This window comes from Spea bombifrons, chromosome 9, assembly GCF_027358695.1.
Source record: "Spea bombifrons isolate aSpeBom1 chromosome 9, aSpeBom1.2.pri, whole genome shotgun sequence".
Taxonomy (NCBI): domain Eukaryota; kingdom Metazoa; phylum Chordata; class Amphibia; order Anura; family Pelobatidae; genus Spea; species Spea bombifrons.
The window spans coordinates 2,641,763-2,759,366 of NC_071095.1; the positions used below are offsets into that span (position 1 = coordinate 2,641,763).

General features: G+C 41.4%; 3 protein-coding genes, 1 long non-coding RNA gene and 1 other non-coding gene across 9 annotated transcripts in view; 3 read left to right on the forward strand and 2 right to left on the reverse strand.

Annotated features, from left to right (window-relative positions):
* Positions 1–8,531, reverse strand: part of LOC128504982 (protein TUNAR) — a 9,310-nt gene extending 779 nt beyond the window's left edge. Inside the window, exon 1 of the mRNA XM_053475260.1 lies at positions 8,326–8,531. The gene's annotated coding sequence lies outside the window, so the exon portion shown is untranslated. The remainder of the gene's footprint in view (positions 1–8,325) is intronic.
* Positions 8,532–41,670: 33,139 nt separating this feature from the next.
* Positions 41,671–44,026, reverse strand: GLRX5 (glutaredoxin 5). Its single transcript, XM_053475258.1, has 2 exons — positions 43,661–44,026; positions 41,671–42,254 (listed from the first exon to the last, which is right to left on the reverse strand). The coding sequence occupies exons 1-2, from the start codon at positions 43,941–43,943 to the stop codon at positions 42,076–42,078; spliced, it is 462 nt and encodes a 153-aa protein (XP_053331233.1). The 5' UTR covers positions 43,944–44,026; the 3' UTR covers positions 41,671–42,075.
* Positions 44,027–45,128: 1,102 nt separating this feature from the next.
* On the forward strand, positions 45,129–45,396 carry LOC128466756 (small Cajal body-specific RNA 13). Its single transcript, XR_008345537.1, has one exon. It is a non-coding gene; the product is annotated as a small Cajal body-specific RNA 13 (non-coding RNA).
* A 325-nt stretch (positions 45,397–45,721) lies between these two features.
* On the forward strand, positions 45,722–46,182 carry LOC128504986 (uncharacterized). Its single transcript, XR_008355516.1, has 2 exons — positions 45,722–45,885; positions 46,080–46,182. It is a non-coding gene; the product is annotated as an uncharacterized LOC128504986 (long non-coding RNA).
* Positions 46,183–55,259: 9,077 nt separating this feature from the next.
* Positions 55,260–97,569, forward strand: SYNE3 (spectrin repeat containing nuclear envelope family member 3). 5 transcript variants are annotated; one of them, XM_053475251.1, is made up of 23 exons: positions 55,260–55,348; positions 67,928–68,085; positions 77,186–77,361; positions 78,211–78,520; positions 79,099–79,257; positions 81,290–81,634; positions 81,979–82,115; positions 82,414–82,579; positions 83,005–83,187; positions 84,102–84,245; positions 84,536–84,670; positions 84,944–85,105; positions 85,192–85,364; positions 92,958–93,062; positions 93,353–93,457; positions 93,731–93,835; positions 94,059–94,166; positions 94,588–94,659; positions 94,952–95,093; positions 95,742–95,864; positions 96,089–96,283; positions 96,779–96,817; positions 97,341–97,569. In XM_053475251.1, the coding sequence occupies exons 2-23, from the start codon at positions 67,942–67,944 to the stop codon at positions 97,536–97,538; spliced, it is 3,426 nt and encodes a 1,141-aa protein (XP_053331226.1). In that variant the 5' UTR covers positions 55,260–55,348; positions 67,928–67,941; the 3' UTR covers positions 97,539–97,569. The 5 variants fall into 5 exon arrangements, with proteins under 5 accessions (XP_053331226.1, XP_053331228.1, XP_053331230.1 ...); XM_053475253.1 differs by having other exon boundaries at positions 96,089–96,253; XM_053475255.1 differs by lacking the exon at positions 94,059–94,166.
* Positions 97,570–117,604: the final 20,035 nt, after the last annotated feature.

Genomic DNA, 117,604 nt, shown 5'->3' on the forward strand with positions numbered 1-117,604 from the left:
CATGGGTAGAGGGACAGGGATTTTTTTAGACTTTCCATGGAAAGACATTTAAAAGCTAAAAATGCATTTTATTTACACAAATTAACTTTTCTATATTCGTAATTGTGACTTCTAGGGCTGTAGAACCCTGAGATACCCTCATGCCCAGCAAACATTCTAAGCTCCTAGAAAAGAGGGTCCTCAGGGGACAAAAAAGGGGCAGAGAAATTTGAACCCTTAACACTTTTGAGCACTACCCTATATTGTATTTATGTTTTAGGTTCATTTTTGTCTTGTAGTTTGTATATAATTTAAGCTTTTCCATCTGTATAGCTCATCCCCTTTAAGTGTTCGCAAGGAAATCACAGCCAGCAACAAATCCTGGTACCTGGGATGTCCAACCCTGGGGTCATGATGGTGGACGGAGCAATCTTCTAGGAACTGTATCATGGTTAATATATTCTAGAGAACTGGAGAGTTTCACAAATGAATTAGCTTAATTAAACCATATATTGAAAAATATAAGAAACAAGGTACTCGGCCGCAAGAGAGAGCTCCTGAATATATCTAGGAACCGTCGTGTCACCGAAAATCCAGACAATTAAGGGTTACTAAAAAGATATGAGCAATGTTTCTCAAACCTTATTTTTCCTCGAGGATATATTTCAGATTGTTTTGTAAAATCAATTTAAAAAAAAAAAAATCTAGCTTTTGTGATAATAATATATAGAGTATGTGGTCTGATTACTGTGGATTAGTTACAGCAGAAGGGGTCAGGGAGGCAGGAAGATATATTCAGAAAACCCAAGAAAAAAAATAGAAAAAAAGAATAGAAGGATCATTATTTTATACATCTCGCAATGTTCTTTGATGTGGAGCGGAGAGAATTTTGTTGTTCACTCATAGAAGATGCTTAATCTCTGTTACTGAAGTAGGCAAATTAGGAAGGCAAATCAGCCAGAGAGCGCGTGTAAAATAAATAAAAATATAAAAAGAAAAAAACATAATAGAAGCAATTGAAATAATATCATGAGACATCTCCGGCTGCACACAGTTAATGCTCGGTAAGAAAGGCTAGGCTTCTTCAAGGGCAATGATAAAAGTGCATTATGGATACGCATTTAATCTTAAAAAAAAAAAAAAAAAAAAAAAAAAAAAGGGCATCTTCCATTGTTCGAGCAGGACAACATACTGGAAAGAATGGAGTGGCTAATTCTATCTCGGTTGTTGAGTCACAACGGGATTGTTTGGTTTTACCGATCATTTTTTCATTAAGTTTCTCATATTCTGATAAAACACGATTGTGTATTTTTTAATGCCCCCCCCTTTTTAATTTTTACAAACAATGGAAAGTTTGGTAAGCATGTTTTCAGCTGCTGCCTCCTTCAGGGGTCAGAGTAAAACATGACGTTAAGGTATGGTCGGTGAACATTGATCGTGTGGACCTACACACATTTTAATGATGTATTCTGGCCTAGACTGACTAGGGCGGTAGTCTCTTTGCCACAAAAAGCAGGAGGCAGATTGCCCCCCCCTTGGATAATGAGGCACCCCAGTACGCCTCTGCTCAATGCGCTGCTCATAAGGAAGATCTCTGATCTCCCCAACCAGCCAATTTAGACTACGGAGGGCAGGGAGCACCGGAATATGATATCAAAGATGGCGGCTACAGGTGGCGCAGTTGGAGGTGCTGCCCTAGGTCACTGGATACATAGGAATGTGTCTGACCATAAACGCCGTTCTTTTTAAATATTTACATTCTCTGGGACCCGTCATATATTATGGAATCTGCTGCCCCGGGTCAACGTTAACTTTCTGTATTTTCAAATTGACACGAGATGAATTCGGTCATAAAGTGAAGAACTGGATTTACTAATTGTTGTAAAGAAACAAACAAGAAACAAAATCTCATCTTGGTACGTTAACCAGACGCTTGCAAATTTGCGATGAGGATTCCTCTTGAGCTGAGCTCTTTTATAGCAGAACTTTTTAATGAAACATTTTAAAAAATAATTAAAATAATAATAATTAAACACGCTATTATTTTGAAATAAAAAAAAAATATATAATTAAAAAAGCAACAAAAAAACAGGGATCATTTAAGAACATTAATTCTGAGAAAATACCAATTGTTACCTGAAACACCCGGCTGGCTATTGTTTGCACTGCAGAATTTTTTTAATAATAATAATTTTCTGTGAAACTATTAGTAAAATACATTTGTGTTTTACTTTTAAATAACTTGTTTTTTTTCATAATTTTTATTCTCTTTTATGGTTTTACAGCTGAAATGTTAACTGCTTTCTTATTTTGTTGAGCTGTCAAATAAATATATGGTGAAGGTGATTTTCCCACACGGTGCGCAACGTGTAGCAGAAATGGCGCAGATACCAAAGGTCAAAGGTCTGCTACGTTTTGATGAAATTTACATTTTTTACAGTACATCTTTAAAATACAAATTCTATAAACTAAATTCTATATAAACAGAACTAGGAATAATAATCATTTTAATCATTCTTGCGCTTTTTGGGTTAACTGTAACCATACATTGATTGGATTTATTTATTTTTTTGAGTTAGAGGCTTCATTTATCGGTCTCGGCTGCTCCTAACGTTTCGCTTTAATCTTTCCTGAGCTGCTCTGAAGCACCAAACAGCAAACAGAAGCTCCTTCTACAAATCTTCGCTGTCAGATGTGTTTGAAATCATTTGGGAGAATTAGAGTGTGAATGGTTTTATTTGCATTGTCCGGGGATTGGGAAATCGTCATATAGTTTATATATTTTTTCTGTTTTTGTTATTCAACAGTGTATTTAGTTTCAGCTATGATTTAACAATAAATAATTCATTTTAAATAAAATAAATAAATAAAAATAATATATTTATATATATTGGAATTTAAATATATATATATTGGAATTTAAATATATATATATATATTGGAATTTAAATATATACAACAATGCAAAGATTTAATGGACTTCACTATGCAGGCCATTTATTGTTCAGTACGATGTCAATTTACTCCCCAAGTTTTGACGAGTGCTATCGAATCTTAACACTGTTGTATTCGTTTTACTTTTGGGATTTGGAGAAGCTGCTGATCGGTCTATGACCAACCTGCAGCCTTCTCCTCGTTGTAAGAGGAGAACTATCACATTGAACATTAAAACTTCCTCTGAGAAGTAAGGAGACAGTATCTGAGCGTTTGAGATAACATGGTTGGCTCCTGAGGTCCACTTTGCCAACCACGTTTGAAAGAAATCAAATAAACTTTATTGGGCAAAGAACCTGCAGACAGCGGTGGACGCTAACCTCATAGAGGTCAAGGGAAGTCCACAAAGTATGTAAGAATAAGAAGCTGCTCGGGCATTATATATATACGGTCTCATGAGAATATTCAATTACGGCCAACTGAAGGGTTTAGGTTTGTGCAGCGGCACATTGTGGCCTAGGCGGACTAAGTCTAGGGTAGCAGGTCAGTAGGGCTCCCTGTGGGGGGCAATAAGGCTCAGGGGTGATTCACTACATGTGTGAAAAACATAGAATTTTGGTAGCAGATAAGACCCATTCGGCCCGTCTAGTCTGCCCGTTTCTCCTGCTGTAAAGAGCCAGTCCTTAATCAGTCCTTGGTCTCGTCTTAGAGCTCCCTTGTACCCAGGCCAGTTACATTATGGAGGTCTGTGCCGGAGACGGGTGCCGGGGTATGGCGTCGCCCGGGAATATAACTGTTAGACTGCCCTAAGTCAGGCCTAGGACAGCGCCCAACCAAAATACACAACTGGGTCCTCGTACAGTCCATGGACTGGTTACGTGGCAATAAATTATTGAGGGCTGCAGGATTTGTTGGCACTTAATAAAGGCTGATACTAATAATAATAATATTTAATTAAGAGTAATTACAATCATTACAATATAAAGGATTGTGAATCTGGTTGGTAAAAATATCATTTAAAATATCATGGTAAAAAAATATTTATGTATAGACATTTTTTTAAATGATTAGGTTCATTGCAAAATTAAAAAGTAAAAATGTTAAAATTTGTTTTTTTTTTATTTTTTTATGTACATTGTTCATTGGAGGCTCCGCCAAAATATTTTCATGTGTAGAACGAGAAATAAAAATATGAAGCCACACCGCGGGTAGATGTTGGGTGATTCCTTATCCCTTTAATGTTCTTCCCCAAAGTTTCTCGGCAAACCTTGTGAAAGCGGTGCTGTCTCCTCTCATTGCCGCTTCTTACAAATCATATTCCATTAAGTTATCACCGTTCTCTGATGTTATGACTCAGACTACAAACCTGTCTGGTATCTCCACGAAGCGTGGACTGACCTTGTCTCTTATGAGTCACTGCATGCGGATTATAGGAAAGATAAAATGTATCTGGAACGGGCTTTGTCGGCCGCGTACATCTGTGTAGAAAAAATATTTGTTTGCAAAAGAAAATGGCTTCCTCTTTTGCTTGCATGCTAATGAATTTCCCCCCAAAAAAACTCCACGAGCGACCCTCGACCGTAGCCCTACCCAGTGATTGTTTGTCACAGGTCGGTGACAGGGATCTAGAAAATGAAAGCGTCATGAAATTTTTGCTTGAAGAAGTTCTTCCCGTTGTACACTACAGCGCTATGGAATATGGTGGCGCTATATAAATCAATACATAAGTCATTTTAGCAGCCCTGAAAAACTTTTTTAAAAATATTGTACGGCACAGTATTGTTGCCTGTGTTACAATTATCAGCATAAACGCATGGACTATAAATGTAATGTTATGCATCTGGGGGCACAAATGTTTTTCTGCTTTTGTGTGCATTCCAAATGCAAGTACAGGCACAGTTTGCAAACTTTTTAAAGCAGGATGATTAGTTGTGTACGTAAGTGCTGCAGTCATTTGTTTACTTATTTATTCCAATTAGGGGCAGAAAAGTGACCCCCATTGGACCACCACGATGCTTGCCAGCCCGGTGTTGGAGCTGACCGGCTGTAAATGTATCACGTGTCAGGAGATGTATTTGGTGGAAGGCATCTTCTGCACAGAAAACAATTGGGCAGTGGGGAAAAAAACACCAAATGCTAGCAGAATCCCCCCCCATGCCTTTGCAAGGGGGTCACCATGAAAATGTAACAGGACCTCTCGGAATGAAATGACAGCTGGAGTGTCCCTTTAAGATGGTTTTTGCTAATCTGGGCAGAAGAGCTTACAGTTTTATGAGGGTACCTAATAGCAGAGGATTACCCTGGACCCCATTAGGGGTAGAAATTGCCCTAACACTCAAGATATTAGTGGAATAATCAATATATTGGCAAATTGTAACGCAGTAATTTGACTCTACACTATCTTTGGGAATGATTGATGGACTCGTCACGTCTTAAAACCAAAATTGCGTTATTTTCGTTCACAAATGCTTTCCGTTGCAACATTAAGGTGAATAAGTAAAACTCTAATGAAAAATAAATGCACCGTAGACAGAGACCTCTTCCACCGCAGTCACATAAAGCAAAGCTGCTGTCTCGGTCAACTCTGAATGCTGAATAAGCCTTTAAAGCTGCACTCCAGCCATCATATAGCTGAGCGTCACCTAATCTTTTACCCTTTTTGCAATAAAAAGTAATAAAAAATGTATTGAAGGATTGATCATGATGAATACTTACCTTCCGCTCAGCTCTACGCATGCATTGATGCTTACTTTAAACTAGCCTTGGCTCACTTGGGATGTCCAGGGTGTCTAGTAGCCAAAACGGGCATGAAGTGCAGTAGGTGGAGGGGGTAATATGTCGAGGAGTTAAAAAAAATATTAAAAGGACAGTCCCTCACCCAAAAAAATGCACTTTTTGAGTACTTTAATATACATTCTCTAAAGGGACAGTCTGATGTCCCTGGCACCCCTACTATATAAGAATGCATATTAAAGTGCCTAACCATAACCCTCTGTAGCTAATGTCCTATATATATATTCTTTTGAGGCCAAAAAAACACTTATTGACACTAAATTTGCAGCCATGCTGAACAATCTTCTTTCTTCCTCCATGAGCCAACATTTCTTGCCATTGATTGGCTACTCAAGATGTCAATCAGTGGCGATGATACCAATGGGAATACTTTATACATGCGCATGCAGCGTTCAGCAGGTGAGTGCATCACGTGCCGGGAGATACGGCATTTAGCTGCATGCATTTCCAAAACAGACCACGCAAAAATTTATATGTAGCAAAGTGCATATGATGGCTGGAGTGTCCCTTTAAAAAGTTTAAATGTGGTCAGATGATTGTCGCCGTTGATTGGTCTCCTGAAGCAGCCAATCCGTGGCCGGAAAGTGTTCCCGATTCCCATTGGAATCGGCATCATTTGCGGCTATATCAGGTTAATGTATACTGAGAAGTTGAATGGGTGCAAACTATTCCAGCAAAGGAATTGTGTTTTCAGAGCTTCTCTCTTCTCCTTCATCACTCAGAGAATATGTACGGCAATCTTTTTTTAAAAAAATATTTCCTTTGATTAAAATGCGTCATATGACAGATCACATGAACTGACCGAATATATTTATCATCATTGTACTAAATATTTAAAATAAATTAAATAAAATTAATATAGATGCTTTGTTCATTTTCAAGGTAATTCCTAATTATTAAGTGACACCAAAAGCAGAAAATGTAAAGTTAAACCAAATTTAACTTAACATTTTCGGGGGGGGGTTATGGTTAAAGTAACGGATATTGTTAATGACATAATAGCTAAAGAGTCCTGTTAAGTCTTTGTCCAAGTGGAATAAAATATTTCAGCTGCTCACCTGGCACCCAGCAGTTTTCAGGAATTGCTGTTACTATATGACCGGAGGTAACTTATTTGCTTCCAGTATTTATTACCCAAGAGCGAGCGGTGATGTCATGATCCTCATCCTTCTAGATATTTAAAGGGACGCTCCAGCTATCATATGCGCCTTAATGCTTCAAGCGGCCAATCAGTGGCAGGAAATCTCAGACCACAGGGGATGGCTGCCACTCAGGGGTCATTTTAAAGAATACTCAATGAGTATTCCATTTTTAGGACTACTCAAAGAGTACTAGAATATAGTGTTAAACCTTTTGGAAGCTCTGGCGAGTGACGAATGGTTCCACCATGTTGCGCTGCGTGACCTCGTTGTAGTAGCGCCGCAGGTACGTTAGTGCATGTGTATGTGTGTGTGTGTGTGTGTGTGTGTGTGTCTAAGTATGCCATGCTACGCAATGATCAGCCAACACAATATATTAAACTGACGTAAATCTTCCCAAACACTTTTCGTTTCATTTGAACAATTTTTGTTACCCAATCAATACATTTGTAAATTGGTAGATTATATGTTCACAGCAGAAAACATCCTTTCATTGAACAAACTGATAATGCTCAAGCTGCATTTGAAAATGCTGAACAATCAAAGAAAATGAGTGATGGAGGGCAGACAAAAATTGAGGTAGAAAGTGGGAAAAGTGATGCAATCACCATAGCAACCAATAGAATGTTGGTGGTCCACTTTTATCACTTTCCACCAGCACATTGAATACAATCATCCAGGTTGCTTCAGGTGAAGTGCGACTCTTATTCACACTCTCATCTTTTAGATGTTGCTAGGAAACCAGAATTCCGGGTACCAGTTTGCTGCACATTCTGTCTTGGGAAATCACTAACAGCTCTTGGCTCATCAATGCCAGCACATATTAGAACTAATATTGGGTACGGAATGCTTGAGTTTAAATTAAGATTACGTTGTGTTATATGTCATAATAATTACCACTCCATGAGGCTCTTGAAAGAACCTGATTCCAACCCAAAAAAAAAAGAAATTGATAACAATCAGGATTCTCTTATCCCCAAAACATCTGCTGCTTGCGTAGCATTTTGTGAGCACGCTTAATTGGTTTCATGTGTATTTATTTGTGTTATTAGGATTGTGGGTTTTTAAAGAATTCATAAAGTGCATTTAAGAAGCATATCATTCCTGAAGAATGCAGACCTCAGAAGACTTGACATGTTAAAAAAAAATCCCATCTATTAGACCATAATAGATTATATGTATATATAAAAAAAAGAAAAGTTCAGATTGTTGAGATCATCTATTTATTTCCAGTATGTATTCTTAACCATTTCGGGAGAGGAGGTGGGCATTTGGTGGCTTTGGAACATTTCACAAGAATTATAAGACAGAATTTTGTTATCATAGATACAAGTTTTGTTAACACACTAATGGGGTGTTACGGGTGATGTATGGTGAAAGAGAGATTAAGGCAAGCAGAGAAAGGAGAGATATAATACTGCAGTTTAACAGGTCTGAAGGTGAATTGGAGATACTTCAAAAGAAAGTGGTAGAATCTTACCCCAACAGCATCAAGAGGTGGGACGCACAGCAGAACATTCTGTAGGAACTTTGGTCCTCATCTTTCTCTTGGTTGCATTAATGACCACTGATGATGCCCAGTTCATTTTGGCCAGGGAGCAGAAGGTAGTCTCAGGTTTAAGCTATCAACAAAGGACAGATCCTACAAATTGCATTGTGCGCCATACTCTTTGAAGAACATCTCACACCTCCACTTTTCCAGACTCTTGGGTGATCCAAAGAATCAAGACGTCCAGAACCTAGAACTATCAGAAACAAAGTATTTCTATGGAACTCGGCTAACACCTCCTGAGCCGAAATTGAGCGGCTTCTATAATCTCCTAACCAGCAATCATCCAGATCACCAAGAAACCAAGACCTTTCCCCTTTCCTCTCTTGTGATCAAAGCTTTAAGCTATAGGTGTCTCAAGTTTTGTGTCCTTAAACACAAATCAGCAAAGACCTCTGTCCAGGTATTACGTGTTCCAGCCTGTAGGTCAGAGGCAGGTCGGGTCTGGTTGCAGATGTCCTCCTGGGTTATGGAGTCTATAGAGGTCTATGGGAAGGCTGCTGAAGAAGTGTTAAAGCTGGTGTTGTGTGTGTGTGTGTGTGTGTATTGTGATTAGGTTTGGAGAAAGCTCCAGTCTGCTTGTCTTTCGCACACAGAGCTCCCTCCCCTTTCCCTGGGATTTGCTTAAACTGGGCATTCCCTGTTCTTGCCTTTTTTTGCAGTAACCCTTTAACATCCCTTGTATTCTTTCCCGAATTCTTTGTTTCTTGTAAGTATACATTAAGAATGCAGATTCCCATGCATGGTGCTTTTTTTTTTTTCTCTTTCATCTAGACTGCTGATAGGGGAATAGTTTGGAAACAAAAGGGTTAAAAATACCTTACTAAAACCTGGCCCAAGGAACTTTGTGTTACCATCGGTTGACACGACCCACGATTACTGTATCTATCTCTAGAACGAAACAAGGTAAAATAATGGATTATTTTGTCATGCTTCAAACCGCAAGGTAAATAACAAAAAAAAAATTACCAAGATATCCGCTCTCTACTCTTTCTCTGCTGATCTAAGCTGCTTTGTCTCAGCGGGGCTAGCGGAAAATGACACCGAAGCCCCAAAAAGAGAGATGCTCCGAGCAACATAAAATATATTTCATTTTTACAGATTAACGCTTCATTTGAACCCAATTAGAAAAAAAACACCAGCGCTGCGAGCTCTCCCTCCTGTAGAATCCGCACCTTGTTGTCACGGTCCGATACCTGTTCTAATTGTCTGGTAACAGCGCTTTGGGAAACATGTTAGACGCTGTTACATTTGCCAGAAAACAGATCTCTTTAAATATTTATTGAAATTTTGGGATCCGAGGAGTTGTTGCTTTACATAATTAAATACCGAATCAGTGACTGGATGTAGCCTGACTATATATATATATGTCCACAATGTGGAAACTGAGACTGAGTGGTCTTCGTTGAGTCGGCGGACACATACTGTGGGCTAACGTGGAGTGGGAAGGCATGAAACATTTTGCTAACCTATATATTCCACTTACTATAATGCCTGGTCCAAGTCACCAATACTGAATAGTTTCTATAGGCTTTCTACCCAGCCATTCTCAACAAATGCTGGAGGGCGTTAGACCTAACATGCTCACTAGATCTCTGAATGAATTACAGGCTGGTTCACGCATGACATATATCTTTAAGCCCTGAAGAACCCCTGAAGGACACAAAATCTTCAAAACACTGACTCAACCCGATCAACAGTAGAATCGGCCATACTGGTTGGATCCAAACTCGGATCAAGCTTTTTCCTCTATACTCAATCAACACTCGTTGTTCAAGGATAGTAAAGAACTAGAAGAAAACGGCCACCCTTACACTCTATAATTTCCATATAGATATGCCCATGCCATTTGTGTGCTGTTATAGAACTTGAAGTTGATACACTGTTTCTAGACATTATTTATCACATCTAACCACATCTTAAATCAAAACCTACATAGACGGCAGATAAGAACCATTTGGCCCATCCTGTCTGCTCTTTTTTAAACCCCTTTTTCCCCTCCTCTGAACGCTCTCCGTGTTAATATCCCTCAGGAGATAGGGTCTCCAGAACTATACCCAATACTCTGAGTTCTGGCTAGTGATCTGTAAAGTGACAGAGCCTCCTCCTCCTGTTACTAATACCTCTCGCTACAACACCCAACGCCCTGCTAGCTTTATTGCATTGTCTGCTTACCTTGAATCCATCAGAAATAATTACTCCTAAGTCCTTCTCTTCCATTATCACTGACAGTCTCCCTAATACTATATTCTGCCCTGGGATTTATACGTCACAAGTCATTTGCCATTTGACTTGTTGCACCCAGAAGGTCTACCCTGTTGCAGACCTTTGTATCATCTTCAAAAAAAACGTACTTTACCATTAAGACCTTCTGTAATATCACTACTAAAACAGGGGTAGCAATACTGGTCCCAGAGGTACCCTACTAGCAGCAAGTCCTGAACTACAACTTTCTGCCACCTGTCACTCAACCATTGCATTATCCATTTAACTATTCCGGCATCTAAACCCTGCCATTCATTTATAGGATGTGTATTTCTATTTCCCAAATGCGTTACTTTACATTTACCTAGGTTGAACCTCGCTTGCCATTTTTCCGCATTACTCTCTCCATGCTGTCATCTGCACACATCGACTAAATGTTTTATACACAATTTACGGCCCTACACATCTGTGGAAATACTGTATAAGTTTTTTTTAAGTTAAAACAACTTAAATCATATATTTGATTACCATTCTTTCTATTTTTTTTCTTTCTTTTTCCCTCTTGCCACACCTTAAAGTTTGAAATAATTTCATGTTTTACATATTAGAAAGGAATCAACATTCAATATAAAAGTTAAATTTATATGAAATAGTACAAATTTTGTATCCTTCAGGATAGCTCATAAATGCTTTACAAGAAACAACTCAATATTTATATTATTTACTCTTATTACAATGACAAAAGTCTAAATTTTAAAAATTTTTAAATATGTAGGGGTTTTTTTTGTTTTTTTTTTTACTAACGTCGCTAACCCAAATATCGAAACATGCATATTTATGGATTTTGATCTCATCAGACTTTTCCTCCCTCACAAGATACGTTATTTCCGTTTGTATTACTCCAGAACATTGTGTCTTCATTCCTATGGAATTAGAGTTTCATTCTTACAGTTTTTCAATCAAAAATAGATCACTGGGTGTCCAGTATTCATTCACACCGAGGAAAGGAGAATATGGCGCTAAAGTCCTCCAGACGTAGACTAACTGGGCGATAACTTGCTTTAGCCTTTTGATTCATGTTTGAAGCTACTTGAACGTTCCAAATGAATTGAAATTCTAAAGACGGATTCATCTTCAATGGCTGCCATGATCTTTTTTGGCACATGTATCTGCAGCCCGGCTCCGTGACTCATACGTGGCTCCCGGAACTCACATGTATTATTTATACTCTGACTTCTTTCATTAACGACACCCTCAAGGTGACCATACTTCACCGGGCGGCTTTTTACTTTGAGGAGAGGTAAAGGTGATCGCCAATCCAAGCAATATTTGAGCCTTGGAGTTATAAAAACACTACAACTCACAGATTGCTTTATCCGTTTCCAAAAAACTAAAGTTTTTTTTCTCTCATTTCACTTGACCGGCTTTAAAAAATGTTCATCAAAGAGCTCTGTGGTTTATTGTTATAATGGAAGATAACAAGTAGCGCAGGTCCGGAACGGCCATCTGGCACCCTGGGCAAATGCTATCGGCCGAGCCAATCAACAGCAATCAGCAACTTAACAATAGGGAAGAGATAACTCAACGGGGTGGAATAATCATGCAGTTCCTGAGAACGGAAGGTTACAGTGGCAACTCCAATAGAATACACGTGATGTGGCTTGTTTTGGCATATATTAACCGTTAAATATATTTATTTAGTGTATAGAACAGCAAATTGTAGGATATATAGTGACATGTGTGCCTCCGGACGATCAGATACTTGCCCAGTTTAACCCTCTTCACCCGTACAATGCTGAGTTTACTCTCTATCCACCGCCTTTCATTATGGACAGGTTCTGCTCACTATAAATCCGAGGCGGCAGAGAACGCAATCAGGAACAGATTAGCTCTTAATACCAGACCTGGCAGCAGCACGCTTTTATTTATAGGAAATATTAATGTAAAAGGTTTTTCTTTGTTTACTTCACAAGACAATTAAATAATGTATGTCAAGCCCAAGCAGGTACCCGCGTTTCAATATTTTACAATATGGGAAAAAGAAAGCTAGCAGGAGCCGTCATCAGATGAGGTTGTGGTTTCTATACACCAACTTCCAGTGTGGTTGTTCAGAGCTACAATAACTCGGGCCTCGGGTGACCCCATACAAATCACTTCTGAACCTGAAAAACTCAGGAAAGTCAGCAACCTACACGTACAAAAAAATACAGGAGAAGCACACCCTAGAAAACATAGAAATTCAGATTTCAGGGCGCTGCTGAAATGAGCAAGCAAGAAATCAGCGCATACCCAACAAATACTATTTAAAAGCCCCTATTTGAAGCATAAATATTGGGAATTCTGTCACACTATATATTGCTTAGTCCATCACTACGTCAAAGAATCCCAATTTCGGTGAGTCGTACCTAATTTTACACAGCCACATTCCTCACCAAGGAGCTGAATCGGTGGGACTGCACCTTAACCCACCGAGACTCTCATCTAATTTAAACCCATCTCTGAACACACACACTTACACGCGTGCCCCATAACACATACACTCACTCTAACACGCACCAATTCACCTATACATACACACTCACATAGTAACACCTACACCCACACTAACACACGCTTACTCTAACACACTCACAGACTGTAAGTAGTCAAGAGTTTCAGACTGTGTGATTAAGACAGAGCCATTCTATTGTTCCCCACAGGCAGTACGATAAGGAGTCGGGGTGTTTGTCTAGTAGATTGGGCTCAGATAACAAAGTGAGAACATTACATTATGGGACAAAAACTAGAACTGTATATTATATATTTTTGATACTAGTAATAAAAAAAAAAATGAAGGCATTCTTTAAAGTAGGCTGCAATGACCAGGCTAAGAAAATCGCGTTCTTTTCCTCCCTAATTTATTCCGATAAAACTAAAGATAGCCAAAGGGCCCTCTTCCTCACAGTTTGTCATTTAAACAAGAAACCAGCAAGCTCCCATGTGAGTCCAGCACGTCAACAGAGCTTCCAGCAGCTGAAGGGTTATACCCGCCGAGCAATTAAAATGTGGGATTCACAGAGATTTTATGGCGGCGTCCCTCGATCACACATTCAATTCGCCAATAATAATAATAAAAAAAGACATTGCTAATTGCATATAATAAATAGTCAAAATGTCAGAAACTCTTCCTCGGCAGTCCTGGAGAATGTGTCGAGCCCAGTTCTTCAAAACCAAAAGCTGCCGGCATTAATTATAAAAACTCATCACGGAAATTATGTGATGAGATTTGAACAATGCCTAGCAGGCTTCAGATTTGGAGGAACTGACTTTAACCCCTCGGAAGCTGTTTTCACTTTGACGCCCGTCTGTCCTCTTATGGGGTTAATGGGAACGCTCCAGAATCCCCCAAATGCATTTGCCCCTTTTACCTCCCCCAGCTCCAGATATAGGGGGTGTAACAAGACCCCCGAATTCAGAGCTCTCACTTTACTGAGCGATGTGAATTTCGCATTAAAAACCATTAACTCTTTGAGAGCCGTATCTTTATTTTTTTTTTTAGAATCTGATCACCTTAAACTATATTAGTAACTCAGCTTTGCCTCTTCCTTCAAACCTAATTTCGCAGGAAAATCTTATTTCCGTAGGCAACGCTGAGATCTGGTACTGAAATAGAAGCGAGTTCCCAGACGGAATCGCCTGTAGCAACGAGCAGAGTGGGGTTTATTAGTATGCACACTTCCAGACACATCGCTGCCAAACCCAGCTGCGAGCGCAGGCAGAATGCAGACAGCAGAGGCAGCGAGACCTCGCAGCCCAAGGATAAGTGCAGGTGCAAGACGACCACATCGTGTTTACTTACAATATCTGGGACCGCTAACATGCAGCGTTTACGCACAAGCTGGGTTTTCCTCTTAAAAAAAAATATATAATTTTTTTTTTTTTTTTTTTTTTTTTTTTATCGTTTAAGTTCAGATCTTACCTACTAGAGCCATAGCTGGATGCACCGATAATTTTAGGGGAGCTGATACATTTAGGATAAACCATAATTATATCCAGCACTGAAATATATATCACCATTGTTGTAATTATTATTATTATTATTATTATTACTATCTTAAATGCACACTCCAACCATCCTATACACTAAATAGCTGTGTGGTCCCTTTAAATTGTTGTGGTGTTGCTTTTCTAAATGCATAGGGAGATTCTGAAGACTTGCCCCATATGCATTTGCACCTTCCATCACCTCCCAGCAATTTTGTGAGCAGGAGATGCGTTCATTTGAACAAATCTCGCAATATTCTTTCCGCCAGTCAACCTCAACACTGGCACGGCAAATGCTGTGGGCAGGGATCTGTTCAGAACCCCATGCACGGCATGCAATCTCATTGAGTTTAAGCAGCCAATCAGTGGCAAGAAATGTCAGGCCACCGAGGAGGAGGGAGGCTGCAGCAACAGAGCAGCAGCTTTTAGGTCAGGTATGTGCTCTAATATGGCACAGACAAGCTGTTTGGGGGCTAAGATGGCACAGACAAGCTGTTTGGGGCTGAGATGGAAAAGGCAAGCTGTTTGGGGGCTAAGATTGCAACGGCAAGCTGTTTGGGGGCTAAGATGGAAAAGGCAAGCTGTTGGGGGTCTAAGATGGCACAGGCAAGCTGTTTGGGGGTTAAAATGGCACATAGAAGCTGTTTGGGGACAAAGTTGGCACTAACAAACTGTTTTGGTGGCAAAGCTGGCACTGTGGGAAATGCGGCTTGGTGAAATATGGGGCCTTTAAAAAAACAAAATACATTCAATGTCTTCAACTGCACGCGCATGTTCAGGTCTTTTACACTGGATCTTTACATTTTTCTCAGAGCAACCCTTTTTTGCCTTAAAATGATTAACATGAATTTTATTTGGGCCAGGAAAGGAAGAGGACTCTTGTCTCAAACTCTTTATAAAGACATTTTAATTCTCATTATACCGAAGGCTTCGGGAACATTGTAGATTTTGATTATATTTACACCCAGCCTGAAGAAGCCTCTCTCTGCTTAATTAACACGCTAATTATTTTATCGTCAGTTTAGTTCTGATTCATATATTGCTTAATTGAGATTTTTTGACTGAACAGCAACTTACTGCTTTCATTAAATCATCATAGATTGAATTTAAATAATGGTTAGATATTAACTATTAATTCAAATGGCTTGGCTAGAAGGATGACTATATTCTCTGAAATCTAGATTTGTATATATTGTATATCTTACTAAAATATATAATATAATACGAACCATTTGGTTCATATACTTAAATATTAAATGCCCTTGGTGTTATCTAATGCCTATATTTAGCTTCTTTTATTTTTATTTTTTTATTATTAATAATATTTAAAAATAATAATAAATGCATGTGATGTACAACAAAGGTTTTTTTCACAGCATGTCAATTAACAGCATGCCTGGAAATGAAGAGCTCAGGAACACTGCAGAATATGACGTTGATATAATAACAAATGGGAAATGCCATCGCAGTTTTAGCATAACTATATTCATTAATTAGAACTACCTATAACTTGCACTTTTTGTTTGTCAATCAATGTGATTGTTTTGGTTCGAAAGTAACAGACAATCTTGCCTCAAAGAAGGTCAGATTGATCTTCTTTGTCCCCTTGCTCATGCCGTGTATCATCCATCGCCGGGACATGCCTCATTACCATACTTTTAGATCCTTTTGTTATCAGCTCTAATGGGTATCTACGCTCTATGGACAAAAGTATTTGGACACCTGACCATTATACCAACAGGCACTTTTTTTGACATTGCGTTCTAAATACACAGACATTAATATGTTGGTGATCTCCCTCTTTGCAGATACAAAAAACTTCGACTCTTTCCACAAGGGAAGCTTGTGGAACTCCCCAAAATCTTGTGGAAGGCTTTCCACAAGATTTTGGGGAGTTTCTGTGGGATTTTTTGCCCATTCATCCAGTAGAGCGTCTGTGAGGTCGGCCACCGATGTTGAACGAGACGCTCGGCTCGCAATCTCCGTTCCAGTTCATCCCAAAGGTGTCCGATGGGGTTGAGGTCAGGGCTCCGTGCGGCCGGTCAGGTTCTTCCACACCAGCTTGATTGCATCTCTGCGGCATGCGTTGGATGATGGCCGTGTGGCTAACCCACATCTCCTTTCCTAAAGTGATACATTGTGTATGATTAATCCATTTTAACCTCAGAACTCATCTAAAGCATTTAGTGCACCCCTCCGGGGATTCTGACGTTGACAATATTGCACTGGTAGAAATGAGCTCTGGGAGTCCCCAAATTTGCTTCCAAGACCCCAAAGGACCGGTTGTTGAGTATTGACTTATCTAAGAATAGGCGTCTTGCATTTTCTCAGTGTTTAGCATTCTGGAAGTTAACGATGTGGATGTAGTCAATCATTTTCAGTTTACTTTAACACTGGGACTATCACAACAGACAGAGTTAATTTAAAATTTGCTTGCTAAGATCTTTCCACCGATTGTTGCCCTGGGAGTAATGCTCATGGATTTATGTTTAACTCTGGATCACTAAACACAATGTGGTTTCCAGTTCGGGGGGGGGGGGGCATTTTTACAAAATTTTCTAGTATTGCATATCTGGAAGCTAGCATGTTTCACTCTATTCGGGTGGATTCCCCCCATATCTTTGGACTCGATTCCAATTTCAAGGTATTAAGTCTAAATATAGATGTCTGACCCGAATCTTTTTAGTAGAATTTTCAGTATTTCAAAAACACCAGAAGCCCTAAGTGAGATCTAGGGAGTTATATCTCCAAACAAGTAGTGGATTTAATCATACGCAGATACAAAGAGTTAGCAAATAATTCCTTAATACGATTGGTTAAATTGCTTGAAACCCTGGAAGGTGGACAGAAGATCCTCAATGGCACGTACCTCCTCCTTTTACTTATCCCGCTATCCTTAAGAATAGAGAAACATTGGGTTGGATTCAGTGCCGGAAAAAAAATAAATAAATAAATGAAAATAAAGAAATAGTATTGATCCAAGAGAAGACAGAGTCCTTAGTCAAAGGAGATACCTTTTATTGGGCCACCATAGAAAAAAGACTCCACAAAAGAATTGAAGACCTCTGAGGTCAAGTTCAGATTCTATATCTTAGCTTGCAATTAAAAAAAAAATATATATATATATATATATATATATATATATATATATATATATATATATATATATATATATATATATATATATATATAACAAATTTTAGTCCAATATACCTCTTTTTATCTTTGTTTCCATTGCAATCTATTGAAGTATCCCTATTCTATTACTTGTGGTTGACTTATCGCCATTGAATTGTCCCTACTGAAGGCAAAGTGTTGTCTGCAGAAAATATTTCTGCCCAACCTTATCCCCAAACCTTTTGAATTAATAAAGAGAATAAAGAGCACAAAATACAAATATATATATATATATAAACGCAGAATGTAAGAAGAGAAGAACAAATATGAATATGAACACAGCAAATAAAATAGATCCGATTTCTTAATCTTTCTGCTTGCACCGTCTTGTTAGCGGAATACTCCGTGGTATTTGAGATGTCTGACTGCTGCCCAGCGTAAAGAAAAAAGCCAACGCGCCACTCATGCGCAAAGCCATGGCAAAATGTCATACGTTCCAGGCTCCCCTTGGCTATATAATGCCAGGGACACGGATGGCTGATTCCTAATCTCCAAGAAATTTGCAGAATAAAGCAACCTCGTGGAAGGCTTTGCACGGAGCTATTAGGGACTGCTTTTCACTTTCAATCTTGTAGCTAGTTCTAAGGGATCCCCAGAAGATATGCTGAGCAAGTAGACGGCTTCTATCATGGAATTACGATCTAGTTTCATGCTGACTGTAATGATGGAAAATGACATGTAAAAGTCAACAACCACAGAGAACCTTATGATGTATAAAAAGCAACGAGCGTGTGTCTAGGCTAGGTATGAATGGTGAGACTATCCATAATTTAAGTGCCTGCTTGGACATATTTCCTCTGGTTAAATTTTTGAGGCTACCCGGGGAACCATTGCAGAAAGAATTGTCCATACAAACCGACAGTGCCTGCCAAGTCAACATAATACAGGTTGCAGGGCGCAGAACTTCAACCAGTCCCAAGGGGGTGGTGGGAGAGACGGCGGAGGCAAAAACTTTGCGTCTGCCGTAGGTGGTACAACACAGATGATTCGGCCAATTGGGATGTACGATACAATATAGTTTCTCGTCTATATTCATGCATTCTCTAAATCTAGAACCTTAGAACCATTGTTGGTCCTTGACCAACGTTGGCGAACCGATCAATAAGTGGCAGCAGCATTTAGAGTAAGGAATATGTAAATCTAAGTAGTTTTTTTTTTAGTTTTAGGTCATGTCTCTTTAATTAAAAAAAATATATATTTTATAATAAGTAAAATTACCCAGAACGATATTGGCTCGCTTGATATGAATATTTTTTGAGTGGGTTTTCTTTCTGCTTTTCTGTTTGGACCTATTGGTGACCTCATTTTCTTTTTAATAAACTTTATCTTCCTACATAACGCTGGGGATAATTATTTTTTTTAAGAAAGCAATTAGATTAGTATTGCCCTGTGTGCTGTTTGTGTGAGATGATTAGAGATCTCATGATTTCCCTTTCATCATCCAGTGGACCTTAGTGAATATAATTCCTCTTGAAGCCTCGTAGAGATAAGACCAGTTAATTGATTTAAACAGAACATAACAATGGACAGCACACAGGAGACACGTACGAAAAACAAATCTTATCGAGGCAAGGACCCCCTTAATCACTCCATCTGCTAAGGAGGAAATCTCCCTAGGCAATCGGCTCAACGACACGATGGTAGTAAAACTCGCTAAAACTGATTTTTAAGTAACTTTTTGAGATATTATATAGGGGTTATGGTAAATGTGTGAACCTCAGCTATTACCTTTTATATATATAGATTCCAAAGGTTCTGAATCTGTTGGGACCGGGCTTCCTATCGTGATATTCATACCATGGGCAGCCCAGAACGTTACATCGCATGTCCTTGGACATCTTGGTCAATTGTCACCTGAAGAATGAAGTAGTTACCAGATGTGTGGTCTTTGGGGATAATGTGGATTCTTTATGGCGGAATATGACGTCAGGAGAACAATTCATTACCAACAAAAAGTTCCTTGGGCTTTTCATTCAATCTTTAAGCCACTAGGCTACGTTGTTTCCATGGCTGCCCTCTATGGACGGAACGCTGAAGATACAATGTGGCCAACTGGCCATTCAGCAAATACTTACAAGTTCTAAACGCATAGACAAACGTATACATTGATCAAACAAAACAAAAAAAACAGTATTAAATCATCAAATTCAGGAATGTTGCCCTCATAATAAGAAAGGTGATCATGCGTCTGATTTTTAACTAATCTTTTGAATTTGAGGCTTTGTTGGGGTTGCCATAGATGAGTTGTTATAACTTTTTCCGGCTATAGACTTGCCTATCTGTATATTCACAGCCCTGCCGTCTTTGGATTTGTCACCCATTTATCATTTGTTATAAAAATTCAGCTGGCCAGGCTCTAGGATTATCTGCCACGGTTTAGAATGACTTGCGCGGCTCTCCTGCCTGAAATGTCCTAATTGGTCCTCTCATCAAAATAAGAAATTTTTCTGTTTGAAATCTCTAGATCAATCAGTCCTGTTGTCTTATAATTGGGAGCAGGATGCTATGACTTTTATGTCATTTATGAAGAACGCTCATTGCTGAAAAGAACATCATTTATATTTTGCTCTATAAACAAATCAAATATATATATATTTTTTTTTATAACTGTCACCGAAAAAAAAGAAAATTATGATCTCACGCAAAGGTAATGGCTAAGAATCTACGCAGTCTTTTGAAAGAAAGACAAATGAGATATTCTTAGAAAACGGCGAAAAAAATAAATATTTCATTTCTAGAGTGTGGCGTCAGTTCAACAATGACTGTATCTCTTTTGAGAGTCTCTAACAAATATCGGTTCTTGGGGGTTATCGCCAGCATATAATATTTATTTAGAAGCTGTTGCTTCTTTAATACAAAGTGAAAAAAGAGCAATATGAGCTGCTGTCATTTAAAGCAACATTAAACTTTTTCGAAAATTATTATATAAAAAGTAATAAAAAAGTTAAAAAAAATAAAGAAAAAATCCAGTATCCTATACTGCCAGTGTTACCATTTAAGCAGATTAAGCAGCCACTTAAGCCCATAACAGCCGCTTCTGTTCGTGATTCCCGCTTAGGGGGCTAACAGGGCTGAAGACCCTTTGGCCCACCATGAATCCAGAGTGTTGGACACGCTGAGGCACATGTTGTGGGTGCACTGCACTTATTCACCCCATGTAACCAACCCCTGGAACACAACTTTATGGCATCGTTGCCAGGACCGGGTACAGAGGTCACACAACATCATGTAATGTCACAAGACCCCCCCACAAGAGTGGCACGGAGAGCATCTGCATGTGGAGAGTCACATGACAAATAAGTAGGGCATCTGCATGTTTTGCTTAGGACTCCAAAAAACCTACAGCCACTACTGGCAAAAGTGCATGTGCAGGAAGCATACTTAAGTATGCTTCCTGTTTTCGGTAGAGCAAACAGGAGGAGGAGGAATATGGAACAGACGATTTATTTTTTTTAAATCCAGAACCCTAAAAAAGGCTAAAAAATGTATCCTTGCAAAATGAACTCCAATATACATTAAACACTATTTGGGGGACTGGGCTGTTCCTTTATATAAGGGAAATATTTATTTTTATTGTAACGTAGCTCATGCCGTATAAACAAAAAGAATGAGGGAATAAATCACCAGCAAGCATTTTCTGTTAGCAGTATTTGTAAGCAGCTTGTAAGAAGCCTCCGCAGTGTGAATTCTTTCTGACAGACGTACAAATTCCTTGAGATCAGGAGGAGCGTGTAGTGGAATGGCCCATAATCGTGCATGAAAAGCAGTCCGGCTTCATACATCACGTCCTGGAAACAGTGCTGATTTATAGACAATGTAGCACATTTAGTGCAAGATAATTAAAACGATGCTACAAACACAACACGATAAAATACTTAAATAACTGGGAGTCTCTCAAAGACAAGAAAAATCTGGCATTGTGGGCAGGATAAAAGCACTATTCCTACAGGCAGCTGCCTTGAGTATTATATCTAAAATCTAGCCATTGTCTGAAAAAAAAAAAAAAAAAAAACCTTATGGTGGGTTATTCACTGAAGTGGGAGTTGGCAGGAGAGTTTGAGTTGCTGTTTTAGACGCCATTTTCGCCAACCCCAGCGGACTTGTGCTGCGGGAAGAGCTTGCCTGGCTCTATGGAGATGGGAAGGGATGGTTTTGGAGGTGGCGCTCAGCAGCAGGACCTTACCAGAGGAGCTACCTTGCGAAGCGTTGTGAGGTGGCCACGTGGTGGCCCTATGGAGGTCTGTCCTACAACAGCACAAATCTGCCTTGGATTTCCCACCTCCCTGGGCTGGTCAGGGTAGATCAGCGGATCTCCTTATCTAGTCCATGTTCCCCATTGTCCTCCGAAAAATAGAATGGTTGGGATGAATGTTTTAGTAACTTTTACTGTGTGATAAAGTAAAGAGAAACTAAACAAATAAGAATTCACTTATAGTCCTTTTCTGCTGAAAAAAAGTTTTCGACCCTTCATGAAGCTCACCCTGAAATCCAGAACCTAGCATTCCCGTGTCAGTTCCTTATTCCGGATCCATCAAATGACGTTCTCTCCCTTGTTAGAAGAATGACATGCCAGAAAACGCTGGCTGTCCGTAGCAAACCTGTAACCTCATCTCCTCCTGTGTTTTCTTTCATATTGATTTTACAAGTGGCCGTCAAGTGTTTGTCAGCTGAAGCACGTTGGACTGACAGTTAGTATGGCTGCAGGAGCTGCCTTTCTGGATAGCTTTATCTGTGGCTCCTTTTTTTTTTTTGTCCTGGGCATATTGATTTGAATCAGGTTGTCAGACTCAGACCTTCCCTAACTGGAACAGCATCTTCTTCCCAACCTGTTCTTACATCTCCAATTCCTTCATTACCTGGAAATTACTTTTCATGCCTGTCACCTTCATTGTGACAATTCTGTGAATTCTGTTTTTAGAATTTTGTCTTGCAACATTCAGAATAAATTAGTGACGCGCTGAGAAAAATATCAGAGCTTTTTTAAAATGTTTTACTAATATCCAGAACTTTGTGTATAGTTATGCAAATATCGCCAAAGCCTTAAACACCACCGTTGCCACCACGAGCCTCCAGCTCCTCTTGCTAGCCCACCACTTCCTACAAGTGCATAATCTTACCAGAGAAGGTACGGTTTGGGTGACAACAAGAGCAATTTTGGGATAAAAATGTAAATATGGAGAAACTGCCATGAAACAAATGGAATGTCCGTGCTGATTGTTCTATGATTAGCTTGGACAGTCCCTACTAAGGGGAATGGAAGGACTGCAGTACCCAGAAAGATTATCAGAATTAGGGTTATTTAGTTTGGAAAAAAGACGGCTTAGGGGGGACTTAATAACTATGTATAAATATATAAGGGGGCAGTACAGAGATCACTCCCAGGACCTATTTATACCCAGGACTGTATCTATAACAAGGGGACATCCTCTACGGCTGGAGGAAAGAAGGTTTCTACACCAGCACAGACGGGGGTTCTTTACAGTAAGAGCGGTGAGACTATGGAACTCTCTGCCAGAGGAAGTGGTAATGGTAAACTCAATAAAAGAGTTCAAAAGGAGCCTGGATGTGTTTCTTGAAAGCAATAATATTACAAGTTATGGATAGTAGATTAATAGGGACAGAACGTTGATCCAGGGATTTATTCTGATTGCCATATTTGGAGTCGGGAAGGAATTTTCCCCCTGGTATGGGGCAATTGGCATCTGCTTCATAAGGGTTTTTTGCCTTCCTCTGGATCAACACAGTAGGGACACAATATGTATATAGGTTGAACTTGATGGACTTTGGTCTTTTTTCAACCTTATGAACTATGTTACTATGTTACTGGAGATCCCCATCCACCTGGATCCATTTGTGAAAATAATAATCCAGAATCCACTGCAGGGCAGCAATAATAACACCTATGTTTTAAAGGAACCATCCGTTTTTAAAGTGTTCCAACGTGAGCTGCTTGGCACCACTTTTGGCCTGATGACAACATGTGGGCCATACTCGGTGGTACTGCTGGTCAGACGGTGGGAAAATGCCACACCGATGCCTAACAATCTGCTCAAATGTATATATATTTTTACACCACAAATGTTATATCCAAACATCGGAATCAAGAAGGTCAATTTTTAATGGAAAACGTTCAATTGTGTTTTCTGGACTGAGGAAAACCTGTAATAAGGCCCTGCCGCATTTTATTCTTCCCCATTACCATAACAATAATCCAACCAGCTATCTGCAGGGACGAGAGGATTAAAAGAACAGTGAGACTGTTTGCGAACTGTTGGTTCATTCCGGGGACTTGCCCTAAAACATGTCACATCCCATCATATCTGATTAGGATGATCTGTGCTTCCAGACACAATTGCCTTTTTCAAATTTCTTGTCTTGTTAGAGACTGTTTAGCACGTTGACAAATGCCGCGTTTTGGTGAAGGCACTATTGTTTACATTCGAGCAACTGCAGTTATTATAGCAGGAATTAATAAGACGGTTACATCGCGTCAGGAGCTCTCTCTCGTTTTAGAAGCTGAAAGCGGTCATCCAACAGCCTTTCTTGCTCTGTGAGATTTTTTTAAGCGACACACCGTCTTGTTAATGACATAAACAACATGACCGTTGGGTACGAGGAAAGGACAGAGCCACGATCAACGGTTCTAGATCAACGTCGATCTGTTCCCCCACTTTTATTTCAATCGAACAATTTGGATTTAATTGATTTTTTCTCCCATTGAAGAATATTTAATTTCAATTTGCGCATTGACCCCAATATGTGTGGTTGAGAGCAGGGTCTGGGTCCAAAATGGTCCAGTAGCTCAGTATGCCTTGCATTTTTCCTGTGGTTTAGTGGAAGAGGCCATAGAAGTCTGTCTTTCGGCCGGCTCTTCTGCTTCTTATTAGAAAACACAGAGGATTCTGGGTAAGGGAACCATTTATCTACAGTATTAAGTTAGAGCTGTTTCATCGTAACTCACTTTGGAATGCGGTCAGCTCCATCTTCCTCGAGAGGTAATGGTACGGAGAGGGAAAGGTGTAAATATTATAGCAAAAAATAAGAATATGGGACATGATCAGAGCTGGTTAATATGCATTCAGCATTTCTGCAGCTTGCCAACCAGTTCTAGAACAAAATGGCTACCCCAACCCCATGACCTATCCCAACCAAACCCTCGTTCTCACCATTTGTCGAGCATCTGCCAAGTTCCGACCTTGTTGATTTCCATGGCGAACTGGACTCACAAACCTACCCAAGGTATTTCACGTGCCGCACTCTATTGTGCATTGTTACATGTGGCCCCGGTCACCACCTGGTTACGCTACTGTACGGCTATATTTATGTACAAGCCACAGACCCATCATATTGCAGTAGCGTTCGGGAAGCCCCTTGAGTTACCCCTCAGGCTGTCTCCTTTGCCTCAGAGAAAATGAAACAAAAACACAAGGAAATTGCCGCAGGTACGAACTATTTTTGTTCCGTCTCCAGAGTCAGGTTGGCAGCCAGAGTCTCCCTGTCTCATTCCTGGTACAGTACGTTATGTCAAGCTGAGCGCAGAGAGCCTCGGGTGAATGGCAGGTTGGTAGCAATCATGAAAAGCAAGCCTTGGAAGTACAGAAAAATGTTCCGGATTCATAGTAATTAAAAAGTGGGATACTATCTCACTAAAAATATGAAGTGGAGATGAATGCTAAGGGTGCACATGTGGACCTTTTTTAAATATTTTTTTTTAAAATATATTTTTAAAATCCGCACTTTAATGCCAGTGACCACCAACCGACATACAAGTGGCCGCCGGCTGGCAGCGGGTCCTTGTTTGTTTCTAGTTGGCAGACGCACATCAAAGACCAGATCTGCCGCTGGAGCAGCAGTAAATTTAAGTAAGCAGCATCATGGGACACTGGCCCACCGGGCTGATCTTTTTTTAGACTACCTGTGAGGAGCAAACTAATTAAACAAAGCATCTTTAATCCTTACCAATGTGTCTATACCTCGGAATCTTGAGTCCTTTTTCCTTAGTTACATGTGATTAACAATAAAGATTTTCTTTGGTTGCCCAAAGGGCTGTTTCCCCCTGACATGCCACCCTAGACCAGTATGAACCCTTAGGCTCCTGGTATTGTGACTACCATTTTCTCCATGCACTAGCCCAGTCTACCAAAGCCCGGCTATCTTCGTGAACGACTTCCAGGTGGCCTGGGTTTATTGCTCTTGCGAACACGTGCTACATGGAGAGTTTGTGAACATTAGTTCTTCTGGTATAAGCCAGACGAGGTTAAGAAGAGTGCACGTTGGATTTGCTTGTGTCTTTCTCATGCCCTGGAGACTTCACATTGCTCGACTGGTGTTATATTCCCTTCAAACTAATCATTTACAGCAAATTGCTCTAATGAATAAAAAAAAAAAAACCCAGTTAACCTAAGGAGTGCTATTCAGGGTCGGACCTGGCAGAATAACTTCCAGGCCTGGGAGGGAGTCGAAATCATTTGGGTTGAGGGATGGTTCTTTAGATGTTCGCAGAGGGACTGTCTAAAGAGATCTGTCAGCTCTAGGAAATACAGAATCCATTCAGTCATCAAATATATAACAGCGCAGAGGAATATTAGGCTTCGAAGAAGACTTCTTCACCACTCTAGAGGATTAAATAACATTGACCCTAAAAATAGGGCTTATTTTCTTTTTCATAACAATGCACTAATAGGTAATTGCTGTTTTCTGCCATATATTAACCAGAATTACCAAAACAAGGAGTACCGAGATTAGAAATCAAGAACAAAGTTCTACAACAAACTTCAATGTTGTTTAAAGTCTTAATCACTCCCCCAGTCGAGCTCTGTTTGCAAGACATTCAAGGGTTAAACAAAAGCTGATACTGAATCCCATTTCAACAACAGATTTCATGTTCAATAGTAAAATGAGCACCAAAAAACCAAATGCTTGTATTAGGATGAGGGCTTTGAGATGGTAAAAAGCAGAGGTCAGGGCAGGCGCAAGCAACTGAGAAACAAGCAGAGGTCAGGGCAGGCGCAAGCAACTGAGAAACAAGCAGAGGTCAAGGTAGCTGGTAAGCGTTAGAAATAATAAAAACATGAGGTCTAATGAAAAAATTCTATTGTGGCCATATAGTACATATGAATGGCAAAGTGATCCATGTTTGTGTATTGCAAACAAATGATATTAATATGAGCAAGTAATGCTGATCGGGCTAAAAGTACCGTATTTGCTCGATTTGCTGATTATAAGACTACCCCCCAAATTCTAAATATTAATTTAGGAAAAAAACAAAAAGCCTTAATATAAGACTACCCTATAGGGAAAAATGTTTTACTAGTAAATATTAAGTCATGTAAACAATTTTTTCATATTTAATAAAAGCTAGGATTGAGAAAAATATATCATTTTTTTTGTTTCCTTTTATTTGCCAACCTGCCCCCCCCAGTTATGCACATCTGCCCCCGGGGTTGCCACTCTGCCCCCAGAAATGTCTTATACCTCCTATTTGCCACTCTGCCCCATGATGTGCCTTTTAACCCTCTATATGCCATTCTGCCTCCAGAAATGTCTTGTACCCTCCTATATGCCACTCTGCCCCATGATATGCCTTTTAACCCCCTATATGCCAGAGTGGCATATAGGGGGTTAAAAGGCATATCATGGGGCAGAGTGGCATATAGGGGGTTAAAAGGCATTTCTTGAGGTGTGTGTGTGTGTATGTGTGTATATATATATAATCTGCTAACAGCAATCACACTCCTATCAAGCCAAAGCAGCCAGTACATGCTGGAACCTGGGGATGATACGAGTGTGAGTACAGCCTCCCTATGCCATGCTACCACCACCACCACCCCCCTTACACATCCATGCTATCACACACACAGACTCATTCACAAACATTTAAATACTCATTCATTCCATTAATCACACATACTTCACACATTAATCACAAAAACCCTCCCCCACCCCCTTACCTGAACTGCAGATCTCTCACTCGAAAACTTCTGCAGGGGCCCGGCTGTGCGAGCAACTTCTCTGGCCCCGCCCCCAGAGGAAGGAGGGGGAGGTAGAGTTATGTGAGGACTGTGCTAGCTTCCTGTTTTCCTGCTGCTAGAAGAGACGCTGCTCGCGACCAAAGCACCGGTAAGCAGCCTGGCCCCAGCGGACATTTTTTTGAGGTCTGATTAGAAGACGACCTCGATTATAAGACGAGGGGTATTTTTCAGAGCATTTGCTCTGAAAAAAACCTCGTCTTAAAATTGAGCAAATACGGTAATTAAGAAGTGGCATTACATTCCTAAAATTCTAGAATTTGGCAATTAAAAATCATTCTGCTGTTGTTACATCATGTTATATTGTGCTGTATCATTCACAGTGTGTAACGCAGAACACTGATACGTGTGTCCGTTATATAATCTGCGTTTCAGCCCCTTAACCGCTGCAAGCAGTCACCCCCGTCCTGCGGGACTCACTCTGACGCACACTTTATGCTTCGTTTCACCAAATGTCTTCAGACGTTCTTCATATCTAAAGAGATGTTGATGACATCGGCCCAGGGAAGAAGTGAATTGTTTTATATTTTCAAGACAAAGAGCTTGGCCTTTAAAGATTTGGGGAAAATATGACAAAAACACGTTTTATTTGTCAAAAAATCCCTATTTGTGTATGGAAAATTTGCATATTAACTAAAACAGATTTGTATTGTATGACGGATGCGGCATCGGGTCTGGACTGGCTATTAGGCAAACTGGGAAGCGCCCTATGGCACCTTCCTTGTGCCTTTATTTAAAAACTGTAGCTTTCAGTCATGTGTGTGCAGCCAGCAGCCGTACATCGCTTTATTGGCCACTGGCCTTAAAGTGCCATGGCCAATTTTAATCCCCAGTCCAATCCTGCATGGATTTTAAGCTCCCGTGAAACTGTATTTGTTTAAAAATTCACCATTCATTTTCATCTACATTTAAATCATACCAGACAGCATTAACATTCTCAATTCAAATTTAGAATGTTCTTTTTCCCCCAACAATGCAAATGTGACGCTTAATAAACATATGTAGTGATGTCAACAGATCAAAAATAACCAAAAAAGAATACTTATGTTTTAGAGACCCAGTTTACAGTATGTCAGCGTACCGCCATGTTAACTTCCTGTGCGTGACTATTCTTTCTCCTCTTTGGTGGGTGCTGATTGGTCCATGCAGCTGTTGTCAGAGTAAAGCGATGTATCGGTTTGTCTTAGTCTGTCAATGCTAGTCTTTTCAGACCCCTTGAATATATATGTATTGTAAGAAGCGCTGCTTAAATTGTTTGTGCTATATAAATAAAAGAGAAGAATGAAGAAAGAAGAATGAAGAAATAATACTGGGAAAGGGCAGGACATCAGCTCATTCGATACAGCAATACAGTAAATTTTATCCACAGATCTCAGCTCCCATACTTCCAAATCAGTTACCCTAAACCACTGAGCACAAGCTATAGGTATTTTAATAAATTAATTCAATTATGTTAACTGCTGCCAAGGGGCCGATTCCCCTTTAATCTAATACATCTTTGACTGCAAACTGTAATGTAGAATAGTAATGTAATTCCGTTAAAACGAAAAAGTGCAACTTCTTTTGTTCAAAAAAACAACCAAAAACTTAAAAACTGGACTAGGCAGTTACTGTAAGGAAGATCCTTGAAATGATAGTAATAGTCCTGACTCAGAGCCAGATTATCCATTAGCCATGTTAGGTATAAGCTCTTTTTGAGAATCTGAACATTGTACAGCCAGGCTTCTGTATCCCATGTAACCTGACATCATAACTCCATGCTATTAGTATAGCAAGTGACATCATCACCGCACATGATTAATGCATGCAAAGATTTTGCAGGGAAGGACAGCCTGAGAAGCGGGGATTGATCAAAATAGCTTCTTTTAAAGCACCTAAAATAAAAAAAAAAAGTCATGCATTACGTCACATTAGGTATCATACAGGTTTGATATTTAAAAAGTTTATTATCAAGGACTATTTAACGTGACAGTAGAATGTATGCAAAAAGAAATGTTCCTTGAGAATAGCCCTGCAAACTTTCAGGCTCCATCTACCCGGAGTCCCGCTAACGACACAGACACACGCTATTGTTGATGGGGCAGGGAGTAGGGCATGAAGCAACCCTGCTCTCGTGACCCACAGTTTCCTTGTGTTGACCTGGAGACCCAGAGAAGTGGTGCTTCACCCAAAGTCTCCAGGCGAATAGGGATTTACTGTTCATTTTGTTATAGCCCTGGGACAGATTATACAGTTTATGCAGTTAGCATTTTGGATAAGGGGATAAATACAGGCCTGTAGTGGCCATCTGTTTGCCTGATGGGCTGCTGGCCACTAGCAGACGGATCAGGAACTGCAGCATCGGCCACACAAACTTCATCAGGCAGCTGGTGGGCCCTGAAGTCTCAGGGCTGCTTTGTGATGCCAGTCTTGCCTTGGTCATAGATATATATTGGCCACCTGTCTATCTGGGAATTCTCTGGGTGAAGAGAATTCACCTGTCTATCTGGGAATTCTCTGGGTTTGACCTGGAGTCTCCGAGTGAAGAGCTGCTTTCCTGGGCCTCCAGGTCACTTTGCTCTTTCTTCAGGCAGGGGGAGAGGCATTTGGCCGTGCCTACTCCCCACCCCCTCCTACTCAATACCCTTTAAGGCTAGCCCTGCCTCCATGGTAATTAGCCACACCCCCAAAATATAGATAACCCTGCCCCCCATTAAACCAACACTCCAGAACGGGGAGAGTTTTGGGAAGGTCCCAGGAATTGCCTCCTAAACTGTCAGCCCTCCCCTGGTCTTTATTCTAAAATAGAATAGATTCCTTTCATTGTAAATAATTTCTTTCTACTCCACCCATACATTCTATTTGTATTACTGTTAATGTCACATTATACAGAAATTGCTACAATATTATAATTGTGAATAATAATAATTCATTTTTAAAAAGTTCATTTTTAATTGTAATATCTGCGCAGAGGGGTTTTTTTTGGGGGGGGGGTTGTATTTCTTGAAAGATCTCGTGAACTCCTGCGTGTACTGGGTATCTGCCCTAGATAAAGCACATGTGCGTTTACAAGACCTGAGGATGGGGTACGACATTAGCCTCAGGCTACATCAAGATGTGAAGGCATTCAAGCTCATGCATTCACATTGAGTCAAGGAGGCAAAGGATTTCTTAACTCAGATCTGGCATCTGATTCCAAAGTATGTCAAAAGCTGCCGTGTCATTCCCCGGCTCTATGGGAATTGTATGCACTGGGACACCACGTTTATTTGCTTTTTTGGGGGGGGAGAAACTTATCATTAAATAACCTTCTATTATTCTGAGATCTGTGCATTGTCATATATTTATTGTGTCAAAGGCTCCATTTTCTAGGAAAATATTATATTGTGGGTGATTCCTAATAGGATGTAAAATGTACATTAAGATTTAGTTTATTTAATAATTTAATTTCTTCTCTTAGGACTGCTAGTAGATTGGCCGATCCCAATCCAAGTAATTACCAAAGCGGGATCACTGGATCTTGCATGTGATAGATGGTAGATACAATGTTCACCCGACGTGACCCGTTCAGGGATAGTGGGGATCATGGACCGGTTGGGGAGATCCTCTCAACTGCAAGTTCCCAGCAAGTTGTGGCATTCATTGAAGTCTGTGACTTTGGCCCATAAGGGCCACTTCACTGCATACTTCAGCTGAATTCTGCAAGGTGGCTGGACACTTAGGGTAGGCAGGTGGCCACACGGCTGCTCCATCTCTGACCCCACTCCTGTCCCACCTGACGTCCTGCTACCCAAGTAAGGTTGAAGGGGGGTATGGATAAGGGTAGTTAAACTCTAAAGCGATTGTAATATAAATATAAAAATATATAAATATATATCCTGTAAAAACGGCTCTTAATACTAAATAACACACCACAGTTCAGAAATGAGCATGTTAGTATAAGCCAGGGTTCCATTAAAGTTGTTCATAAACTGTCTTCAAACAATAGAACATATTGTCGCTTTAAATATTTAAACCACTAGCAGATTTTCCAGTCAATATTATCGAGCTGACTCCCCGCGAGAATGAGATCGGATTGATTTAATGATCGTAGCTGAGACTCGCCAAGTCTATCCGGCAACTTACTAAACCCACACAAAAAAAAAAAGTAAAGCAGCTTTCACGTAGCTTTTTGGTTCATCATCATTCTACTAATTCAGTTTGAAGTATGGAATGGGATTAGTCCAGGATCCTAATTCAGCCAGAACACGAATAGTAACAATTAAAAGCAACAAATCATCGTTCCGTTGAAAACCCTTAATTTGAAAAAGTGTCATCCAGCACAGTCTGTCCGTCTTGCAGCAGATATCTTGGTTAATAGGGTAGGTTAAGCTGCCTTTTGTCACTTTTTTGTGCTTGGTCAACAAACGTCTTGGTGACCACCAGAGACATTGTAGATGAAGTGTAGACAAGGGTACTTAGGGTACACAAGAGTCTGTTATTGAGGAATAAGGAACCTTACATGAACAGTAGCTTAAAGGCTTAACCCATCCCTATGGAGATCTTGTAGAACCCTCATGTTGATGACAGCTGGACCAAGCTGCTGTAAATGAAAGACACCAATTCTTTTTTTCAGAGAGGAAAAGAAAGATGGGGTAACCTCGGAGTTTCCTTTGGAGGTTGAGGGCATCGCCGCTGATTGCCATGACTATGGGCAGTTTTTTGATCTCCAGGTGGCACTGTTTGGTTGTCCTACGGCCCTTACGTTCCATCAAACTTGCAGCTGGTCCTTATAAAGCAACAGCTTGAATCTTCTTCTAATTTTTTGGCACTTTAAGGCCAGTGGACCCTAAATGATGGGTTCCATACTCACAGCTGCAGGTTGCTTTAGCGTAAGAGTGTGGCGTGAGTCCTCGCTCTTGCACTCAAACAGCCTGAAACCACATCTTTTCAGCCTACGGCTTAACATTAAAGCATTCGATGTGCGATAATGGATCCAAATCTAAGTGACCCGTTCCTTCTGGCATTTGCCCGTTTTCACAGTTGGCCAGTCCAGGCCTGCTTCTTGGTGAAGAACGGGGGCCTTCAAAATTGGTCCTAATCCTAATGGCGTCTCTCATTTTCTTTTTATTACTGATCATACCCAAGCTGTTTGTTCGCATAGAACTGGCTTATATTTGCATTTATTTGCTCCGTAACATTTAGATCATTTTAGATCCAAAACAGGATACGTACTCAATGAGGGGCCCCTCAACACACATTGCACAAGGGCCCAAAGATTGTGTGTTATGCCATCGATCAGCACTTAAACTGCCTTCTTTGCAAAGAAAATAATATTTCTCAGCGGGCGTCTGGCCGCCTCATCCTCATTGGTTATTAAGTTTGGTTATTTTGAAACATGCGTTATAATTGGTCTAGGAGAGGACACTGTAACTCCGCCCCCCATAATTCCCTTATCTCTGTTACAATGAAGCTAGAATTTTCCAGATACAATAGGATTCCACGTCCATTATTAATAATCTTTCAGAAACATAAAATCACAGACAAATAAAAACGACTACCGTCCAAAGTTACCAAATATCTCCCGTTTAATATTTTTTGGTTTATATCTATGTTTTTACTGTTCCCAGCCAAGGTCAGGTTGAAAATTAAACTGTCCTCCAATAAATCCTCCTGTCGCTGATATATTAAGTAATGTTATTGCCAAAATCCCATAGAAAAGGTATATGATATTCTTTATGGGAATTTTATTCAACGAACTTGTGAATGTCAAAGACATTCGTATTCATTTTTTTGGGGGGGGGCATTCAGGCAGGTATTCCGATAAGGGGGAAGCAGAGGGAAAACGAACAAGTATTTGTCTTGTTTTTGAGGTTAGCATGTAAAAAAAAAAAAAAAAAAAAAACTACAAAAATTAAAAATGCTTTTTTTTTGGTATTGTGTATTTTCAGATCTCTAATGCGTTTTTAGGACGCCTGACATTCCGAAGGAGAAATAGATTCGACCTGGAATTTTAGTAATAAATAATAAAAATGTAATAAGAATATACTGAAGGGAAAAAAAAACCACAAAAAAAAAATACGTTAAAAAGTGGGTAAGAAAGTACATTTATTAGTTCCGGCCACATGCAAGTTGTTTCTACTTCCAGTCAGCAATTATCTAAGACCTTATCTCATTTATATGGTAATAACTTGTCTGTCTCATGTCAACTCAACAAGAACCGATAGCAAGCTAAGCAGAGCTGGCTTCGCTGACAGCTCCCTCGGAGTTCTGACTGCTTAAAAAACAAGCTATGTGGGTGGGAGACCCGAGCTCCATTTCTGTCGAGAGCCTCAATTAGACTTGCCAATGAGCCAAGCCCAGGAGCACCGAGAGGCGTATAAAGAGGCTCCGAATCTATCCTGATAATGAATGCCGTTTAACCGTTTGGAGATTGTGTGGATTCTACACGGTGCAGCGTTTTTCAGACAAGAGAAATTCATAAAAATGCAAAGAAGAGAGAGAATTAGAACTAGAAGGACCTCACTGTCCCCATGGAGTAGCACCAGCATAATTATGGAGGGTGATACATCATAATTATTCTGAAATGTAATAATAATAAACTATTTTGTTTTCTATAGCTTGAGGATTTTATTTTGGTGCACTTTTAGCCCATTTTCTTAGATATCCGTCAAGGAGCATTAAGCCAAATACCTACTTTTACACAGTTGACCCAAGGAGGTCAGAATTTCTCAGACATGTTATGGGAGGCAGGTGTTCAGCGGGGTCATGAAGTGACCAGTGGGGAGTTAGGGGCCACTTGGCTTCCGTTGCCCCCTTCACCATAAGGTCCCAGACCTCCCCTGCCTTTATAGTTCCATAAAATAAGCCAGTGGAAACTAGAGTTCCAATATTCCAATCCAGAAAGTCTCACCTAAAGGAGTAGCTGGACCTCCTCATGTTGGAGGACATATTCGTGTTGTCATGGCAGATGTTCATGGAAGTTATCTCCGTTGCAGGTTATCATCTGAGAGTTGGGTACATCCAAAAGCCCCAAACTCTCACTGTGCCAATCCTTCTATAGGGGAGTTTAGTTTTTTTTTAGGTCTAGACTTCCATCAGTCGGATGTTCCCGCAGGGCGTTGACGTTCCACAACTGTCTTTAAGGGCTGGAAACATCAAAGGTTATTGGAATCATACATAACTTATTGATTGACTGGCCAATGTTCATTATTTGACACCATGTCAATCAGAGAAATCGCACAATTCAAGCTTTGCATCTTCGGGTAGTATAGAATATTCTATAGGGAATTTACTGCTGTCGTGTCAGCGGCCACCTTCTAGCTTTCCCATTTGCTGGTGACACTTATTAGTCATGTCGTCACGTTTCACAATAAAGCATGTCCACAAAATAAAAAGATTTAATTATACCTGGAACCTTAAGAAACGTTGGCAGCCAAGCGGCCCTAATAAAGCTGGGTAGGAAGGAAGACCCTTGCCAGCAGAAGTGGTAGATGAGTGGGACAGGCTGCCAGCAGAAGTGGTAGAGGGTAATACAGTGAGGGAATTTAAACATGCATGGGAGAGGCATATGGCTCCTGAATCTAAGAAGAGACCGACGACTGATTAAGGTTTGACTCTTTAAATCAGGAAACACAGACAGACTAGATCTGTGCTTCTATTTATTATTATAAAGAATACAAAAAAACATAATACATTGGTAAAAAAAAAAAAACCGTAATAAAAGTCCAGCGTTTTGTGATTTGGATTTATACAGATAATGCCCGGTCCAAAAATACACTCAAGATTGACTCCCCGTGATTTTATTTATATCCGTTCACCAAATAATCTTTTCACAGTCATTTCTTTTTTTATTCTTTAATTTTTTTTAATTTTTTTTTTTTTTTATTAATTTTATTTCTGTTAGAAGCAAATGTTTTTCAATACCCGCTGAGGCAATAGAATTATTATTGGAACTAAGAGATGAAAGAATTATGAAAAACAGCTTAATTAGTCCCTCAAGTCGTTCTGTGAAGTTAGAATTGACATTATACTGGGATTTATGAATTGTCCCGGCAATGCCTTCTGTTCATGCGTTTTGATCTTTAAAACAATGAAAACATTTTTTTTTTATTTTTTTTTTAAATTTATTTTTAATAAAAAAAATGCATTTTGGTATATGCTGATTTTCAAAAGGAATATACCCATTTTTGTACCTAATTATGGTTGAGAATTAGGATGTTATAAATTACTTGGAATTAGCATTTTTTATGCCATTTTTATTTAGTACAGGATTATAAAAAATGTTTACATATATTCATGTAAAATGTGAGGTTTGGGAAGAATTAATAAGTATTTTACAAATACGTAGTAGATCAAAATAACTGAATTTAATCTTTTTGGCACATATTATGCACTCGTTAAGCCCTAATGGAATTCAAAAGCGTTACTAGCCTTTCTGTGCTTTGGCTATTTTTAATACATCCAGGGGAGGGCTGGCAGCCTAATGCCTGGGGGGCAAGTCAAGTGAAGTGGCTCCGCCCCCTCGCACTCACCTTTCACCCCTCACGCTGCTCCCATCACTATGCGGCCATCAGACTGCTGGAAAACCGATCTAAACGGCCGCTGGGTGCTGATGCCACCGGCCGGAGCTACTTTAATCCTTTTTTTATTTATTTAATATGCCGGATCGGCTTGCCATATTAAAAATAAATAAAGTATTAAAGTAGCGCTGGCCGGCAGCATCAGCACCCAGCGGCCGTTTAGATTCAATTTCCAACAATCTGATGGCCGCATAGTGATGGGAGCAGCGTGAGGGGTGAAAGGTGAGTGCGAGGGGGCGGAGCTTTCACCCCTCACGCTGCTCCCATCACTTGGCGGCCATCGCATACGGCTGCTGGGTGCTGATGCCGCCGGCCGGCGCTGCTTTCATACTATTTTTTTTGCATTTAATAGCCGATCCGGCTTGCCATATTACAGTAGCGCCGGCGCCGGCCGGCGGCATCAGCACCCAGCGGCCGTTTAGATTAGATTTCGGGCGGCCTGGGGGGCAATTGCCCCCCTGCCCCCCCGGCCCAGCCCGGCCCTGAATACATCAACCTAAAAACATGTTTATTCTTATGTTTATAACTGGCTCAGTCATACTACAGAGGTCTACCTTCATTAGAAATGTTAGAACAAGATGTTCATGGTCTAAAACTAGAGGGTCAGAGACTTAAATCTACCGTACTGGTAGATAAATGGAACAGCTTCCCAGCAGAGGTGGGAGAGACTAATACAGTAAGGGATAGATATATAGCTCCTGAATCTAAAATGAGATTATGGACTGATTAAGGTTTGAGTCTTTACAGCAGGAAAAACGGGCAGACTAGACGGGGGGGCTGAATGGGGCCTGATCTGCCGTGAAATGTTCTTATTCACAACCACACGAAGTTCCATTTCCGTATTTTTTTTTTTATTATTTTTTTTTACATTTTTTCTTCTTCTTATCGCCAAAGGCTGCTGTTCTGTGTTAAAATCCCTATCTGGCGGTGGCAGACAGGGTGTGTTAGAGGAGACTGCTGTGTAGATGGGATTAGCCAAGATAAATGATTTCTTAATATACGGAGGCAAAAGCAACTGGTGGGCCATTCAGCGGGGGGGCTTGGGGGAGGAAAAAAAGTCATATACATTTACCCTACAAAAGTCTCAGCTCTAAATACAATATAGCTTCAGACCACAAGTACCCCATTGGGGGAATTTCCCTAAAGTAGATCTTTTTAATTTTACTTTATCTTATACTTTTCAGTTTCATTCATTAAATTGCCAAATATTAAGTTTTTTCCATACAGTATATGGCATTAGGCTTAGTCATAGTGTTGATAGACTACTAAACAAGCAACCCATATGGCTATTCTATGGGGGCAGCCAACTAAATGTTCTGCTTTCAAGATTTGCGTGATTATCCCTCCCCATTAAATGGGTGGTGCCATGGAACAAATATGTTGTTTTAGCATGAAAAAAAAATGTGTTTTATCTCATTTTGTGCCAAAAAGCTTCCTTTATCTGCAGACCTGGAGGCTGCCATTGCCGTCAGTCATGTGATATTTTGGGTGACTTTCCCGGCTCACACACCACACTGAGCTGATGCTTTATGGCAATGCTAATGAAGTCTGTTCCTCCATAGACTTCCATTAGTCAGATTTTGTACCTTCCCTTTAAGTTGGAAAGTTCTCACCCTGGTGTATATGTTCCAAAAGTGTTAAAGGTCAATGAGCTGATGGAGAAAAACTCTTTACTACAAATAATGCAAAATATTTTATTTGCTTATTATTTTTTAATTGAATTTAAATTTCGAGGTTATCTTCCTCTAATATCTCACAATAACGGTCAATAATTACAGCAAAAAGTAATATGAATAAAGAGAGAGTTTTAATAAAATAGCAAGAAATAGACTTAATTAGAATGAGTTTATTGCAGAGAATGACCAGGTTACCTTTGTATTATACAGAAGAGATGTGGGGCATAGGGCCCCGCAACATTAAAAAACAAAACATTTCTTTCAAAGTCTTTTTTTTCGAAAAGAAATGCTATAATCCAAATCTGATCCCTTCTGCCTGCTTACCAAAGTGAGTCGAAATCAAATGAAATCCCCGCTCCGGGCCTGATTATAAATCTTTGTGTTATGCAGATGATATTGGAATACCTACAGACACAAAAAGAAAAAAAAGCTTCTGTGTGCCTCGCTGATAGCAAAAATGGAGAAAAAAATGAGAAAAAGCTTAATTTATAAAGAAGAATAGAAATTCAATACGGGCTTTTATTCTACAGGAAACTACATTTTGTTAACCTCTGCCAAGACAATTCTTTTACACGAGCCTTATGTTGCAGATTGAAAGCCATTGTTGGATCCAAGGTCATTAGATCACCTAGAGCTTATGGAGTCATTGTTGGACTTTGTATAACGCTCTTTGGGAAAGGTTATCAATTTCGATTCCTGGTTGAATTCCTGGGTGCCCCTTATCCTGAGTTCCCAGTTGGGTTCTCTACTGGCCTTCACTGGGGTCCAGTCCCACCATCCTCGTGTATGGAGTTTCTTGAAGAACAGCCTGATGTTCATGGACAGAAGACAATGTTCCACCAATCACTAAATAGTTTTAACCCGGACTATTTAGTCCACGGATCCACAAAACCCACAATAATGAAAAGTTTCCAGCGTAGAAACCGAATCATTCCTTTCCAATAACTGCTTTGACCCAAACATTCCATCTTCTGCACTGGGTGGAACGACCGGTTCCATGTGGATTAATATCACCGCTGGTTCTTCTTGATCTACCAGTTAATCTCTCGACGACGGTTAGTGGGGAACGTTTTCTTCTGTGGGCCACTAAGCATTTCTAAGCAGATATACTTTTTGTCCTGTGGAAACAGTGGCAACATACGAACAACATAAAGGTTCCATTTAATAATAAATTATATATATATATATATATATATATATATATATATATATATATATATTTATTTGAATTAATAATAATAATAATAAATTATGTTAACATGTATTATTATTAACATTATTATGTATCATTATATTAACAATATTATTTATTATTGTATTATTATTAACATAATAATAATAATAAATAATAATAATAACAATAAAATAATAATAATAACCCATTGGGTTCTCTGTCCCTTTTTCCCAAGTTACTCACACTCTATATATGCTAATATCTTCATAAGAATTATATTGATTGGGAGAAGAAACCCAACAATAAATTCTCTGTAGTTTTCATAAATTGGTTGTAAAAAAAAATGTAAAAAGTGTAAAAGTTCCCTTTTAATAGAGATGCTTGATCTCACTTGCAGCGTGCTGTTTAGTGAATACTGTCTTTCATATACTCACAGAGAACGTTAATATTCTTGGCATAAGGGGACACTTTTACCATCTTTTATTCATTCATTTTTTTTCTTGCCTTAAGACCGCTTCTTGTTTGCTACACTCCCTTTCATTATCTTTTTGCACGAAATTCATAAATATGCAATGATGATAATCTGCAGGGCCTTAGTTTCTAAACTTCATACAAGGCAATTTTGCTGATAATGATTTATGTGAGAAAAAAAGAAATGACTGCTCACTTTTGCTTGACTAGGCGAAAGAATGTAATTAGTAAACAAATGAAACCTATGCTTAGAAATTAAATTTGTCCAATTTGCATTTTATTCAGATCTTAATGCTGGCTATTTTTTTTTTTTAGTAAATTGGGTTGCCAAGGAGAACACTAGCCTCCTAGCAAAGAGAAGATGGGACTGAAAATATACCACCCAAGTGTCCCTATTAAGTAAGGCCAGTCCCTCTTTTCCAGGAGCTCAGAATGATTGCTGGGTTTGAGAGTATCGGCGTTCTGCAGTTTCTAAATTACATTATTTGTCACCATCAATAGTTAACAAATGGTAAAATCAACCAATATTATTATTATCTTTTGTTTATATAGCGCCAACTATACGAAGCGCTTCTTACAATACAGATATTCAAGGGGTATGACAGGACGAGAATTGACAGACTAAGACGAGCTGATACATTTGGTTGAGAGAGTCCTGCTCGTCAGCTTACAATTATTATTATTAGTTTTTTATAGTGCCATCAAACTCTGTAGCGCTGTACAATCTTGAAGATAAAACATGCATTAGTGATATATCAGGAAAATATGCATCACTTCTGTGATGGGAAAATGTGTTCTGCATGAATGTTGATGTTTTCCTTAAAAAACAAAAATATTTTCAATGTGAGCAGTTGCTTGTTGTGTTGAGTAAGGGTAACAATGTTTTCTTTTGGAATAGCAGGCTGACTTTGTATCAGGTCAGAGAGAAGGAACCTCGTCATGGATATCAGATTCTGAAAGCAGGGATTGAAGCATTTTAGTATTTTAAGCGATTAAGAAAAGTCAGATCCATCATTCTTAGCAGGAAGGCTCCTAGCACAGCACTGCCCCCTGCTGGAGAGCAATGGTAGTCACAAAATAAAGCTATTAAAGCAGAAATCCACATTTTTTAAGACCAGCGTCACTTAAAATAGTTTAATCCTGATCTTCAGATTTAAGCAAAAGATTCTATATTCCTTTCATTCCCTTTGGATTTACCCTGCTTAAATTGTGCGCTTACACCCATCTTTTACTTATTTTTTATTTAATATAAATCACTAGAGTGTGTTCTTAAGTTACACTATGCACAAACTATAAGCTTAAAGGGTTAACTTGCATGCGGTGCCCATATTGATGGACACATTAAAAAGAAATTTAATCTTTCTAAAAAAAAATTATATAAATAAAAGGGGATTTACAAAACAGGATACTTTTACAAAATGTAAAAAAAAATAGTTATTTCACCAAAGTACATAACGTTCTTGCGGATTGGTCCGTTCCAATCGTTGCTATGGGGATAAGACCACTTTTTAAATCTGAGCCAGAATCATGTTTATTAATGACCTGTATGGTTTCTTAAGGAAAAAAAATGTTTTTAAAGGTGTATGTCTCCATCTTTAAAATAAAACCTGCAACAAATAACATATTCCAGCATTAACCCCTTAACGACAATGGGCGGTCCTTAAACCCATTGAAAACAATGCATTTTGAGCCCGTACGGGCTTTGTCATTAAGGGGTTAAAGCTGATCTTCCTCCTGGCTGCCCCGTCTACAGTTTAAGGAAGAACCCAAGCTGTTGCGTTGATGTTGTGTTGCGTCTCTTGTCCTTTCGCGTCGGTTTCTTCTATATTTAAAAAGGAAATAAAATCTATATAGCGGTGCAGCCTTCTGGTCTATCACAACCCCCCCCCCATCGCCGCTGACAGCTCCCGTGACCCTCAGCAAACCCCTTTGCGATACTTTGTTGGATATCCCACACCGGACACAGTAAAGGAACACGTGTACATGATAACAAATTCATATATTTATTGTTTACAATATATTCTAGAGTTATATTTGCATCTCTGCAGATCAGTGGTCGTTGCCTTATTATACAGGGTTAACCCTTTTTACTGCCAGAAAGGCCCAGGACATTGGAAAGCACCACCGATTTAACCCATCCAGCGCAACACTGGCATTTCAACAGATAAGCAACACTGGTATTTCGAGTCCCCAACAGGAAAAAAGAAAAAAAGAAAACCTAACATTTTTTTTCCCCTCCCCGTTTCAGAAATTCCACAGATTACGTATGCAGCAAGTGAATTTTACTTGCGCGAGAGTTCACCATATTATATAAGGCTTTTGTGGTGTCAGAAGGGATGGTCGTCGTCATCAAGAGTTCAGTATAGGTTTACAATACGCTCTGCGCTTTATTTCTTCTCTTGGCTCGGCGCTGCGTCCAGTAACGCCGATCGGATTCCCAGCTTCTTCAATTCTTCCACCAGGTCTCCGTTCTGATGCATCTGCAGCAAGATGTCACATCCGCCGACAAACTCTCCATTCAGATACACCTGAGGGATGGTGGGCCAGTTTGAGAAGTTCTTTATCCCTGCAAAGCAGAACATGCAGTGAGTTGGTGGTGGACACACAGAACGGCCCTCCAGCTGAAACGGTAGAGTTTTAAGCGAGTGAGGGTATTTAAGCCTGTATGGCATAAACATAGAATTATGCTGAATGCAGAACAAAAGGGCAGGTCAGGCCGGGTTTCTAGATGGGCAGAGCGGCTATAAATAAAAGGCAACGTGAGCCCTGCGGCTTTGGAATAAAACCGGTTAAGCATAAGCAAGGAGAGGACGTGTACCGGCAGATACGCATAGGGCGACACTAAAGCTATGTTTAAAAGAACAGCATTCTGGCACAGAAGCTCACGGCTCCATGTTTGCTGTTCCTGGATGCCAGAAAACGCCAAGTCACGTTCAGCCCATCGCTGTCAAATCTTCATGCAGCAGACGAGCCAAAGTTGCACAATCCGCCCGTCACTCGGCTCGCTCAGGCAATTGTGTGTCCGGCCGGCGTTACGGCACAACCAAGCATAATCACGCGGGCTTACACTATTACACTATACTATAACCTTCTACAGAACAGAAACATATAGAATAACGCTGTTTGCACGCATAGGTAACAGCAGGTCCAAACACATATCAGGACTATATATCAGACAGTAACCGACTTAAACGTCTTCAGAACATCATTTTTGTCTGTTAGACAGCAGCTTCTTGGATTCAGGATCATAGAAAAGCGATCTGATGGCAGACAAGCTCCGCTCGGCATCATTTTCTTCTGTAGGAACTTAAAACCTTATCCAGTCCTCGGTCCGGGACGATTGCAGCCAGCGAGAGGAACAACGAATCGAGGCGATCCGGTCCGATTGCTATAGTGGTTAAAGCTGTATAATAGCCCATATGCACCATTACTCCGCTTACCTGTCTCCTACCTCCTGCCTATACATCCCCTCCAATATACCCCTGGCACATGCTGCCAGCTCATACACCCCCTGCCCATGTACCCCGATCCCCTCCAATATACCCCTGGCACACACTGCCAACTCTTACGCCCCCTGCCCATATACCCCGATCCCCTCCAATATACCCCTGGCACACGCTGCCAACTCTTACGCCCCCTGCCCATGTACCCCGATCCCCTCCAATATACCCCTGGCACACGCTGCCAACTCTTACGGCCCCTGCCCATATACCCCGATCCCCTCCAATATACCCCTGGCACACGCTGCCAACTCTTACGCCCCCTGCCCATATACCCCAATCCCCTCCAATCTACCCCTGGCAATGCTGCCTGCCCATATACCCCCATCCCCTCCAATATACCCCTGGCACATGCTGCCAGCTCTTACACCCCCTGCCCCTATACCCCGATCCCCTCCAATATACCCCTGGCACAATCTACCAGCTGATGCACTACCGGTCCATAGACACCCCCGACCCCAGTCCATCTCACCCTGTCTGAGGTCCTGGTCCTCCAGTACATTATAGGCCGCATATTCCTCCACCCCGTGCATCCGGAGGATCTGCACCACCGCGTTACTGAAGCCGCACATGGGCTGGGCCGGGGTGCCCTTGATAAACACAACCACCTTGTCCTTCTTCACCAGCTTCTCCAGGTGTTCCGAAGACGCAGAGCCCTGACTCTGCCACCGGCAGCCTGTCAGCAGCAGCGCCCCCCGGCGGGGCCCGGTCTGGCGCAGGAGAGCTGCGGACACTCGGCACAGAGACCAACTCATGTCGGGACCTTCACTCTGAACCTGAGGCACTTAATGCAACCTTCTTGACCCTAATGGGCATCCGTCACAACTCACGTAATCCCGCCCTTAGACTCCGGTCGTTGGACTGATATGTGGGTGGCATGAATTTATGAACAAAATGCTGATTGGAGGGAGAAGCTGATTACGCACACTATCTTACACATCGGATTCGCTTATTGTTGTGCATGGGGCGTGGCTAAGTGGATTTCCCTTCGCTTAGTGATGGTAATTCGGTGTGAGCCGCCAGTGGACGCGGCCATGTTGGTGTGGGAGAGAGCCTCCTCAGGAGGGTAAGTTGAGCGTTCTGGTGATAGCGCGCGGTGTAATGTATAATTTATAACAATTTCATTTGGGTAATGTGAATTCAGGAAAAATCCAATTACTTTTTGGAGTGAGGGGCTTGTGAACGGTTAGGGGTAGAATGCAGACACCAGGGGTATTCTGGGAGCTCGCAGGGCTTTTACGCCAGTCGTTTTGGTGCAAAAACATAGTGTTCAGGGCCGCTGTCAGAAATCTTCGTTCCCGGTACAAACCTGCAGACAGGGGCCCGCCTGCCCCATGGCCACAATGGAGCCACAGTGCACCATTCACTGAAAGCGGGCATCTGGGGCACAAAGACTCCAAGCCCAGTCTTGAGTAGTAGCCTTCTAGGGCCAACGAGGGTCTCATGTGCCAGATCAGGGAAGCTTGGGGGGCTCCCCCTGCTTGCTAGGGCCCCATGCTTGGGTACTGGCTGTAACCCCTCTGATGGTGGCCCTGGTTTCCAGGAATCTCAATTGAACATCCATTGTACTGCTTGTTTTGAGGCAACGATGCGTAGAATTCTCGGTCTGCTTCTGGCTCTCCATTTACTTTCCCCTCCAGCTCAGTGAAGCTAAATAGAGAGCCGGAAGCAGACCGGGAATTCTGTGCATCGCTGCCTCAAAAACAAGCAGTCTAATGGATGTTCAATTGAGATTCCTGGACCTGTGCTGGGATATCCAAACATCACGTTCTGTTTGTGGCCCTCGAGGGGTGGAGTTATGCGGCTATAGGACCCATGGGGGGGGTTGTCGCACGTCCTCGATGTATCGATGCCAGTTAACGTATAATTCCTTGTTTAGTTGACGGGCGCTCTCGGTTTGCTGTCTGACTCCGCGCTCTCCGTGTTCCCCGCGTGCTTGGGCTCTGCGGTCTGTTATCGGCCCCGCGTTGCGTTGTACTCGGGGTCTCCAGACTTGCAGAAAGAATATTTTTCTTCCAGAGGAAGCCGAGACATAACTGTGAAAGTATCAGCAAGCGTATGTGCTATATTCCTCTGACACTTTGATCTGTTGCCACGGCGATAATAACTTTTCTCATGTTATTATCAATCCATCAACAGATAGAATAACGCAGGTGGATATTATTTACAGAATGAAGCTTTCTGCTAAACACTAAAACTGCTACAAACTCGCAATGTATTGAATGCAGCTTTTCGAACGATATGTTCTACGTTTTTCCTAATTCTTTATTTTATTTTATTTTTTTTATTTTGTTTTCCTAGGAATCTCCCCGGCAACACGACGTATCATAACACAAACCTCAGTTGTTCTTCATCACCATCCCGTGTACATTTCTATGTATCTTGCACATACATGTAGTTAAACTTGAGCTTTATCGGCATTGTTTGCAGGGTACATTTTAAACATGACTTGATCTCTGGACTTGTGCTGGTGGTTAATGGTGCAGTTGGGTAATATCAGGGTAGATCTGTCTATGACAACTCAATCCTCCAGTAAGGACTGGGGTCTCCAGTAAGGATTGTAGGGTCCCAGAAGAACCATTAGTTAACGTGTGCCTATGAGCATACCTGGTAACTCTCTGGGGTTGCCCTCAAGTCTCTGGGTTTTTGCCCCAGTCTCAGGGTGAAGGGGCAGGCGATCATATAGAAGACTCACAGGTTGTGCATTTGCTCCCAGTATGTTATGGCTGATAGCCCTGCTTGAGTGCAGGTGACTCAATTAAGTCCATCTTTAAATAATGACAAGTCGAGGCTTAAAATCTCCATTCGTATAACACCAGTTGCCCTGAGATATTTCAGACGAGGCCCTATCCCAATAGAAATGAGGTCCGATCAAACCGTACGCTAATAAGCCAGCAAAATCCTACTTATGGATCCCTTGTGTTTTTGAGACAGATGTGTTTTGTAATGTCTTAAAGGCATGTATTTCAAATCCTATATTAAACATCTGACCTTATGAATTCCGTGCAGAGTTCTGTGTATTAATGCAATATTAGTACGTAGCAATGCAATTTATTATATATATATTTTATTTATTTTTTTCCCCACTGGCCACTTTATTAGGTACACCTGTTCAATTGCTTGTTAACACAAATAGCGTATCAGCCAATCGCATGGCAGCAACTCAATGCATTTAGGCATGAAGATGTGGTCAAGACAACTTGCTGAAGTTCAAACGAAGCATCAGAATGGGGAAGAAAGGGGATTTAAGTGACTTTGAATGTTGGTTGTTGGTGCCAGACGGGCTGGTCTGAGTATTTCGGAAACTGCTGATCTACTGGGATTTTCACGCAGAACCATCTCTAGGGTTCACAGAGAATGGTCCAAAAAAGAGAAAATATCCAGTGAGCGGCAGGTGTGTGACGGAAATTCCGTGTTGATGTCAGAGGAGAATTGGCAGACTGGTTTGAGATGACAGAAAGGCAAGAGTAACTCAAATAACCCCTCGTTACAACCAAGGTATGCAGAACACCATCTCTGAACGCACAACACGTCAAACCTTGAAGCAGATGGGCTACAGCAGCAGAAGACCCCACAGGGTGCCTCTCCTGTCGGCTAAGAACAGGAAGCAGAGGCTACAATTCACACAGACTCACCAAAATTGGACAATGGAAGACTGGAAAAACGTTGCCTGGTCTGATGAGTCTCAATTTCAGCTGCGACATTCAGGTGGCAGGGTCAGACTTTGGTGTAAACAACATGAAAGCATGGATCCATCCTGCCTTGTATCAACAGTTCAGGCTGGTGGTGTAATGGGGTGGGGTGGGGTGTTTTCTTGGCACACTTTGGGCTCCTTAGTACCACCTGAGTATCACTTAAATGCGACAGCCTACCCAAGTATTGTTGTTGACCATGTCCATTCCTTTATGACCACAGTATCCAGCAGGACAATGCTCCGTGTCACATCATCTCAAACTGGTTTCTTGAACATGACACTGAGTTCACTGAACCCCAACGGCCTCCACAGTCACCAGATCTCAATCCAATAGAGCACCTTCGGGATGTGGTGGAACGGGAGATTCGTATCATGGATTTGCAGCCGACAAATCTGTGCAACTGTGTGATGTCATCATGTCCATACGCACCAAAATCTCTGAGGAATGTTTCCAGCACCTTTGTAGAAAGTATGCCACGAAGGAAGAAGGCAAAAGGGGCCCCGACCCTATACTAGCAAGGTGTACCTTTATAAAGTGGCCAGTGAGTGTATATGGTACAGTAGGGTGCATGAGAGCTGTGCCTAAATGGGACCATGTTTTAGTTGAATCAACATTGTAATATCGGATCGAACTGTCTGGTGGGGACTCATAATTATAAACAGCCACAGCTCTCTTGCAAACTCTCCTGTCAACTCTTCCTTTAGTGATCTAATCCCAAACCAAGCAGACGTTGGGCGATCCTGTACGGGGGATACAGGTTTTTTATGTTGAAATTTATTATAAAGATGTTACCGGAGGAAACCTGCCGCCAGAGTCTGGATGAGTTGAGCCGCTTGGTCAAGGAGTTTGTTAGAAGGTGAGACACAGGGAACATGGTGATGATTCTGGATCTTGTAGTTTTTTTTTTTTAGCATAGGACCCGGGATGAAGAAGTGCTCTATAGAAGTGTTGGGGCCGCGTCTTTAAATTTGGTGAGTTGCGGCTAGGACGGTGTCTGTTTCAGGACCAGGGTTAGCGATATCCCAGTTATTAGGGCTTTAGTTTACTCTCAGATTGTATCGTAATTGACGAAAGCTCGCTCTGTATCCAGTAAGACACTTTGATTATCAGTAATTAATTGTTTCGCAACATAGTTGTCTTCCACCCCCTCTGCCCGGACCAACTGTTTTGCCAAAAGTATTGCGCTTTTTGATGGAGACAGTTGGTGGAGGTGCAGCGGGTGGCAGGCCAGCTGGTGTGACCTCCTGCGGTAGTTGTCCACAGCAGCTGGTGTCACCGTACGGCTAACACAATGGAATGGTGTGTGTTACTTTATGACAAAAGGGAGTCGAGGAGAAAACCTATAGCAGTGTATGTCCTTCAAGCACAATAACGGGTATAAAGGGCTAGAAACATCTGAAGGGCCTTATTGGATTGTAAGCTTTGTGGGCCACCTCTCCTGACATCCAATGTGTGTATATATAGTACCAGCCTATTCTATATTTTCATTTTCTTTGAGTAGAAGTTCTGGTGCAAAGCAAAATTCCACCCCCTGCTTACATTACCAGCACTCGTACCTAGATGGAGCTGCAAGGCAGGGAGAGGGAGAGCTGCGGGTTTCCTTTTTACTATTATTTGGCTTTAAGTCTTCTCTTCTCCTAGAATCCATTTCCCAGAATCCTTAAGGAGACCTTTTCTCTGCTTGGAGACCTGAAGTCCTCCGATGCGCATTCTGTAGCCGAGTGGCCTCTTAATTAGACGTCCTCCATGGATCCTGCAAGGCGGCACATATTTCTAATGCGGCCCCGGTCATTTGAAACCTCTATACATATATATATATATCCAGGGAGAGAGTACCATAGACAAGTACGTTTAACACTTCATAAATAGAATGCACCCCTTTGGCCATCTGCACGAAGATAAAATATATAAAACATATAATGTTCTCAGGGAGTGTAAGTGTGTGATTTGTGAGAAGCGGTAGAAGTTATGCAAGTAGGACATTTTAATAGGTATCGGGCTGTCCTGTATCTGAGAGATTTCTAAGAACTGATTCTTTGAGTTTGAGGTTTTTTTACGGCAGGAAGACCCGGTTAGACTAGATGGGCCACTGATGCTTATCTGTCATCGCAGAGGGATAGCTGGTACGAAGAAGTTTCTCTAAGTGGGTTAGGCAGGGTCTTGGTGGCTTATGTCTAGAAAGGACAGATTAGGTGGGTCAGGTGGTCCTTGGTGAGCAGTCTCCCCGCCCCCCCCAACCTTGTGTCATGCGTTTATCTGCTTGTCGAAGCTTTCTCTTCACGCCATCGTTTAAAGGGATTAGTTACAAGGACAGCGATCTCTAGCACAAGCCTGACGAACCACCGCGCTAACCGCTCCGAGGCAGCTTCATAAACCGAACGCTGGTTTATCCTATAAACTATAAAGCTATTATAAACCCAAACCACGGGCACCTAATCCTATCTCGCCCCAGTACGGTATAGATCATAATTGTATATTTTTATCCGAGAATCCTAATCATTGTACCGGTAGAAGGTTGTCCGTCTTTCTACATGTAGTAGCGGCCGGTGCGGTTCTTGGCTCTGTCGGTACTAATCCACCCGAATGAGCCGATTTACCAGGCTGTGGGTAGCGGACGTTGCCAGCGGCGCACCTGAGCTAGTCCACAAATAAACCTTGGAACGTTTAATATCCTTTTTGCTTTATGTTTTCAGAACATTAGCCAGCCGGAGCTTATGTCTCCTCCGCTGCTGTGAAAACGAAGGTACTCTAAATTTAATCTCCAGCTGTCGGTATACGGGGACGCGGTAACCCGATCCGCTAATGTCTGCCGCACGGACGGATCTTGGCGTTGGGGAAAGCTGGAGGCGAGCCACTAGAATAATACTTAAACCCGTGATCTGATTGCAATATTAGAAATATTATATAAATTGGAATGTTACATGGAAATTGTGCATTTTCACTTTTATTAGTCTAATCTCTAGCGTCTTGTCACTGATGACCTCTTGGGGGTGAAGCCAAGTGGCTCTGCAGAGTGTTTCACACTGAAAGACTCTGCAGGCGGTAAAAGGACTGTTAGATGTAATAAAAGGAACAGTTGTATAAAAATAATTAATATATTTTATTTATATAAAGCCAGCAGTTTACACAACTTTTTACAGTCAAAGGGTCTGTCTTTTCCTGTCCTGTCCAAAACCTGTGATGGCGAGCCTATGGTACAAGCGCCCCAATGGGGGTGCCAAGGCCTCGGATTGTGGCACGGGGCCAGGTTGCCGACTGACTGGTTCATTTTTTTTTTAAATCTGGCAAAATAAAGGGAGCATGAGGTCTGTTTATACGGACCTCTGATTCACTGCTCCCTCGCAAAGCGTGCTGGCTGTCTATGCTGAGCACCGGGATTGCTTAATCTCAATATATTTATATACGTTTTAAATTAAACCGGATGAGAGAGGTGTTTCCTCGTACGGAGCCCTCGTGCTGCTGCCGCTGCCCTTCCTTAAGATATGAAAAAGAAGGGTTAAAATGTAATGCAGATTATTCTTTAAATTGCTGCATTTATACTCCAGCAGAGTCTATATATACTGTATATGTTGCCAAAATAAACTCTGCCATACTGAGTAATGCATGTGAGTGAGTGTATGCACAGGTTGAAAAGGCACTGCGCATGTTAGGGGTCAAGTATAGTTAAAATGATACCATTTATTGGCTAACTGAGAGTTTGATTGCGAGCTTTCGAGACCAAGTTGTTAGGTCCCTTCCTCAGGCATTAATGAAGCTAACACAGACTTATCTAAATGCAAAAGCACAATTCACACATTAACAAAGACATTAGATAAACACAGAGGTATTGGGGAATTTGTTCAGCAGTAAATTAGTTGGACTAGTAGAGATCCAATGGACAGATATGGTTCAATCAAAGCATCGTTGGTCAGTTCACTCCCTGGTTAGAGGGGCCATAAAACCATTAGACATATGCCAAACAACTTGGTCTCGAAAGCTCGCAATCAAACTCTCAGTTAGCCAATAAATGGTATCATTTTAACTATACTTTTCTCCTGTTTTCTCAACGGCTAACACGGTACAAAACCTTTTTATCATGTTAGGGGTCGGCACCAATATGCATCGATGGCGCTTTGAGGTCTGCAACTCAGCTTCATGCAGAAAATCGCCATCGCTGTCCTAAACTACTAACTGAACTGCTGCACATACCGTATATACGTTATTAGGAAGTTAATTGTTCTGCCTAATTACATGTCCTCATTATGAATGAACATATGGCGGCACATGTAGCCTGCCGGGACGCCGACGGTAACCTACATTGTGTTCAGGACACGGGGCTGCCAGACGCTGTTTAATGAACACAATCCAACCAAACCGGGGCTTTACATCTAATTGTGCATCATCTGCTCCTTATCCTCAGGTGAGCGGATGACCTTGTTTTCTTGCAATCATCCCCTTATCCCTTGAAAACTTGTGTTAGTGATCGCTAATTCTATTTGTTCCCAGGAATGCTTTTGATTGTTGTTTTTCCCAACCTGCACCTGTTATTATTTTGCTGACTATACATATATACTGTGTGTGTATGTATATATATATATATGTATATATGCATGCGCACACTACCACCATTCAAAAGTTTGGAAATTTCCTGGGTTTTGAAAGAAAAGCAAGAAATCCAGTGCAGCCGGGGTTAATGTTGTGGAGGCAGCATGCAGACTGTCGGACACCTTAGGGAGCATTTTTACATATAAAAAATATAAATGGCAGTCATTATAGGTGTAAAAGGAGTTAAAGTGATCTGGCCAGTTGAGTTCAGGCGCTCACAGAAAGGACAGGCGGAGGCTTTTATTTAATTGCACATCTAGCCCCCTGAAGGGCAGCCGTACAGCCGTAACCAGCGTATTACCGCGAAACAAGTCCTTTCTGTTCATAAATAACGTGTGATAAGATCTGTAACGGAAACCTGAAGCTTTTGTTTAATGTGAGGCTTTTTGAAATTTTGTTGTAAGCGTGATGTCATCGGCCCTCTAAGAACTGTGTGTCTCCCCCCAATACTTTGTTACAACCTGTAGTTACTTACATCTCTACCGTGCATCTTCATCCCCAATGTAACCTTCATAGGCTTCATCACAGCATTAAACCCTCCGTTTTCTTATCAAAGAGGCATTTTCTTGTGATTATTCAAGCTACGTGGATTTAAACTATTTTACCCCTAGGGCTAGACGAAGGCGTGTCAGCACCTGGAATCCCCTTTACCCAAATATATCCCATTTACGACAAATGTTATAAATCGTAGCTGGAAACGGCTGATTTCTAAAGGAATCTCTTCATAGGCGTACAGAGGCCCTTTATCACTCCCATCACTCCTGTGTTCCAATGGCCCTTTATCACTCCCATCACTCCTGTGTTCCAATGGCCCTTTATCACTCCCATCACTCCTGTGTTCCAATGGCCCCCTTTATCACTTCCATCACTCCTGTGTTCCAATGGCCCTTTATCACTCCCATCACTCCTGTGTTCCAATGGCCCCCTTTATCACTCCCATCACTCCTGTGTTCCAATGGCCCTTTATCACTCCCATCACTCCTGTGTTCCAATGGCCCCCTTTATCACTCCCATCACTCCTGTGTTCCAATGGCCCTTTATCACTCCCATCACTCCTGTGTTCCAATGGCCCCCTTTATCACTCCCATCACTCCTGGGTTCCAATGGCCCTTTATCACTCCCATCACTCCTGTGTTCCAATGGCACGCGGTGTTTGCTGATCCAAGTTGAAGCTCAAAAGGCTGATTGCTTGTTAGACATTAGCATTTGTGTTACAGACAGAAATGTCCTTGTTTTCTATGAAATCAGCTCAGTGACTCCAAACTTTTGACTGGTAAGGGAGGGTGTTTTGTTTTTTTCCCCCAAGAAATTCTGAATGTAAATCTCTGCCCCAGGCCAGAAGGCCCCCGGTTTTCAGGCTCCAGACAGGTACAGGCAGGACGTACGCTTTGTAGAAGGTTCAGCTGTTCAGGCGGGAGATCACATCGCTCACCTCCTCGGAGTCATTCCATCAGTCGTTTAATGCTTCTGCAGGAACAGTATGGCGGGAAGGGGAATGAGAGAGGATATCATTCAGATATATATGAGAAAAAGAGGGTCTTTCTAATTGGACCATATGATGGGTTTCTATGGTGATAAGACCACTTCTAAAACTTTAAACCAGAATGCGCTTCGGTCCAGCATTGGTTGTTAGACTTTGTTACGAAAACTTTGTTGAAAGAAAAGCAAATTCTGTCCATTACAATAACATGAAATGGATCAGGAATCCAGAGCAGACGGGGTTAATGTTGTAAACGACTATTGTAGCTGGAAATAGCTGGTTTTAAATGAAATCTCTTCATAGGTGTACAGAGGCCCTTTATCACTCCCATCACTCCTGTATTCCAATGGCCCTTTATCACTCCCATCACTCCTGTGTGCCAATGGCCCTTTATCACTCCCATCACTCCTGTGTGCCAATGGCCCTTTATCACTCCCATCACTCCTGTGTTCCAATGGCCCTTTATCACTCCCATCACTCCTGTGTTCCAATGGCCCTTTATCACTCCCATCACTCCTGTGTTCCAATGGCCCTTTATCACTCCTGTGTTCCAATGGCCCTTTATCACTCCCATCACTCCTGTGTTCCAACGGCCCTTTATCACTCCCATCACTCCTGTGTTCCAACGGCCCTTTATCACTCCCATCACTCCTGTGTTCCAATGGCCCTTTATCACTCCCATCACTCCTGTGTTCCAATGGCCCTTTATCACTCCCATCACTCCTGTGTGCCAATGGTCCTTTGGCCTGTATTTTATATATCTGTATATTAGATTTGTGCGAATGGGGTAAATTTGTTTTTCACTTTTGATCCGTTTGTTTTCGGACAATGAATTTCCTGCCTTTCTGGTACGGATGAGATTTGTTTTCTCGCGCGTTCTCTCAACGTATTCCTGGGGAGATGTGCGTTCTGATTCATAGGAATTTTTATGTATGAGTATGTATATGTGTGTGCGTGTGTGTATATATATATATATATATATATATATATATATATATATGTATGTATATGTGTGTATACATACTGTATGTGTGTATTATTTAGTGCTGTTTAGTGAATAGGGTCTTTTACGGCTTGGCACAGGTGCTATTGAGAAGCGCAGCGTGCCTGTAGGGGGTCCGCAGCCGCTCTCCCTGGGATTACTGTCCCCAGCAGCACATGCTGTGTAACCAGACGCTGTCACAGCACATGTCTGAGCAAATGCAGGGACCGAACCCGGCACGGCCCTCGGGGCCAGGCTTACCAAACACAAGCCGCCTGCGTGTCGCTGTTACCGGTGGCGTTACTTTCAGGCTCTGTGTGTAGCTTTCCACGCTCCCCATTATTATATTTAAAGGGGACCCCCGCGTCTTCCTGGGGGGCTCAGTAGGTAATAGGTAGAGTGAGCCAGAAGTTTTGCTTTGATCCCCCTCCGTGTGATCGGCCGCTGGGTCTTCTTTCTTCACCGATTTTCCTACCCCCCCCAGGTCACATCTCCCAGCCTGACTTTGAACTAAACATTTTAGACCTAATCAAGTTTTACGGAGAGGGTGGTAGATAAATGGAACAGCCTCCCAGCAGAAGTGGTAGAGGTTACAAACCGGAGGCGCAACCACCAGAGTCTCTTCCTCGCTGCCGTCCAGACGTAAGCCATGTTTGCTGGATATGAGTCGCTTGTAAGAGGGTCTGGGCTCTGTTGTGGCTCTCCTGTGGCCCCCTGTTGTGGCTCTCCTGTGTTTCTCCAGGGCCACACCTTCACAATAATGCATTGGGAGTCAAGGTAGGCAGGTGGGAGACTGTTGTGCCCTGCAGCCCCTCCACAAGCTGGGCCCCATACAACTGTACTGCTGATGCTGCACTGTATAGTGATAAGGAGTATGCATGTGAGGGATACGCGGCGCTGTATAGTGATATGGAATATGCGTGTGAGGGATACGCGGCGCTGTATAGTGATACGGAGTATGTATGTGGGGTATACGCGGCGCTGTATAGTGATACGGAGTATGTATGTGGGGTATACGCGGCGCTGTATAGTGATACGGAGTATGTATGTGGGGTATACGCGGCGCTGTATAGTGATACGGAGTATGTATGTGGGGTATACGCGGCGCTGTATAGTGATACGGAGTATGTATGTAGGGTATACGCGGCGCTGTATAGTGATAGAGTATGCAGGGATGCTGATTACACTACGGTTGCAGAACCCCCTTCATCTTGCCGCCCTTACCCCGGTCTGAGCTCCAGGCTTACTGTACTTGCCCTGCTCTGACTCCCGGCGGCCCCTCTATCTAACCCCCCCCCCCCGCTGTGACAGGAAGGAGGGCGGGGCCTGTGTCTGTAACGCATTTGAAATCCGGTCCCCGCTGCTTGATCCGGCGGGGCTGGGACATCACACGGCAGGCTGCGGCGGGACTGGCCCGGGGTAAGTGCCTCAGTATACGGGGGCAACGGGACTGGCTTTACTGACTGTGTAACTGGGTATACTGGTGTAATATAACGAGCTGTACAGACTGTGTAACTGGGTATACTGGTGTAATGTAACTGGGTATACTGGTGTAATGTAACTGGGTATACTGACTGTGTAATGTAACTGGGTATACTGACTGTGTAATTGGGTATACTGACTGTGTAACTGGGTATACTGGAGTAATGTAACCGGGTATACTGGTATAGTGTAATGAGCTATGCTGACTGTGTAACGTAACTGGGTATACTGGTGTAATATAAGCCACACTGACTGTAACTGGGTATACTGGTGTAATCTGTCATGTTTTTGGTAGACAGTGTGCGGCTGTACCCTACAGAGTGGCGTAATGTCACTGGTTGTATATGATGTAGTTGTACTGGTGTACACGGTGTGGTTAAGCTGGGTAGTGTCACTGGGGTGTACTGGGTGTCACTGTATTTATACAGTAAATGTGCGGCAGTCACCGTGGAGTGAGCCAATAGAATGTAACCTCTGCGCAGTAGTGAATACCTGGCAATGCCACCCTGTTGGGCCGTGTATCTGACGTTGGAGTCATTTTCTCCCCAGACAGGCTACTCCTGGAGGGACTTTATTCGAGTCCCCGGCGTGGAGGGCAGCCGAGTTCGTCTCCTTCTGGAGAGGAGATAAACCTTTTTCCTTGGGGATATACATTTTAGCGGCAGAGGCCAAGAGGTTCAGCAGCATCTCGGGTCTGCTGTGTTTTGGGTTTTTGCTTCATAATAATTCCAGGTCGTGTTCAATGTTTTTAGGGCGATTTCCTTTATTTTTGGTATTATGCTTTAGATTATAAATGCATTACTGGGAGTACATGCGCCGCGCGTACAGAGCTCATCCTGGCTTACCGTCCAGTGCTATTTCTATTATGTTTCTGATTTGCTCCCATATCACATCTGCCTGCGCCAAGGTGGACCCGGACTGGCCATCTGGCAAACCGGGCATATGATTAGGGCAGATCCCCTCTTGGGCGATCAAGATACCCCCCCCCCCTCCGCCCCGGTGCGGAATGGGTCATCTCCCCAACCAGCCATGGCGCCGGGATATGATGTCATATTCACCCGCTCGCCATTTATTGCATTCAGGATGCCAACTGTGGAGTCAATTCCCTGGGTGGAATACTCTGTCAGAGTGCGGCTGTGTGTTTTGAGACAATGGCCCCGATCTGCCCCTAGGACAGGTAAGTATGGGACGCCATTGGCCGGAGGACCGCTGGCATCTGCCTGGTGGCAGCTCCCGCAATACACAAACAATAAAGATACTTTTATACTTTTAGGACACGTGATGAATATCCGGTTTGTGGAATTCGGTGTGAAAGGTGGCACTTCCCCTTTAAATCAGTTTGTTTTTATCATGGAGTAGAATAATACACACTGATACCCGCTGGCTGAATGTGTGTGTGTGGGTAGCGTGTGTGTAGTGTGTAGCGTGGTTGGAGCGCGCATGCTCTGTGTGTGTGGCAGCTTGCAAGGTTTCAGCTGTCACGTCTCCCCTCCCCATGGCCCGCTTTAGCCATATGCAGACTGAGTAGGAGCCTTTCAGCCTCGGGGCGGAATAACCAGCATTCCTGCATGTCACCGCAGCCAGGAATCTTCCTCCTTGTGTTGCTCTGCTGCGCGGTCTATCTAAAAGAGCTCAAGTTCTTGCACAGTGCGCATGTCATTGACTTTTTTGAATGATTTAAAAAAAAAAAAAAAAAATTATTTATACAAAAAACTATAAATCAGACAGAGCAGCGGAAATAGTATTTTTTTTTTTTTTTTTATTTCATTTTTTTGGTGATAGAGCCTGGTCCTCTACAGGTCCCGGCTTCCCCGGAGACGAGCTTTCCCGGAGCTCTTAAAAGTGGGCCCCTCCATGGAAGATTTCAGTGAAAGGGCCACAAAGTTCTGGCCCTTCTGGTCAGGGAGGGAAGGAAGGGGCTGCATATTCCTTTGAGGAGCGCGGCCCCTAAAGAAAAGCAGAAAGAGACCTGGTGTCTACCGTGACCTTCCGGCATGTTTTGGCAAATCCCCCCCCCCCACCCCACACACAATATAGGTGCCAAACCACAGATGTGTTGCAGTTAACGGCCCATTTCGGCAGTTTTTTCACCTTTTTTGAGGCTGCTTCCCGGTGAAAGCGCTGCGTCACGGCTCCGTACCATAGTGTCACGGATTGCTTATTATACAGATTAGAATGGGATGGAGGATTTGATGGGAAAGCTGCCTAAATTTGTACAGAATTTGAGGTCATCAACTCAATAACCAATCAGGGAGAAGGCTTAACCTTCTATAATCCTGCTGCAAACCTGGCCTGAGATGACCCCGAACCCAAATAAAATGGCCTGTATGTTCTGTGTAACGGATAATCGATACATTAGATAACCCACGATACGGGACGCTGTTATCAAAATAAAGTCTCCTGTCAAAAATATTTACATAGATGTTGCAATTTTTCGTGTTTACATTATAAGCATCCGGTGCAAACGGGGTCCATACGCTATAACCATGAGCTGCAGCGTAACACGCAGATGTACTGCCCAAAAGTTTGGGGTCACTTACAAATGTCCTGGTTTTGAAAGAAAAGCAAATTCTGTCCATAACAATAACATGAAATGGATCAGGAATCCAGCACAGACGGGGTTAATGTCGTAAACGACTATGGTAGCTGGAAATAGCTGATTTTTAATGGAATCTCTTCATAGGCGTACAGAGGCCCTTTATCACTCCCATCACTCCTGTGTTCCAATGGCCCTTTATCACTCCCATCACTCCTGTGTTCCAATGACCCTTTATCACTCCCATCACTCCTGTGTTCCAATGACCCTTTATCACTCCCATCACTCCTGTGTTCCAATAGCCCTTTATCACTCCTGTGTTCCAATGGCCCTTTATCACTCCCATCACTCCTGTGTTCCAATGACCCTTTATCACTCCCATCACTCCTGTGTTCCAATGACCCTTTATCACTCCCATCACTCCTGTGTTCCAATGGCCCTTTATCACTCCCATCACCCCTGTGTTCCAATTGCATGCCATGTCTGCTGATTTTTTTTTTTTTCCCCAAGAAATTCTGAATGTAAATCTCTGCCCCAGGCCAGAAGGCCCCCGGTTTTCAGGCTCCAGACAGGTACAGGCAGGACGTACGCTTTGTAGAAGGTTCAGCTCTTCAGGCGGGAGATCACATCGCTCACCTCCTCGGAGTCATTCCATCGGTCGTTTAATGCTTCTGCAGGAACAGTATGGCGGGAAGGGGAATGAGAGAGGATATCATTCAGATATATATGAGAAAAAGAGGGTCCTTCTAATTGGACCATATGATGGGTTTCTATGGTGATAAGACCACTTTTAAAACTTTAAACCAGAATGCGCTTCGGTCCAGCATTGGTTGTTAGACTTTGTTACGAAAACGCATGCGCAAGTCTAGCTGTCATATATTTACAATTTACATATCATTTTTAGTTCGCTTTTCCTGATATCCCTACTTATACCGTAACGCTTGAGTTTTGCATAAGTGCAAACCTATACATTCCCGGACACAAAAGGTTAATGTGTACCCGGGCCTCTGCATGTGTGTGCATGCGCAGACAGCATCATTGCTTCTATCGCCTTTTCATTTGGATTAAAGATATTTTGACCCAAAAGGGTGTTTAAACAAAAATTCATAAACAAAATCATTTTGCTCTTTAATAAAATACAATTTAAAAAAGTGCTGTATATATCATATATTTTATATTCTTTATATATACATACAAATATTTGCATCTTAAATTGTGTTGAGATTTTGCACCAGTAGAAATTTACATACGTTCAGAAAATGTGATTTGGGCTTATTTGCGTAGATTGTAAATTTTACATACTTTTTCAAATAAGCAACTTTAATGATCCTTAAACAAAAGGGTTAAAACTCAGCATCTGACACCCCGTACGCCGTGCCTGTAAACGAGAAAGGAAACTCGTTAACTTAAACAAAGACTCTTTATCGCGGGCTCAGCCTTGTGTCTTGGCTTTCACCCAACAGGATGCCCTGAAGCCTGGCACTGCCACTTATATGCCCCCCCCGGTGATCGGATGCCTTAAAGGGACGGCTTACTGCCCCACGCCGTCTCCCCAGCCATGAATGCTTATGTTAAAGGGACCCTCCAGCCATCATATGCACGTTAATACATATAGAATACATATAAAAGCACTAGGATCCCCCCAATGCGCATGCAGACAATGCTCACCTCCAGACAGATCCAGGGCCGGCTTACGGGAATGTACTATGGGGTCTAACGGGACCCCCGGGGTCATTCATAGAAACTATTTCCATTGATTTCAATGCAGCTTCTCCTTAAATTCCTGCATGCATGCGAAGGGGTGCTCTGAAATGACCTTTGACCCAAACTGCACCATTTTTGGTAAATATGATGTATAGAGACACTGCGTACCGGCCGAGTAGACGCCCCGGGGTGAGGATGCTCAGTATGTTTTTCGGCTGGGACCCGTCACGAGCTACAGGATAATTGTCTGCGACGAGCTGACACCTGATCTGGTTTTCCTCCCCGCCGGGTGAAGGATAAGCCACGGCTGAAACGAGCCTCCAACCTCCCGCAGGTACACGGGTGCCGCGGAATAACCGGCTCTCTGCTTTAGAAAGATCTTTCCGGTGTTCGGTTTCGTTCCGTCCGCCTTACCTGCAGAACGTCACAGGGTGCCCAGCTGGCAGCTACGATGCGAGTCGTCGCTTCACCGTCGGGGGCCTCCATTGATATATTATTGATTTTATAGCTGGCCTGCTCTCCCCCTGGCCCCGAGAATCTGTGGGTTTGCTCCAGTCGGTAGAGCTCATGTATTTGTGTACAATAGGTGCATGCGCGAGTGTCGTGAATACCTGTGCTGATGTAATCCTGGTACGTTATTCATATGGTCTTTATATTAGCCAGAGCTTGAGGTTAATTGTCATCCAAGCCTTGTTTCAGGTGTGTATGTACACTAGTCTCTGCCATGCATGTTACAGGGCCCTATAATCAAGGGTTCCACGTTCTATTAAACCAAACTAGGCTGCGATCCGCTCCGCTGTAGTTCCTTTCTGATGAAGATTAACGTGACGGCCCTCACCCTGGTATGCGGGGCCAGGGGCGCAAAGACAGTGCCTACCCCTCAAAAGATTGGGGCAAACTAAGTGGGCATCGATACAATGGGTAACAAAAAGGCACAATTCTCTTCAGCCCCGCACCTAAAAACAGTGGACAGAAACGTTACGCTAAATCCACTCTGGTCACTAGGCTTTAACTACTAAACGGCGAGAAGCTGTTTGCATGTTTGGTAGAAGAATCTTATTGTGAAATGAAAATATTTTTAGGTGTATCTGAAACTCCCCTCTCCCGCCTGTGTCCCGATCGCCGCTTGATTTAGTACATTAATCACGGTGCGTAGTCGATGTGTATGTCGAATCGTTCCAAATTCTACATCTGATTAATTCTTTTAGGAGAATGTTTATGTCCCAGAACATCTTATTAGCAGCAGGAATCATGGGACCCCATTATTTTTTTTTTTTAATTTACATTTTTTTTAAGGCTAAATAAAAGGTTAACTTGAAGCAACTTGCTGGCCAGAATAAACACAAAATAAAAATCTTCGGTCGAGCTGGTGGTTTGTAAATGTGGCTGTCTGTATCTGCACATAATCATTAGGAAATACAAATATAACATCTGTGGTGTCCTCGATCAGGGCAGTTTAATCGCATGGGTCTAGCTCCTTAAATACTTTTCTATTGATCCATAAAAGGGGTGGGTTTTTTTTTTTTTTCTTATTTTATTTATTTTTTCTGGGCTCATTTACTTTGTCCCTAAAGGAAAACAAAACAAACAAACAAAGAAAAACAAACAAGACTCATCGTGTGTGTACCATTTAACTCTCCCAACCTGATTGTTCCTGTAAAGTTTTCCCCCCTTGGAGCATCGCGGGAGAGCTGGGGGGCCCCTTTAGAAACTCTAATTTTAAAGAATTTGGGCTGCTGGTTTTTACAAGACGGTCCTGATTTCAGGCACTTTCCTGGCTAGCTGCACCCCCTTCTGTGGGGGGAAAAAACAGTCTGGACACAGACTGGTGATCACAAGGCGGCCATGACACTTTAAGTCCAGCGGCCACCTGATGACGTAGGCATGGCCAACAGCTGGATCTATGCAGATGTGTAATAGTACGGGGCGCCGATGGCCATCTTGGAAGCTTGTAGTCCATACTGATCGGTGAGCAAGTTGATGAAGTAGGTTACCAGATGCGTTTTGGGGTAATGTGGTGTCCCAATCGGTGGCTGGAAGTTTCTATTCCTCCCCAGTGGATTTAAACGCCCGGAAACCACCAACTTTATTACTCGAGGTGGATGACCCTTGGCGTTTGTAACCTGTAGTGACAACACAAGCCATAAACATATTTTCCTGCTTCAATTCGAATTAATGAATGATAGAACGGAGATGTTTACGCAGTCTTTCTTGTGTCTATAGCAACCAAGGCTCTCAGCCTATCAGCGATCGTCCTGTGACGACGTCTTGCAATTAAGTATTCCCAGGAAAATTATTAGGCAGAAGTGAAAGTCGACGCTTCCCGTTTGCTTTTATACCCAGGCAAGGTCCAGGGAGTCGATGGTAAGAGACCTGGCGCTCTAAATGGTGCATTTGGTTGCAAATGTCTTTATATTAAAGACAATAAGTGGGACGGCACCTTCAGTAATAAAAAGTAACAGGGGTACCGGCTCTTCTGCAGAGCTTCCTGTTACATTGTAATTATATTGTATATCGTATCTCTGATCAACGAGGCAGGCAATGATTCACATGCCTTTCCAGATTTTTGAATGATTTTCTTTACTGCCCATATGGACCCCACCTTATTTGGGCCAAATTTGTAAAAGAGGCAAATGTAAATTTTTATATATAACCTAAAATAGCTAAACATGGAAATCTAGTCTGGCCGTTGTTCCCGCTTTATGTGTGTATGTATGTGTGTATGTATGTATGTGTATATATATGTGTGTGTGTGTGTGTGTATATATGTGTATATATATATATATATATATATATATATATATATATATATATATATATATATATATATATATATATATATATATATATATATATATATATATATATATATATATATATATATATAGCTTTATCCTTATCACATGCTTGTTTAAATTCCCTACTTTCTACCACTTCTTCCGGTAGGCTGTTCCTTTAATCCACCACCCTCTCACTAATGTAAAACTCTTTTTTTCTGTTTCTATCACATCCCCTCTCTCTCTCCTCCTCTCCAGGCCGCCAATATTCAGATCCCTTAGTGTTTCCTGATCATTTTTGTTATCCTGTAAACCATCTGCCCTCCTCTGAGCTCTCTCCAGAATGCGTCTATCTGTCTGGAGATAACCGTCCCCGATACAGAGATCCGTAACACGGCCGAACCTCTTCCTCCCTCTTCCAGCACCCCGCGACGCTTATTCCAATGCTTTTTTTTTTTTTTTTTTTTTAATATCTAAAAGGGAGAATTATCCCCACTAAGAAACAAAAACAGAAGTATAGAAGGAAATGAAAATGAAAACTATACAGAAGTATAGAAGGAAATGAAAACTTAAATCCTTAAAAAAATTTCATTAGAATAAACCGATTGTTTTGTTGAATCTGCCTGTAGAATATTCGTTATACAGGTTATGTACATGAGGGTGTGGGGCAGATATTTGCATGACACCGGGATGTGTGTTTATCAGGTGACATCCAGTCACAAGGGCTACGATTTGCTCAAATAACGGCAGAAAGAAGCAAATTCTGCCCCCAGCCCTGGGGAAAAAAAAAAAAAGTCACGTCTCCGTGGCTGGTTTGCGTCACGAGTGTTGCCGGTTTTGGTAACCTGCGGATACAGAAACGGGGTATCGCAAGTACGGGGGTCCTGTGATAACTCCAGCGGGGGGGTTTGTTTCCGTCTGCTGCCTTGTCAGCCCGGTCACCGTACCTTTCAAGTGTCCTTGCCAGGGGTAAGCGATCCTCTTTGGGACCAAAACCCCCCATTGCCCCTCTGAATGAAACGCTGTTTGGTTTCACGGAACTAAAGGACTTAAATGAAAATTCTATTAATGGTTACTTTCATAAAAAGTTATAGCAGCCTAAAGCCCCTCAAGGAGGCAGAGCAGATTGCCCGTAATTGGAATCTGCCTTGAAATGCATTAAATAGAAAGAAAAAACTATAATAAAAAATAATGATTTTCAGCTAAATTCTAATGCATTATGCAGGACGGCAATTATTTTGATTTAAGACCAATGGAGTTTGATGTATAAACCAAAAAAGTGTAACATTTAGTTTTTATTTTTTTTTTTCTAAAATTGTTCCCATTTAAAAAAAAATATAATTTATTTAAATATGTAATGTTTCTAAAATAAAAAGCCCTAGTTCTCTTGAAAAAAATATAAACTAAATGCAAAAGTGCAAAAAAAAACCTTTGGTCCTTAATTAAAAGAAACCAGCCCAAAACAGCAGCCGGCGCTGGGGCAGTCCAGTGGATGTGTAGCGATAAAGGAAGCTGCATGGAGAGAAACATGTAGCCGGCTGCCGTTATTTACCGGGTCAGCAGGTCTGGCCCGTCAGACATCGGCCGTTTATAATAGATACTTGTGTTCGCAGATAAGCTCGTTCACGTTTCTAAGAAAACACTTATTATTTCATTAAAGGGATCAAAGGCTAAGATGGAACGCTTGTGTGTTTTGGCAGGAGAGGCGTCGCGTGCGGCCAGGGAGCCTCTCGGATACCGACCATTGTAGCCGACGGCATCCTCGTCTAAAATGAGTATCGTGTTATCGTACGGCATGGATTTAATCCAAGCGACCCACACCTGCTCCCGGGGCATTAAAATGATTGCTGCCTTACATTCATTTCTATGGTTTCCAAGTTAAAGAGCCTAATGACGCTCTACTGGCGGAGATTTGGGGCTGAATTTGGAAAAATCAGCATTAGCTAATCGATGTCCTGTCCTGGATATATCTCTGTTCTCCTTACCCAACAACAATAAGGGAGTATAACTATAATCAGAGGTGTATTTATTTTAGGCACTGCCCTGGGTCTTACCCAGCCACCCCCGCCTCGCCCTCTGTCCTCACTGCAAGGTGCCGAAATATGATGTCATATCCCAGTTTTCTGTGACTTCAAAGCTCATGGCCTCCATAGTAAATGAGCTGATCAGGGAGCTCAGAGATCTCTAATGTAATTGTCCCATTGACCAGCGGGGGGCCCTGATTGCCCAAGAATCCGAGGGACCCCCCCGGACCGGCAGCCCTGAGGTTGAGTTACCCTAGGCCACGATATACGACGCAGATGATAATCATAGGAGGAATAATCATCCAGATTCAGAGAATAAGATGGCTGCTCCCGTGCTATACACATACGGTAGATTCCTGCAATATATATACAGCTTGTTTTAATCTATAATAGAAGAAGAGTACCCCCCCCCCCGTATAAACAGCTTCAATTCATTAAAGTCCAGATGTAGTTCTGTTGTTAGCGAGCTGAGTGACTAACAGAGGAAACATGATGGCAAGAATGAGTCACAGGAAAGCCACAGCTCGCGGGGCGGAATTCCCTTTACAGTTATCTGCAGAGATATATATATAGAGACAGACATGCATATGGTATAGAAAACGGCCGCATACCAACCTGGCAACCTATATAACGCCTAGAGAGACCCAGGCGATACACGAACGTAAATAGAGCACGATATCTCTTAATCCGCCCCGATAGCTTAGTTTCTGTTTTTTTTCAAGCGCGTTTTCTTTCCTTCTCTTCTTTTTTTGTCCATTTTTATACGTTGTCAACTCCTGATGTGTCTGTCTGTATTAATGTATATTTCTCATGTATGTGATATCTGCCCCATTTAAATTATACAACGCTGCATAATTCGTTGGCGCTTAATAAATAAAAGCTAATAATAAAAATAATACCGTGGCATTATATGCAACGTCTTAAGTGCGGAAGAATGATTGAGACAGATTTCCTTTTGCATTGTTGTTTTTTTTTAGTTGGTGTGACTAATATCCAGTTGTTTTTACAATGTGTTTGTAGGTTATAACGCTACCCCTCCCATCGAGCTTTTGGCTGCTAGAATGGGGCCCATCTTGCACTAGAGGAGCATCTTTGCACAAACGTTCAACATTTATTAATACGCTCATTCATTCACATATTTCCAATCAAATAGGTGTAAATCATTAGAATGTATTTATAGGCATCAGATGTATTTGGATAACATAAAGTGTCATTAATGAAAATCTCTAAGTAGAAGGTAACAACATTGGCCAAAAAAAATGGATGACCAACGGACAACCTCGAAGACAGTTGGTCTTAAATGGTGGAAATGCTCTTTTTTCGTGAAGAAGACTGTGTACATTCAGTGTGATTCAGGACAGATGGTACATACACTTTAGCACCCCTGGTAATATGTTACTTCTCAATTATCTTTGCAGGTGTCGGCATCCTTCGCGGTTCCTCATCGGTGGTTTAGCAGCAGAGAGTTTCCCCTTTCCACTTCTGGAAGCTCTGGCTTGCCGTATCCACCTTCACTGGTGAGTGTCAGCTTCTCGTTACAACAAAAGTGGAACCAACGTGTCCCTGATATAAAACTGTGAGGCCATTTAGAACTATCCAGCACTACCGATTCTTCAGAACTTGTTTTTAAGCTCCTTCTCTATCCAATTCTGGGGATGCACCATCCATTACCTTTTGCCTAAATGAGACTTTCTTAAAGTAGATGTTTTTAAAACGTGATTTAACAAAAACACATGGAAATATCCGCCTATCTTTGTCTCTTATAGGACAGTTTCTTTTCAAAAGATTTATGCTCAATATTTACATTATGAAGATCAGTCTAACAGTCATCCCATCCATAGAATGTCATGGCTATAAAATGTATCATTGGCTGCCAAATAATTTTTCTTTTATTATCTACTTTGTCCAAAATCCCAGCAAAGTCAGGCGATAACCACAAAAAAAATGTAGAGAAAAATATAATTGGGAAATTTTGAGTCTGCATGGCATGGATTTTTGGGTAGAATTACAGGGTATTAGAGGTCAGCAGTAATCAGGAACCCACGAGAAGGAGGATCAGAGGGTAGAACCTTCCAGTTCAGCATCCTCTGTGTTCAATAGTGGCAAACAGTCACTTCGAGAAGACATTAAGAACATTTCTGGAGAACAATAAAAAAGGTCCATACGGGAGGATTTTGCTGGGAATGGCTTTCCTATAAGGGTATCTCGGGGCTGGCAGCTCACGCAGCGCTCCCTGCCTCCCTCCCAAAACATTTTCCACTATTTAAATACAAATGTGATTAAAATTCATCTGAAAAGCCCATTGCCAGCCGCCTAATATACTAAAGCTGCCGGACGTGCGGCGATCACCGAGGAGTCATAACCCCGCTTCCGCTGGGCGAGCCACCGCCGAAAATAAATTAACCTCTTCATTACTAGATTGTGCCATCTTAATAGACACATTACGGGCACAGGATATACAAAAGGCTTTTGTCGGGTTTGAATAGATAAAAGTAGTATGTATTTTATTAAAGAATTAACTGTTTCAGAGCCGTAGAGGTGAAGAATGTATTTATATCTTAGCCCGTCCCTGCTTATTTTTTTTTTTTTTTACTGCATAAGGCAGAAAAAGCAGCTATGGTCCTCAGAGAGAGAGTACTATTACCCAAAGCGCTAAAAAGGAAAAGAAAGTGGTACTGCTGTAGTACAATACAATAAATAAGGGTGATTTCATATAATATTAAATATACAAGACTGTGTTGAAATATAATGTATAAAACCAAATGGGTAGAGCCCTAGTGCGGCACAGGAGCCCCGACGTGTTTCGCCATCAGGCTTCCTCAGAGGGTCCTTCCACTTATAGCAATTTATGCAGAATTACATTTACACTCTAACTGGATCCTTTCTGGGATTTCTGCGAAGTTCATGTGTTCTAAATAGGCCCAGGTAGTATACAACGAGTTTATTTCCGACCACTTTAGTGTAGGGCCGCTTAGTGAGCATATAGTCAGCGCTATTCTTTTAATACTATTTCCCTTTCATTAACCAGCAGATGGCAAAACATTCATTGATTTTGATGATTCTGCCAGCGAGGCTTTAAAATATGGCGGGGAGACTTCTACAAATATTCTAATGAATGAAGAATTTTTCCCATCAGTCACAAAAACTTTATATAATGTTAAATAAGATACCGGTGCAGAGGTTTGATGATGGGCGAGGAGCTCAAGACGATCTTTAGAGTTAGAAATCTTAAAATTGTGTGTCTGGCCCAAAAAGTTATTACAGGGGTTCCGGTTTATAGGAGATCTGTGTGAAATCTCCATGCCGATCCTGAGAACAGGACATAAATGGGTGCAATGTATAGTTTATATATAATGTTATTTTATAATTATTAGATGTAAAAGCTGTTACATAGGTTTGTTCCGAGGCATAAATATAGGAGGCAGTAAAAGGCTGATTGCCTTTAAGTTCGTTATTTTTTCTTCTTGTGTTCCAGCGTCACCCAATGCAATGATTCAAAGTCTTCAGGATGAGTTTGAGACCAGCGTGGAAAATGCTGAAGCCTGGATGAAAGCTGTCCACAAGTGTCTCGAGGACAATGACAACACCCATGGGCCCAGAGCGGCCCTGGAATCCAGGCTCAGGGAGACAGAGGTGGGTACATCTATCAGAATAGTGTTACATAGAGGGAGGCAGTTCCCGAGGGGCAGCCTCCATAACCAGCAGTAGACCACCCTACTGGACGATCGGGCTTCCCAACGCGCCGCTGCTCTGATCAGAGATCTCCCATGTAACCAGCCCGGGTACTCCATGAACCGCCGTACCTAGTGGCACAGCCTCTGTAGGGAATGTAATCCACGCCATATGCCAGAGCGCAACATAGACAATGGCAGCCTGGAGCACCGCTTCGTAACAAGCAGCTGCCCATGACCCGTAAAACCTCGGGGGCGATCTGCTTTATGTTTGAGTGCGCTGGGAGACCCCTGTATGTTAGGGTAAAAATAAAGGGGGTAAAATAAACATAATATAGATTACACGTTTCCTCGTTTAGCCCTGTAGTTTGTGAGTAGGGAGTGCGTTGTCCCGTGATAGGGTGTGTTTCTAGCGGGGTGAGGACTGGAGGGCAGTGTACTTCGTGAGTGAGGGAATCATACTCAGTAGGAGAGTGACAGCAGTTTACTGAGTGAGGGAGGACGGTATACTCTGTGGAGACAATATACTGAGTATACTCAGTGAGTAGGGGCCAATAATAAAAGGAAATGCATAGAAATACAACCAGAATGTCTGCGTTAACCTGAGTTAATCGCGTGCTGTCATCGTGTACGATGTTTGTAGACGACGTTCTTCACATTCCTCACGTGTATTATTACAGAGAACATACAAGGTCGTGTTAAGAGACATATACTTTGACACATAATAAAAATAAGTTCTGCCTTCCAGGCATCATTCTCCTGCATACCAAATGGCTCCAAAGTGAGAGACTAGCAGCCATTTCTACCCTTTTAACCCTTTGAGTCCTCGAGTAATATATCAGTCTGGATAAATATAACGTAATGTAAGTCTAATTCCAGTGCTGCGATAAACTCTGTCGTAGTTTGTGTTATAATTCCTGAATCAGGCTTTGGGATATGAATTTTAGCCGCGTTTTCATTTCTGCGATAAACATTTGGCTGACCCTCCAGAGGATGAATATCTCCCAAAGCAGGTCGAAACACACGTTTTACCAAAAACGCACATTTTCTGTGCGTCCCCGTCTCTCTTTTACTGAGTAATGGGTGATAGCAGCTTAGAAGCGGACTTTTTCCTTCCCCACTCTAATAAGCTATTGTGAGTCCTACCGGTCCGCGACTTTAATATAGAATTGTAACTCTTGTTTTGCCTGTCACGAACGCACTCTACTCCAAGCGTGCGCGTGACTTGGTTCTGGTGGTAAAAGGGTTAAAATTCACTATCTGTCTGCACTAGACCGGAAATAGTGATAAAAATACAAAATATCCACCCTTAATACCACCCGCGATTAACTATAATGATATAGCAAATATCAAAATAACGCTGCCACCACCAAGACAATTTAGAAATGGGGTGCCTTGGTACCCCAAACGAATCAGACTATAAAAACCCACACAGTATATTTTAACACAATAATTATGTGATTTAAAATTACCAATAAAACGGTCTACTCAGGTAACGTGAGTCTTTACCAGACAAAGGCAGAACTTAATAAAGGAATATTTATTATGAATACAAAAAATCACAGTGCATACACAAAAAGATGATAAACAGATTTACACCAACAGATAAAAATAAAAAGGAGAAAATTACAGAAGACCTAACTACTCACTGAATGGTCAAGTAACAGTTTTTCTGTCCGTAGGGCTCCGGCAAGGAAAGATGGCGACTTACTCAAAATTAGATCTTGGCCCCTAGTAAGCACAATGACCCATCTTCGCTCGTTAATTTTATACACTTTCCCAGTTCATCTCGAGTTTCCAAGCCGGCCCAGAGGTGGTATAAGCGGAGGGAAGGTGTACCATAAGTGACCTCCCCCTTGTGTAGTGGAAACATATCAGTCAAAATAACTTATATTCATTTTATCGTCCCTCCTGTGCTCGCCACAGCCATAATTCATACATTTATGAATTTCCTGTAAATTGTGAAGTCCATAGATATGTCACACTTGCTACTTATGACTAAACATCATAGACTTCACAATTCCGTCCAAACTGGTTAAGTGGCGCCGCCATGTTTGTACTCTTTTTGTAGGGTGCGCTTTCCCCGTTCTAGGTATGCACACAAGGAGGTATGATAATGAATATATAAGTTATTATTGATATGTGTTTGATATGACCTGGATATGAAATGGTTTTCCTGACTGCTAGTGGTCACTTAGCATATCAAAGAATCCATTATATATGAGGGGATACAGGCATATGGTGAAGGACTCTGCTAGCAGACTTAAAGGCACTGCCTCCCTGTGAAATTTCACACCTTGCAGAGGGCCTTGGTTGGAGTCCCAGCTTCAAAAGACCAATTTATCTAAAAAGACCTTTTGGCGCCACATGCCTATACAATCGAATTAACCCCTCACATACTGAAATTGGCTGTGCCTTCTCTACCGGGTAGCCAGTCCGTGTACGTACTACACCGGTTGGTGTGACACCTCCCCCAAATAAGAGACGCAGTGGGAGGAGGCTCACATGCCTCTACCTTGCGTATTAGGTGGGATCCTCCCCTTGGCGTGACAGACCATCGGCGTTACCATGTGTACTCCCCTTTTTGTGCTGTATTGTAAACTCATATTGCTGGAGAACTAGACTCCATCTGAGAAGTTTCCCATTTGTCCCAGCCACCCTGTGTAACCAGTGTAAGGGGTTATGATCAGTAATCACAGTAAACTGGCGTCCATATAGGTATGGCTGTAGTTTTTGCAAGGCCCAAACGATAGCAAGACACTCCTTCTCTACGGTGGCATAGGCCACTTCCCTTGGCAGCAGCTTCCTACTGAGATATACCACAGGGTGCTCATCCCCCTTCTCATCCACCTGACTCAACACAGCTCCCAGCCCATAATTAGAGGCATCGGTCTGTACTAGGAACCGTCTGTGAAAATTAGGGGCCTGTAGTACAGGGGAGTCGGTAAGGACCTGTTTTAAGGCATTGAAGGCCCCTTCACACTCTGGGGTCCACTTAATCACTCGAGGAAGTGCCTTCTTAGTGAGATCGGTTAGGGGTTTGGCCAGGGTACTATAATGTGGTACGAATTTCCTGTAATATCCTGCAGTACCCAGGAATGACATCACCTGCTTTTTTGTCTGTGGTACAGGCCAGGCCATTATAGCCTCTATTTTACTGGGCTCTGGGCGTAGGGACCCTCCTCCTACTCTGTGCCCCAGGTACTGAACTTCTGCCATGCCCAGCTGGCACTTATCTGGTTTTATAGTGAGCCCAGCCACTGCTATGCGGTCTAGAACCTTTGTTAAATGAATCAAATGTTCCCCCCAAGTATCACTGAACACCGCAATATCATCCAGATATGCTACCGCATGCCCCTCCTGCCCCTCTAGCAGGTGATTAACGAGCCGCTGAAAGGTGGCAGGGGCATTTTTCATCCCGAAGGGCATCACCTGGAACTCATATAACCCAAAAGGGGTGATAAAGGCAGACCTCTCTTTGGCTTCAGGGGTCAGCGGGATCTGCCAGTACCCGCGGCTGAGATCCATAATACTCAGGAATTTGGCCCCAGCTAGTTGGTCTAATAACGCATCAATGCGAGGCATAGGATAAGCATCAAATGCAGTTACCAGATTCAACCGCCGGTAGTCCACACAGAATCTTGTGGTCTTATCCTTCTTGGGGACTAGTACTACTGGGGAGGCCCAGGGGCTGTGAGACTTCCGAATTACACCCAGCTCCAGCATTTCCTCGATCTCCCTCCTAATGTCAGCCTTCACCTCCAAGGATACTCTGTAGGCAGCCTGTCTGAGGGGGTGGTGATCCCCGGTGTCAACATGATGTGTCACTAGGTGTGTCCTGCCAGGCTTCCCCGTGAAGACCTTATGGTAAGGTCTAAGTGCCTCATGTAGCTGACCTCTCTGAGTCTCTGTTAAGTGGGTATTAACCTGGGCTATCTCAATGCCCTCTAAATCCCTGGTTGAAGCCAACAAATCCACAAGGGGGTCAGGTTCTTGCTCATCCGCAGGCAAACTACATACAGTCAACACAGTAGGCTCCCGGTCATAATATGCTTTCATCATGTTTATGTGGTATACCTTTTTCCTTTTCCCCCTCTCATCCAAAGACACCACATAGTTTACATCATTGACCCGCTGTAGCACAGTAAACGGACCTTCCCATGCCGCCTGTAACTTGTTCTGCCTCGTGGGTATCAGCACAAGCACCTTTTGCCCCACTTCATACACTCTTTCTCTGGCATTACGATCATACCAGTGCTTCTGCTTGGATTGGGCAACCCTCAGATTCTCACACACCTCCCCCATTAAGGTCTGCATTTTTTCCCTAAACCGCATTACGTAGTCCACAACAGATGTCGTTGGGGCCCCCAAGTCTCCTTCCCATCCCTCGCGAATCAGAGCTAGGGGACCGCGCACTCTACGTCCATAGAGGAGCTCAAATGGGGAAAAGCCTGTGGATTCCTGCGGCACCTCCCTATAAGCAAATAGGAGATGCGGCAGGTATCGCTCCCAATCCCTCCCCTGTGACTCTACAAATGTCCTCAGCATCTGTTTTAGGGTCCCATTAAACCTTTCACACAGGCCATTCGTCTGGGGGTGGTAGGGGCTGGTCATTAAATGCTCTACTTGCACCCTCTTACAGAGAGACTGCATCAGATCAGAGGTGAACTGGGGGCCCTGATCGGTCAGCATTTCTCTGGGAAATCCCACACGGGAGAATATGCCTAACAGAGCATCGGCCACCTTGTCAGCCCTGATAGACGACAGCGCTACAGCCTCGGGGTAGCGAGTGGCATAATCTACTACGGTTAGAATATACTGCTTGCCTGAACTACTGGGAATAGCAAGGGGTCCCACAATATCAACAGCTATCCTCTCAAAGGGTTCCCCAACTATGGGAAGAGGAATTAAGGGAGCCTTACCCACCTCCCCAGGCTTTCCTACCCTCTGACACTCAGGGCAGGAGCGGCAGTAATTTGCCACATCCGTGCCCATACCAGGCCAATAAAAATGATGAGACAAGCGGGACTTAGTCCGCAGCACACCCAGGTGCCCAGCCATGGGGATGGCATGAGCCACCTTCAGCAGCTGGTCCCTATACCTCTGGGGCACCACCAGCTGTCTTTCTGTTTCCAAGGGCTCTTGCCCTTCTGCGGGAATAGTTTCCCTATATAACCTCCCTTTATCCCAGTACACCCGCTCCTTTTCAAGGTCTGTGGGCGGCTGCATAGCACGGTCCCTCAGTTTCTCTAATGTGGGATCTGTCTGCTGGGCCTGCTGGAATTCCAGGGTCTGTCCCTCAGAGCCAATAATGGGCTCCGATTCAGACTCCGGCTCCAGAGCTACTAGGGAGGAGTGTAAAGAGGGGTGAGGCGCCCCTGCGGACATCCCTTCTGGTTCCGCAGGCTGAGTCAGCTCCTCTCCTTTATTTTGGGCAGACTGTTGACGGGTTACCACGGCTACAGTTACTCCATCTGTCACACTCCCACTCTTTGCCCACCAACATGCTGGATTCTGGGACCTGGTTTCTGACACAGACAGACATTCACTCGCTCTCTGCCCTTCTTCACTGCCAGGTGGCCCTCTCACATTTTCACACAGCACCTCAGACATTCCGGGTTCTAGCACAGACGGACACGCACAACCCTTCTGCCCACTCTCCCCATGAGGTTGCCCTGCTACATTGTTACACACTGCCCTTTCTCTGGTAGGGCTCCTAGAAGATCTGGATAAATCACAAGTATCATCCTCCGGCATATATTTTGACAACAGCCTACCCAAATCAGTACCCAGTAACACATTAGTAGGAATGTTATCTGATACCCCCACATCCCTTACACCCTTCCCTGCTCCCCAATCCAAAAATACTCGTGCCATTGGCACCGCAGGACGTACTCCCCCAATTCCACGCACTGTTAAGGTCTTGCCAGGAATAAAGTCCTCGGAGCTCACTAGCTCTGGACGCACAAGAGTCACCTCTGCCCCCGTGTCTCTGAGCCCCACAGTTACCTTGTTTCCCACAGTGACAGGTTGCAGATTCACATTGGAGATGTTCTCAGTGCTGGAGACGAACAACACCGAAGGTGGTGACCCCGAGGGGCGACTCCCTCCAGATGGGGGTGCAGGCTTCCTCTTATCAGGACACGTATTACTAAGGTGCCCCACTTTGTTACAAATGAAACATCTGCGGATATCCCCACGCGTAGAAGTGACATTAGCTCCCCCTCTCCCTGAGGTAGAAGCCGGCGCAGAAGAGGGTATTGTAGACTGGGTGGTGGGAAGCCGTGGTGTAGTGGTCTTCCAGCTGGATGCTCCCGTAGTAAAACCTCTGCTCCGTTCCGATTGTGCTCGGTTGGCGGTGTGGAAATCAGCCAGCTCACCCGCTTCCAATGCTGTTTTGGGCTCCCGGTCCAGCAGCCATTCTTGTACATTGGCTGGGCACAGCTGCAAAAACTGTTCCTTGATGATCAGATCTTCCAAGCTTTCTAAGGTTGTAATCTCCAGCCCTCTAGTCCACTGCCGGAATGCCGTCGTCAGGTGTCCCACAACTGCAGTGTAGCTCTCTGTGGAACGCTTTTGCAAAGTCCGGAATTTCTTTCGGTACACCTCAGGGGTAAGGTTGTACCGTCTCTGCAGTGCAGCCTTAATTGCCTCATAGTCCTGGTCAGATTCGGCTGGTAGCTCTGCAAATGCTTCCAGTGCAGGACCTCTGAGACCAGGGGTGAGGTACTTTGCCCACTGGTCCTTTGGCAATTGGTACTGCCTGCAAACCTTTTCATAACTGCGCAGAAAAACATCCAGATCCCCATCTTTGTCCAAAGTGGGAAAATTCTCTGCACGTGGTTTGGGTGCAGAAGAGTCTCTTGAAACCACACTGATAGGTGAGGCACTTAACCTCTCCAACTCTGCCAGTTTTAGTTCATGCTCTCTTGCCGCCTGGCGCTCTGCAGCTTCCCTCTCTCTCTCGGCCAGGCGCTCTGCAGTCTCTCTCTCAGCCTGGCGCTCTGCAGTCTCTCTCTCAGCCTGGCGCTCTGCAGCTTCCCTCTCTCTCTCAGCCTGGCGCTCTGCAGCTTCCCTCTCTCTCTCAGCCTGGCGCTCTGCAGCTTCCCTCTCTTGATATTTAAGGATAAGCTGCAGCCTGAGGTTTGCATCTGTTGAGTCCACGTATTTGAAAACAGTTTGTAGATAAGAGTCCAAGGGATCTCCAGATCTTGGCACGTCACCGACATCAGCTGCAGGTATCTCCCGCGTGACCATGCCTCCCTCAGAAGTGTTTGCAGCATCACTTTGCGCTGCTTGTTGCATATCATAGTCCACAAGCGCTTGGATAAGTTCATCCTTTGATTTTCCCCGGATGGGAATACATTGTTCACGGCAACGTTGCTCCAGAGCACTCTTGGATTGTGTTTGGTATTCCATTTATCACGCCGGCCCCAACAAATGATAGCAAAGGAAAAGAAAACAAAGAGTGGGGGGGACTGTTGAGGTGTAAATATACTAAGTATGCACTGAGTTCAGCCTTTGGAAATTGAGAAACAATTTCTTTTTAGTGTCTGGATTAGCAAATCCAGCAACACTGAAATCTGGTACCGAAAAAGATGGAAAAAATCTTTAACTATCCCACTGCTATGCCACCAATTTGTCACGCACGCACTCTACTCCAAGCGTGCGCGTGACTTGGTTCTGGTGGTAAAAGGGTTAAAATTCACTATCTGTCTGCACTAGACCGAAAATAGCGATAAAAATACAAATATCCACCCTTACTACCACCCGCACTTAACTATAATGATATAAAAAATATCAAAATAACGCTGCCACCACCAAGACAATTTAGAAATGGGGTGCCTTGGTACCCCAAACGAATCAGACTATAAAAACCCACACAGTATATTTTAACACAATAATTATGTGATTTAAAATTACCAATAAAACGGTCTACTCAGGTAACGTGAGTCTTTACCAGACAAAGGCAGAACTTAATAAAGGAATATTTATTATGAATACAAAAAATCACAGTGCATACACAAAAAGATGATAAACAGATTTACACCAACAGATAAAAATAAAAAGGAGAAAATTACAGAAAACCTAACTACTCACTGAATGGTCAAGTAACAGTTTTTCTGTCCGTAGGGCTCCGGCAAGGAAAGATGGCGACTTACTCAAAATTAGATCTTGGCCCCTAGTAAGCACAATGACCCATCTTCGCTCGTTAATTTTATACACTTTCCCAGTTCATCTCGAGTTTCCAAGCCGGCCCAGAGGTGGTATAAGCGGAGGGAAGGTGTACCATAAGTGACCTCCCCCTTGTGTAGTGGAAACATATCAGTCAAAATAACTTATATTCATTTTATCGTCCCTCCTGTGCTCGCCACAGCCATAATTCATACATTTATGAATTTCCTGTAAATTGTGAAGTCCATAGATATGTCACACTTGCTACTTATGACTAAACATCATAGACTTCACAATTCCGTCCAAACTGGTTAAGTGGCGCCGCCATGTTTGTACTCTTTTTGTAGGGTGCGCTTTCCCCGTTCTAGGTATGCACACAAGGAGGTATGATAATGAATATATAAGTTATTATTGATATGTGTTTGATATGACCTGGATATGAAATGGTTTTCCTGACTGCTAGTGGTCACTTAGCATATCAAAGAATCCATTATATATGAGGGGATACAGGCATATGGTGAAGGACTCTGCTAGCAGACTTAAAGGCACTGCCTCCCTGTGAAATTTCACACCTTGCAGAGGGCCTTGGTTGGAGTCCCAGCTTCAAAAGACCAATTTATCTAAAAAGACCTTTTGGCGCCACATGCCTATACAATCGAATTAACCCCTCACATACTGAAATTGGCTGTGCCTTCTCTACCGGGTAGCCAGTCCGTGTACGTACTACACCGGTTGGTGTGACATTGCCCACCAGCTGAGTCACAAGCTTACGCTTCGTTATAATATATCTACGGCTACTAATTTACTTTAGCCACATAACAGATAATTAGTATGTGCTTCCCGCTGTACAGAACCTCACCGTTTAACATGAAATCTTCTCATTGCAGAAAATCTGCTCCCGGGAACCCGAGGGAAGGTTACTGCTGGACATGGTCCTTGTGAAAGCTGAAGCTTTGCTTAACAACGAGAGCAGCCAGAAGGATAAATACGAGACCCACGTCAAGCTGGGAACCATCAAATCCATGTTTGAGGAAACCATGATGTATATGACTCACTGCCACAGGTAAGATGGCGGCATATACACAGCTTAGCCAGCTGCCCCAACAGCCCAATGGGTGTCAGACAGCTTAGATCGCTCAAGACGTTTAATAAAGTATAACGCATTTTATTTTAGTTTCAAGCCTCCGTTCATTTTGTGTTTGTATCTTATCGTGGTATTGCGCTATGATTGTTTTTCCATAATTCCAGTGAAAACGCCCCAAAAACATGTACATGGAGGATAAAGAAACTTGGTGTTTCCATCTAGACAGAAGCCAGGAGCCCGTTATATTGCGGGTTGTAGGGCACGATTTGGTACCCTCTTGCTTACTTAGAAAAGTAATGGCAGACGGTCAGGGATACCCACCCATGTTTCATAAAAATATTGCTAATATTTTAGGGTAATAATAGACAATTGGTTTCAAAAGACCAATTGAATAATAGTCTGGAAGATCAATAACCTAGGGGTCAGGAATTGTCTTTTAAGGCCATATGCAGGGCCTTGTAAGGCAAGGTCTTTCGGGGTCCAGCTGTGACAGTGTTGTAACCTCCCTGGGACCCCAAGGCATGGGGCATGCTTGAGCAATCCGCTCGCAATTCCCTTAACCCATAAGTGGACGTGATGTCAGTGGCAGGTGCCAAAAGCCACAGTGCGGGTCTTAGGCATGGAAGGGTTAACAGCCCTGTCTTATCCAGATGGGAAGCTGGAAGCACAGATGGTTCGTATTATACAGGCGTGTGTATAGATGTCACACGTCAGAGCTGCCTGTGTCTCTGCATGCACAGAATACCGGTGACATCTCATTGAAGGAAGCATTGTGTACGTCTGTATGTTATAATAAATATAGCTGACAACAGGATTTGTCTCCATCAGCCGCATCGAATGGGTCTGGCTGCACTGGAACGAGTATCTGAAAGCCCAAGACGACTTTACCGTGTGGATCCATAACATGACCCTGACTTTGGAACCAGACATGGAGCTTCAGTTGGGCCTGAAGGAGAAGCGCTGGCAGCTCGAACAATCCGAGGTCCTGCTGAAGGACGTCAACAACCAGTCAAGGCTACTGAACCATCTACTGGAAGAGGCAGCCTCGCTGTATAACCGGCTCGGGGATCCCAGCGTGGACGAGAGCGTTCAGAACGGAATGATTGCCGACTACAAGAAGATCAAGAAGAAAGCACAGGTCTAGTATGAGACAATGTTCTTTTCAGCTGGGTCACCTGGACCGCGGCCGCTGTTGGCAAGCTTCCCCAGACACGCAAGGATAAAGCGACTTGCGCTGCTGCTTTTTTTTTTTTTTGTGAGCAACTCCGTTCTGACGGTAACCCCGGCTGCCGTCACTGCTGTTTGCTCGGGATCAAGTGTGTTTGAATTGGGATTAGTGCATATAGTAAGTTACTCCTGTAATTAATGCTCTAGTAGTTATATGACAAACCGCAGAGTTTACAGAGAGTACAGAATGCCCACATGAGCGCCTTCACCAGAGGCAGAGAGACCCATCGCTCTACCTTTTATCATCTGAAAGCGCAATTCAATCCATGAAGAATGGTTATAATGAGCCAAAAAAAAACCTCTTTTCACGCTTTTCTTCCGCAGTTTTGTTTCTATTATCTTTATGGCATTATGTGTTTATGTGACATCGTATATTATGTCATACTTCAATATGTATATAATAATCATATATAACATGTTATGTTGCATTATATGTGACTGCACAATAGGAGAGAGCTAATGTTGATTCTGGGACGTCTGTATTTTCAGGAGAGAACAGCTCTTCTTGAAACGATCACCAAAGAGCATGAGGCGTACGCGCAGGATATCGACCACTTCCGATTATGGCTGAACGAGGTGATAGAGAAACTCAAGCGCTGTGTCGGAGGACCCTCGGAATCTAAAGAGGACACGCTCCGCGTTCTGCAGGTGGGTGGCATGGGAGGAAGGCGTGTGTTGCTTCATATTATCACAGAGGTCAACAAGGTGGGATATCGTGTGATATTTGGGTGCAAATCCCTGCTCACAGACTTCTGGACAGCAGACATGGTTGGCTTTTCCCATGTAAACCTTATCTGGTGGCCATGGAGCACCTTTCTGAGAGGAGTGTAAGCTCTGCAGCCTACATGTCTGGTGCCCAGAAGGGAAGGGTGGAGAAGAGATACTCCGTAGCTTAGATGTCTTGGCTGCTTCCTCGCTCATGCTATCTGCTCATGGGTATGATGTCATATACATACCCGGGGACCTTCAAGATGAACTGACGCTGAGACTCCTGAAATGTTAACCCTTAAATAGCCATCGTAAAGAATCTATGTAGTAACCTGCCAAATGTGTTACCCTAATGGCTGTAATGCAATCCTCATGGAAAACTCAGTCCCCAGGCATGGTCATATACGTACAACACCAGTGACGGAAGCCTCCTGCAAGAGAGCAGGAAAGTCCTGTGCCCTATAGAGTTGTGTACCTGTATCTCTTACTTAATGACCCACCTTAGTTGGGACGCCGTGCATGTGCAGAGCTACATTCGTGTTAACAAAAAAGTCACTTGGTCATCATCCATTACGAGGGATATGTGTCCCCAGGGAATCTCCAGGTTTTCATAAAACTGACCTCCGTTTCTTGCTGGAATGTTATAAACACAGGAATTCTTAACTTAAAGGATCGTCCTGCGCTGCCTCGCACCACCTCTCCCTAAAGGCATTTCCAGGCTACTATATAGTCTAGTCATTTTCTACATCCTCCTATTTTCCGAATTGTCAACATTCCAGAGGGGTAAACAGAGCGTCGTAACCTGTCGGACGGCAGCTACGCGTCTCTATTCTATCACTACCCCCCCCCAGCCGTGTCTGCGAAACTCCTCATTTATCCAGGTTCCAGCCATGAAGTCATTGGATATTTTGGATATTGTGTCCCTTTTGTACATTCTTGTATTAATCCTCCAATCCAGGCACAAGGATTAATTTAATTCCATGAATATTTTAACCGTTGCCCTCCACCCACTGATTGTATGGTTGGGCACGTCGGCCACCGCCTGCTTTAGAAGATGTTTTACGTTTTTCTCACGGTCCGCAAGGCGTGTCGGTGTGTGTTTTTTTTGCCGGCTTGTGTGTAAACGGTGTTTACCGAGGTGTACGAGGACGGCATGCTGAGTGACAGATGGACAAGCTGGGGTCGCCTCAGTCTGGATTATGACACACTAGGTGGTGCGCGTTAGTAAATACCGTGTACGCCCTGGGTGCCGACATGACATGTGTCTGGTGACATTCCAGAGATAACGCAATTAACTACCTGATACTTCCGTCATTCGAGATAAAAGCGAGCCCGTCGCCTTCATGCCTAAAGCTTTCAGAACTATCAAACGGGAACTCACTGCTTTTACAATGTTGACTCTTTCACAAGATACTTCATTATCCGATTAATCCGCATAGCCTGCTGAATGTAAACTAAATACACCGTTCCTACCTGAACCCTTCTCAGAATTAATTCTTTCGTCGTGTAAAATTTTAAATTAATAATTTTAATCAATTTTATTATAGATTAACACTAATATTGACTATTATCAAGCAAACATACGTTAAACATCGCACAGTAACCAAGGCTAATGTCATAATAAATCACAGTTTGCGTGCTTGGATCATCTGATTGGGGTTTTACGTTTCCTGCGTCTTCCGAACCGAAGATAAATCTTTATTTATTTTCAGAAAAATAAATAAAGACTTTATTGGAATATAAAGAAATCACATCTTTGAAAGTCATTCTTCGCTAACCCACCGCTTACTCCTATAAAGACCAGAGGAACCCCAGAGGCTTTTAGACCCATATAGGCTACAGAGACATAATAAAACGTCATATTTAACAAGTTTTGTAGTTATTGTGACTATTTATCTTTGTACGGTTTTGTAATGTTTTTTTTGCAGCCGTATTTGAAATCTGCCATTGCTCTTTTGCGTTTTCGTTACAGGAGATCAGTCAGGATGTTAAAAGTGGTGAGAAGCGACTGGAAGTCCTGGAAGTGAAGTCGGCTAAAGTAATAAAAAACACATCCCCGCTTGGAGCAGAGGAGCTCTGCAAGGAGCTGGAGGAGCTGCGCAGAGCCCTGGCGGAGCTTAAACTCATGAACGATGACGAGGAAGAGAACTTGGTGAAATCACTCAACTCCGAGAGCGCCTTCTTAATTCTGTCCAAGCAACTGGAGGCCAACGTTACGGAGTTTAAGAAGACGGTGCAGAGGCTGGAGGGGAATCTGGAAAGCGAGGAACGAGGCGGCGGCCACGAGGGGCTGATTTCTAGGTGGAGGACGCTTAATGTGAGTTTAGATTGACCTCAGCCCTGTTTATTGAAGATGTAACATTAAGTCTAACCCTCAAGGTATAATGATACCCGGACTATTTCACAACAAGCTGCAAATCTTTTCCATTTTGATTCCTTATTTACAGAACTGTACAACACTCATTCATTTCTGAATATTGGGTGGGTGGGGAAATTGATAATTTCTTCTTCATTTAAGATTACCCCCTTCTGGATTTATAACTAGTGAGGTTCTAGATTGTAAGCTCAGTCGAGCAGGGCCCTCCGCACCTTCATCCTTGAGTGATACATTTTATAAATAATATTAGCTGAAATAAATATTCTTTTTTGTCCCCCATTAAGGTAACTCAGTCAGCTCTTGGAGCAGAAGAACCAAAAGCAGAACAGATCAGGGTTCAGCTGAAGGACCTATTTAAATTCTCCAAGGATGTCCAACCACTCTCAGACACGGTGATTGGCGTAACTCGAGACTACCAGCGGTAATGGCAACTTCACTCACAAACTGCTCACTGACTACATATTTATATTGTGGCTTCTTCACATTGGGGTTGTGAAGACTATGGAATGTGTAGGTCCTTTGGTGGGGTCACCACACTCCGATTGCTACAATCTCAATATTTTTGATGTTGTCGCTCATGGCGTTGAGTGTCTGGGCAATTTGTTGTTGGGTCTCTCGCTGGACGTAGATCAATTATTTAAAGGGGTGTAGGTTTCACTATATTCTTCTTCTTTGTCTTAAACTAACTTTGAGTTTTTTTTCTTCCATATACCCTCCAGAGCTAAAAACAAAGCCTTCAGGTTGTGTACGGAGACAGAATCGGAGCTGAGACAGCTTTTCCAGAACCCGCTGCGGGAATTCCAGCTTTGGAAGCCCATAACCGAGAGAGTGTTAAACTCGACTCTGGACAGCAGACTGACGAGCGACGGTTTGCTTCAGATAGAGGTAATCTATGTACGGTGCTAGTCGAGTCATTTGGTTGTGAGAATCGACTTGTCCAGGAACACTTGCATAGGTTGTTTGCTCGGCACCATGTTGAGGCATCTAAAAATATACCCATAAATGCCGCGGATTCTACAAAATGTGTATGTTTAAGATAGTAGTATTCCTTTTCAGGGACAACATCCAACGCACTCTCCATTCAGGTCCCAGGAAAGGTTACCTTGAGTTAAGCTCGGCGGTGGAAGCTAAGACAACCCCACATTCTCCTATAAACTACCCCATCAGAGGCATTATTTGGGTTCCCGCACAACGTAGTTTAGATTGAAGGGCTTTCCCAATACTGAACGCAGGGCGATGGGCACCATAAACACCACTGTGTCCTATATCAGAATCACACGAAACACTTAAATGAATTTCTTCTTCTACAGACCCTGCTAGAAGAGAGCGCCAGTCTTAAAGATAAGCTTTCAGAACTGGAGCGGAAGAAGGACCATATCATCAGCGTGCTCGGGGAAGAGAAGGCCGACTCTCTACTCGAAGAAGCCGCCACAGCTGAGAAAGAAAGGGCATCTCTCCACGAAGACCTCCTCGAGAGAACCAACTCTTTACAGGTAAGTTACTGGGAAATCGGTGTTTATTACCATTACCTCGCAGATTTTTCGGGGTGGCGGGCGCCGTATAGAACTGGAAATACCGGAAAGCAGAACTACTTAAACGAAGCATGATAATCACTAAAGCAGAAAAGAGGCTTGTTGAAAAGTAGAAGTGGTTTATTTAAGGGATTCGTCAGACTCCAGGTAAAGGCAAAGTTTTAAAGTAACTTTGTACCTTTTATAATATCAAGCAATATTTTTGTGTATTTATTTTTTTTTTATAAAACTTTCCAAAAGTTGCAGAAACTTTTGTTAGTCAAAATAAAGAGGTGGCAAGAAGGAAGGTGAATTTGATAGCTCTAGACTATGTGGACCTGCTGAACCCTTCCCGTGACACAATGCAATTAACGCAGGTTTATTGTGATAAAACATTGCAGCTCGGCTTCCTCCTCGTTGGTCATGTGCCTTTAGTGCGTCCATAATTGAGTTTTTTGCTAACTTAAGAAAATGATTACTAAGCCTTACTTATATTAAAAGAAACATATCCACAATATGGACTGTAAGGTCCTATGAACACGGCCCTCCTGACATGTTGTTTCTGCCCAAACTGTTATGTAATGCACTATGTGTTGTATTATTATATTTAGCTCTTGTACAGCACCGTGGAATATGATGGTGCTATATAAATACCTAAACAAATGGGCACCTTTCCCCGTTACTCTGACAGTACAGGAGCCGGCAGCGTCCATAACCAGCTGTCAGATCTTCACCATCATATCGTGTGATGCCTTAAACCGGGGTGTATCAGCTTAACGTAAATAACTAATGCCAAACGATGAACTGGCCAGGCTGTGCAAAGAGAAAATTCGTTTTGCCAAGCCATCGTGACGTCGGTGAATCATTCTTCTGTTCTGCTTTCTCCAAACACACAGAAAGCAGCTTCTCGGAGCAAAGAGTTTGATGTCGCCTTTAAACTCTTGCAAAAGAGGTTGTCGGCGATCAGAGTAAAGACGGCGAAGGAAAAAGCGTTGCAGCCAGACGTCGTGGGAAAAGAAGCGCGGTTGCAAAGGCTACAGGTACCGTCTGTTACTAGATCCTTCACCTGCAAAAAAAATGTAACAGTTATTCACATTCATTCACTTTCCAAAATACCTCTTACAATTTGACAATTCTGGATACTTAAAAATCCATGCAAAAATGTAATTTACAGTAAACGTATTGGAAATTCACTATATATTTATATATATTTATTTACACATGATTATTCCTGTCTGTTTGGGCTTTGCTTGCCCACTTTTATTGCTTGTGCTTTCCTTTGGAACAGTTGTAAGTTTATCAACTAAATACCATATCTTTTATCTTAAAGATGTTGCATGAAGAATTAATTAACCTCCAGCCTCAGATGGAGGAATTATTCTCAATGGCTGAATCAAATCCAACTCGTACGAACAACATGAGGATGATCTCTTCAGAATATGTGTTCATGCAAAACATTCTGGAGGTAAGCAGCTGGCTCGCGATACTGAACCTTTGGACCTTTCCAAATACCTCTCGATCTCCTCCAAAAGATAGACGGTGGGAAACCAGTGATCGGATTAATTGGTTACGTAGTTATTGGGTGATATGATTACGGTCAGACACATCGGTTACATTGCGTCTGTAGCATAGATGTGTCTCTCGTTGATACCTGCGGTAACTGAAGTCTCATCTCCTTGCGCTTTTCCTTCTTTCTCGTGGTCACGCTCTGCTTTAATTAGTTCTTATTATCCTCTAGACGGAAATAGCGAAAAGCAACGAATGCCTCAATGACCATTACATGCTGAACTACAAGATTGCCGAAATTCAGCCAAAGATGGCGTTAGCACGGCAGGAACTGGAATCCTATCGGGATGACAGCCGGGGGGAGGTCGTCACCATTCAAGAGGAGTATGTAGAGGTGGGCATTCTGTCCGTCTCACAGGGAGGGTAACGGGGGGATGCGTTTCAGGCTTCATTATTTAGCTTCTGCAATTTACCTTTCAGGTGTTGATGAGCCAACTGGCTCTAATGGAGGTCGAGCACCAGGAGATCCTAGCCCTGGGGGAGCAGGTGATGTTGAGCACAGCGAGGGAAGGAAGATCTCACATACAGGTTGAACTCGACGAGCTCAGTGCATCCTTTTCATCACTGAAAGCGCTGTTGGACACCATGCCGAGGTGCGATATAACCAGCTTTATCCTGGGGACATCTTCGGGCTGTTATGCATAATCAATTCACACATGTAGTGTGCGTGTTCAAACCTTTGCCCCATTAATATGTTTAGTATCACCAGATGTTATCTGAATGTTTTTGTTATCGATGCTATTATTTTATTCTGAGCCCGGGAGCTCGAGAGCAAAGAACGTAGACAAAGTGACGCCGCCATCTCTTAAATATCCATGTGCCCTATGCACACCAAGTGCTGACAGCAAGGGCAGAACTGTGTCAGAAACAGCACATTAATATTTAACCAGACCAGTCACTTTTCCCTAATTATAGATTTTACAGTTCGGAGCATTAAACCCGTATAATGGGCATTAGCTGCTTAAAATAAGTGTGTCTGCTGAATAAGATGTTGGGCTTTTACTTTGCGTAGTCTATGAAAACGCTGAAATGGATAGAGGCCCAGTCCATGTGGTGAAATGATAGATGAGAAGAAATCTTTCAGGAGTTGTTCCAAGGAATGATTTTGTATTGATTCCGGAATCCCCCATATATGTGATATTTCTGCTTTGATCTGGACTACGTTATCTTCTAGCTCTTGTTTGTTTTATAATATACTTCCATTCTTTTATGTAACTTTGTGGTGGACCAGAGAAGGAAGGACAGTAGATGAATCCAAATGTTGTAGATCCCTGTGTTCGCCAGAAATAGACCTTCTATGTTCCATCGTTTGCATATTTGATTTGGGGGAACAGAATAGATTAATTGATTTATTCCTTTCTTGGTGCTTTTCCTATTCCTTCGTATCCTGTTTAGGAGGCATCATAGCAATTAGACTCAAAGTATTTTCTAGTGTGAAGAAGTAAACACTTTGATAAAATTAATGGGAATACCCCATTCCCTGACAAACAGTATTGAAATATAGTAATACGAAATGTCTTAGGCCGCCATGAAATAGTTAACAAATAGCTCTCTTAAATATGTCCTTTCTAGGCTCAGTGGCCATAACATGCCTCCAGTGATTAGTGCAAATATAGATTTAATTAAACTGGAGACTCCTACAATTAAGACAGAAGTGGTACTATTCCAGTAACCCAATAGGGAAACTGTTATCCGATAAGATTAAATCTAAACGTAAAACTGAAACTATAAAAAAGATCACAGTGGGTAATAAACAATTTCTTACTCCAAAAGCAATATCTAATGCCTTTGCTAACTATTATAAAACACTGTACAACTTAGCTGAGCCATCTCGCTTAGATCAGGGGATAGTACAATTCTTACAAAAATTAAACCTCCCGAAGATCTCAGCTTCACAAATTGAACTCTTAAATCGACCCCTTACACTACTAGAAATAAATAAAATCATTAAGGATTTAAAATCGGGAAAGTCTCCAGGCCCAGGTGGCTTCTCATCTATGTTTTATACATCACTAGACTCATTATCATTAACGGATCAGCTACCTTATTATTACGAGCCACAATTACTCCAATTTTGTAAGAAGGCAAAGACCCCAAAGCTCAACCCTCAATTATAGACCTATATCACTAATAAATTTAGACATTAAAATATATTTGAAAATCCTTCCCCATACATTAAAACAAGTTATTCCTCATATTATTCACAAAGATCAGGCGGGCTTTGTAGAGGGTAGAAGTGCAACAGACAACACTCTTAAACCTTATACACAATGTTAATATCCATCAAACTAAATCTGCCTTTATGGCGCTTGACGGCGAAAAAAGCGCTTGACCAAGGCAGTATTAGTAAACCTTGGTATTGAGGGTTCATTTAAAGACCATGTTATGATTCTTTATTCTAATCCAACGGCTAAGGTGGTCAGACACATGCTGGATTCTGATTGGTTCCTTATAAATAATGGAACACATCAAGGCTGCCCACTAGCCCCACTGTTATATGTACTCAGCATAGAACCTCTAGCAGAAGCAATAAGACAGTCACCGGATATTTCTGGTGTGGAAATTAATTCTGATTTATATAAAATATCTCTTTATGCGGACGATGTGTTCTTGTCCATGACGAACCCCTCTTCTTCTATTCCTGCACTTTAGTATGGATTCATTTCTAACTATAAACTTAATCTTGGGAAAACACAAGTAATCACTTTTCTTACACAAGGGGAACATGAGCTTGGGTCTCTGTACTAACTAGATTGGGATGGCCAAACCATGGACTATCTAGGAATTATAATCACAAAAGATCTTCTCTTATTAATCATAATTATAAAAAAAAACTATCGGAAGAAACAAAACTTCAAGATTTTTTCCATCCGGTAAATTGAAATCTCATGGCTTGGCCGTATAAATCTTAGAAATGGATATTTTATATCTTTTTGGAACAATCCCTCTGAGGGTACACCCTCGTATTTTAAAGCAGTTCCAACAAACTATAGCCAAAAATATACTAATTAAAAAAAAAACCTAATGGGGGGGTATATCTTACCCATGTATTAATAATCTTCATGAAGCTACAATATTAACACACTATTTAGCTTGGGACAAAAGATCAAATAATCTACCGAGGTGGATACAAATTGAGGGAGCTCTCATTGGGAGGACCGAGTTGTTTTCTTCATTTTGGGTCGACTTACGCCGGGTAAAGGAATTTAATAAACCAAACCCTATAATTTAGGATACAGTTAAAACTGTGGATAGATTTAAACAGAAAACAAAAATAAATACGTTTTTACTACCCTTTACCACCATAGAGGCTGTCCATCACTACATAAGGGACATAGATCTAAATGGCTAAATAGCGGTAAAATATTTTAATTCAGAATTTACTTATGCCTTTCTCTGAGATCAGAGAACGTTTCTCTCTACCATCCTCTGAGGTATTCACGTATCTAAGAATTAAGGACTTTATTAATCAGACAAGAATAGTGTGCCGAGCTGAGCCTTATGAATATGCATAAGGGTCAGATAACAGGATGTGACATCATGCCTCAGCAGGAGCTAGAACACCAGAGCACGGTGCAAAGCCACCACCTACCGTGTCATGACACAGGAATAAATAAATGTTGACTTAAACAGAATGTTGACTTAAACAGATCATTCTTCATACCACAAAGGGTGAACAAAACAAATAGTTAATAATCCAGACTGACTCTTCATAAAAGACAAAAACAAATTTCGAGTTCGAATATCCTTCTACAAGGGCGTCATAATAATGAAAAAGATCCCCCGTTAGTGAGGTGGGAAATAGATCTGAGACTAGAATTTGGGTTGGAACAATGGCGCCAGGCCTTCCAATTGACAAAAAAAAAGTTAATTCAACTAATTTATTAGAGCTTTATATTAAAATTGTTTATTGATGGTATTTAGTACCAAGCAGACTTAATAAAATCAGCCATACAAACACGGATAGGTGTTGGCGATGCTCTGCTTGTACTGGAACATTTGTTCATATATGGTGGGACTGCCCTCAACTACTTAATCTTAAAGATATTTTGCACTTATTTAGACTGGTGTTCCAATTCCAGGGGCATTTAGATCCACAGATGTTTTTATTTCATTTAGGATTAGAGAAGTTTCAGCCAACTCAAAAAATCCTAATTGTCCACATTTTCCTGTAAAGATCTGTATAGCAAGACACTGGAGAAATTACGAATAAAACAAATAAACTAAGTGAAATCTGTATGTATCAGAAGTCCAAAGGCTGGCAGTGGGAATAACAGGCGTGTGCGAAGTTGCTTTTTTGAGTTCTAAAGTCTATTTGCCTTTTTTACATTTATCAGAAAAGCCCATGAAGATCCACCACAGAGAGCAGCACAGTTTGGTGATGACTCCATAAACGTACTAACAGCCCGAGGATCTGGAAGAAATTAAATCGTTGACAGATATATCCCCCCCCCGACACACACTTTGCTTAAATTTGCTTAAAACAGCATATAGTGATTTTTTTTTTTTTTTTTCATCAAAATTATTTTGTTTTTATTATTCTTCTAGCAGTTTATTAAGCACAATGTACAGATCAGATGGGCAGTCAATCTCTGGTTAACTTTACAGAGCAGCTCAGCGTCAGGCAGCTGCAGTAAAGGCAGGCTGTGGGAATAACAGAATTCTGAGATGTTTTCTTTTTAAATGCTAAAGTCTTTTTCACTTTGTATTCAGCAGAAAAGCCCATGAAGGTTATCAGTGGATGGGAACAGCACAACCTGGCGATGACTTCACGGAGCTAGGGACAATGCCAGGATCTGGAGGAAATGAAAGCGTTGGCAGGTATTTTTGCCTATATGTTACCCGGTTGTATTTTTGTTTGCTGGCAGTTAGTCAAAAACAATTTTGTAGAATATATTTTGTACAGTTTTAACTACATTTGCCTTCTAGTGAACCTGACAGAGCAGCTTAGCGTCAGGCAGTTGCAGTAAAGGCTGGCTGTGGGAATAACAGAATTCTGAATTCTTTTCTTTTAAAATTCTAAAGTTTTTTTGGTTTTTTTTTACATTGTATTCAGCAGAAAAGCCCATGAAGGGTATGCATGGATGGGAACAGCACAAACTGGAGACGACTCCATAAAGCTAGTGACAATGCCAGGATTTGGAGGAAATGAAAGCGTTGGCAGGTATTTTTGTCTATATGTTACTCGGTTGGTGTATTGATGAGTGACATCAGTGCCAACAGCATAATCATTTTAACAAAACTTTTGGATAAATGTTATTGTCTATTATTCGTTTGCTGGCAGTTAGTCAAAAACAATGTATAGATGAGATTTTGTACAATTTTAACTACAGTCAACCTCTAGTGGACCTTACAGAGCAGCTCAGCGTCAGGCAGCTGCAATAAAGGCTGGCAGTGGGAATAACAGTGCAACAAGACATAGAAGAAAAACTTGACTGTCTGCAGATGACTAATACAAAACTACAAGAGCAACAGGAAGAGATGAAGTGCGGATTAAAAGATCTGGAAAATAAAATTACTGATCTAGAAAATCAATCCGGGAGATATAATATAAGATTTTGAACTGTTCCAGAGGAAGTGGGTCGTGCATACCTTGAACAATATTTACTGGAATATATTAACCCCCTAGATGGATCTCAACATCTGGACCAAGATATTTTTGAAAGATGTCATAGAATGTACAAACGAAATCATACAGCAAAATATCTACCACGTGACATAATTGCATGTTTTAAATACTATAAACGAAAAACAAAGATTATAGCATTAACTAGACAGAAAAAACAATAGAGAAATTTAAAAATACAAAAACTTACAGCGGTCTCGCCTACAAAACCAAACAATCACGGAAAATATATTCAACAGAGACATTGAAAACAAAAGGAGTAAAAAGTTTAGTTGGGGTTTCCCTGAATCTATTATCTTTGAAGAGGGCCAGAGACACAGCTTTAATACTCCAGAAATTGGCAAGTTGGATAGAACAGAAGTCCAAGACTCATAATGAGAAATAACTTATTTGATGAAAACAACTTGACGACCTGAAGTGAAGATTTGTATAGTTAATTTTTATTTTATCCCGTGGGGAGTAATTGAAATATATCACTTAAGCTTATATATATGAATTACCTCGTAAAATCGTAAAATGATTGACCTTGTGGAATATATCTCTACCCATGAAATTCCCTCATTGTTCCTGGCCCTGGACGCCGAGAAGGCCTTCGATAGGGTCAGTTGGATATTCCTTGAGGAAACATTACATTGTTTTGGCTTTGGAGAGGGGTTTATTGGCTCAGTCATATCAATACGATTGCTAAAGTGGTAGGACAAGGGTTTAGTTCAGACTGGTTTAGACTAAACAATGGTACCAGACAGGGTTGCCCCCTAGCACCCCTGCTATACATCCTCACCATAGAGCCCTTCGCGTCCAGGATCAGAAAAAATGATGAAATTAAAGGCATAAGAAATGTAGAAAATAAAATAAGGTTATATGTGGATAATGTATTAATATCTTTATATGACCCGGTGAATTCCTTAAAAATGCTGATGGGAGAAATTTCAATTTTTAGTAAGTTTTCCAATAATAAATTAAATGTTAAAAAGACACAAGCAGTCACGATGAACATTTCTGGTTTGACAAAAACACGATTGGAGGAAAAATATGATTTTATCTGGGAGACTAATAAGATTGACTACCCAGGAATTGCTATTTCACTTACAGTTTCTCAAATAATTGATATCAACTATGGTAAACTTTGAGATCATTTGATAAAACAAACAACGGAGTGGAAGGGACAATTTATATAATGGCTAGGTAGGATGAATGTGATAAGATCCTATATAATTCCTAAATGGCTTTATCTGTTACGAATGATTCCCATTAGACTTCCGAATTCTTGGATCCAAATATTTCAAAAACATATTGAGAAATGTATTTGGGCAGATAAGAAACCGAGAATATCAAGGAAAATCCTTTATGCTAGTAAAAGTAAGGGGGGTTTAAATATCCCCTGTCTGGGGAGATATGTCCATATGTAACACAATATAAAAATAGCAATAAAGAAGATTGGTTTCAAGTTGAACAAGAGTTGACGGGAATGTCAAACCTGGAATGCCTACTGTGGATGCATCAGGGTAGAGTAAAATTAATAATAAATGCTCTCCCTATTTCTCTTAAAAGCTCCATGGAATTCTGGCGATCTTTTAAGTATCGTTAAGGATTTAAAAATAAGATTATCTCATCGGCTCCTTTAGAAATTCTTCAAAATAACGTTTCCCAGCTAAGACTTAGAAATTGGACTCATTTTAGAGCTAAGAGAATTAGTGACATTTTGTCACTAATAGATACGAGATGCAAATTTAATTATAACGATTGGATAGGAATAATCCCAAAAATCTTATGTCCATTACCTAAATCTTTTAGAATTACAGTTCAAAATAAATCAGAGATGGCACTTGGTCCCGAAGGATATAGCTAAGATATTTTCGTCTGTGTCCCCTAAATGTTGGCGATGTAAAACAGAGATGGGTTCGTATATATATATATACTTGTATGGTGGGAATGTAATCATCTCCAACCCACCTGGAACATGATATATAATATATTGAGAACTCAAACCAGAATGTGCTTTACTATTCCTGGCATGGCCAAGTCTTAAACCAAAAAGAACTTTCTTGCAATCAAATATTTATTGGTTAAAAATTGGAAATCCCATTGGCTACCTAGTTGGACACAGTTGAAACAACTAATTAATTATCAATAAGAGATGGAGAGGAATGGGAGAAAAATAAGAGAAAATGGAATCAAGATGTGGAGAGTTCTATTTGAAGATGAAGAAGTAACTTTGAATGGAATATAATTTTCATCCATACTGGACCTAGTTTTTAGATTCCCATTTCATCATCAAAGTAATAGGTTTTTTTTCGGTCTTAGTCTGTTCTAATCTTTATTTAATTGTCTTAACTTTAGAAATAATATATAATGCATTGTATGTGTGTTTATGTACTTGTTTATGTGATCTAATAAAAAAAAAGTGCAACTTATTCATTTCTTTAATATCAAGCACAATGTACAGATCAGATGGGCAGTCAATCTCTGGTTAACGTTACAGAGCAGCTCAGTGTCAGGCAGCTGCAGTAAAGGCAGGCTGTGGGAATGACAGAAGTCTTTTTAACTTTGTATGCCCTAGAAAAGCCCATGAAGGTTATCCGTGGATGGGAACAACACAACTTGGAGATGACTCCACGGAGTTAGTGACAATGCCAGGATTTGGAGGAAATGAAAATGTTGGCAGGTATGTTTTACTCGGTTGTTGTATTGATGAGTGACATCAGTGCCAACAGCATAATTATTTTAACAAAACTTTTATATAAATGTTATTGTGTATTATTTGTTTGCTAGCAGTTAGTCAAAAACAATTTGCAAAATATATTTTGTACATTTTTAATTACAGTCGACCTCTTGTGAACCTCACAGAGCAGCTCAGCGTCAGGCAGCTGCAGCAAAGGCTGGCTGTGGGAATTACAGAATTCTGAATTATTTTCTTTTTAAATTCTAAAGTCTTTTTAACTTTGTATTCAGCAGAAAAGCCAATGAAGGGTATCAGTGGATGGGAACAGCACAACCTGGAGATGACTTCACAGAGCTAGTGACACTGCCAGGATTTGGAGGACATGAAAACGTTGGCAGGTATTCCTGCCTATGTTTTACTCTTTTCTTATGCTGATGAGTGGCAAAACTTTTTTTATATAAACATTGTGTATTATTCTTTTCCTGGCAGTTAGTCAAAAACAATGTGTAGAATAGATTTTGTAAAACTTAAACCACAATCGGCCTCTAGTAAACTTTACAGAGCAGCTCAGTGTCAGTCACCTGCAGTAAAGGCTGGCAGTGGGAATAACAGAAGTACAACTTTTTTTTTTTTTAAAGCTGTATTGTTCATTTACCTTTTGTATTCACCAGGAAAGCCAATGAAGAGTATCCACCAAATAGAACAGAGCAGTCTGGAGATCATGCTGCAAAACTAGTAACAATCCAAGGATATACAGACAATGAAAATGCTGGCAGGTATTGCACCTTTTTTTCTCCCTGCATTGTTGAGTGCAAGAGCATAATCATTTTAACAAAAATATTGTTGGTAAAACTTGATTGTTTTATTCTTTTGGTAGCAGTTTATCAAACATAACACAGCTCATATTTTTGGCACTCTAAGATGTCACTTTTTTGTAACTGTGTACAATTTCCAAAATGACATAACTTACATCAATCCTCAAATGCTTTTACCCTCTAGGTTTCCCAGCGTCGACTCTGAAGGGTTTGTATCCAAGGGTCCCGTACCTTTAGAAAACCACGCAGCCCAGTCCAAGCAGGAGTTTGGAGAAACAGAGAGCTCTGGCAGGTAACTACACTCTACTACTGAATGCACTCCATTAGTTTAGCATTCTGGGCTGTATAAGTCCCGAGTTCTATCTATGCGGTTTGTTTGGTTAGGCCTGAGCTGGTAAACTAGGCAAATGGCCGGTGGGCCGGCGCCAGACGGCACAAAATACCTTCACGGGCGCCTTTGAAGCAGATTCAGCCCCTTAGCGTGCAGTCACCGGCTGGGATAATTTGATTGCAACCCATGGAGAAAAAAAAAAAGCTTTCTCTGCAATGAAACTTATTTTATTTCGATATAAGAATTTAGTTAAGAGGCACATTAGAGATTTGGATACATTTAGTGCTTATCTAAGGCGTACCGTTTGTTTAGTAGAATTTAATGGGTTATTTTTTTTTGTGCTTAATAAGTCATTTACATATTTCTTAAAACATAATACCAGAATTCTGCATGAAAATGACCTGAAACGCACAGCTGCTTCTGGGAAGACCCCCACAATGAAGACACATACCAGGTTAGTAGATATTGTATTATAACTAAGGATGCTTTGGATGGATCCAGGAAATATGTAAATATTTTTAGGACAACAATAGACATTTTACATCAATATCTTTGAAAAGGCTGACTGGGCATGCTGAGAGTTAGAATACATAGATGAGATGCCTTGTTAAAAACACACACCTTGTGATGCTGTTAACACACAGCCGGCCAAGTTTTATTCTCTATAAGGTGTTCTTATTTATTGCTGGCGCGTGGAGTTTAAAGGGAGCGTTTGGGGCATAACATGCTCTTGTTTGTTTCAAAAGTTCAATCGCAGAAAAGATTACTCAGCCGACGCCGAACGTACTTTCACAAAGGAAAAAAAGAAAGAACCAGAAGATGAGCGCTCTCTCAGAGTCCGTGGACTTTGTGGATTCACCGCTTGTTCCAAAAGAAGGGAACGGGAAGGTAAACACAGACAGGTGACTCAGGTCAGCGCTGAGTTGCTGGTCAGAAATGGTATCCTAGGATTTGAATTTCCAAGCGCACTCATGCTCACGGCTACCCAGGAACCTGCATAGAGCATATGGTGCTTGTAGGAGCCCGGCCGTGCATATTTGAATTGCCTTGAATGATAATAGGTAGGGAGAGGGGCCCAAGTAGGTGCCTTACCTAGGGCCCCATGACGTGTTAATGGCACACTGTAGTATGGTTACCATTTTTAATAACCCGTAAAGCACAATTAGTTGGTATAAATTAGTAACGTTTGCTTTATCCGATATTACTGGTCGTGTAGGCATTGGGTTGACATTAGTTGAGTGCTAGAGGGAGAAACCCATGAACATTTGGATAAAAAATGCAAGCAAAATAATATAAAAGACGTTTCTACAGAAAGTAATGCGGTGCAAGCATGTTGATAGCTCGGTCGGACTCAGTGGGCCAGCTGCTCTCATCTGCTAGAAGAATAGTATTAATGAATGAACCCGTTTTCATTCTCTCACTTTAATTCCATCTGGCCTCAACGTGCCATATCTTTTACCGATGGATACAAATGTTACAACCGAATGATTACATTCTGAGCTGTTAACATACATCCATTTTCTTTCTGTAACGCAGACAGGTGACGAGCATGCGCTTCTGCTGAAGAAATTCAAGAATTGGCTCAAATCGGAAAATTCTAAACTGAGCTCAATTTCTTCCAGCAAGGAGGACATGAAAATCCGACAGAGCAAGCTGCAGGTATAAACACCGACGCTTCCCACATCTCTCTTCTTACTCGTTTCTGTCCAAGAAAAAGGATTTTAGGAATTTGGTCCGAAACACAATGCCAAGCTGGACCTTGTTGATACTCTGTAGCTGAGCCTATAGGTCTTTAGTAAGAGTTTATGCACACGGCCTTAAAATGAGAGAACATAATGCTGTTTTGATTGTTGACGTGTACGTTGTGTGCGTTTTGTCCTTAGAAGCTGCAATCCCGTGTTCCTCAGGGCCAAAGCTTGTTTGAATCTCTGCTCCTCTTCAAATCTTCAATGAATGCCCCCGAGGCCATAAGGCTAGAAGATCTGCGTTATGACTGGATGCTCTACAAGTCCAAGCTTCGGGATTATAAACTTATAAGGAATCCATCGGTGATAGACGCCACTTCTCAAAGTGCTAAGGTCTGCCGCTTTACTCTTTACTGGTGCTTAACCGACCCCCTATGGCCAAAAATTACTAATGCAGATGAACAGACAGCAAAGGCCCCCTAAGCATTGAAATACATTAATATTGGTATATTCCTGGTTAATGTAACTTTTTTTTTTTTTTTACATGAAAATGATGTAAATATGACCGCATTAGTCCCCTTTTTGTCCAGCAGGGGTCAGTATATGCAAACAGACCTGCCCTATATTTACTAACAATGATAAATCATAACCAGAATTAAAATATTGGGGGTTACTTAAAACCCGTTGCCTTCATATTAGACAGAGAAGAGTGAATATGTTAAAAAAACTAAAAACAAAAAAAAAACAACAAAACAAATGATTATGTAACCAATTTAATAAAGAAGTGGGGCCTGTAAATTTATATTTCTTATTTATTTGTTGTATTGCCTGTATTATTAACTTGAAAATGTTTAATTCATGCTGAACATGTCATTTCTGTGTTTGCAGAATTTGAAAATCTCAGAAGAACCAAAAGGAATCACAAAGGTACGTCGATCTTTAAGGCATGGGACACTGCTCTATGTATAATTGGGAACTGCTGGGGTAAGAGCCGTCCAAAACCGTTCCATCATCACTAGACCCCAGGGCAACTCAGTCTATTTTGGCTACAGTGGGGACCCAGCTCTTGAAATGAACTCTAGACATCCAGAATGGTAACATTAATGCACTTCTTACACGCATACAGATGGGTTTTTGGCTTATGTTCATGTGCCCGGGGAAGCAATAATCTGCTGCACACTTCCTTACCTGCTGTATCAGATGGGTTCTCCCTACACAGGATGTGCTCATATAGGGATGTGCAAACAAGAAATGTTTCCCCCACCTACTGGGAACAACACCGCACATTACATACAATTCAAAATGTTCTGTATATAACTCTAGATTGAGATACTTTGTGCATGATCTTAACCCTTTGCAATGCCTCCACTCCTAGGTACTGAAAGGGCTATTGGGTACTAGTTATTTATTTCCATGGTTAGCATGTTATTTATTTAATTCTTCATTGCAGAAATCAGATGGATTCTGCTCCTTCTTGCATCGGGTCTGCCGCATGGCGCTTCCTCTGCAGCTGCTCCTTCTCCTCCTCCTCTTCCTCGTTGTATTTTTGCTGCCGTTCATGCAGAGGACCCAGAACTGCGCCCTTTCTAACAACTTTGCGCGCTCATTCAGCGTGATGCTGAAATATGAAGGACCCCCTCCCACCTAGTTACAGGTGAAGGGACATCGGGATAGTGGAACCCTTCCCACTACAATATGGCAGCTTCATAGTTAAAGTACAGCCTAAAATTAACTACTTGGGGACCTAAGTGTTATTGTGGTCAGCAATGAGGTTAAATCCCAATCTTGTATATAGCATCTATGTATATAAAATGGCAGCATGTTATGTATTTTATACATTGTATCAATATTTAAAGTTTATACTAGAGGAAAGAACATTACTTTTTTTAACCTGTTCCTGTATCTTTTAATGTATTTTTGTATTGACAACTACAGGTGTGTTCAGGTAATATGGGGATATTCCCTCAAGGGAAGGGTAAAAGTAGGTGTTTAATTTGGTACAGGCCATGTACACGCGTAAGGACGCCGGCGCTGCCGACTAAAATGTAATATAACAGGCGAAAAATGAAGCCATGGGCGGTGGTCCTCGGCTCAAAGATGTGATGGCAAAAAGGAACCAATTGGTCCATCTAGTCTATTCTTTTTAATCAAAACCAAAGTCCTCCAAGCCACAAACAGAGAAGGATTTTATTTAATCAAACGCTTAGGCTCTTTGTTGGTCTTTGTGTGTGTGTATATACATATACACACACATATACATGCACTGTATATACACCTTTGTTTAGTGTGACCGGTAGACCGGCTCTACCTAGACTAGTTTTGTTCTGGAATTCGCTTGTGATTTGCTGGAAGTAAATGCCGTGACTTTAATTGAAAACCATAATTATGTTTTTTGATCAGCCTGGAATTTTAATTAATTGGCCTATCTTTTTATATGGGTACATGTTTCGGGAGGGGGGTGTCTCTTCCCCAGGAACTGGGTTATTCTGTTATACCCCTCAAAGGACCCTGAATAGATATTGGTCGCCTAGTACTTAACCTCATTTTACTGATGTAACTCTAACCCAAGGAATCGTTTTGTTAGAATAACAAGCCGAGCCGAGGCGAGGTGTGACTGAGTGGGGCTGTTATTGCAGTATTACCAGCTTTAATAGACGCTAAAATAACGAAGGGCCAGACCGAGGAACGGCGACCTGGAAAAGCTGGTGTTTGCACGAGAGATAAAAGCCGAGCGCGACTCGTGACTTTACTGAAAGTCTAGTAACTGCTACACTGGATGGAAAATAGTTTGACTTTATTATTTTAGGTAACCCGAGTAACTACTGGAAAAAAAAAAAGTCTCATGACACGTCCTGGAAATTTAATTAGCGCAGGCGACTATTCCCTGAAAGCAGAAGGTTTCCCCCCCAAAAAAATGACCCAACTTGAAAGTAACATAAGTGTGATATAATTTACAGCAGATTACGGCGTATATTGTTTTTAGTAGAACTTGGCTGTCAGTGTAAGGTTTTTGTTTTTTTTTTTTAAGTTTATTTTAATGCGTATATAAAACATCAGAATATGTCACAGAATATTTTTATAGGTATATAATGTTTTATCTTATAATTAATAATCCTTTTGTCCAGGACTAAATCTTTAGCGATGGGTCAACGAGCTGAAATTCTATATTTCAATTCTAAATTATTTGTTAGTGTTTTACTATAAAATGTAACTTTTTGTTCTTACCATTTACATCATGTTGCCAAAATTCACCATTTTATCCATTTTAACAAAAATGATTTTTGATTCATTGTTCGCCCGTCTAGAAGTGAAATAACTGAAGCATTTAAAGTGTATGTATCTCATATATAAAATACTGATGTTATTTATTCCAGATTGCTATTTTATTTTTATTTTTTTTTACATTTATTGTGGGTTATGTACAAAGGGCAAAAGTGCTACAGTCCCCGTGCAACTAATGGAACATTCCTGCTGAATGCCCCACTTTTTGCACCAGAACTGCTATTTCCCACCATGCTAAATCTATTGACTCTCTTCAACCCACTTACATCTGCCAGTGGGCACAGAAAACAGGTCTTTTTACTAGAAAAAAAGGGGTTTTCTGTGCCTTCTAGGGGAGTGGCTTTGTGAAGGACAGGGCTGTCTACCAATGGAGGCAGGACTGGATGGGCACAGGGCAGGGCTAGCTCCAAATACTTTTACATTGGCAGAGAGTAGGAGGGGAGTGGGCGTGGCAAAAGACCACTCCCCCACCCAGAGAATGAGTAAAGCGACCCAGGGAAGAAAGGGCTTCACTTGGAGACTCCGGGTCAAACCTGGAGACTATCCAGATATAGTTATTCACAACAAATTAAACAGGTATAATAATCCTAGCAACCTTTTCCCTGGATCATTCCATCAGTTGCTATACAACTAATGACACTTAGTTGTTTGCACCAGAATCATGTTCTATACAAAGCCCCCGATGTATTCTGTGTATCCATCTGACACAGTGCACTTCCACAGAATCTCCCAAAGAAAGAGATAAATCAACCGCTACATCATTCTCTTTCCACTGAGAAACACACGCAGACTGTTTCAGCACAAAGCAGAGATTTGATAAATTGTCCCTAAAACCTGACAGTCCAAACATTAGCCGCAGATTACCCATGTAGAAGACAGCAAAGCGGATGCGGGCTCATCCGTCTGAGATGGAGACGTCTGAGCCGGGGAATGCGGTGAAGATAACGTAGTATGTGATGGGTACAGGGAAACAGGCGCGTTACTTAAGTGACAGGATCTTGGAGAGAAAAGGATGAAATTCTGGGATAACAAATAAAGGAGAAAGTTATCTGATATTAAACAATCTTAAAGGTGTCTTTTCCAAATATAGCTCCAATCTAAAAGAAAATGTACTCAATATCGGCCAAAATATAATGGGTCATATATATATATATATATCTCTATATCTATCTATATATATATATATATATATAGATATATATAGATATTATATATATAATATCTATCACACCTATTGGTCTTCAAGTAATACTGTAACGTTTTTGTCAGAAATCACTTCCTCTCTCTAAAGCACGTGTCCTATAAAGTATGGATTTTTGCCTATTTTGCCATCACTATTTCGGATTATGTATGGTTTTGCTAGTGATCAATTGTAGTGTGTACATGGCTGGTACCGTATTAAATTCAACTATATTTTCTTAACATTGAAATTAAGTTAATTTGAGAAAAATATATATTTTTTTAGCTTTTCTGCTGTAGGGTAACATCCAGTTTTAACCCACTCGAAGTAAAAACATCATGGATGAGATTGTTGAGATATTATGGGTGCAGTACCTTTCTCAGCCATTTTTGTGGAGGCGCTGTTTCCTTTAGGAGATCTTTACTGATAGCGCCCTTGATAGAGAACCCTAGAGAACAGCGCCCCCACAAAGCAGGCTATCGGGAGTACTGCACCCAATAAATACTTGCAAATAGTTTGTATTGCTATTCACACCTGTGCTAATTGTATCTGTATTTTACTATATATATTTTTTTCCCCCTAAAATGCATATATTTAGCCCACTTCCAGAAGGTGGGGTCTCAATTATGTGACTAATTGCTATTTTTTTTTAAAGAAAAATATCAATATAGAACCAGAACCTCATTGGTCTCTGTACATTATTCTGGCATTTTAAATAAAATATTTTTATTTTGCCAACAAAAAAATGCATTCCGTTATTTGACTACTAATGCTTTTGTTACGTTTTGACTCGAAGGAAAAAGTTTACCATTTTGCTGCGTTCAAGCGGAGCTCAGAATGTTGTATGCTGGGTATGAGGGTTTCACAGGGTTCTATAGCCCTAAAAGTAACAATCTGCAGAATCAGTGTTAAACTGTTTAAAAACCACTCCCCCCCCAAAAGACTTTAGTTAGATTAAAAAAAACTATAATAGGTCAGACTGTGACATCAAAAGTCATGTAAAGCTCCGCCCAGCCATGATCCAAACCACACCCATTACCTAATTGCGCATTTGAAATGTCAGGGGGGATTTATGAACCATATTCACGTATCTGTGCATAGTGGGAATTGTAGTCTATCGGCTTCTAGAGGTTTTCTGATTGCACATAGCAAAACCTGTAACTTAGAAATTCGATCGGAAGAACTACAACTCAGATGGCCCTCTCCCCTTATACGTGTTGCTGAGCATCATGGGAGTTACTTGCTGGCCACCCATAAATAATGCTTGCACCGTTATAAGCCCATAGGGCAGCACATGGTAGCTTACTACAGTATCTGTAGCTTATGTCTGCGTAATACGGGAACACTACTGGAGGTAAGAGTATTAACCCTGTCACCACCACCATGTTGCCTGGGGATTAAACGTTCCAGTAATTATTTCCTGATTTATAGGATTCTTCCCATGTGACTGCCAAGCCCAGCGATCAGATGGAGCTTCATTCATGCCAAACGTCCAGCTCTCTCAGTCCGTGTCTGCGCGTATCCCGCATTAACCTGACATTTTGAGTTTATTGTCCTTTTCCTTCCATCAGCGAGCACAACATAAACCACAAAGTATCTGTTTCTACAGCTAATGAATACCTAAGCGATTGGTTATCGTGATCCCCTTGAGCCACCAAAAGACTGTCATATCCTGCTCCGAGCTTATTCTAGAACATCTGGCTACATGAAATATGAATAATCGTCATACGCTGTCAGTCTGGTTTGAGTTGATTAGCGACCGGCTCTCATCGTTCTTTGTGTGACGGTAAAACGGGGAATTGGAGACTGTTTCGTATGCAAAATTCATAAATTAAACTTGCTTTTGTGCCTTTGATGGCCTCTCCCTGCACTCCAGCATTGTACAGATCAACTTAGCAATTCATATTTCATCAGCGTGCAGAGCGGATCCAAGGCAGATCCCGCACCGCGGGCCGGGGGAATATGGAAAATTATTTCTTTAAGTGGGGTTATGTGCTAGAGACGGGGGGGGGGGGGGGGCTAGGAAACATTAGGTTAAATTATACTGCAGGTAAGTCTTAAATTAGAAACACCTTTTCCCCACGGGGTTGGTGCTCATATTAAATTCATGACCAAAGTCTCCAACATGTCCTTTTAACCGACTGTAGCCGGTATAAATATATACATTGAAATTAATGCATAGGTATACAAATATATATATATATATATATATATATATATATATATATATATATATATATATATATATATAATTTTTTTAAATGCAGTTTTGTAGAGTTTATAATATTTTGAATTATTTAAACATACTGAATTTTTGTTAACTACATTCCATTAAAGCGCAGTCCACAATATGATGTTACCATGTGTGCAAATGGTATAAAAAAATATATATAGGAGAAATGCACCTGATTTTAAATTTATGCCCGGACTGCTAATAATGTGTCGGGGAAATCTCTAGAGTGGCGCTGAATAGTCATTAAGCAAGAAATTCTGGGAAAATATGATTATTTGATCTCTGTAGTATACATTCACTATGCAGTATTAATGACTTTGAGACACCTCACCTGTTTCGCTGCCATACATGGAAAATAATAAAATATATATAGATATATATCTTAATGTTTACATACTGGTTTAATCACTGATCAAGGGTTAGTCTCTTATTTACTATAAAGGTAAGTACATAGAATTAAGAATAATTGGAGTGTTTCATCTATTTGTTTTTGGTGGTCTGTGGGACAATTGGAATTCGAGTTTATCTCAGGTAATAGAACCCAGCTGTATGTTCCCTTGAACTCATATTTATCATCCGTAGTAGCGTTTATGGCACAATAATCAATTATTGTCTTTATCTCTGAACACCAGTTATAGAAAAAAAAATTAGCAATATTCAAAAAAAAATATAAAGTACCAATACAGATAAATCAATAAACAAGTGACGTACGGGAAATGTTGACATGTATTAAACTCCAACGGAAAACACAATTCTAATATGTGATTGAAGGAGCTCTCCAGCAATGGTTTCTATTTCTATGCATATTGGAGGCCACTTTGCTTGGGCTCCGGTGCATTTTACGCCAGGCAAATTGAAGCATATGTTCTATAGTTATTGGAGTTAGAAAGTAAGACTTCTGTCTCATTAAAGTCCTCCCTCAGCTGTCTCTCCTGGAAGCAGGTAGCATTCGTGAGTACACTTCTTGCACATGCTCAGTAGAACTACCATGCAAGTGAATGGCAGCTCAACTTCCATCGGCGGCATCGGCCCTCTACTTTAGACAAGAATAACTATAATCACCAACTTTCCAGAGAGTGTCTCGCTGGGACTCCGGGGGCCATTTGATGTCATGCCCTTTTCTACATTTTGTGATATTGCATCACATTCTGTCCATGTTCCTCGGCTGGTGTCCAAAGCCAGGCTGGGGACGAAAAGCTGTCCCGGAGCTTTAAGGCCAATGGTTGCTAAATAAGGAAGAAGCAGCCATACAAACTATCCAGCCGGCTACCGCTCAGTGAAGAACTGAATCTGCCACACAAACAGCAGTAAAGGAAAGTCTATGGGGCCGTTGTCTACTGCCCCTGGGGCGTTTACCCAGTTTGCAGGTGGGCAGTTCAAATCTTGTAGAGTAACACTGTGTGGCAGGTGGGCAGTCCAGGTCTTGTAGAGTGGTAACATTGTATGGCTTTCTTCCTAAAGAACCCCTCACCACCTCTTGGTGCATTTGAAGTGGTCCTTGTCACCTACACATTCACGGAAGAGATTTCCAGCATAAACCTCCGGCACACCATTTTCTCAACGGCTTCACGTACCTGCCCGTTAGGATTATCAACGACATCATTTGTTATGCTTTCAAGAACAGCCTCTGATATCCAGAATACACAAATTACATCAATTATCGACTGTATACGGGATCTAAGGTCAGTATCCGTCAAGTATGCGGTCAACACCGTGAGTAACAAAGGGACGGAAGAGATTAATTTTAGAATGTCTCGAAACATCAGGAAAATATTTGTTTTTCTCTCCCCACGTGTGGGCAATTTAGCAAAAATTAAGTAGACTTAAGTATGTTCAGTTTGTTTAGTTTTGTCATTTTTGGCAACAAAAGCCATTTAATATAAACGCTTCCCAGTCCCAACCATAGAGTGAAAACAAATGATTAAATGCAGATATCACCCTGATCCGTTACAAAGACCCTGTTTCATTACAACAAAGGAATGTGGTTTTTTGGTTAATTTTTTTGAGCACCTGACTTAAGTTTTCATATTTTTTTTTTTTTTAGTAAAAATTGTATGCTTTTGCATTTTGCGCTCATCTACATTGATAAACGGCAATCCCTGGAGCCAAATCCAGTGTAGACCCTTCTGGTTTTTTCTACTACAACATTGGTAGAATTATCAGGGATTGGATTGTAATCCTCTTCATGGAACGACCCTAACAGATGTTATCGAGAACGCATTAAACTTGCCGTGGACCTCTTCGTACAGCTCCCAATGTGGAATTTTAGTTCATAAATTGTGCTAAGGACACCGACGACATTTAACCATTTTTTTTATATGTTTTTTTCCCCCAAAAGTAAAAGGAAGTTGTGCCATAATTTAAAAGTCAATGGTCACACATTCAAGCCTTGAAGGGTTAATCATCGGCCCGAGTACACATCTGGGATATATTACAACGCGGTTTAAAACTCCATGTGTCCTTACTATACAAGCAAACAAAAGGCAAGCTAATCTTTTCATTAAATATACCTTGATGGACATATTTGTTTAAAATAAATAGAGCGTTGGTAATTCAATGTCTTAAATGTTCTGCAGAATGCACTAAAATTCACCCGAATCATTAGCTCTGCTACAAAATAAACTGTCCGTCTGGCTGATTGGAGAACGGAGTCTCAATTTCTTATGCTTTGGCTTTATTGTTAGTTCAAACATGGTTAAATAGGATTAGTTTTTTTTTTCGTACGGCCATGAACATTTAAAAGGGCCGACTACGGAAAAACTTTGATCTTCGGGTATAACCTTAAACATTACGGGTTTTATTTCGAGAGCGAAAAGGTTCCAAAGAGAAGCGATTAACTAGCTCAACATCTAACATCTAACCATCTGAGGTTGAGGCTGAAGATGACCAGCGAGCTGAAAGTGAAGCATCAATAGGTCAAAGAAGTATTCTTTTAAGCTTAAATTTGGATGTTTATCTTTATTTCTTTAATTCAGAAATTCTTGATGAAACGTGTTACGGGAAATTCCTCGTTACGGAATCGTGTTGTTATTCGTCCCTCGTTAAAGAGCAGATTAAGCATTCTCCTCATGGGTTAGGGCCGGAAAATAATTTTACCATTCAACTTTAAGGTGACTAGCACATGTTATTCGCCACCAAGAAGAATATTTTTGGCAGTTTACGGGAGCCATGAGCGGAAAGATCATTGTTTCTTGGGATTTTGTAGCGTTTATCAGTTGTCCAAAGTGGAGTCTCCACCAAAACTTGAAGAGCTCAAGTTGTATCAAGTCACCAGTGTCCTACGGCATCAGCCTCCAGTTCCTTGATCCAGGCGATTTTGCCACTCATGGTTGTATTGGGCCACATGTTGTTTTCCTTCCATTTGCCCACTGTGTTTGACCTCGGCTTGTCGTCTGGAGTCTGCTCATACCGCTTGTGACCTTGACCATTGGTTTGTCTTGTGGACTACTACTGATTTCCACCTGCCCGACCCACTGGAACTGAATGACCATTCTTCTGCCTCTGGTGTTTCACAGCCTTGTTTACCCCCTTTGAGTCTTGGGCTACTCACTTCTTGGGCTCTGCATCTTTTGCTCTACAGCCAGTTGTCCGGGCAAATTGTGAAGGCTTCCATGAGCTCAACGACTTGGCAAACATACAATTAAGATGCAATTCCTCAGTAAGGCTGATGAAGTAAAATAAATGTAGATATCAAAATGTCGTGGCAATTTCATCACATGGCTTCTCTTGGCTCAGGTGGCATTTCAGGAACAGGACGATGGCATAGATAGCATGGAAGCAGGTGAGACTTGAGGTCTCCATGGGGGTATTTTTCCACTGTTCACCCCCTAGCCCAGGATATGAGAAGAAAGGAAAGTTCCCCTTGCATTCAACACCACTTAGAGCCCTGACAAGTTAAAGTGCCCCCTAATAGCCATCTGGTGACCCCTATACACAAAAGTTATAGGTCCTGCAGGGATTACCATGTAACTTTATCTCTAAATAAAAGATTGACGTTTTAAAAATTTACAGGAACCAGCGCAGGTTCCGAGTCATTCATCCGCGGTGAAACCTGGACAAATCAACAGACATAACAGAATCTGCCGAATCCATTTATAAAAGTCATTTGTTTATCCAGAGAACTTCAGAATTGAATTCCCCAAAACCCGAAAGGGGCTCCATGACCCCAACCTGAAAATACAAATATTTTTCAATTGTCAAATTGACAAATAAAGTGCTTTATGCGCAAAAAAAAATATCCAAGGCAACATCATAAACATATATGAAGAATTTAACATTGATACATTAGTGTACATTGCAGCAGAGCCATATCAAAGATGAAGCTATGCAGATGTTTTTGGTACCTTAACACAGCCGTGTAAACTGTTTAGTTTGGAAGGAGAAGTTCCCGGGGCCTCCTTTTGATGGGCTGTGATTGCCTCTCTGCGTTCTGTATCATTTTCTTTGTGCCAGCAAAATGTTTAACATAGCTGACTTGCATCAGACCATTATAAGCCTCCAGGCTACACGCGATTTTCAACTAGAATCACAATACGAGGCTAATGACCACACATATGGCCACATAAGATACAGGAACAGACCAGTAGGAGGCGGCACGGCAAAAAAATGCCACTTTTCCTAAATCTTACATTTTATGGTTTTATGCACCAAAATACATCTTTGTAATTACCTTGAGATTTTAAAATATGTATTAAAAACACAACTTAAGTGCAACTTAAGGTATTGATTGCTACCTCTTCCTAGGATCGGCATGATTATAAGATGATGTAGGCCGCTACATTGAGTGTGACATCATCACTGCAGTCTTCCAAGATACAGAAGGACTTAAAATAAAGCACTGAGTATTCTTTACCTACATACTTAAAGAATATTTAGGTGGTGGGAGTTGCCCTTTAAGTTATCCCCTATGTCCATTACAAGTGACGTAAGGACTTAAACCCCAATCAGTCCCTGGTCTGGTCCCATAGTCAAGATAGCCTTCAGTCCCTCACTGTATTGGCCTCCACCACGTCTGATGTAAAGAATTTCCTTACATTGCATCCAAGCCTCTGGTCCTCTAGTTTTAGACGATGATCTCGCTAACATTTCTCCTCTATTCAAACAAGCTTCTCCCTTTATGCATTTAAATGTCTCTCACTCATCTCCTCTCTCTCTCTTTTCTTTCAATTTCAGATTCCTTAGCCTTTCCTGATCATTCTTTATGCTGCAACCCACTTACTATTTTGTAGCCCTCCTCTGAACTCTCTCCAGTGTGTCAATATCCTTCTGGAAATGGGGTCTGTGGAACTATACCCAATCCACATAGTCTTCTCGGATTATTGCATCTTGATATCCTGCCACCAACTTTTTTCCTTGTTATTCCAAGCCAACCACAGAGAATATAGTATAGAAGGCAGTCAGGTCATTCCACACCACCATCCATGACTAACTCTTCTCCCGCCTGGTGTTTTCTATATTGTTCATCTCGATAAGTGGTGGCTAATCATGATCACGATTATCCAGTATGCTTTGCTCCTCAATGGAATACCAGCTGAGCTTTCCTCCCACTACTAATGGTCTTACGTTCTACTTTTTAACTATACCCATACTGCCCTTTCACTCGCCTTATTCAAAGTATGTCAAATTTACGAGTGTCCAGTTTAAAATGGTAGATTTATCAACCCAATGGCTGCATTTGGGAGTCAAGGACTATTGCAGGTACTTCATTATTTGACGTGAGACCTTATTGTGTTTTCTTGATCCAAATGCATCATTCAGAAATGTATTAAATTAAAGATCCTTCCGTTGTATCTCTTTCTTAAGATGCATGGAAGACGGGCAAAGCTTTGATTGGCTCAAATGAAACAGAGAGAACTTTATCTGACAAAGAGTTGGGCGGAGCTTCTGGAGCTAAGATGGCCACCCACATAGACAGGAGATCCTTAGTGAATAATCTTTTGAAAACCAGACTTCTGGTTCATATTTAGGGTTATTTTATTTCTGTTTATTTTGTATAATAACTCATATTAACCAATTCCCTTTGGATATTCACCATCTTTTCTTTGAAATTATTATTAGTTTCAGCTGTAAAATGTCATGTTGTTTACCTAATATGATTGTTAATAAATTAATTCGAAGGGGAATTTAGTAATTAGACGTAAACACTAAGAAATTTCGATTCGCTGGGAGTATGACCCATAATTTTCCTCCCCGGAGCTTTTATTATTAAATCCTAAATCATTTCTAATTAGCTGTAACTGAGATCACTGGATATTGTGTGTGATTCATAACCGCAGAATTTTTTACTGTATGTACTAAACTCCTCTATGAATTATTTATGATCATCCTTTTGGTTGCAAAAGAGATGAGAGTCTCAATGAAAAGCGTGGTCTTTATTTGTTGCTAATGTATCTACAGACAACTAAATCTAAGGTCATTAGGTTCAAAAATATGGAAGGGCCACTGCACTGGCCAGCCAACGTTTCAACCATCACGGGGCTTTATCAAGCCTACGACAACTAAATAGTATTGGGGGGGTGCCATTTCTTGGTAGCATAATGAAAAGAGGAGATGCCGTAGAATATTCCTTTATTAAAGGTGGGGACAGTTACTCCGGATCACCTTATATCATTTTTTTACATCCCGGGGGTGTAGACCAGACTTTGTCATAGAACATTCTCAACTTCTAGTTTCAAATACCCCAAGCTCTTCTTACACACACACACACACACACACACACAGTAACACACACATTACTATACAAATATTACTAACATACTCACACACAGTAACATACTTACACACACATCACTATACAAATATACCCACACACACTAACATACTTACACACACATTACTATACAAACATACTCACACACACTAACATACTTACACACACATTACTATACAAACATACTCACACACACTAACATACTTACACACACATCACTATACTAACATACTCACACACAGTAACATACTTACACACACATTACTATACTAACATAACATACTCACACACATTACTATACAAACATACTTACACACAGTAACATACTCACACACACATTACTATACTAACATACTCACACACAGTAACATACTTACACACACATCACTACACTAACATACTTACACACAGTAACATACTTACACACACATTACTATACTAACATACTCACACACAGTAACATACTTACACACACATCACTATACTAACATACTCACACACAGTAACATACTTACACACACATCACTATACTAACATACTTACACACAGTAACATACTTACACACACATCACTATACTAACATACTTACACACAGTAACATACTTACACACACATTACTATACTAACATACTCACACACAGTAACATACTTACACACACATCACTATACTAACATACTCACACACAGTAACATACTTACACACACATCACTATACTAACATACTTACACACAGTAACATACTTACACACACATTACTATACTAACATACTCACACACAGTAACATACTCACACACACATCACTATACTAACATACTCACACACAGTAACATACTTACACACACATCACTATACTAACATACTCACACACAGTAACATACTTACACACACATTACTATACTAACATACTCACACACAGTAACATACTTACACACACATTACTATACTAACATACTCACACACACATCACTATACTAACATACTCACACACAGTAACGTACTCACACACACATCACTATACTAACATACTCACACACAGTAACATACTTACACACATTACTATACTAACATACTCACACACAGTAACATACTTACATACACATTACTATACTAACATACTCACACACAGTAACATACTTACATACACATTACTATACTAACATACTCACACACAGTAACATACTTACACACACATTACTATACAAACATACTTACACACAGTAACATACTCACACACACATTACTATACTAACATACTCACACACAGTAACATACTTACACACACATCACTACACTAACATACTTACACACAGTAACATACTTACACACACATTACTATACTAACATACTCACACACAGTAACATACTTACACACACATCACTATACTAACATACTCACACACAGTAACATACTTACACACACATCACTATACTAACATACTTACACACAGTAACATACTTACACACACATCACTATACTAACATACTTACACACAGTAACATACTTACACACACATTACTATACTAACATACTCACACACAGTAACATACTTACACACACATCACTATACTAACATACTCACACACAGTAACATACTTACACACACATCACTATACTAACATACTTACACACAGTAACATACTTACACACACATTACTATACTAACATACTCACACACAGTAACATACTTACACACACATTACTATACAAACATACTTACACACAGTAACATACTTACACACACATCACTATACTAACATACTCACACACAGTAACATACTCACACACACATCACTATACTAACATACTCACACACAGTAACATACTTACACACACATCACTATACTAACATACTCACACACAGTAACATACTTACACACACATTACTATACTAACATACTCACACACAGTAACATACTTACACACACATTACTATACTAACATACTCACACACACATCACTATACTAACATACTCACACACAGTAACATACTCACACACACATCACTATACTAACATACTCACACACAGTAACATACTTACACACATTACTATACTAACATACTCACACACAGTAACATACTTACATACACATTACTATACTAACATACTCACACACAGTAACATACTTACATACACATTACTATACTAACATACTCACACACAGTAACATACTTACACACACATTACTATACAAACATACTTACACACAGTAACATACTTACACACACATTACTATACTAACATACTCACACACAGTAACATACTTACACACACATTACTATACTAACATACTCACACACAGTAACATACTTACACACACATTACTATACTAACATACTCACACACAGTAACATGCTTACACACACATTACTATACTAACATACTCACACACAGTAACATACTTACACACACATTAATATACTAACATACTCACACACAGTAACATACTCACACACACATTAATATACTAACATACTCACACACAGTAACATACTTACACACACATTACTATACTAACATACTTACATACAGTAACATACTTACACACACATTACTATACTAACATAACATACTTACACACAGTAACATACTTACACACACATTACTATACTAACATACTTACACACAGTAACATACTTACACACACATTACTATACTAACATAACATACTTACACACAGTAACATACTTACAGACACATTACTATACTAACATAACATACTTACACACAGTATCATACTTACAGACACATTACTATACTAACATAACATATTTACACACAGCAACATACTTACACACACATTAGTATCCTAACATAACATACTTACACACAGTATCATACTTACAGACACATTGCTATACTAACATACCAAGACGGCTACCTGGCACAGCACTTAAATGTTTAGGACCCTCTCACTAAATTCATATTATCTGTATGATATCTACATTTATTTAAGAACATAACATCCTGAGTCTCCATCTTTAGATGAGACCAGAAAATCTACATATCTTCACAAAATGTATCAACCTTGACTAAATACGTAGTTCATACTCTAGTGATTGTGGTCATTCTGATCTCGACTAAACCTAAAGATAAAAAATATATAAATATAAAAGGCAGCCTACACTTACAGAAATGTAAAATTCATCAAAGTGTATTAAACTGATCACGATAGTTTGCAGATTTAATTAGTTAAAACGTGCCTGCTGAGAACGGAGGACATTTAATAATCTGTTAAAGAGAGAAGGAGAACATGGGATCATTTGAGAAGAATGAAAAATGAAACACTTAAACACATGGAGAAAAATAATACACAATAGTGCATATTTTTTGCGTACAGACACAGCAGGAATACTCCAGATTCGATGCACTTACACCGATATCATGTTGTGCTCGATTTAATGTTTATGGCTTCACTCTTTAGTAATATGCTCCTTATACCTATATCTTTAGCTATTGAGGTTTATTCTGCACACTCTTCAAACGGACTCCGAATAAGCAAATCTGTGTCCGAGCCTGTAGCTATTCCTGCCCCAAAGCGGCATGATTATTCCGCCCTATTAAGTTATCTATTGACTATTCTTAAGTTGCTGATGGTGGATGATTGGCTCGGGCAGCCTTTGTTAAGGGTGGTGGAAGGAGAAGGGAGAGAACGTCAGGATAGGACGTTGATTAGATAATGTTGGCAAACTCTTAAACAAAATAGCTACCAAACAAACACACTGACTTCCAAAAGTCACAAGCTGTAGATGGTTGTAATTATCGAACTTAGCCTTGAGGATTTAGGTAAATCCCTGCTCTGAAAACAAATGATTTAATTAGTTCATACTGTTCTGATTGAGCTGCCAGTGCTCATGCTGGGGTATCTAAAAAAAATAAATAAATAACAGACTGGCTGTGGCCCTCAAGGCCTGAAGTTTGACGCTCTTGCTTTAAATATTACGTTCCAACTGCATCCGTCCTGCATGGGCCGATTAGACCCCACAGGTTAATAGCGTCTCCACAGTCTGTAGCCACCCAACACGACTTGGAGGTTTCCCAGCTACGAGGATGTGTTGGCAGCTCTCGGACATCATTTTCCAACTAGCTTAAAGCTACTACGCTATTGCTTACTTTTTAAATCCACCTGTGGCAACCCTCACTGCCTTTAGCTGCGAATTGACTATACACAAGCCAACAAACCGCCTACGGCGTCAATAAAAGCTGTCACATTCATGGTTTCATAATTATTTATTAGGGTTTTTAGTATTTTCTGCCAGTATTGCCACCCTTACCCCAGCCGATCTCAAGCTAAGGGAACATTTGTTGATCAAGGACAATTCTTCATATTAACAAGTGTGGTGGGAAAAAGCCATTTGGAACGAATGGACAACGTTCAACTTCAGCTATGCCCCCTTCTTCTCTGAATATTGGGACAAGGCCTGCTCGTGCCAACTCATGAGGTCTGAGGATACAATACGGCCAATGAAAACATGTCACAAAACCTAAGAGGAATTTCATAAACAGCTCCAGGTTTCTCCCCCCCAAAAAAATGAAACATTAACCTCTTAGCATATATATTCCGTAGGGCTAAATGCTCAATAAAAAAAAAGTAAGGAAAACATGTCCGGGACCCCCAAAGGCAATCATATTTATAGGAAATCCAATAAAACTCTCAGAACAAATAGCCAGAAGCCCATGAGGTTTGACTCTGGTGTAATAAAATGCAGTATGAATCAAATGGGATACGGCGAAGGGGAAAAGTCTTACATCCCGAGAAAAGAAAACAAGAAGCACAAAAGGCTAAGGGGCCCGGACTTTCTCCAATAAAGTCAGTAAGATGCCTCCAGGGAGCCGAAGGTAAAACCAAACATCTAACAGAGACAGAGTCTACGGCCCGGCTAATCTGGTCTGGTAACACTGGACACGTTGCAATAAAATGTACAGGAAAAGGGGGGGAGTATTCACCACGACGTTACATAAAGCAAACATACGGTGACGGGTCCAGAGGAAGTCATCTCTGGTGCACTAAAATAATAATGGCGCCTGAGAGACTAACCTGTACAAGGTGACAATACTAATGGGATAATGTGTGTGAATGCGCGTCTGTGAGAGCCGTACGGACCTCTCATATGGCAGCACATGCTGGAGGATCAAGGTTTTTCGGGAGATGGATTAACCAGCTGAGGACCAGTAAGGATACACTGTATTCATTGACCGTGAGGTGGACGGCAGAAGGATGCAGATTCTGGGGATCAGGTCTGGACTGGCCGTCTGCCAGCACCATGCGTTAGCCCGACCTGCCGCTCCAACTTTAATTGGCAGGGCCCCCAATCACCACCAGTCGGGCTGTGGTGGAGACTATCATGCTCAGACAGCTTTTTCTATGCAGTTTATGTTCAATAAATGGACACTTGGAAATCATCTCCAGAGGTCACACGCATGTATCCATTAAATGGGAAGTTGACCTGTTTGTGCGGTCATAATTATTGGGTAAAAACCCAAGACTGATGGGTACTTGCTAAATTTCATTTAGTCCTACCAGCTGGATGAAGGGTGGAAAATATACATTGTTGTGACATGCTGGAGACCCAACACCAAAAAGCACCAGCCCATGTTTTAAGGCATTAGAGGGCTTGGGACAGAGCATTTGATAAACGGCTCTCCTTACTTGTTTCCTCCATATATATAAAATCATGTTCCATACAACATATGATGTCTCTCAGGAGATCAGAATGTTTGCTGGGTATGAGGGTATCACAAGGGATCTACAGCCCTAAAAGCACACCTGGGAATTCTGAGTTTGACCTGGAGTCTTTGGGTGAAGCCCTGATTCTCACAGTCTCCGGGTCCTTTTCTTGAAAGGAGTTTGGTAACACCCACACCCTGCCTACTTCTCGCCCACTTTTTCATGAAGGCACCCCCCAGATGAAAGGGAGCTCTTAAGCCCAAACGTTTGACCCCAGCAATTTGAAATTTTGTATGTAAATGTGGTATCAGCACAGCACAATCAGCAGTGGTTAACCCTACATGTATCAGGACATATTCCACACACTTGACAGTTAAAGAGTTAATGGGGCTTTGGGTGTGTGAGCGGCAAAACTCTGTTTGTCCTGAAGGTGGCAGCACTTTAATTGTCTACAGGCAATCCCTGTAAAGAAAATGCCTCGAGGATCTCCGAGCCAGGATTAGTTCAACCCGTCAACCTTCACATACCCCAAACCAACGCGGGGCTCTATTTTTTTTAATTAGAATGCAGCTGTCAGGCACCGGCTTTCTTGTAGCAGTGTTATCGTTGTTGTATTAGTCTTTTAATCAGAGCCACTTATTTAAAAGCACTTTGTATTTTACTTGTGCAGCATTCATGACAACAAACACAATCTTCCATATTCCATGATTATTATTATTATTAGTAGTAGTAAAAATAGAATCTTATTATTAGATGATGCCATATTCTACAACAAAACAATGAATCGGTGCACTCCCATCAAAAAATATCCACAGTCCACATTCTTCTTTTGTTTCTCTGATATCTAAGCATCCCAAATGGTACTTGTGTTACTGGTATTTCACAGTTGAAATATTTACTTGAATACAGGTGATTTTATTCACAATAGCTTTACCTCCAAACAAGCAGTGATTTTGGTATATTTCAAATTTTTTTATCGGATCTGATTATCACCATGAGCGAGCTACTACAATGCGATCTTTGTGATGCACTATTAAAGGGTTAATATTTGTAGACTAGGCTCATGAAGGACACATCTTTTAGGGGGGGTGAAAGGTGTGGCTAGGGGAGGGGCTTTACACAGACCTTTTTTGGGGTCCTTTGTGACCTACTGATACAAATTAACATAACTGGTATTTAGAAGTCAAAGAACGCATTTTATAACGCAATGTAACAATTTCTTCTATACACATTATTGCGGCTTTTAGGGCTGTAGGACCCTGTGATACCCCCATACCCAGCAAACGTTCTGAGCTCTTACTAAATAGGGGCATCTGGGGAGGAAAAAGGGATTTGGCTGCAAACAGGGACTGGCCTTTCTAATGAGGGACACTTGGGGGGTATGCTTAATACAGACATATAGCAGGCAGGGCAGCGCTGAGTATCTCATAGGAAACAGAAATTCTCTTGCGGACGAAAATTAAAATTTTTTGGCAAATACTTGTGTAGGCCGCTTGCTTGGTACCACACAGCACACAAAAACGGATAAACTATGGGAACTCATAAAATTTACATAGCATTTTCGTCATTTTTTGCACGGGGCTCGTTCTGCACTCAATGGGGGTTTTGTAAGAGGAACCGGCCATTACAATAAACGCTACATTGTGCATTGTTCAAAATCAACGTGCCCTACCCCCCACCCCCCCCAAAAAAATGTTTCAAGCACGGAAAAGCAAAGAGCGCGCATTAAACTCAATATTCTGTTACCTGACTAAGATGTGACATATTTATTGTCCCAAACTACGTGTATTATTATGGTGGGGATTACTCCGATATTTTTGTGTAAGTATAAAAATGTTTTGACATAATTCCGAGCGCCCAACAATAACACGTTTTATTCACGTGTAATCCTCTCGATCGGGTTATATGTTGCCTCAAAGTAAGTGCGTAAAACTAAATGGTGATTTTATGACCTGCTACGGGGTATAAACTGAAGTTTCTTCAGGTGACACGGAATGAAAACACTTCCTTTCAGGAATACGTCTAAACATGTATTCGTACGATAACCCCCCCCCCCAATTATGGGAAAGTTGGGTTTTTTGGTAAAGATTTGAAAAAAAAATTCTGCTAAATCTAAAACGTGGTATGAAAAAAAATATTGAAAAAGGAAATAAAAAATACATTATTTTTGATTTATCACAATCTTTTACGGTCTATTTTGAAATATATTTGCCTGTGACAAGAATAATTTTGGCCTCTGTATCTGTTGTCCCTTTAATTGTATCATTATGGAATCCATACTGATAAAACTTGGCCGTACGCCACACAGGATGGAGGTTTATTTAAAAAAAAAAGGAGGAATGTGAGAACAAGAGGCCATCATCACAAACTAGAGGATCAGAGATTAAAATGATAAGAAAGTTTTACTACGAGAGTGATAGATTGTCACGCTCTACCCAGGCTGCGGAGCTGCATGCCTTTTGTTTCCCTGTCTTGCTGTGATCCATATCTGGATATCTGTATGTTCTGTCCTGAACCTCCGATTCCTGATTCCAGTCCTGCTCTTTGCTTCAGCTCTGTTTCCTTTATAAGGTGTGCTCCACCCATGGGCTCTGTTTGTCTCAGTCTGCAGTCTACAGGTAGGTCTCTCTGATATGTGTTT

Coding starts and splice junctions, on each gene's coding strand:
- GLRX5 (XM_053475258.1), bottom strand. CDS start 43,943: ATGAGTTGGTCTCTGTGCCGAGTGTCCGCAGCTCTCCTGCGCCAGACC. Junction 42,255..43,660: donor GGACCAGGACCTCAGACAGG/GTGAGATGGACT, acceptor TCTGCTTTGCAG/GGATAAAGAACTTCTCAAAC.
- SYNE3 (XM_053475251.1), top strand. CDS start 67,942: ATGATTCAAAGTCTTCAGGATGAGTTTGAGACCAGCGTGGAAAATGCT. Junction 93,063..93,352: donor GGAAATGAAAATGTTGGCAG/GTATGTTTTACT, acceptor TGTATTCAGCAG/AAAAGCCAATGAAGGGTATC. Junction 94,167..94,587: donor GAAACAGAGAGCTCTGGCAG/GTAACTACACTC, acceptor ACATAATACCAG/AATTCTGCATGAAAATGACC.